The 144,179-nt window shown below is 40.8% G+C and overlaps 2 protein-coding genes across 3 annotated transcripts; one reads left to right on the top strand and one right to left on the bottom strand.

Annotated features, from left to right (window-relative positions):
- Positions 1 to 28,666: 28,666 nt before the first annotated feature.
- Positions 28,667 to 131,074, bottom strand: SYN1 (synapsin I). Its single transcript, XM_026711633.2, has 13 exons — positions 130,030 to 131,074; positions 100,685 to 100,742; positions 97,013 to 97,104; positions 93,155 to 93,311; positions 92,111 to 92,200; positions 40,367 to 40,429; positions 36,741 to 36,883; positions 36,047 to 36,121; positions 35,729 to 35,831; positions 34,486 to 34,635; positions 33,180 to 33,243; positions 32,409 to 33,066; positions 28,667 to 30,928 (listed from the first exon to the last, which is right to left on the bottom strand). The coding sequence occupies exons 1-13, from the start codon at positions 130,386 to 130,388 to the stop codon at positions 30,793 to 30,795; spliced, it is 2,148 nt and encodes a 715-aa protein (XP_026567418.1). The 5' UTR covers positions 130,389 to 131,074; the 3' UTR covers positions 28,667 to 30,792.
- TIMP1 (TIMP metallopeptidase inhibitor 1) lies at positions 80,561 to 90,206 on the top strand. 2 transcript variants are annotated; one of them, XM_026711485.2, is made up of 6 exons: positions 80,561 to 80,697; positions 81,318 to 81,486; positions 85,364 to 85,461; positions 86,141 to 86,258; positions 88,584 to 88,705; positions 89,899 to 90,206. In XM_026711485.2, the coding sequence occupies exons 2-6, from the start codon at positions 81,360 to 81,362 to the stop codon at positions 90,106 to 90,108; spliced, it is 675 nt and encodes a 224-aa protein (XP_026567270.1). In that variant the 5' UTR covers positions 80,561 to 80,697; positions 81,318 to 81,359; the 3' UTR covers positions 90,109 to 90,206. The 2 variants fall into 2 exon arrangements, with proteins under 2 accessions (XP_026567270.1, XP_087781728.1); XM_087925602.1 differs by having other exon boundaries at positions 80,599 to 80,697; positions 81,332 to 81,486.
- Positions 131,075 to 144,179: the final 13,105 nt, after the last annotated feature.

The following is a 144,179-nucleotide window of genomic DNA, read 5'->3' as shown; positions in this document are numbered from 1 at the left end:
TTTGTAGCTGCTTCCTTGACAGTCTGGGCTGGATCTTCTTCAGGGTTTCCCAGGAGATGATTGAGAGTGCAGATCCCGTGTCTACCTCCATCCTGCAGGGTTTACCTTCTAGGAAAACAGAAATTTTGATTTTATCAGGGGTTTGGGAAGTATGGTTAGCGTGGTAGCAGGTATAGCAGTCCTCCACTTGCCTTTGGGAATTAGAAGGTGGTGGAGGTCTTTGAGGCAAAGTGCGCCCTGCTTGGCAGACTCTAGCGAGGTGACCCTTCTTTTGGCAATTCAGGCAGATGGCGTTTCTAAACCTGCAGGATGCCCTAGAGTGGGAGCCTCCGCAGGTTAGGCAAATGGGAGGTTGCTTGGGGGCGAAGTTGTTTCTCTGTCCCGCTCCTACCTGTGAAGGCTTCTGATGCTTAAGGCGGTTAATGTCTGATGAGTCTGTGGGGTCTTCTTCACTGAGCACTTCTTCTGAATGAATGGTGGGACTGCTGGGCTTTAATGGAGTGCCTTGAATCTCAGCTGCTGATTGGGCAGAGAGCTCAGCAGCTAGGGCTTCCTCCATGGCTAAGGATAGATTCAAGTCCTTTTTTGCCAGCAAACATCTTTGGAGTCTCAGGTCTCTAACCCCACAGACGATCTGGTCCAACAGCATGTCTTCTAAGTAGTCTTTGAAACCGCACTGCAAGGCAGCTGTCCTCAGGGCTGCCATGTACTCGTTGATTGACTCCCCCTCTGCCTGTTTTCTAATTCTGAAGGCGTACCTTCTGGCTATCTGGGATGGTTTAGGCGAGTAGTGGTTGGAGAGTATTTCTTGTAGTTCATCCCAGGGGACGCTTCTGATAGCGCGTGGGGCGACTAACGCTGTAGCAGTGTCAAAAACTGCAGCCCCGCAATAGCTGAGGAAATAGGACTTCTTTCTATGTTCAGCAGCGTCAGCTAACCTGATGGCATCGAGGAAATGGCTGAAACAATTTTTGTAGGAGTCCCACGTTTCCTCGTTTGGCTTGAATGGCGGGAATGCTGGATTAGCATTCATTGTGAAAATGCAGGGTTCGTCTTCTTCAGTCGTCTTTTGAACTCGCGCTCTTAAAAGAGCGCAGGCTGTGACTGTCTCTCTGGGCTACGTAGCTCTTTTTGAATTTCGCGCTCTTTGTGAGCGTCGGCGGCTGCGGCTACAGCGCCTGTGGCTCGCTTCAGTGAATACAGCTCAAGCAATGGCGGTTTTGAATTTCGTGCTCTTTGTGAGTGTTGGCGGCTGCGGCTTCAGCGCCCGTGGCTTCATTCTCAGTGATTACAGCTCTTTGAAGCAAACGCGTCTGGCTAGCCTTCGACTGTATCCTATCCTCGTTGCCAGTGTTGTAGAGCGATGGTAAGGAAGAGGCAGAAGCCAGGGCGTACAACTAACAAGGCTTTATTGCAGAGAATAAAGGGTTGTCGCGTCTGCTTGCTAACTAGCAGACTAGCGGGCGACAACAGGGCTGGCTCTGCTCGACAGCTGGCTTTTATAGCCGACTGTCAAACGGAGCCAGCCAATGGGAGCGGCTGGTGCTCCCGCTCAAACAGCGGACCTGGTTGGGAACTCCAACCAGTTCCACAGACATAACAAGGACGGTATTATATACCATCAATCATATGCCGCCCAATCCAAGCAAGACCGAAGTATGTGCTTTTCATCCTTGAAATCGAGGTGCAGGGGTTGAGTTGCATGGCAAGAGAATCGAATACAGTATTGCATTGCACCAAAGTATCTCAGTGTGAGACTTGATAGGACACTTTCATTTAAACAACATTGCCTGAATACTAAGGCTAAAGTTAGAGTGTGGAATAGCATTATCAGGAAACTGACAAATTATATACAGTATGCAGTGCTCAGCCACTCACTCTGCAGGTGTGATGGTGGTCAAGGCACTTTTAACCCAATGCCTTACCCAAATTGGCTTTCCTATGGAGTGCCTACATACACACAGAGCCAGTAGACATTGCTGTCAATGGAGCAGTGTGCATCATGACAAGCTGCCTTAAACCCTCACCAATTGAGAAAGAGTGTCCTCTTGTTGGTATTGCTCCACTGTGGATTAGGAGAGTAGTAGCAACAGATGGTGAGGGGCCCAAATAACAGAATCATCTCCACCATCCTCTGAATGTCCAAACCCATCAACTTAGATCTAGGAAAATTTTGATGGCACAAAGAAATACGCAGGAGAAAAAGTGAATTAGAAGATAGTGGGGAGAATTCACAGAACATGGCCAAGGGATTTGATCTGCCCTATCTTACTTTGATCCCATTGAATAGGCGGAGAGTGGGAGTGCCTAAATATGAGATCAATATCCTCAAGTGGGGGTTGCTGCAGGATAACAACATGCAGTGCAAATGTTGGGAGATGAGAATCTGGGCCAATTGTTGGTTTGTCGATTACTATCATTAGAGTACAGCCAAAGTGATTTGTTTCTGGCCAATGATAAAACAGAGAGAAAAGGTGGCCTCATTGTGGAAGTTATAAATAATAAATAGAGAAAGAAAGAAAGAAAGAAAGAAAGAAAGAAAGAAAGAAAGAAAGAAAGAAAGAAAGAAAGAAAGAAAGATAGGAAGGAAGGAAAGGAAGGAAGGAAGGAAAGGAAGGAATGCTCTAGGACCATTTCAAACACCATTTTGCCTTTAATCTCAACGCTCTTCCAGAAGGACTGCTGGAAAAATCTCCTTTGTCCTAAGTGACCGGCTTCATAAACAGCAAGAAATGGATACTACAAAACCACATGGATTTTTCCTAGCCAGCTTCCTTGTCCTCATGTTCTTGGGAGATCTCACAGACATCTGCAGATGTAAGCGAACATCTCTCCAGGAAGCATGTGTCTTTGAACCTAACTTGTCACATGTTTCTTTTCTACAACTGAGTTTTAGTATTCTGGCTGTGCTAAGATTTTGGTCCTGTGGAGAGCAATTCCCACAGGGACAAAGCTTTAAATCTCAATATGTCCCACAGGATGAGGCACCTATGATCCTTCCTTATATTTCAGGACTTGAATCGTCCTAAGACCAATTCTAGGACCATATAAAACACCACTTTGCCTTCAATCTGCAGCTGCTGTTTCTCACTCAACGCTCTTCCAGAAAGACTGCTGCAGAAGGAAAACATCTCCTCTGTCCTAAGCGACTGGCTTCATAAGCGGCAAGAAATGGATACTACAAAACCACATGGGTTTTTCCTAGCCAGCTTCCTTGTCCTTGTGTTCTTGGGAGAGCTCACAGAGGCCTGCCTCAGATGTAAAGAGATATCTCTCCGGGATGCATGTTGCAATCATAACTTCGGTGAGTTTTGAAAATGAATGTTTTTCTCCCTTCCATCTTTTAGTACTCCCCACTTCCTTACTTTGCAGGTTTTGCTGCCAGCGTTAATCCTTCCAGTTGCAGTAAAATCATTCCTATGGCTTGAAAGCCAAACATATTACTTATTTCAGAAGCCTTTGTGCAGAAGACTAACCAGCACCATCTAGTTTGCTTTGTATTGAGAAATCTGCAGTTTAAACCTCTTACTGGAAAACCTCCCTCCCTCCCTCTCTTTCTCTCTCTCTGCAGTGATGAGGGTCATATTTAAAAGTGTCGAGGAGGATCCTAGGTCTGTGTTTCTCCCCATAAGTGTGTATACTATTCAGCCCATCCAGGTAAGTCTCTCATCTTCCTGAAACATGATGGAGAGACCAAATTGACATATTCAGTCTTTTGTGAAAGGATATTGTTCTTCTCATGATAAATTCTCTTGACCTGCTCTTGTTGTTATCGTATACCAATTTTTTTTTTAAGGTATTCAAAGGCCCAGGACACATAAGAAATGCACGGGTTATCTACAGCCCAACATCACAGTTTAATTGTGGATATCAACACAAAGGCTCTCTCAGAGAAGATGACTACTTAATTTCAGGTAGAAAATGCCAATTATCTAGTAACAGAACAATTAATACATATATACATTAAAGAGGATGGCACATCGCACAGTAATATTTTCAACATTATCCTTATTCCTAATCTAGTCTATATTATTTCTTGGTCACTTTTCATCCCATTTTTGGAGGGATAAACCAGTGTCAGTGACGTATTGTCAGTTCCCTCAGAGATACAAAGCTTGCTTTAAAAGATTATAGATGTGTTGAGGAAAGGGAATGCAGTGGTGCAGGGCTTAATGACTCTGGAACTCCTGGCCAGAAATGGTCTTTACTCCAGTGCTTTCAGCCCAGCTCCATGAGTCAGAGTGAGATCCCATCACTAGATTCCTAGCTCTTATCCTCCCAGCAGTTTGAAAATGTACCATATTGCAAGTAGATAAATGAGTACCACTTCAGTGGGAAAGCTGCTTTCATATGTGCGGAAAGCAGAAGCCAGTCCAGGGCCTGGCCAGATGCGAGGCATCTAAGCACATGTCTAGGCAGGAACAGTGGATGAGCTGGAAGAGCAAGAAAGCCAAGCACTGCTTCTTTGCTGGTGCAAAGCTAGTTTGCCCCAATGGTGTACCAAGGACAGGCATTCAAGCATTGAACAGAATGAACTACCGATAGCAATCTCAGCTGTCAGGACTACATTGGGTCTACCATGTGTAGATTTCCCTGACATTGTATGCCATAAGCGAAATAAATAATAAATGTTGAGAAAAGGGCAAAGTTCATCTGTTTGGAACTGACCTCATTCCCTACTTAAAAGGTGGAGCAAATCCCATAAAATTGTGAAGGGGTTTTGACAAGTTACTGTAAACAAATCTTATCAGTTCCATGTTGATACCATTTTTATGTGTCTTTTCTATTTTAAAAGGGTGGATTGATGATAAAAATACACTTCTCATCAGAAAGTGCAACCTTGCAATACCATGGGAAGAAGTAACTCTTGCAGATAAAATGAACCTGAATGGTGTCGCTGGTAGGGATTGCAGTGCCCTCTGTGTAGATGGATAAAAGTCCTTGGCTATCAATATACTACTGCTTAGAGAATGACAAATAAGCTAGGTGTACCTGAATGCTTATTAGAAGAAAGCAAATGTTCAAGATAAGATGAGCGGCAAATAAATCTAATAAATGAAATAAAATAAAATGTGATTTAAGAGTGTCATTTGTTTTTCAGATGTGTATGTTCTCCATGTCGTTCCACCTTGCTATGTACAAAAGGGGGAAAAAAACATCCACTGTAAATGTCATTAATGTCATGGTAAACAAAGAAACACTGTATGATTTACTATCTTAAAAACAATTTTCTGAAAAACTGCAATTCTATGATAATTCCCCAACAACTCACAAGTTAATTTAATAGCAAGGTGCCATTCAAGAATGGGAAAGTTCAGTTTTACCACTTTCTGAAAGGGTGAGCTAGGTAGGGGAAGCCATCTTCTCAACAAAAAGATTGGGATTTTCCTAGGATCGAGGCTGTGATGGAAAGACATAATCTCCTAGTCTCCTTTCAGTCCCATTTATTTCATAGAAATCTGGGATTGCTCTGATTATGATCTATGTATTGGAGATGTCAATCCAGGTTGGAGAAGGTGGTCCAGAAAATACTGTAGTGCCAACCATGTGGGGCTCTATTAGACAAAACCAGCCCTTGGATTTCCACTCAGAAAATTACAGGAAACGTGTGCAAGGCATTGATCACATTCCCCTCTGACTGCAACTGCCTAAGACAGGACTTAAATTACTGTAAAATGGTTCCCAAATTTTGCAGATGACCCTGTTAAGTGTAACAGAATTATTATTATAGAAACTACTGAATAGTATAACAGTACTAGAAGATGGGAACTACCCCAGACAAAGTCCTGGCAAATCATATCAACTATATAGCCAGTGTTTTCTCCCCCAGGGCTGGGTTTAAATCCTGATTGAAAGGGACCCTGCCCAAAATGTTGTTTCTCCAGTACTTTGTAATTGCCTTGCCACTATCTTCTCCCAGAAAGGAAGGCTTCAGATAGGATGGTCTTCAAATGGGCTAGGTGTAGGTAGTGTTGGGCTATAATTTAAGAGACTCTGTGATTGCAACCCATTTCCAAATTCCCCCAATCTCTCCTCATCATGTCCCACCCTATTAAAATCATTTACACTACCAGCACAAAGAAAGGAAATTTCCCTCTTCTATATCTAGTAAGAATGTTCACAAGATGATCCAAGTTACTGTGGAAATTCAAGAAAGATAATTGCAAACATTCAGTCAGTAGACTGGGAAGTCTGGTGCTTTCAGAAGTGTATATGGAACCTGTGTGTCAGCTAAAAAGATACTCCTTTAGTCTTTTTAGCTGCCAAAAAAAGAGAGTGTGGGAAAACAAGGCATTCTTGAATGATAATGATAATCAACTCAGCAGCCCAAAGTTGTCAGAGCATAAGAAGGCTATTGGAGAGCATGATGGATGACTCTTGGAGATTGATGTGTCCTATTGGAGAAGTCACATCCAGGGGATGGAGGAAAGACCAGGGTCAAGGGGGAAATGTATGGTGTGATTTAATACCAGCTGATCCAGCCACGCACCAACATGGCAATTTCTAATAAACCAATTTACCTTTCCTGAGATGCGGCTGGAGACTTTTGCTTTGAATGAGGAGGATTTGTTGGATCCCTGACACTGTTTGCCTAGGCTTCTATGGGTAGCAATAGGCTTCTTCTGCTAATCAATACAGTTTGTATAGTCATGATCAGAAAGAATCTTACTTAATATCACAAATTCAGTTTGCTTACAACTTTCCCAGTTACAGCTCCATATCTTGATCTCCCAAGTCTAAATACAGAGAATGGAACCTCTGATATCAGCAGAACATGCCCCGGGATGCATCAATCTGTATTCATCATCATCTTTTAATGACCCCATAATCCTTTGCCGGGTGGAGTCTGGGCAACTGAATAGAGCTAGCAAAGTTTTTAATGGCCAGATGCCCTTCCTGTCACCAATACAGGGTTTTTGTTCAGCAGATGTATTCTCATTGTACCCAAAGGCAGAAATAGTTACCTCTACCAAGGATCAAACTCACAGCCTCCTGATCGTAAGGCGAAAGCTTCACCTCTAGCCCACCACACCACTCCATGCATCAATCTGTATTCCCTTTTTGAAACATCTGTGTCCTGGCGTATGTTACCTAAGGTCTCAACTGAAACTATGTACCAAATATGGTTTGAGCAATGCAACCTTGCCTTACATTTACTCTTAAAGTAACTTTTAAGCATCCTAAAGAATAATAATTAATAATTTTGTCTTTCCTTCTCCTTAAATGATGCTACTGAAACTATTTTAGTAGCACCCTTAAAAATGGAATGGAGTTTTATTATATAATGTGATGACTTGCTATCTCAATAACAGGGGGAGGTGCCATGTTTACACTAAGAATGCAGAATGTTTCTTACAAGCCTTGCCAAAGCCCTTAACCAAGTCCCGCAGAGAACAACACGAATCAAAGCCTTAAACATGCAAAATCACCATTCACTTCTATTTACTCTTCAAATAGAAACAACCATCCAACTTCCAGACCTAATTTTGCAAATTCCACTCTCAAAAGCAACCTACCGTGACTGGAGCTAATATTGAAACATGTTTATATTCTACCAGATAGGTAGGTTTAACAGGTTTAACAGTGAACAATACTCCAAACAAGGAACTATCAACTAAGACAAACTAACTGGAAACAACAACCTAAAAAAGGAACACCCCCCCCCAAGGCCTCCCCCCGCAACACTGACAGGGCAACCCACAAGTTTATAAAAATAAGAACAAGCCCGATGACCTTCTAGGACTGAAGATGCTAGTTTGGTAATGAAACATCTGTAAGAAAACAACAAGCTCTGAGAGTACTTTGGACCACAACGCTGAGCTACAAATAATCTATAATTTGTACATGCAGGTTTAACAGCCCAGTTTTCTCCATTACCATCCAAGGAGACAAGATTGTGAGCGATTTCAGATTAGATATAAATGTTTACTAAAGTAATCAGGATGTAAAATGTGCTCTGCATGAGTGAACGATGCCCAGCAAAGACCACAGTCAATTGGATGAAGTAGAGAGAAAAAAGGAGGCCAAACAAAAACCCGGGACCAAATATATCAGGAAGATCTGAAAAACATCAACTTTAAATGGAAGGATGCAGAGACTGTAGCTTTGGACCGAGAACTGTGGAGTACTCTTGTAACACAATGGGCTTGATATGGGACATGAGAGAGGAAATGTGAAGAGACACTGCACGCTCCCTTGATCCTAATAACTGTATCTTGACATCCTCACGTGAAATTGATCAATCGCAGATTCAGGGCAGATAAAATAAAGGTACTTGTACATAGAAATAAAAAGAAGTTACACAGTTTGCTACTGGATGACACAACAGCTTTTTGCAAAAACAGCTATAAGAGAACAGAAACAGTGCTGTACATGAAGGAAAGTCTACAGCTAACCAAGTAATGGATGGTATATAGACAATCCAGGATTAGAAGTGCTGAAAAAAATGTGCCCTCTTATTCTCATGCTGGACTTCCTGAATCTCATGTTCTGATGCACCTGCATTCCTTTTATATTGCTATGTTCTTAAATGGATGGATGGATGGATGGATGGATGGATGGATGGATGTAACTGCATAAGGAGGTGGAACATGTAGAGCTAGTCTAGCCTTGCATCCTCAAAACCTTACAGCAAGTGAAATGTAAGAATGCAACTCATAAGTTAATGGCACTGTTGGTTCCACAATGGCCAGGAAAACGAGATCAGCTTGTCTCACTATTGGTAAGGCAATGGAGTGTATAATAAGTTAGGGTTTATTAGGATATTGAATTTAGGAGCTGGAACAGTAAAATACACAATGTGCCAGAACACACACTTGTAGCTGATTGGTTGGAAACTGTTGGCTCATGCATGAGGCAATCTATGCTATGTTTGGTTGTTGTGGGGGGTTAAAGGGTGAGTTTCCCTTCCATCCCCACCTTTCTTCTATGTGTTCTGTGTGGTGTCCGATTTACCTCATGATGTTTCTGTGTTCCTGACTATCTTGTTTCTTGTAAATATAAATGACAAAATATATTTATCTATATAAACCCACAGGTTTGCGTCAGTGTCTTTGACTTCATTTGGACTGCTGCTGTGCAATTCCTTGACAGGGTTGGGTGTGTGGGAAACAAGAGTGCAGACCACATTCACCAATTCAGAATCCCCATTCTCAGGTTTAATGTTCATGAGAGATGACATGCTCTCTCGGTTTCGCCAGTCCTCATCTGTAAAATAAGGACTTTAAAGGGCATTCCAGGAGGCCTTAAATACCTTGCACTGGGTGTTGAGCTAGAGCAGGAGTATCAAATTTGCATCCCAAAGGCCAGATGCATCACACGCTGGCCACGCCTACACCTTGGTTTAGCGAATGGGAAAAAGTCACAATATGTCACGTGACAACAATGTGACACCATGAGTTTGACAGCCCTGAGCTAGAGTGATTTGAGTCCTTGATGGATATATGATAGATTTGTTTCCCTGACTAGTTCTTCCATCTGGTTATTGCTATTGTTATTTGTTTTTGTATCTTTGTTGCTTCTTTTCATGCTGTGTGTCACCCAGAGTCAGTTGAAGTAGGGCAGCATCCAAGTTGAAGAAGATAAACAAATCAGTAAATAATAAGATGGGAATACAATATTGAAAAAGAAGTGAAGGGCCATGTTTGTTCTCAGTTATGCTCAACACTTTCACACACCCCAATGTTTTTTCGTTACCTTCTGTCCTCCCCCACTGCTGAACTTTCCATCCATTCCATAAAATGTTTCTCAGTCCCTTTTTTTCTGGTCTCAGCTTTCCGGTCATTTGGTCATCTCAAATACTGCATTTCTTCCCCTGCCCAACTCTGTTCCCCTACTTGCCTTCTTGGCTTTTTGTGCCTTTATCCATATCTCTTCCTCCTCTCTGTTTTTTTTCTTGGCTTTCCTTTTCTTTTTTTCATTACTCAAGTGCTGGTTTTCCCAGTCCATGCATGATGTTTGGAAGTTTTTTATTCCTGCTAAAACATCAGAGTCACAGGATTGCTGGATTGGTTATGTGCCATGAAATTGTTTTCGATTCCTGGCAACCACATACTTTTTTTTTCTATGAGTGGAAAACTCATTTTGAAAAATGCAAAAACTTAGGTTGTTTGGTCAACAATTCTTTCTTCAGTTGCAGCTACATCAGCATTCCCATAGTCCATTCATATGATATCACTTTGTCTTTTCTCCCCAAAATTTACAAAGTTTGATGCCAATTCTTCCTGAGCCTAAAAGCTAGTTAGTTTATTAATTTGACAGAGTTCTGCTATTGCAAAAAGTTATGACGGGGGGATTCTTTCCTTCTTTTTGTTAAGTAGTGGCCCCCTCGCACCTGCAGACAGTTACAAAGCTTCTTGGGGTTTGCAAACTTCTACCGGCAATACATCCCCTCCTTAATGAGGATTGCCAAACCCATGATGGACCTCCTAATGACAGGAAGTCCAGGATTGAAACCCTGCCTGGGACAACCCCTACAGTGGGACCTAACCTGCTAAAAGGCATTTGAAACACTAAAAGAACTTTTTGGAAAAGAACCAGTGCTGAAGCATCCTGAGCCCAAACAACCCTTCGTCATTCAAGCCGATACCAGTGATGTAGCAGTGGGAACAGCTGTCAACTCATAAAATATTTCTATGGTCTTTTTAGAGTTGCCAACAGAAAGGGAGGGGGGAGGAGTTTGAAAGAGCAGTGCAGCAACTTGAAAATCAAAAGTGCATTCCATACATGGTTTTTCAGAGATAGTAACTAGGTGGCTGAAGTTTCTACCGTGCAAAAATCTACCTGGAGAACCTGATTGATGACTCTTGGCTATGGATGTATCTCATTGGAGAATATGAATTATAATACACCCAGGGGGTGGGGGAACACCAGGGTCAAGGGTGACAGTGAATTATGTGTCTCAGAATCGGCTACATCCATGTTAACTCCCAATAAATCCTTTGAAGTTTTGGAAGTTTGGCTCGAGACTCATGATTTGATTGGGGTAACTGCTGAATCCTGACTCCAAAGAAAGAACCAAGTAAGCCTACAGCCCTGCGCCTACACCTCCCGCAAGCTCACGGACACAAAGAGGTGATGAGCTGCATGGGAAAAATAGGCTTTCACAGTGAGATGGGCACTGAAAACCTGGAGCCACCTGCTGGAAGGGAGCAGAGATCATTCGAAGTCTGGACCGACCATAAAAATCTGGAGGCCCTTAGGACCCCATGAAAACTATCACTCAAACAAGTCCGCTGGGCTTAATATGTCAACAGATTCGACTTTGTGCTAAAACACATCCCAGGGGAGTGGAACTTTCTGGCTGATGCCCTCTCCCACATACCCCAGTACAAATGCGAATGGGAGGAGGTCGTAAACACCATCATCCCCCCATCCAAATAGCTGGCCAAGTAATCACCAGACAATAATGCCGCGATCAGCAAGACCAACCCGCAAATGACTTAACCATGAAACTCAAAACTGAGCTGCTAGCAGACCCCAAGTTCCAGGACAATCAACACATCTTGACAAAAAGAGATGACCTAGCATGGAAGGGGACAAAACTCTATATCTTAGAATTCCTATTCACCCTAGCCCTCCAGAGGAGCTACAACGCCAAACCAGCAGGCCACTTCAGATTCATAAAGACTTTACACTTAGCACAGAGGCAATTCTGGTGGCCTGGCATAAAGAAAGACATGGACAGTTATGTGAAGAGTTGCACCATCTGTGCCGCAATGAAAAAAACAACCAGGAAATCCCCCCAGACTGCTACAAATGGTAGTGAAGCTGATGAGGCCATGGGAGGAGATTGCTGTGGACTTCATAGTGGGGTTGCCAAAAAGTGGGGGGAACATAGTGATCTGGACTGTAATAGACTTATTCTCCAAACAGGGGCATTTCATACCCTGCAGCAGACTACCCTCAACCCACCAGTTAGCCAAGCTGTTCCTGAAGCACATCTACCACCTGCATGTAGTACCATGGAGAATTATCTCAGACAGAGTGGTCCAGTTCACAGCTAAATTCTGGAGGGATTTCTTGCAGTCTATTGGGTAATCCCAGGGCTTTAGCTCAGCCTTTCATCTGAACACCAATTGGGGGACAGACAGACTGAAGGCCATGATAGAGCAGTACTTGAGGTGCTACATGAATTATCAGCAGTCCAATTAGGTGGACCTCCTGCCTTTCTTGGAGGTGGTGTACAATAATGCTGTCACAATAGCACAGCTTTTTTTTCATCACTATCCATTGAAGCTTTGATTCACGGAGACAGAATCACAGCAATAGGAAAGGCCTCTATTCCCACAAAAATAGTGTGCACGGGGGATGCACTTTCCAGACAAGAATAAATAACAAAGATACCAAATTAGCACTTTAAATTGTCCCTCTCAGATTTCTTGATGACAAAGGAATAGATCTCTAAGGAGAAAAGGCTGAAGAATAGAAAGGGGATATAATAAACAGGGATTGAACCTCTGCTGCATCCCACTACCCAAACTGACAGTTAAGTCACAAACACAGCTCAAAGCGTCATGTCACAAAACAGCAATAACATGCAACTTTGTAGCTATCAGACCATTATGCTTTAAGTGGCCCTGTCCCCATGATCTTTCAAAGAATGGGACAAGCGTAATTGACACAGCTTTAGGGATAAAGGAGAATCACAAAAACAGAGTGGGGAGTTTCTCTCTTAATCTATGTACTTGGGGGAGAGGGAGGTTGTTAGAAGTTCTGGGCCATAGTGTTCAATGCATATGTTTCAACTGCATATGTAGCCAAGCAAAGACTTTCGATAATATTCAACACAGAATCTCACAAAGCGTTCAAACATTTGAAATCAACTGATTTTGATCTCTTACCAGGGCTTTAGTCTTCAGAGCTTTCAGACTTAAGGAACTTCTCTCCAGCAGAGTTATTTTTTCATCACCCTCCATTAAACAGTTGAAGAGTCTAGAAACACAAATGGCTGGTTTTTTATAGTCAGTGTTAACATTACATTAATGTAAGATACGCTGTGTCCAAACCTGTCTTCCAGAAACCTAATCTATTCAGCAAACCAAATGGGGACGTTGGAGAAATCAATTGTGGCTAGTTTGAATGACAAGTGTAAACATAAACGCAAGAGAAATTTTGGGGAAGGAGTGAGGGGAAGCTTTAAATACCAGCAGAATAGGTTAGGGACAAAATTTCCCTCTGGAGAAGAACCAGGAGTAACAGAGAATAAGGTGAGGAAAAAAAGAGCTGATTTCTTTTGAAGGAGAGACAGTTTGGTATAGTGGGCAAGGCAGTGGGTTAAAAACTTCTAGTTAGGCATAGGAAAGGAAATGTGTTGTCTCTGATGTTGTGTCACATACAGTATATAGGAATGATCAACAGGTCTCTGACAATCAGGGGTGAGCTGCTGGGGGTTTGCAGGGGTTCAGGAGATCCTCTAGCTAAGAGTTTGCACTATTCAGAGAACCCCCAAATCCCACTCCAGGCTGACCTCGCTCATCCAGACCTGCCCCTCCCAGGAATCCTCACATGGGCCGTTTTGGATACCAGTAAGTGTAGGGGATGCGTGGAGGCTTGGGAAGGCTGTTTTTGCCCTCCCAGAGGCTCAAGGAAAGCCTCCTGAGCCTGGGGAGGGCAAAAACTCCCCCCATGAGGGGTGCAGGAGGCCAACTACATCACGCCCACCATGGCCACGCCCACCCAGCAACTGGACAGAGAACCTGTTGCTAAAATTTTTGAAACCCATCCCTGCTGACAATACATGATTCTTTCTCTGTGCAGATGATATAGCAGTGGCCACAGAAGGATCAAGGTTTGATGAGTTAGTTGCAAGGCTCACTGTAGCCCTTGAAAATTAGGACCGTATTATATACCATCAATCATATGCCGCCCAATCCATGCAAGACCGAAGTATGTGCTTTTCATCCTTGAAATCGAGGTGCAGGGGTTGAGTTGCATGGCAAGAGAATCGAATACAGTATTGCATTGCACCAAAGTATCTCAGTGTGAGACTTGATAGGACACTTTCATTTAAACAACATTGCCTGAATACTAAGGCTAAAGTTAGAGTGTGGAATAACATTATCAGGAAACTGACAAATTATATACAGTATGCAGTGCTCAGCCACTCACTCTGCAGACATCGTTTTTGGCCTGTGTATTTCAGCAGTGCAGTTGTAGTGGTGGTCAAGGCACTTTTAACCCAGTGCCTTAACCACGGCACCAAATTGGCTTTCCTATGGAGTGCCTCCACACACAGAGAGCCAGTTGACATTGCTGACAATGAAGCAGTGTGCATCATGACAAGATGCCTTAAACCCACACCAATTGAGAAAGAGTGTCCTCTTTTTGGTATTGCTCCACTGTGGATTAGGAGAGTAGTAGCAACAGATGGTTAGGGACCCAAACAACAGAAAGATTCCCACCATTCTCTGAATGGACAGGTGCTTCAAATTCATCAACTTAGATCTAGGAAGACTTTTATGGCACAAAGAAATATGCTTGAAGGCCCACAGGAGCAAAAACATATTAGAAGATGGACGAAAGAATTCACAGAACAAGAAATAATGCCAGAAGAGAATGTGGCTGATGGATTTGATTGCCCCTATCTTACTTGGAGGACATTGAATAGGCAAAGGGTGGGAGTGCTTAAATATTAGACCAATATCCTCAAGTGGGGGTTGCTGCAAGATAACAACATGCAGTGCAAATGTTAGGAGATGGGAATCTGGGCCAATTGTTGGTTTGTCGATAACTACCATTAGAATACAGCCAAAGTGATTTGTTTCTGGCCAATGATAAAGCATAAAAGGTGGCCTCATTTTGGAAGTTATAAATAAGGAAGGAAGGAAGGAAGGAAGGAAGGAAGGAAGGAAGGAAGGAAGGAAGGAAGGAAGGAAGGAAGGAAGCTCTAAGAAGTAATCAATAGCAAAAAAATTATAGAAGAAGTTATCAAGAGAATGAATGGAGTTGAACCAGAAGGAATGACTTATTTGAAACTAATAAGAATAAAATACTTGTATTAAGACAATAATTCTTATCCTAAAGGTGTTCTTCCATGCCTCAGACCCTTCTCCCCTTTGAAGGGGACTCTCTTTCCTGGACTCCCATAGAAATCTCTGATTTTGTTGAGGGGTGGAATAACATTATCAGGAAACTGACAAATTATATACAGTATGTGGTGTATGATGTGCCTTTGAGGCTAACTTGTCATATGTTTCTTTTCTACAACTAAGCTATGGTATTCTGGCTGTGCTAAGGTTTTGGTCCTGTGGAGAGTGACTCCCAGAGGGACAAAGCTTTAAATCTCAATTTGTCCCACAGGATGAAGCACCCATGTTCCTTCCTTATATTTCAGGACTCGAATCGTCCTAAGACCAATTCTAGGACCATATCAAACACCACTTTGCCTTCAATCTGCAGCTGGTGTTTCTCACTCAACGCTCTTCCAGAAAGACTGCTGCAGAAGGAAAACATCTCCTCTGTTCTAAGTGACCGGCTTCATAAGTGGCAAGAAATGGATACTACAAAACCACATGGATTTTTCCTAGCCAGCTTCCTTGTTCTCATGTTCTTGGGAGATCTCACAGAGGCCTGCAAATGTGAGCGAACATCTCTCCAGGAAGCATGTTGCAAAGATGAGTTCGGTGAGTTTTGAGAATGAATGTTTTTCTCCCTTCCATCTTTTAGTACTCCCCACTTCCTTACTTTGCAGGTTTTGCTGCCAGCGTTAATCCTTCCAATTGCAGTAAAATCATTTCTATGGCTTGAAAGCCAAACATATTACTTATTTCAGAAGCCTTTGTGCAGAAGACTACACAGCACCATCTAGTTTGCTTTTTTATTCAGAAATCTACAGACCTAAGAGGCCTGTAGGGGGCGGGCATTAGCGCACCTGCGTGCCTACCGTCCCTGTCCTATTGTCTCTTTTATTTTTATTTTTTTATTTTTCTTATATATATCCATGTATTCACAACTATGTTTTTACTTTATACCTATTATTTTGTAAGCAATTGACAAAAATAAATAAATAAATAAAATAAACCTCTTACTGGAAAACCTCTCTCCCTCTCTTTCTGTCTCTCTGCAGTGATGAGGGTCGAATTTAAAAGTGTCATGCAGGATCCTGAGTCTCCTTCGTATATGATCATAAATAAGTTTACTATTCAGCCCATCGAGGTAAGCCTGCCAACGTTCTGAAACATATGATGAAGAGCAAGTTGACAGATATTCAGTCTTTTGTGAAGGGATATTGTTCCTCTCATGACAAATTCTTCTGACCTTCTCTTGTCCTTATCATATACTGAATTTTTCTTTCTTTCTGAAGATATACAAGGGTCCAGAGAAACTAAGAAGTGCAAAGTTTCTCTACAGCCCAGAATCACAGTCTTTCTGCGGATATCTACACAGAGGCTCTTTCAATGAAGAATACCTTGTTTCAGGTAGAGAATACCAATTAACAAGTAACAGCACAATTAATGCATATATAAATTAAAGAGGATGGCACATTGCATATTAATATTTTCAATATAATCATTATTCCTTTTTTTAAAAAAGTTTTGTTTTATTAGTATAATATATAAAAATTCCATTTCAATTAAATAAGGTGTTGTCTGGGTACAATTATTTTTAGGCAATCATAATCAAGGCATTTACAATAACATGCATCAGAATAATATTACTGTGGTAACAATATTTTTGTCCATTTTAGAAATTTCCATTTTAACACTTATCCTTTTTATGTTCCTTTCTTTCTAATTTCTGTTTTTATTGTCTAACCATCAGTAAAATAAGTCCCATGTTAAAAAGCATTTAGTTTCTTCTTTGTCTTTAATAGTATGTGTTAGTCTATCCATTTCTGTACATTCTAATACTTTCTTAATTACCTTTTCATCTCTTGGGATCTCATCACACTTCCACTGTTGAGCATACACAATTCTAGTTGTTGTTAGTACATGTAAAATCACGTATATAGTCTCTTTATCGTATTTTTCTGGTAGAATGCCCAATAAAAATATTTCTGGTTTCATATCTATATGCTGTATTATCATTTTTTTCAACCAAGTATGTATTGTATTTATATCCAATAATTTTTAGCCTGTGGACATGTCCACCACGCATGTTAATATGAACCAGATGTTTGATCACATTTCCAACATTTAGTAGATCTATCCTTATAAATTTTCGCTAATCTTGTTGGTACAAAATGCCATTTGTAAAACTTTTTATAAAAATTTTCTTTATATGCAGCTGACATAGTTCAGTTTAACATTTCGATCCCACACTTTCTTCCATTTGTATAATTCCCAAATGTTTAGCCCAAACAATCATTGTCTTCTTTACCTGCTCACTTTCAGTTTAATACCCAATAATAACAATATATTTTCTTTAGCAATTTGTCATCAGTTCCAGTTAGTATCTGGTCCAATTCTGTTAATTCTTTATTAAAAGCATATATTTTAGCAAATTTCTCGTATTGATATTGTATCTGCATTTGTGGCCACCATGCAATGTCCATCCCTTGACTACTGCTTGTTTTTTAATTCCCCCAAATATATCATTATTCCTAATCTAGTCTATATTATTTCTTGGTCACTTTTCATCCCATTTTTGGATCTAATGTAATTTAGACTGTCAGGACTGCATAGGGTCTACCGTGTGTAGATTTCTGTGACATTGTATGCCACACACTAAATAAATAACAAATGTTTAGAAAGGGACAAAGTTGGCTTGTTTGGAACTGACATCAATCCCTACTTAAAAGGTGGAGCAAATGCCAGAAAATTGTCATGGAGTTTTGACAAGTTACTGTGAAGAAATCTTATCAGTTACATATTTACACCACTGTTATGTATCTTTTGTATTTCAAAAGGGTCAGTTAATGAAAATAGACCTCAAATCAAACTGTGCAACTTTGCAAAACCATGGAATAAAATAAAGGATACACAGAAAAAGAAACTGAACAGTGTCGCCGGTAAGGATTGCAGTACCATCTGTACACAGTTATAAAATTCATGGCCTTGGCTATCAGTATACTACTGCTTAGAGAATAACAAATAAACTATATGTACCTGAATGTTTATTACAAGAAAGCAAATGTTCAAGATAAGATGAGCATCAAATAAATCTAATAAATGAAATGAAATAAAATAAGTGATTGAAGAGTGTCATTTATTTTTCAGATGTGTATGTTCCCCATGACATTCCATCTTGCTATGTACAAAAGGGGGAAAAAACCATCCATCATAAATATCATTAATAAGCCATGGTAAACAAACAAACACAGTACAATTTACTATCCTAAAAACAGGTTTCTGAAAAACAGCAATTCTATGATAATTCCCCAACAATTCACAAGTTAATAGCAAGGTGCCATTCAAGAATGGAAAAGCTCAGTTTTACCACTTTCTGAAAGGATGAGCTAGGTAGGGGAAACCATCTTCTCAACAAAGAGATTGGGATTTTCCTAGGATTGATGCTGTGATTGAAAGACATGATCTCCTAATCTCCTTTCAGTCCCATTTATTTCATAGAAATCTAGGATGGCTCTGATTTATTTATTTATTTATTTTATTTGGTTTGTCAGTTGCTTACAAGATAATAGGCATAAGTAAAAACATAGTTATGAATACATGGATACATATAAGAAATATAAAAGAAACAATGGGACAGGGACGGGAGGCACGTTGGTGCGCTTATGCATGCGCCCTGCAGACCTCTTAGGAAAGGGGTGAGGTCAATAGTATAGGTTAAAGTTTTGGGGGTTTGGGGAAAAAACCACAGAGTCAGGTAGAGTATTTTAGACATTGACCACTCTGTTGCTGAAGTCGTATTCCCTGCAATCTAGTTTGGCGTAGTTAACCTTGAGTTTGTATCTCTTGTTTGCTCTTGTATTGATTTGGTTGATGCTGAAGTATTCATTGGCAGGTAGAACATTGCAATGTATGATTTTATATACTCTACTTAGATCGGACCAAAGGCGACGTAGTTCTAGGTTTTCTAGGTCTAGAATTTCAAGTCTGGTGGCATAAGATATTCTGCAATGAGTAGTGGAGTAGAGAACTCTTCTTGTGAAATATTTCTGGACTTTCTCTAATGTGTTAATATCAGATACATAATGTGGGTTCCAGACTGATGAGCTGTATTCGAATATTGGTCTAGCAAACGTTTTGTATGCTCTAGTTAGTAGCGTAATATTATCAGAGAAGAAGCTACATAAGATTAGGTTAACAACTCTTAACACCTTTTTGGCTATGTAGTTACAGTGGGCTCTAGCACTTACATAGATCATTAGAGATTACTCCAAGATCCTTGACAGAGTTTGGATCATCAACAAGGTCTTGACTATTCAGCCTGTATTTTATTTTCTGATTTTTTTTTGCCAATATGTAGGACAGAGCATTTCTTTGTTGAGATTTGAACTTGCCATTTATTTGACCATTCTGATACATAGTCAAGGTCTTTTTGAAGGGTAGCAGTATTGTCTGTGGTATTGAATAGCTTTACATCATTAGCGAAGAGAATGCAGTCGCTCTTAATATGATCACAGAGGTCATTTATGTAGAGTATGAAAAGAGTTGGTCCTAGAACACAGTCTTGGGGGACACCACTGTTGACAGGTACAGAATTTAATAGGATGCTCCCAATTTTGACCATTTGTTTGACAGGAATGCTTCTATCCAGTTTTGCAGGTGTCCAGAGATACCATAAGATTTTAGTTTTAGTAGTAGTTTGTCATGTTTCACTGAATCAAAGGCTTTACAGAAGTCTATGTAGATTGCGTCTATTGCTTTGCCCTGATTGAGTTGTGTGGTCCATATGTTTTTGCAGTGTAAGAGTTGCAGATTACTTGATAGTTTTTTCCTAAAACCAAATTGTTTATTAGAGAGTAGGTTGTTTGTCTCTAAGTGGAGGATAATGGATTGGTTAATAATTGATTCCATGACTTTACAGGTGATGCAGCATAAAGAAATTGGTCTGTAATTTTCAACTAGGCTGGGGTCTCCCTTTTTGAAGATGAGGATGACCGTGGCTTGTGACCATAGTTTTGGCAAGGAGCTGGTCCTGAAAGATTTTTCAAAGATTATGCTTAGAGCTTCGGCTATGGCAGTGGGTAGCTTTTTTAAGAAGTAGCTCCATATTCTGTCTGATCCAATAGATAGAGATGGTTTTTGATTGTGCAGTGCTTTTTCAACAATGTCTTCTGTAAAATCAATATGCATTAGATCATTGTAGTTGTCTGTGGTTTGGCTAGGAAATATTGGGCATGATCCATTGCTCTTTATAAATACTGAGCCAAAGAATGTGCTAAAGAGGTTGGCTTTAATGGTGTCATCATTGCAGTCTTTACCATTAGGCCCTTTCAGGGGTGGGATGGACCTTGAGTCTTTTAGTTTGTTGTTTACAAAATTGTAGAAAGCACGGGTGGAATTGGTGCGTAGAAGGTTTTCTTGTTCAATGTGATAATGGTGCATTCAGCCTTTATCTGGTGGCATAAATTTTTGTATCAGCTTTTGAAGTTGGCAACATGACCAGATTTGTTTTTCCGCCAAAGTGATTTCTTTTTGGATTGAAGTTTCCTTATTGTTATAGGTAATTTGTTTTTTCTGGTTTTGGGAGTTGTTATTGGTACATATAGTTTGATGACTCTTTTGACTTCAAGTAAAAATATGTTGTAATGGTCTTCAACAGTATTGCATCCAGTGAATAGAAATTGTCAATCATAGTTGCCTTTTTTGAAGTTATAATTGGGGATTCCGTCATTGTGATGATTTTTGTATGGACATATGTTGAGACAAAAGTCAATCATGTTGTGGTCACTATTGGAATAGGGTTCTTTAATTTGTATTCCGTAAATTGAATTCAAACTATTGCAGAAGATGAGATCGAGGCAATTGTTAAGCCTAGTATTGTTGGTTACTAGTTGTTCCAGTCCCAGATTTGTTACAGCATTGTAGAAGGTTGCATGTATGGGTTCAGTTGTACATTCATTAAGGGTCCAGTTAATATGAGGTAGATTGAAGTCACCAAGAAAGATAAAAGCATGTGGGCAGGATGCTGCCCATGTTAGTAGTGTATTTAGCTTGTTTGCATGTTTGATGTCATAATCAGGGGCTCTGTAACATAGTAAGAATGTATGGTGGTCCTGTAAAAAGGCTCAGGAGTCCTGGTACAGAATTTGGTCATGGCTAGAGGAAATGATGGGGGTAAAAATTTGTTATAAACCTGAGATGTTCTTACTGGGAATAATGGAAGAGAAGTTTAGCAAAGCTGATACTTATCTAATAATACACGTAATCACAGCAGCAAGAATGATCAAAATTGGAAGGCAAGAGAAATTCCTAGGGAGGATGATACGTTTGATAAGATATTACAATGCACCAAAATGTACTACAATGCACCAAAATGGATAGGTTGACATTAGAACTGAAGGATAAAGACAAGTCAGAATACCACAAAATATGGAATAAATTCTACTATTGGAGGAATATGAAAGGGAGTTCATAAAACTGGAATAAGAATTAAAGGTGAAATAGGGAGGATGTGAGGGACCACTTATTCGAGGAGTAATGAGAAAGAATTAAAAATTATAAAGTTCAAATGTATATATGTATATACATATAAATAAATGTACATAATTTCCAGCAGAAAAACCAAATAAAGTGTTGGGGAAAATGTACATAATTTCTTTCTGGATGTAATATGCACTGACAAAAAAGTATGTCAAAGACCACTACGTTCAATGTTTTTAATGTGTACACTGAATAAAATTTATTTTTTAAAAAAAGATACATGGGTTTAACAGGTTTAACAGTGAACAATACTCCAAACAAGGAACTATCAACTAAGACAAACAAACTGGAAACAACAACCATGTACATGCAGGTTTAACAGCCCAGTTTTCTCCATTACCATCCAAGGAGACAAGATTGTGAGCAATTTCAAATTAGATATAAATGTTTACTAAAATAATCAGGATGTAAAATGTGCTCTGCATGAGTGAACAATGCCCAGCAAAGACCACAATCAATTGGATGAAGTAGAGAAAAAGAGGAAGGCCAAACAAAAACCCGGGACCATATAACAGGAAGATCTGAAAAACATCAACTCTAAATGGAAGGATGCAGAGACTGTAGCTTTGGACCGAGAACTGTGGAGTACTCTTGTAACACAATGGGCTTGATATGGGACATGAGAGAGGAAATGTGAAGAGACACTGCACGCTCCCTTGATCCTAATAAGTGTATCTTGACATCCTCACATGAAATTGATCAATCGCAGATTCAGGGCAGGTAAAATAAAGGTACTTGTACATAGAAATAAAAAGAAGTTACACAGTTTGCTACTGGATGACACAACAGCTTTTTGCAAAAACAGCTATAAGAGAACAGAAACAGTGCTGTACATGAAGGAAAGTCTACAACTAACCAAGTAATGGATGGTACATAGACAATCCAGGATTAGAAGCGCTGAAAAAAATGTGCCCTCTTATTCTCATGCTGGACTTCCTGAAAGATCTCGTGTTCTGATGCACCTGCATTCCTTTTATATTGCTATGTTCTTAAATGGATGGATGGGTGGATGGATGGATGGATGGATGGGTGGATGGATGGATGGATGGATGTAACTGCATAAGGAGGTGGAACATGTAGAGCTAGTCTAGCCTTGCATCCTCAAAACCTTACAGCAAGTGAAATGTAAGAATGCAACTCATAAATTAATGGCTCTGTTGGTTCCGCAATGGCCAGGAAAACGAGATCAGCTTGTCTCACTATTGGTAAGGCAATGGAGTGTATAATAAGTTAGGGTTTATTAGGATATTGAATTTAGGAGCTGGAACAGTAAAATACACAATGGGCCAGAACACACAGTTGTAGTTGATTGGAAACTGTTGGCTCATGCATGAGGCAATCTATGCTATGTTTGGTTGCTGTGGGGGGGTTAAAGGGTGAGTTTCCCTTCCATCCCCACCTTTCTTCTATGTGTTCTGTGTGGTGTCTGATTTACCTCATGATGTTTCTGTGTTCCTGACTATCTTGTTTCTTGTAAATATAAATGACAAAATATATTTATTTATATAAACCCACAGGTTTGCATCAGTGTCTTTGACTTCATTTGGACTGCTGCTGTGCAATTCCTTGACAGGGTTGGGTGTGTGGGAAACAAGAGTGCAGACCACATTCACCGATTCAGAATCCCCATTCTCAGTTTTAATGTTCATGAGAGATGACATGCTCTCTTGGTTTCGCCAGTCCTCATCTGTAAAATAAGGATTTTAAAGGCCATTCCAAAGAGAGATCACAGGAATACAATACGTGAGTGATCATTTTATCGGTCAATAAGCAAGTTAAATACAGTCAGAAGAGAAGAAAAGGGGGGGGGGAGAAGAAGTGAGGGGCCATGTTTGTTTTCAGTGATGCTCAACACTTTCACACCCCTTCTGTCCCTCCCCACTACTTCTGTTCCCCTTCCGTCCCTCTCCATCCATTCCATAAAATGTTTCTTGGTCACTTTTTTTCTGCTCTCAGCTTTTCTATCATTTGGTCATCTCAAACACTGCATTTCTTCCCCTGCCTGACTCTACTCTAGTTGCCTTCTTGGCTTTTTGTGTCTTCATCCATATCTCTTCCTCCTCTCTGTTTTTTTTTTCTTTTCTGTTTGGTTTTCCTTTTCTTTTTTTCATTACTCAAGTGCTGGTTTCCCAGTCCATGCATGATGTTTGGAAGTTGTTTATCCCTGCTAAAACATCAGAGTTACAGGATTGCTGGGTTGGTTATGTGCCATAAAATGGTTTTCGATTCCTGGCAACCACATATTGTTTTTTTCTATGAATGGAAAACTTATTTTGAAAAATGCAAAAACTTAGGTTGTTTGGTCAACAGTTCTTTCTTTAGTTGCAGCTACATCAGCACTTGACAACTCCCATAGTCCATTCAGTCATATGATATCACTTTGTCTTGTCTCCAACCCAAAATTTACAAAGTTTGATGCCAATTCTTCCTGAGCCTAAAAGCTAATTAATTAATTAACCTGACAGGGTTCTGCTATTGCAACAAGTTATGATGGGGGGGGGGTGAAATTCTTTCCTTCTTTTTGTTAAGTGTTAGGTAACCGCAAAAATCCCTTTTCTTAACAACTGGTCAGCAGGATATACCAGCCACATCACGATAAGGCATTCTTCTGCTTTATTTTTATTTACTGGATCAAATTGTTCAATTATGTTTTCCTTCCTACTGTATCCTTCATTGACATTCCATATTTAAAATACAAGCAGCACAAGTTGCTTGCATGTTCTGTCATTAGCTTGAACTTGACCATAAAACCTGTCAACTTCCTGTTCTCCATTGGTAGTTGAACATAAATGTGAATAATTATCATATTAAAGGGCCACCTGTGAATTTTAATTGATGTTACTCTGTCACTGATTGCATTGTATCCAAGAACTGTCCTTACTGTAAAAGCAACACCATTCCTTTGGTTTTTATATCCTGAGTAGTAAAAAATCAAGTAAAAAAAAAATCTTCCAAACGGAGGGGCCCGATTCTAGGCCATTTCAATTCATTAATGCTCAATTGTAAAATCAGTTCATCTCATCTTTCAATGTGTTGAATTTTCCTACTCATGCTGCTTACGGTCCATGTTGCTACTGTAATTCTGCCTTCAGATTCCTTTTTCCTTCATTAGCATCTGAATGTCCAGAAGGCTTTAATCTAGATTACTCTAGATTTACTCTAGACATAGATAGACCAATCACTGGCCCAAAACAAGAACAGGAAAGAGTTTGGTTGCTGGGCCATGCCAGGTTTTGAATAGCATGTCAAGGACTATGCTCCAAATGTTGGGTTCATTTTTTAAATTTTATATTGATTTTAATTGTAAATTTGGTAGTGAATATATTATACTTTAATTGAAAACAATTTATTATTTAAATTTATAATTTTTATGTTTACGTTTTATTTTATTTTATCATGTGGGAGAACAACAAAAAAATTAACCTAGCTATTTCCTTTACCAGCTGGAGGTGCTACAGACTCAGTTTCATAGCCTTCTTTCCTGAAGGGAAGTAGTAGAACAGAGCATTTTCTTTTCATGAGATTATAACAGTGATACTATGTCCCAGTATTCTAGCACCCTCTATTGATTAAGGAAACATCTGTTCTTCTTTTCTTCTTTTTTGATGGGTTGGAGAAATAAATAGACGAATGAAAGAGTGATCAGATCTTGGAGAAAGCGGGTAATAAAAATTGAAAAAATGCAGGAAGAAGGGGTGTGTCATGCCTCCGTCAGAATCTGAATCTAAGATGGAAGATGAACAGCTGACAGAGAGCGGGAGAGTGGCTTTGTTGGCTTTGGAGGAAACTTTGGGGAAGAGCAAAGTCAGGCTGGGCAGAGCAAGGAAGAGGTAGAACAAGGCAGATGCTGTTCAGATAAAGACCAATGCCCACCTCATCCTAGGTCATGCAGGGAAGAACACAGAAGACAGCAACATAGGTTGTGTGGATTACAAGGAAGACCCCCAATCCCCTTCCCAAGGTGCACCTGGGGATGGAGCTTAAAGGTAGGGCAGTTGGGAGGGGCGTTTTTCAGGAACGCATGCTGAATTCATCTAGTGTTGAGAGTTGTTGGCCTGCATTCCTGGCATTCCTCCTGACTGTTTGAATTATTGCTGTGCTTCTGTGTTCTTGTCTTGCTGGAAGAATGCTTCTTGGACTCATTATCTTGCCCTGCTGGAGTGATTGATTGCAGTCATTCTGCTTACAGTGTTTGGACTGGAGTATCTGCAGCCAGAGGCTGCTGCAGGTTTGTGGGAGAGCTTTTCTCCAGGCCGGAGAGTAAATGGGATGTTGGAGGCAAAGCTAGTGCCAATAAAGGAACTCATACTGGTTCTCTGGCTGTGTTGCTTTCATGCCACGCCCCAGGTCATCACAGGGTGGAAGCAGAAGAAAAACATATTAGACTTGGTGACAACAGCTACAATTGGGGCCAGGGTGGTTATGGTGGTGGTAAGCATGATAAACAGTCTGAGAAAACAGCAGGAAGTCCTGAAACAGTAACTGATGTGACACAAGGACCGAAGAGAGGAAAGATATCATATTCTTTATGCTGTTCCAAAAGAAGAAGCACTGGCAATCCAGAAAGCTTGCTGGCTGAATCAAGCCAAAGGTCTAGTTAGTTCACCCTATTGTTTTTTACATTGGCCAAACCTGTCACCAGAAACCCTATAAACAGGGAACAATAAATAAGAGTCATTAGGAGTTGGGTGGCATACAAATTGGTTCAAAACAGTCCTTGACTTATGACCATAATTGAGATCAGGATTTCCATTGCTAAGCAAGGCAGTGGTTAACTAGAAACTATGATCTATAGCAGGGGTAGTCAACCTTTTTATACCTACCGCCCACTTTTGTATCTCTGTTAGTAGTAAAATTATCTCTAACCGCCCACCGGTTCCACAGTAATGGTGATTGATAAAGTAGGGGATAAAACCCTAACCGCCCACCATGAAAGCTGGAACACCCACTAGAGGGCAGTAGGGACCAGGTTGACTACCACTGATCTATAGTCTATAGTTTTAACTTAAGAGTCATGTTTGTGTTCTATGGTAAGAGCCATGGTGGTGCAGTGGTAGGAATGCAGTATTGCAGGCTAATTCTGCTGACTGCCGGCAGTTCGATTCTGACTGGCTCAGGATTGACTCAGCCTTCCATCCTTCTGAGGTGGATAAAATGAGGACCCAGATTATTGGGGGACAATATGCTGACTTTGTAAACCACTTAGAGAGGGTTGTAATACACTGTGAAGCGATATATAAGTCTAAGGACTATTGCTATTGCTGAGTGATGCCCAATTTTAGGATCTTTATTACCATGGTTGTTAAGTGAATCACTATAGTTGTTAAGTGAATCACATGGTTGTTAAGCACATCTAGCTTCCCTGGTTGAATTTACTTGTCTGAAGGTGGCTAGAAAGGTCACACATGGCAATCAATGAACCAGAGATACTGCAGTCACCATGAATGCACGCTGGCTGACAAGTTCTTGAAGTTTGATCAGATGCTGCAACAGTTGTAAGTACAGGGACTGGCTGTACTTTTTTCAGTGCCATGATAACTTCAAACAGTTGCTAAAGAAATGGTTGTAAGTCAAGGAGTATCTGTAAAGAAATGCACCATAGAGGTTTGCCATGTGTACCTTCCAGAAATGAATTTGGATACATCTTCCCTCTGATGAGGCGAAACCCATTTTACAGCTTCTTCTCCCTATTTTGCTAACAAGGAGTCACAATCAGAGCTGCCATCAAATGGAAGTGGAGTGGCCTGGCCCCACAGCCTAGGCGTGATGTGAGGCTAGAGTCGACTTACCTGGATTTTGGACTTTCAGCATTCCTCATCCTTAGAAAGAACTCTAAAAGCAAGGTCTCTCCTTCACCTCAGGAAGAACTAGCATGATACTATAGGAGTTATTTTTTTGTATACCAGATGATACAGTGCAAGCACATGACTATTGCTGCTGTAATGCCAGTGGCAATAATTGCATATAGGTAACCTTTATTTAACAACTGCATTTAGAGATCATTTCCAATTATGAGTGATGAAAAAGTAACTTTACAGACAATGCTCATATTTAGGGCCTTACTTCAACAAAGGTAAGCTGAAGTAAGATCATAAGCAAAGTTATGGTCTCTTTTAGTGACCGCTTCACTTAACAACAAAATTGCCAGTCTTGATTGTGGTCACTATGGGAGGAGCAGTTGTATTTAAAACTCTTTAATTAAAAACAGTGTCTGTCCATTTGCTTCCAGGACAAGAAGCAATGGGTGGAAACTCATCGAGAAGCAACCCAGAAGTAAGGAGCAATTTCCCAACAACATTGGGAAATGTAGTAACCATGCAATCTAATTTTTAGGATTTGGTACAGTGTTGCTGCAACATTAACAGTGTATCTTTGTATTGTACTATAAAATAGCATCTAAACCTCTTACTCAAAATTATTGTGTTCAAAGCGCTATGCAGCCTAAGCATAAATTCCCCTCGATTTTAAATGACTTTAATTTTTTTCTACAAAAGGCAGACCACATGATCCATGGCAGAAAATGGGACTGCTGCCCTTTTCAAAATGGCTGCCCAGCCACATTTTACCATGATAATGAACAAGCTGCTGCTTTAAATGGTTTGTGTGTATTCAGTAGGCCCTTACTTATTTTACATTGGAATTTTGTTTATAAAATAAAAGTAATACGACAATAAATGCTGTTTTTAAAATAATGTTTCATACTGGTCTCACAGGTTTCAATGTGAAGAAGGGCCCTTAAAAATGTGGGATATTGAAAAAATTATTTTCACTGCTAGGATACATCAACAAAGTTAACAAAACAGAGTAAGAATCTTGCCAAATCAAGATAAGTATCCATGTAACCCAGCATTTTGTATCTTAACAGGACCCATGTGTGCATTGGGAAGCTCACCAGCAGGGACAGATTACATCTACGTGTTGTTGATTTGAGGCCACAAAAACAAAAGAAAATCCATATCCCTTTCTTCCCATACTACATATACCTGCTGTCATCGATTCGCTTCTCCATTCTGATGTCATCGTCATACCCTTTTTGCTTCATCTCTCTGCACATGTAGTGTCTTTATGTGTGCATTGATTTCATTTCAGTGACAGAACATGCATTTTCCAGCAAGCACTCAGATTTTTAATATAGATATATTTATTTATTTATGGTTTTTTTACATCACTGATCCATTGAAACTTTGATTCACAGAGACAGAATCACAGCAATAGGAAAGGCCTCTATTCCCACCAAAATAGTGTGCGAGGGGGATGCACTTTCCAGACAAGAATAAATAACAAAGATACCAAGTTAGCACTTTAAATTGTCCTTCCCAGATCTCTTGGTGGCAAAGGAATAGATCTCTGGGGAGAAGAGGCTGAAGAATGGAAAGGGGGTGTAATACACAGGGATTGAGCCTCCGCTGCATCCCCCTCCCCAACCTGACAGTTAAGTTGCAAACACAGCTCAAAGCGTCATGTCACAACACAGCTACAACACGTGACTTTGCAGCTATCAGACCATCACGCATTAAGTGGCCCTGTCCCCATGATCTTTCAAAGAAGGGGACAGAGTAATTGACACAGCTTTAGGGATAAAGGAGAATCACAAAAATAGAGTGGGGAGTTTCTCTCTTGAGTTATATACAAGGGGGAGAGGGAGGGGACCAAGTTCTGCTTTTGGGTGTGAACCCTTTGTATGTGTCCATCAGGGATGAAGTTTTATTTCTTCAGTCATCAAAATAGAAAAAGCATCCCTTGGCTATAGTGGCAGTACTATGGCTGTTTTGGGAGAAGAGCAGATAGATTTGATTGGCCAAGTGGGAGGAAGAACAGGAAACGGGCTTGACAAAAACAACTGCATTCTCCACCACAAACTCAAATATTGGCCAATTGTCTCTCCTCCATGACAACTGGGGTCTAAACCAGGTTAGCAAAAGGTTTGAGGATAAAGTACCTCATTGGCCCTGCCCAGCACCTTCCTGATGATCAGTAGGTGCTAAAGCTTACGGTGGAGTGACAGACTGGGAGTTTTCTGCAGTGCTATTAGGAAGGTGGAGGGGGAAAAAAACAGTGTGAGGTAGGATGGAAAGGAATTGTATGTCTAGATTAAGGCTTGCCGAGTATACGGTTACCAAAACGCATGGGAATAAAGTTGCACATTGCTGAAGTGGGGGCGGAACCTGCAGCCAAGGCAACAAGAGTTGGAAGCGGGCAGCTAAGGAATGGGGACAACAGGATTGTGCAAAGGGCAAGTGGCAATTGACTGGCTTATTCACAAACAACAACATAGACATCTTTGTGGCCACAAACACAGACATGGGTCCCAGGAAAAGTCCCCTCCCTCATGCTATGTATAGAGATCCCTGGAGACCCCTCTCCTCTCCCTTTTTCCCCAAGCTTGGGAACCCCTAGGCTGGGAGAAGAGAACCAGGCATAAAGTTTGCATATTTATATAGATGTGGACTTGAGAAATCTGCAGCCTCTGGATGAAAAGGGAGATCCTGATGGAAGGAAGGAAGCTCTCTGATAATCGGCAGGTTTGATTTGCATGGGGATAATATATTCTGCAGAAATGCTACAGAATTAGGCATAGAAAACAGAGCAAAAAAGAGGTTCTTAGAATGAAGGATGGTGGCAGAGGGAAGATTTAGGATTTTAAGGGAACATAAACAGAGCCTTCTACCCAGAAGACTGTGAAGTTCTTGTTGCATTTAGGGTAGAGAAGGTTCTGTTTTGGTGCATGTGTGTGTGTACATGTATCACTCTCTCTCCAGATAATTGCTCTGTACAGATAATGTTTTCATTATAAGCCACCCAGAGTCACCTACATGAGATGAGCAGCTGTATCAGTCTAAGAAATAAGTACACAAGCAAATTAATTTTAAACCAACCAAGCCTCTTTACATTCAGAATGACCGGCTTCAAAAGCCTGGGAATTTCATATCAACCCATTTTCTAGCTCTGACCATTTCCAGCAGGTGCCATTCCTTTTCCCAGGGATCTCCAGGGATACGTATTGCTTCCCCCTTTCTATGGGATTGCCATTCATGGAGGGGAGGGCAGAAGAAATTCTTCCAAAAAAAAAAAAAAGGGTGGGATTAAAAATAAACAAACAAATAAATAGATTCGTTTTAGAAGAGCATTCCCATGGGGAAATGGGTCAAAGCAGCGAAGGGACAAGGGGTTCGCAGTCTCAGAAGACAGGGAAAGGGATCTAGGCCCAGGGAAGTGAAGGGTCGCAGTAGAGAGGGGAAGTTTCTCAGTCGGAGAAGAGGCTGGCGAAGCTCTGTCGGAGGCTGCGGATGCTCTCAGCACGCACTTCATCCTGACTAAGGCTGCCCCGCGGCACCGGTGCCTCTGCAAGGGGGAAGGTATTGGTCAGAGACTGGGATTTGCTAAGGAACAGTGAGGGAGGAATGGGGGGCCAGGAAAGAAGGGAGGGGTAGACGGAGAGGAGAAATGAGAAACACACTATTAAAATCAGGTCAGGCAACAGAACTTGCTTTGTCTGAAATGCTGGGAGAGAAGAAAGGGGAGTTTGGGAAGCATTGCCCTCCTTCTCAAGAGTAGGGTAAGAAGCAAGCACAAAGCTGCAAAGGGGGCAAGGCCATTGAGAGGCCACATTGTCCCCCCCTCAGCCCTAATTTAATACTTCAAAGGAGGGTGCATCCAGTAGGGAAAGACTAGCGAAATGATTCCCGCAGCAGGAAAACATGACAGAAAAGCTGAAAGAATTTGGAGAGGGAAATTCTCAGTCATTTTCTTCTAATTGAAACTCCTTTCCCTCCCCTTCCAATTCTTTCCCCTTCTTTTCATTATGGATGGATCCTGCTGAATGGAGAGCAGAAGAGCATGAACTCTCTGTGTGATTTTGGCAAGCTTGGGCGAACGAAGAGCTGCAGCAAAATATCTGAAGAAGTTATTCAGCAAGAAGCGCTTTTCTGAAGCCCTATAAGTGCTGCTGCCCTTGTATGTAACTGCTTCTGTCAAAAAAAAAAAAAACCTTCTTGTTGATCTCTGGCTTCCTATAACTGGCATAATTTGCAAATCTAATTGAAAGTGAGGGTAACACTTTCTGCTCTCCCTTTCACTGGTCAAACAATTTCATCCCTGTTTCCTTGCCCCCCCTGAGAGACGGCTATGGGAAACACTTGTTACAGGCAGCACAAGTGATGATGAGATACATCTTTCCTAAATTTATGCCAACCCCTCAGCTTCAAAATTATCCTGCAAGGATTGATTTATATACTGTAGTTAGGGGTTTTAAAGTGTACTTTTTTTTTGGAAAAATCATTTTTTCAAATTTCAACTTGGGAACGTGACATCTTAAAACATGAGGGGGGGTTTTTTTCCCGCATCCTTTCGAATGATGACCTTGTATATGTGGAGAATCAAGTAACTCTTTTTTTGTTTCAGGAGGAGTTATCTTTTTGTATAAAAAGTAGTGTCTAGTTCTCACAGTGGCAAACAAAAGCAAACATAAAAAAAAAGCAAGACAGCTGTGTTATAATGTCAGTGAAGAATTTCTTATAAGCGTGTGATCTTTCGTTCTCTTCCCTGCCTTGTCATCCTACTACACCTAATCATCCTTCATTTAATATTCTCCCCTAACCCCTTAGTGAACTTTGAACAAAAGTGAAAAGGACACAAAATGACGACACACTGAATTTGCAAAAGTGATCCTTGAATTGGTGTTAGGGGAAAGTGCATGTAGCACGGCTTGTGCCCTTAAGTATCTGAGGTTACCAGATCACCGTGGCAACCTACCATGCCCCTGTTTAGCTAGGAAGAAAATCCCCACATTGCAAAAATTAAGTCTTGGAGCCTGCCTAACCCTGCTCCCTTCCACAGAGAACCCAAGAGTCCAACGCTTACTTCAGCTGGGGCTGGGGTGGAGGAGGCAGATCCTGACTGGGTTTCTGGGCAACTTGTGGCTTTCCTTGGCTTGGTGGAGGGCGGTTCCCTTGTTGCCCTGGGACACCGGGACCCTGCCCCTGAGTACTGGGCCTCGGCTGCTGGGTAGTGGGTGGTGCTGGGCGCTGCTGCTGTGCTCCTGCTCCCGGTGGGCGCTGCTGGGTCAGGCCCCCTTGACTGCCCTGCCGTGGATGCTGCCGTGGTTGACTGCCAGCTGCTGGAAGGCGCTGGGGCTGCTGCTGTTGCCCTGGGAGGCCCCCAGATGCTGTCTTGGGCAGGCCAGCCCCTGCGGGCCGCTGCTGCTGTGGGGGGGAGCCTTGCTGCCACTGTTGCTGTCCTCCGCCACTGGGGCTCGGCCCCCTCTGCGGCTGCGGGGACTGTGGAGCAGAGGGTGGTCCCTGCTGGCGAGACTGTTGGACTCCAGGTCCAGGCTGGCGCTGCCCTGCAGGACGTTGCTGAGCCTGTGGTGGGGGCTGCTGGGTGGTGGGGCTGGGCAGACGCTGACCCATTGCGGGACCACCGGGCTGTGGGGTAAGGCCTGAGAGTTGCTGGCCTTGGGGAGGGGGGCGTTGCTGAGATGGAGGGCGCTGGGAGCCTGGAGGTGGCTGCTGAGGTCCTCCTGAAAGATAGAGGGAAGACTGTTTTTAGCCTCCCCAATGTGCTAAAATTCCCTTTAAAAAATGTTCTGATGCCTCCCGCCTGAGCCACAATTTCCCCCAAAGCAGGATTCACCTTGGGGTGGAGGTCTCTGTTGGGCTGGAGGGCCTTGTCTCTGTCCAGCTTGAGCTGACTGAGCCTATGAACGAAAACAAACAAAAGCAGGAGCATGCATCAAAATGTATCCTTCTTTCCTTTTATCCCATTCTGCCCATCTATAATTTTCCTATTTCTGCAGTATCCTATCTTCTTTGTAGCATCGTCCATGTAATACAAGAATGTCTCTAAATCTTTCCCTAGTAGGCTTCCCATTCAGACATTCAGTCAAAAACAACAACAACAACAACAACAAACAGATGACACATGGAGGAATCTTTCTCCACTGGAGACATCAAATACTGGGAACCATATACACTCATCACAAAACATGAGGAATGGATTGACAAACAAAGCGTTTTCTTTGCCCTTCCTTTTCCCCAGATGCTTGGCAATACATTGGGGGGGGGGGTGTTGTGTCTAAACAGCGAAATTTGTTTTGACAGATGTGATGATAGCAATTTAGCTAAGGAAAAGCATCAAAACGGAAGAGAAGCATTCTTCTTCATAATACAAACTGTTATGGCAGCCACCAACTTCCATGGCTTTTAAGAAACATTAGACAAATAATAGCCATTTTGCTTAAGACGGTTATATACAGTATTTCTAGAATTAGAGGCACTATGCCTCTGAATGCCTATTGCTAAGAACCATGAATAGGAGGACCTGGTGGCCCTTGTGAATTTCACAGTGGCCTCTAGCTGGCAATTACTGTGGGAAACAGAACGCTGGATAACATCCAGCAGAGTTGCTCTTTAAGATCTTGAAAGTGAGATTGGACAAATTCAAAGTAGACCAATCTACCAACGTCTATTATCCATGGCAGTTAAATGAAATCTGTACAGTATTATAGAAGAACACCGGGTGCTTGAGATCAAATAGATAGAAAGAAATATTGACTTTAACTTCACCGTGTAGGTTTTCCTAAGTCATCTAATTGTCCATTATCAAAAACAAAGGAGTTTTTTGTTATCAAAACTATCCAAATCAAAGAGTCCCTCATGCTGAAATCTTCTGCATCTTTCTGACTCAACAACTTTAATGAGAAATTTCAGATACTAACCCTGGTCCTAATGCAGGCAACCTGTGCCTGGTCCCTCACTACTGTTGCCACAATCTACTGTAAACTTCAGTATGACAGTTTGCTGCTCTGACCCAGCATTTCCTCCTCCTTCTGACTCCTTTCCTTCCATTTCTAGTAAGCAGTGACTAAACATAAACTACAAGGGAAAAACAAAAAACGAGTAATGACTAGTGTTTATGATGAAAAACAAAGTCGTAATACCTGGGCATGCTGTCCTGAGGCAGAGCGCACAGGGGAGGGCACTGGGGTGCGAGGAATGACCTGGGCCATGCGTGACAGTACCAGCTCCACAATCAGCTGCTTATCTTCCTCCTGATGGTCTCCAATCAGAGGCATGGATGATCCCACCACCTGAGGAAAGAACAAGAACAAACAGGAAGTGAGCTGTTTCCCTGTTTCCCAAGTAGAACATGTGTGAATTACTCCAAGACCTTCTGCAGGAAATGACATGTGTGTGTGTGTGTGTGTGTTTTAAAATGCCTACTTTAAACATTAATGGCACTAGCAAATTAATAGCAGAAGTTTCAACTTGGGATGAAAACAAATAGGTAATAAGAAATATGGGTAGCATCCAGAGAACATATTTCTTCTGACAGCCCCTCTCCCTACAGAAGATAATCATCTGCAGAATGGTAGTAATAAAAGATGACCACCATTACTGGGTATTTGTTGGAAGGATTATGTGTGCTGTGTGTATAAACACTAAGCAATAGTGTTAACAAAACCACATGGTGCAATCGGTGGTGACTCAAAGAATACAGTCTGATCCACGTAGCCAGGAAGTAACTGGAACTAAGCCAGTTTGTCCCACTGCCTGTAACATGGAAAAACCAATTGCACATCATCATCAATTGACAAAATATACATGCACCAAAAACTGCCGTAGAAGCAGAGTGGTACATATATATATATATCACTCAAAGGACCCTAACATTAACTGCCAGTTGCTTTGAACTACAGTATATATTCTGAATATTAGTAAAAACATTATTTTTTTATGTGGGTCAAGGTTTTTCCAAACTATTCCCCAAATCTTTTGAGTAAATCTCTATAAGGTTTTCTGCAACAATAGCAATGACAGAGGTTCCCTGACAGAATAAATCAATGCTGTATTTTTTGAGTAAAAGGGGAGAGAGAAAGTCATTGGCCTAATGCCATCTAGTGAGTATTGCAGCTGAAAATGGATTTCAACTCAAATCTCTTTGGCCAGGGAGAATACAATACTGTCCCGGTATCCTAAAAACACATTTATGTTGAGGTTTCATTATTTCGAGAACCAACTTGTTAAAAAGAGCTGATTTGCTTTAAAATCCTCAATTTAAAAAGAACCTTTTAACCTGGCTCTTTACCTTATAAATTCTAATCTTCCCTTCTTTTAGCAATTTTTTAAAAGGTTTGTGTTCCCTGGTATATTCATTAAAATATAAGCATTCCCACACCTCACCTCAATAATGTGGTCACGCCCATCCTTGCCATGTAGAGCTTCTACTGCACAGATGTCCAAACCACCAAAGATTTCGGAACAAGTGTCTACCCATAGCTTGTACCTACCGCAGAATGGAAAATTCAGAGACAAAATTATAAATGTAGCACAAGTAGAGAGCCCTCCTAATTTTATCACTTTCACTCAGATATGTTTAGTCAGAGCTTGGGAAGCCACAGAGCTTGGGAAGCCATAGAGAGGAAGAGTCCTCCTATTCTAAGCATTTATTTATAATCCCTTCTATCTACCCAATCATATTTCCCCATCTATGCCACTCACCTATCTGACATAGCTATTTGCTCCAACATGGCAGAGCCAGTATTGGTTTTCCAGTTGCCTGAAACAGAGGTCCTCCTGCCAGAGGAAAGAGGACATTGTATTAAAGATCCAGTGAGGAAACAAAAAACAAATGTTTCCTTGAAAAAGGAGGTCAATAACATCAGGAAAGAGACTGATACAGATTGAGAAGGGGGAATTAATTCAAATGGGGCTTGTCAAATGAAGGGTATATTAAATATGGTGTTTTGAGAAACTGAGTCCTCAAAAGAGGTACAATCTAAACTTTCCTTCAGAGATAGCACAAATATAGTTCCCGCCCAAAAAGGGTGGGTATCTCTCATTGTTTATAAAAAAAAAGAGAGAATTTCAGCAAATGTAGATATTTCAATCTTATGTGACAATGTGTGTTTGCCAAAATTCATACTTAGATCACTTATTAAAGATGCGAGACCCAAACTTTTGCATTTGGTCACCTCTTATAGGATTGTTTCTAGAAAGTGACTTGAAAATGCTGACCAGGATCAATAAAGCTTCATGGAAGACATCATTCTGCTGATGGGAGGAGGCAAGTAGAAAAAAAGTTGATTTAAGTAATAGTGGGATCAAGTGCAGGTCAAGAAGCTTCAAGGGGGGAAGTTGCAACATTTGCTAAGAGTAAGGAGATATAAACAAGGGGAATTTTCACCAGACTCACATGTAGGCTTTGTAGTTATTGCCAATCTTCTGTATACGGATATCATACTTGGCATCAATAAAAGGTTCTGAGGTGGCATAGGTCTTGGTGAGAGCTACTACACTGGCAATGTCCTGGAAATCATACTGGTTCTCCACCTTGACCTGTAACAAACAGAAGCCTTTGCATTTACTGTATCAAATATAAGCAAATAAGCCTACATCACCCACATTTCAGCAACTGAATTTTGAAATCAGATCTACCCTCCCAAATTGCATGTTTTACATATTTCCTGATGAGGTTTTATTGTGTGAATTTCTCTTCCTCATTTGATCATGTCATACAGGAATACAATAGTGCCTTCTACCTGTAGCCCATTATTTTTATTTATTTTCCCCAAAATGTTAAGCATGAAAATACAAAAACAAAAACAATAATTTAAATAGATAGTGCTAGAAGCCTACTGACATCATTTTCTCATGGATTCAGCCCGCCATCAAAAATTAGCAGAAATTCTCATCTAATCGTTGGGTCCATTCTGTAGTGTCAGCCTCTTTGACAAAGGAGATGATGCCTCTTGCCTTGAAAGAGCCAATGATGCCAGCCATCTTCAGACCCAATTGATTTTTGACATCTATCATCCAGTCTCCAACCTTTCCTTTTGGGGAAAAGTTGTTGACATGGTCTGCAGTTGGTAAAAACCTGGATGAAATGGGTTATCTGAGCCCATTTCTCTCAGGCTTCAGCCTGAGATTTAATAGAGACAACTTTGGTCATTGATGTAGACAACTTATGGTAGAGTCAGATGAAGATGGTGCATCCATCCTTTCTGCTCTTGATTTTTTAGCAGCTATCAATATTGTCAACCACAGTATCCTTCTAAGTCAGTTCCACGGGCTGGGTAATGGAAACACACATATACAGTAGTTCTCTTCCTTTCTCTAGACCAATTCCTGTTGGTATTCTTGGGGGCAGAGGAGAGAGAAATCATTCTCTTGGCCCCTCTTTTGTGGAAATGCACATGGCTCCATTCTTCTCATCTCCTTTTCAGTTACTGTGTAAGGTCATCCACTGGTCTGGGGTTTGATACATTTATGATTCTGGATTGGTCAAGTAAGACTGTTGATGTTCTATCCCTGTGTCTGGAAGCTATGCAGATTTGGACAGGGAGAGACCATCTCTGACTCAATCCCACCAAAATTAAGTGGCCGGAGGTATTTGGTCTATATTCCATCTCTGACTGGGTGGGATTGCATCCCTCCATTTAAGAGTGTGCAAACTGGCAATCTTCCTAGGTTCACAGCTCCTGCTTGAGGACCAGGTTGTAGCCTTGGCCAGGAAGACCTTTGCACAGCTTCATCTGGTGCACCAAGTTCGGTCCTTTCTTAGCCTGGGAGGCTCTTCAGATAGTCACTGATGCCCTGGTCACCCCATGGCCTAACTACTGTAGCATGTTCTACACACTGCTACCCTTGAAGACCACTCTGAATTTTCAATTGGTCTAGATTGCAGCAATGATGGCAGCAATAGTATGGTGGTGGTATGGTGATATAAGCATTTGCGCTTCATGGTTCAAGGTACTAGACAATGCCTTTAAAGCCCTACATGGCACAGGGCCTAAGGAACCACATATCTCCAACAGCAGTGGTGAGATTCAAAAAATTTTTTACTACCAGTTCTGCGGGCATGGCTTGGTGGGCGTAGCAGGGGAAGGATACTGTAAAATCTCCAGTCAGAAGTGGTTTTTGCCGGTTCTCCGAACTACTCAAAATTTCCACTACCGGTTCTCCAGAACTGGTTAGAACCTGCTGAATACCACCTCTGTCCCATAGTATCAAGCTGCCTGATTTAATCTGGCAGGCACTCTCTTGAGTTCCTTTGATTGAATAATGCCATCTGTCAGGATGTCAGAAATGCCCCTTCTCTATAGTAGAATTTGCTCTCTGGAATGAAGCTCTCCCTGAGATCCAGATGGCTCCCACCCTGCTGGTATTTTGAAGGGCTTTAAAAACTTGGCTTCCCCCAGGCCTTTAACAACAATGAGTGAAATTGCCTGGAGTGTGTGGGTTTGTTTCTCTTCTGTTCTTGTCAATTTTTGTTCCTTTGTTTTTGTTTTTTGTTGTTTTCACAAACATCAGGCAACAGCTCTCCAGCCAAATGTACTCATCCAGTCTGGTTTTCCAGAGAGAATCTGCCACCCCACACCTGTTTTGTGAGGTAAAGCAGGTATGGATCAGACAGCAGGCCTTCTTGGTGGAAATACCCTCCCTGCAGAAGTTTCTAAGCCTCCACTTTGCAGATGTTTTGGAAATAGCTCAAAAGCTCGATTCTAACAAGTCTTTGGTCCCAGCTGAATGGTTGTGGGTAGCTATCTTGAGTTTGTTTTTGCTTTCTCATGGTGTTTTCATTATACTGTGGGTTCTTTATGTTTTGGCCTTTGTTTGTGGTTTTATGCTGCCCAAGGCCTCCAGGACCGGGCTAGGTCATAAGTACAGTTAAATAAAGAAACAAACAAAATCAATTTCTATACTTGTTCCTAAACAAAAGTGGAATCCATTATAAATTGCAGCTGGAATTGCTGGGAAATATTTTAACACTGGAGATCTATTTGTGGCTAATTGGGACAGATGTTATTGAGAGGAAAGATTATTCTTCCCACAATTGCCCCTGAAAAGGAGAGGAATTGGAGACCTCAGAGCCAAAATGGGAATGCACTACAAATCTAATGGGTTTCTGTCTCAACAATGAAAATAACTTAGGAAAGAGGAAAAGAACATACTGTTACTTGCAACTTGGGAAGAGACACAAAGCAGGAGCTTAGCAGCTCTGGGGCCTAGGTAATAAACTTTGCATTCCAGGCAGAGCAGGGATCTAAGTGATCAGCATGTAACAGATACCGAGATAAACAAAGATGAAGGCCAACTAATTAATCTAGAGCATTTAAAAAACAAAAACTTTTTGAGTTGCCTTGCAGGCCCTCTCCCTTCTCCTGAGTCAAAGTGCCTTGAGTGAGCAGAACATTTTTAGAAGGTGAAAATGATTGACCCCACTGAGTGTCCCTGTGCCTGGCACTATGCCTCAGTTTCAGATCACTGCCAATCCCATGACTCCCCTCCAAGGGAGGGTTACCAGATGTCTGAACAGGGAAAGGGCAGCAGGGACCATTGGAAAAAGAGGATGATACACTACCAAGATGGTATTTGGATTTTTATTCATTGGAGATGAAGGGATTACAAGTGAGTAAAGGGGCACACACTGGGGAATAAACACTGAGAAGGTACTAACCCTTAGGAGGCAAAAGACTTCCACTTGTAATTAAGGTCTTGTCAATTTCAGGCAGCTGTCACACTGGTGGGGGGGTACTAATTAAGGTCACAGAGCTGAGTTGTAAAGTTGAGGTTAACACTTATTGGGGAAATGCTACGCTACAGTGAAAAACTGCTTGAGAATACCCAAAAAAACCTGACCAATTTTTGATGTTAAGGCTATGCCTGCTAGTCAAAGGACATGGGGACAAAAGAGACTCCTTTCGCTGAACCACTGATTCTGCGGTAATATTTGGTTGAATTTTATTGCAGGATGGTGGTTTGTGAGCACCCTTGAGAATACTCGGGCTCAGGTTTTTTTGAGAAATTTTATACCCTCACCTTTCCCATTCCAGAATGAGCATGTCCCATCTTCACCACCACTGGGTATTTGGAGGTTGTCAGCTGGAAAAAGAAGAAGAAGGAAGAATCACCAAAGGTTCACAGTCCCATTAGAGACCATGGTCTGCCACAAAAGTCGCTGCAATGGCAAGTATTGCTCAATGCCATTAAAAGAAATTACAACACAGATTTGTGCAAAACAAGGAGCCATGTATAGTGGTGCTTAAAAGTTTGTGAATCCTTTTGAATTTTCAATATTTCTGAATAAATATGACCTAAAGCATCATCTATTCTCCACCCAAGTCCTAAAAATAGATAGAGAGATCCCAATTAAAATGAGCCAAAATATTGTATCTGTTCATTTATTTACAGAGAAAAATGATCCAAATGGCCAGGCACAAATAAATAAACTCAATAAACACTGTAAATGAACAAGTATAAGTATGAATTGTTTTCAATCTTAATATGAAACATTGGTCTTTTAAGCAACTTAGAGTCAATGGAAGGAAGGCAGGGCAGGTAGGCAAGCTGATTGTTTTGTTACAATCCAATGATTTTGTTATGTCCCTGGAACTTGCCAAAGTCCCCACCCAGGTCCGTTCATGCTGCGGGGGGGTTTGCTGCCCCTCATTGGCTGGCCTCCCTAGACAGCCGGCTATAAAAGCCAGCTGCAGGGTCCGGCCAGCCACTGATCGCTGGAAGCCTGCTCCAGGCAGGGCTAACACGTTCAGTCCTTTATTGTTCCAATAAAGTCTTGTTGCACCCAAGCCCTGGTCTAGCCTCTCATTGCTCAACTACAACACTGGCGACGAGGATGGGATGGCTACCAGAGGCAATTCGCAACAGCTGAAATCACTAAAATAACCGCTGAGCCGCAGCCGCGCCGCCGGAGAGCTCGGTCAGCAAGAGCGAAAGTAATAGCGTCTGTAGCCGCTTGTTAGCAAGCTACAGAGGAAAGTGAAGCGCTGCGAGCCGCAGCCGCTCAGCACAAAAAGAGCGCAAAATTCAAACGGCTGTCGTTTGGATTTCTAGCCGGAATACAGCGCGGTGCTGTTATTCCGAACTACTGACACTCACGCAGGCGCGATTTTCAAAGCGCTATCAGAGGCGGCAAGCCAGCACCGCCTACGCTCTCCAGGAGCGCGAATTTCAAAACGCTGCCAACAGTCGTTGCAGCTCAGCCCAATTGTAGCCCAGAGAGAGAGCAGAGAGGTCTATGAAGCCTCTCCAGAGCTGAAGTCACTAGACTAACGAGAGCACAAGTGCCATTTGTGTCCCAGAGAGATTTCTCAACAGCATATCACGCAGGAGTCCTCATCATGAACTCCAACCCAGCCTTCCCACCGTTCAAACCGGAAGAAGAAAAATGGGAGTCATACAAGAATCGTTTTAACCACTACATCGATGCTATCGGTCTGGCTGATGCTGGGGAGCACAGAAAAAAGTCATTCTTCCTCAGCTATTGCGGAGCCATCGTTTTTGATACTGCCACAGCACTCGTCGCTCCACGTGAGTTAAAAAATGTCCCCTGGCCAGAGTTGCTAGAAATTCTCACCAACCATTACTCCCCCAGGCCCTCACAAATCGCGAGGCGTTTCACCTTCCGGATGAGGAAGCAAGCAGAAAAGGAAACCGTCAATCAGTATATGGCCGCCTTGAGGACTGCAGCCCTCCACTGCGGGTTCGGGAACTATCTTGATGACATGCTCCTCGACCAGCTTGTCTGCGGGGTCAAAGACCTTCACCTCCAGAGGCGACTACTCGCCAGGAAGGACCTCAACCTATCCCAGGCCGTCGAGGAAGCCTTGGCAGCAGAGCTGGCAACCCAGTCCGCCACTGAAATTCAAGGCCCCGTTCCCAAACAAAGCTGCGCCACCGTTCATTCAGAAGAGGTAGTCAACGAAGACGACCCTAACGAGCAAACAGACATCCACCGCCTCACCCATGCCAAACAACCACAGGCAGGAGCCAGGCTAGAAACCAACAGCGCACCCAAACACATCATCCTATGCCTATCCTGTGGAGGACCTCACTCAAGAGCTACGTGCAAATTCAAGGGTGCCATCTGTAACCAGTGCCACAAAAAAGGCCACATCGCTAGAGTCTGCCAGGCCGCGCACAACTCAGCACAAAAGGTTCCTTCCTTTTCCCATTCTGGGCCTCAAAGGCAAGTACTAAATTGTCACACTTGCTACCATGCTAACCACACCTGTCACTCTATTAGTAAAATAACACTTTCCGTTCTATTAGAAGGTAAACCTTGTCGTATGGAGGTTGACACGGGGTCAGCGCTCTCAATCATCTCTTGGAGCACCCTCAAGAAAATCCAGCCCAGACTATCCAGAAACCAGCTCCAGAAGTGCCAGATCTCCTTGAGGGATTACCAGGGAAAAGACATTCCAGTGCTCGGCAAAGGCAAGTTCCTTGTTAATTTTAAAGCTTTTAAAGGCCACCTGCCTCTAGTGGTAGTTAACGGCAACCTCCCCAGTCTTCTGGGGCTTGATTGGTTCCCCTACCTCGGCCTAGGGTTAACAGGAGTCCATGCTGTCTCAGCTTCTGACACTGACTCCTTATTCACTGACTACTCAGACGTATTCAGCAATGAGTTGGGGTGCTATAAGGGGACCCCATCTCATTGCAGTTGACCCCAAGCGGTTCCAGTCCGGCTGAAACCGCGTAGAGTCCCATTCGCCATTCGGCCTAAACAGGACGCAGAGCTCGATAAATTATTAAAGCAAGGGGTCATCGAGCTGACAGACTTCGCCAAATGGGAGACGCCAATTGTCACACCCCTCAAAAAGGATGGCAGTCTGAGAATTTGTTCTGATTACAAAACAACAATCAACCGCTTTCTACAAGTTAGCGCGTACCCAGTCCCGGTCATTCAAGATTTACTGCATACCTTTGACCCTGGCAACATTTTTGCCAAATTGGACATGTTGCAAGCGTATCAGCAGTTCCCCGTTGACAACCAAACGGCGGAACTGCAGACCATTGTGACTCACAGGGGTGCCTTCCGGTGCAAGCGTCTCCAGTTTGGCGTAAGTGTTGCCCCGGGGATTTTCCAATCCCTCATGGAGCGTATACTACAGGGCCTCCCTGGCATAGTACCCTACTTCGACGACATATTGGTCTCGGCCAGGGACAGACCCCAACTCTTCCAGAGAGTCAGAGCAGTGTTAGACAGGTTCAGACAGCATGGCCTCAAATTAAAAAAGGAAAAATGTGCCATTGCCACTAGACAGGTGGACTTTCTGGGCTATAAGATTGACGCCTCAGGCATCCACCCCCTAGAGTCCAAGGTCAAGGCAATTCATGAGGCACCCACGCCAACCACTAAAGCCGAGCTACAAGCCTTTTTGGGATTATTGAACTTTTATGCATCATTTCTACCTCACAAAGCATCAGTAGCAGAGCCTCTACACAGGCTCTTAGATAAAAAAGCACCTTGGCACTGGGGACACAAGGAAGACACCGCTTTTCGCGCAGTCAAATCACTGCTCACATCTGACGCGGTCCTCATTCAATTCGACCCACACCTTCCACTGGTACTAGCCGCGGATGCTTCCCCTTTTGGGATTGGCGCCGTATTAAGCCATAGACTACCCAACGGCTCTGAGGCACCGATTGCCTTCTTTTCCAGAACGCTCTCAGCAACAGAGCGTAACTATAGTCAGATCGACAAGGAGGCTTTAGCCGCAGTGGCCGCGGTTAAGAAATTTCATGAATTCCTGTTTGGCCACAACTTTGAGCTAATCACGGACCACAAGCCTCTCCTGGGTCTTTTTTCCGGGGACAAGCAGACTCCCCAAGTGTTGTCTCCCAGAATGACGAGGTGGACTTTGTTCCTGGCGGCCTATTCGTACAAGCTCATCCACCGCCCAGGAAAAACGTTAAGTCACGCAGACGCCCTCAGCCGCTGCCCCCTGCCAGCTCCAGCAGAAGACCCGGCCCCGGTCCAAGCCATCTTCGATGTCACCGAGCTCGACCTCCCTGTCACCGCTCTCGACATCGCCACCAAATCCAAGACGGACAAAACCATCGCCCAGGTACTGGACTGGGTGAGGAGGGGGTGGCCGGGCTCAAACCTCTCAGCCGAATTCACACCTTTTAAGACCCGTCAACAGGAGCTGTCTAGCATACAGGGCTGCCTGCTGTGGGGCACCCGGGTGGTTATTCCGGCCTCACTCCGCACACCAGTCTTAGAGGCACTACACGAGGGCCACCCGGGCATCATCCGGATGAAGGCGTTGGCACGAAGCTACGTCTGGTGGTCGGGCCTGGACGACAACATCGTCAAGTGGGTAAGCTCATGCCAACCCTGCCAGGAATCCAGACCATCCCCTCCAGTCACCACCCCACAAAGTGGGAGAGCGCCAACGCACCTTGGTCAAGGCTACACATTGACTTAGCGGGTCCGATTCACGGCAAGACCTTCTTGGTGGTCGTAGATTCATACTCAAAATGGATCGATGTGGCCCAACTATCCACAACCACCACGCTAGCAGTTACCAAGGCTCTAACTCGCCTATTCGTAACACACGGGTTACCAGACACCATTGTTTCAGATAACGGCCCCCAGTTTGCCTCAACAGAATTTAGCCGTTTTGCCACAAATCTTGGCATCCGACATATCTTCACGGCCCCCTTCCATCCTGCCAGCAACGGATTGGCAGAACGAGCCGTTAGATCCACAAAAGAAGCATTAGCCAGATTCAGCAAAGAAGATTGGCATCACAGGCTCTCCCGTTTCTTGCTGAGCCAACACTCGACCCCTTGCATGGTCACAAACAAGTCCCCTGCAGAACTTCTAATGGGTAGGCGCCTAAGAACTGTGTTGGATAGGCTCCACCCTCACTATTGTCCTGACACCCCTCTCGCTTCAATGACAGGGGTCAGAGATTTTGTCTTGCAGGAACTCGTATTTGCGAGGAACTATGCCGGAGACCCGCTGTGGATCCCAGGAGTGATAGTAGCCATCACCGGCCCCCAGTCGTACCGAGTCCAGCTGGAAGACGGCCGCATCTGGAGAAGGCACCTGGATCAGCTAAGGAAACGACAGGGTACCCTCGCCAGTGTCGGATCGTGGGCTCAGGTTGACCCCCAGGTGCCACACCAAGCTCCCATCGAAGACCATGCCAGAGCCACTGCACCACCTACACCCGGACCAGGAGAGTTGGCAGTAGACCGGGACTGCCAGATGGGTCCGCCACCGGCACCAGTAGACGGGACCACAACATCGCCAACCAGAAGCACCACACCGGTGCCAGTGCAAACCCCAGAGCGAGGCTGCACCCCATCACCAACGCTACCAGGTTCCTCGGACTCTGAGACACTTGGTAACTCACTGGAGTTACGACGCTCGGGGCGCCAGCACAGACCGCCCGCTTATTTAAGTGACTATGCGTGTTCGCATCTGGGGGGAAGGGGTGTTATGTCCCTGGAACTTGCCAAAGTCCCCACCCAGGTCCGTTCATGCTGCGGGGGCGTTTGCTGCCCCTCATTGGCTGGCCTCCCTAGACAGCCGGCTATAAAAGCCAGCTGCAGGGTCCGGCCAGCCGCTGATCGCTGGAAGCCTGCTCCAGGCAGGGCTAACACGCTCAGTCCTTTATTGTTCCAATAAAGTCTTGTTGCACCCAAGCCCTGGTCTAGCCTCTCATTGCTCAACTACAACAGATTTATTAATACTTGGTGGTTTGTAAGTTGAAATACACTGAATGATATAAAACTCCACCAGAGACATTTGATCTGTCATATTGCAAGTCTCCAGTAAACCTGCATGTATCAGCTTGAAATCCAGCCTAAATTTATAAGTTAAATGTTCACCCAAAAAGAATATACTTGCTCCATCTATTAATTTATGAATTAGTTTTCCAAACAATTGCAACATATTACGTATGACACCAAATGCTATTCTTACTGGTAATTGTGCATGTAATTACTGCAGACAATGTTTACGCAGGAATCATAGATTCGGAAAGGCTTAAATATATTGCCAGTAAACAGAACATCAAGATGTTGCCAGGATTTGCAAAAGATACCAGTACCATGCATATAAATTGTATTCTGTTAGTTTGAACCAAATTATATTGGATATGAAGAAACTGTTGTATTTTTATTTCTGTTTTATAATATTTTCCTGCTACCCTAAGTGGGGTTTTAATGTAACTGAATGACTACAAGCCTAGTTTTGCTATCAATCTTCCTAATTTTTCCTTTAGCTGAGCTGAAAGCAGAAGTCCTTGGTAAAACAGCCAAGAGCTTCCTAATTGTGGTCAATAAACTATCTTGATATGTCATGAAATCCAGCTTTACTAGAAGCAGCCTGTAGTACATACACTTTACCGGGAAAGGAAATCTCCCAGTGAAGGTTTAAATTATAGCCCCACCTGATGTTTAATATGTGACACCAGAAGGTATTCCTGGGGCACACATAAACATATTATTGAAACAACGGCCAATGAAAATTGAAGCAACATTAAGTGATGTAAATGATACTGGTTTTAATTTTGATTGCAACTGAATTTACTCTGCTTTTTGTTTCTTGTTATTTGCTTTCATAATTTTATACTATACCTTTATATATATTATACATACATACATTACATACATGTTTCAAACTTCTGGAAGACACCAGGTTGTCTACAAATGAATTGATTTGAAAAAAAATATATTTATTTTTCATGCTGCCTTCCTAGCTGACAGGGTGGCAAGTAGCGAAGCAGTTTGCCACTGCCTTATTTAGGGGTGGTGGGTAAGTTGTTTTTTTTTTCTCCTTCTACTTCCCAGGCCAGCCGAAAGCCTGGAATAATTCCTTGATGGTTTCCCAAGGAAAGTTATTCCTTTGTCACTGCCCGATAGCATTACTGCAATGCACTTTACATGGGGCTGCCCTTGAGGTCTATCTGGAAGCTACACCTGCTGCAGAACAGATTTGTACACACAGTTCTGGATGCTTCTAGTTTTGCCTACATTATACTTCGGTTGTCCAAGCTGTGCTGGCTCCCAGTTTCCTTTCTTCCAGGTGCAATTCAAAGTATTGGTTACCATCTCCAAAGTCCTGCATGGCATAGGTTCTTTGTAGGTCTTCTGCCTGAGAGTATCTGCCTAGCTTACCAGGTCACCTTATAGAATATATTCATACACAGAGAAGGGGGAGAGGGTGGGGAGAGAACACAGGTACCCAAACATTTAGCCTTCTGGGAAGTCATCAAGACTGGCTTTTTACCCAGGCACTGGGATTGAGTGAGGATGTTTGATGTTGGGGCATCCCAAAGGGGTGACTAAGGTGCCAGTTTTATGTTTTTATTAGCTTGGGAATTATGGTTATGAGTCACCCAGAGCTGTATTTTAAAATGAGTTACCTGAGCAAACCTTTTAAGTGCCTACTGTAAATAAATGAAAAGGGTACTATCCATACCTGACTCTGCTTAACTGTGCCCCAGCAAGATGAGGCAGATGCTGCCAGTATACCAAGCCCAGAATGAATCTGCTCTCAAAATATGTTCTTCTGGGAAATGAGGAATACAAAATAGTAATGACATCCTTGCAAGTAGTCCTCAATTTACGACTGTAATTGAACCTGGAAATACAGTCCTAAATCATGACAATGGTTAAGTTAGTGTAATGTACTCCCCCAGAGGATGCTTTTCAGCTTGGATCTGAAAGTGTAGATGATGTAAAATATTATGGCTGGGTTGCCAAAGGGGGAAATTTTATTGCATCTATTTGGAAGTTAAGTTATTTTATTGCATCTATTTGGAAGTTAACTGTTTGGGTTGCCAATTTACTATTGAACTAAATTGAAATATGCATTATATAAAGCCCTGTTTATCTTAGGATAGGTTTGACAAACCTTTTCAGTTAGCTTCACCTTGTAATATGCAGGGTCTGTTCCCTGCAACCTTGTTATTCCTTAAATTGTCCAAAAACTCATAAGGCTGTTCTATCTCACAAGATTTTGAGCATCCCACTTCAGATATGGTGCAAAATGTCACGTGAGATTTTAACATCTTTATAGGCATTTTGAGGAAGGCTCAGGTAAGAAAGCAGAAATCTTGCAATGCTGCCTTCCCATGACTTTGGATCTTGATATATAATTTAAAAAGATTTTTAGTGTGCACTTATCTAGCCGCATACATGGAATTCTGCCAGAAACCAATTCAGATGATGTTGTTTTCTATTTGTAACTCTCTGTGTCTTACCAACATTTCATCCATAATTTCTCTTACCATAAAAACAATACATTACAGAAAGGGAGACAGAATACTTGCACAATGACTTTCTCTAGTGATGATGTAAAATAATTGAGGGCTCAATGATTTATATAATTTTGTCCTGTGATTTACTAATATCACTTTGGAATAATATTTAAAGATACAGTAGATAAACCAATTTAAGGGGGGAAAGTTTAGTGTTAAAGATGTTAAATCCTAAAACTCTGGAATTTGACTATTTTTGAGGAGTTATGGTTGTTTCTGGACTAGGGTGAAGCTAAGAAAATTATTTTGAGGAATTAGAAAAGTAGTAATATTTTTGGTAGTAAGGATTAGATTCAAGAGATATGTGACATACATTTTAAAAAGGCAATTTTATCTCTTAATTAAAAGAGACTCAATGCATTTCCTGGGCATAGATTTTGTGACGTTTTGTAATATTAGACAACATGTTTCCTAAGGTAACTTTAGAAATGTTATTAATACACACACGCACGCGCGCACACATACACACACAAATAGTTTTCACTATTTTTTTTGTTTGCTTGTTTTATTTTCATAGGGTTTTTAAATGTATTTTCCCCTTTTCCCCTAAATTCTGTAATTTTTCTATTACTTTCTTACCCTTTTAAAGAAGGTTAGATGGGAACTCAGGGGAATTTACTTAAAAGTCACACTGGCTGGGAATTACACAAGTTGAAGGCCAACTTATTGGAGGATACCAAGTTGAGGAAAGCAGGTCCAGTGGTTTGATTCATCGCAAAATCCCTCAACTCTCAACATCAGTATGGAATCAGCATGCAAATGATCTTGCCTGTTACACAACCATTGTACAGTCACCAGATATGACTGTCTAAAGTTCATCTTCTTACGTAGGAATTTTGTAATATATGAAGCACCACCAAAATCACATGTGGATATGCGATGCTCTCAGAGACCAACTTCAGAAGTTACACTTGTGCCAACGTACATTCAGGACATAGGTGGAGGTACAAAAGAACATGTAAAAAGTCCCAATGTGTTTCTAAACCCAAATGGTTTACTGTGAGATACCTATGTATCCAAATATGCTTTATTACCAATATTCACTAAAATCTAAATGGAATACCTAAAATGCCTCATTATGGGAAAACCAAAATCAGTTTCAGTGGATATTTGCGATGCTTCAAGACATTTTTTTAAACATCACTGTGCCTCATTCATAGAGCTTACAGTATTTGGAGGATGTTTAGACAACGCTTTTCACTTGTAAGATTCCTGAGCTTCCCTATCCTTTGTTTTTTTTTTCTTACGCAACACTAAGAATGGAAAATAATAACTTCCCGGCAGAAAGATTCAGTTTGTTATTAAAATGATTCCATTGGAAGATTTCTACTAATACGCATGTCCTGGTATTATGTGAATAAACAATTCGAACATTACTTAGCACAATTCGGATTTGTTTTTAAAAAAGGAAGAAATAGATTGAGAGTAACTAATGGGGATTTCAACCTTTACAAATTAATTGAGCAACATTCTGGGAGCTGGCACCACATTCAAAGATATTATTATATTATATTCCTTCGTAATCAATTTTTATGGAACGAAAACAAACATGGAAGAAGTAATGGGAAAATACAAGAATGCAGGTTTAGGAAGATGGTATCTACATTGGCTATACAACTGGTAAATGAAATGAGGTGACTACAAAATAAGAAAAAAATTATATCCTCTAAACACGCTTGATAGATTTTGCTGAAATGGGTAAACTTCTTTCATTAGAGAAAAAATATCTGCATTTATTGGTGATAGGAAGCTTCTTATGGACATTTTGCAAACAAATTTAAAAAATGAATTTGTGAGACATGATTAGACATGATAGATTATAGAAAGAAGAAAAATTATGACATAAAACTTTAGAGAGAGAAGTTAAAAATATATTTGTACTTAGAACTGCTGTGAAGAATATCAGAAGCCATTTTTTATCTTATTTCCTTCTTTTCTATTTCTCTTCAACTTTTTTTTTTCTTGCACTTTTTACATTTCTGTTATTTTTTCCTTTCTTCTTTATATTAGTTAATGTTTATACCTTCTTGTTTGAAAGTTTTAATAAAAATTATAAAGACTATCAGGCACCTCTAACCCATATAATGTAGGAAGAATCAATATCATGCAAGGCCGGGTGATTGTGGTCTTTAACATAAAAGATCATTTCAAATTACTGTAGTATTGAAACACCTTTTGGAAATACAGGCAGGATTTTCAAATTTTGCAAATTCTAAACTTCGATTCTAAAATCTGACTTTTAATATTTATAATGACATAAAGCATGCACGTTCGTTTTTTTCTAAAAGAGCGTATTTCTTATTTAGATCTCTACTGGGATAAAACGATAAGATAACAGAAATCATATAGAATTTATTCACAGTGACTGCAAAAGAACTCTTCTCATTGAACATTATTGCAGAGCATTGCTTATACAATTAAAATGGGTTTTTGATGTCCTCAAATATTAGTATTGAATATAAAATACAGGTAGTCCTTAGTGAACAATACCAACTGGGAATGGAATCACTTCCTGGTTACCATCATTAAGGGAGTCCTACCGTGTCATTAGCAAGGACCTCAGGCAGTCACCATTTGCAACTTACTGCTGGCTTCCCCATTGACTTTGCTTGTAGGAAGCCAACAAAGATTGCAAATGGTGTCTACATAAATGCAGGGATGCTCCAATGGACAGAAGTTTGAGGACAGGTCATAACTACCACTCGTTCAGCACTGTCACAAGTTCAAATGATTGCTGAACAGGTGGTTGTTAAGCAAGTAGTATCTGTATTAAGCCAGCTAATTAATATCAAATATAGTTTTGTGAGAAAAATGTTACTGTCACTCTTTTCAGAACTTCTGTAACAGGAATATTTTATCTACTCCCCCCATTTAATGGCTCCCTTTCCTTATACTTAACAGAAGAGTTGATCTTCAGGGTTAAAGCAGGACACAAATTCCAACTGATCTCCAGCTGTTAGCAAGTAGAGGGATTAAGCAACAGAGAAACAAGGCTACTCAGGAAAACAATGAATTTCTCATCAAGACCAGACATTCTTTCAAAGGTTGCAATTTTGAAAACCACATGTCAAACTTAATATTAATGTTCAAGGCAAATCCTTGTCATCAACTCATCCAGAATATGGAGTAAAAAGCAAGGAATTAAGTGAGCAATCCAGGGAAGCTAGAAGGTCTGTCAAGGTATCAGGTAGTAGCAGGGGTTTGATAACCTTGTCAAAAATGTTGACAAACTGCTTACACTTTGAACAGCAAGAGCAAAGATTTTACGTACTCTGGCAAAAACCCCACAACTAGCTGTAGTCAGATTAGCAACATGACAGGTGGCCGCATTTAGATGGTCTTCACTGATTTACAAAATAGTTTAGAGACCCTGGAAAAGGACCTTGGTTCCTTGAAAATGTCAACATCACCTTTAAATAGCCAGAGAAGGGTAATTTAATTATAGTTTTATTTCCAAGAGGGGAAAAATATTAAGGAACCACATGCCACTTTATACCACATTATTTGTATACTGGTGTAGTAAGGTCACGGAAAATCACTATTACTTTATTTTTTTAAGCCAGCGGGTATGCTGTTGGTTCCCCGTGTTCTGAAAATCTGTCCTTCGAGTTTAAAGCAATATTTGTCCTCAAATCATTTTGGATTGCAAACAATGCTGGTACTTTCTAACTATGTATGCAATTTCCATCACATATACTCAGAGGTGGTATTCAGCAGGTTCTGACCAGTTCTGGAGAACCGGTAGTGGAAATTTTGAGTAGCTCGGAGAACCAGCAAATACCACCTCTGACTGGCCCTGCCCCCATCTATTCTCTGCCTCCCGAGTCCCAGCTGATCAGCGGGGTCTTCTTTTGTTGCCCTGCACAGGAGAATGGAGCTGGAAAGCAGGTTAGTGGGATGGGGAGGGAATGGGGATTTTGTAGTAACCTTCCCCTGCCATGCCCACCAAGCCATGCCCGCAGAACCAGTAATAAAATATTTTAAATCCCACCACTGCATACACTGCCTCGTTTAGCATTGTATTTCCAACTGCAATCATCAGACATATAATCCACTTACGACTACAATTGAGCCCAGAAGTTATGTTGCTAAGTGAGGAATTTGTTAAGTGAGTTTTGCCCCATTTTATCATTTTTCTTGTCACATTTGTGAAGTGAATCACTGCAGTTGTTGAATAAATAACACGGTTGTTAAGTGAATCCAACTTCCCCATTGACTCTGCTTGTCTCAGAAGGTCACAAAATGTGATCACATGACCCCGGCACAAGCATCCAAATGTAAATCACGTGACCATAGGGATACTGCAATGGTCGTAAGCGTGAAAAATAGTCATAAGTCACTGTTGTAAGCCAAGGACAACCTGGGCAATGTAATTGTTAATGATGGTCCTTCCTGGGCAGATGAATAGATTTGAGATTTACTGTTAAATTAACATGAATGGTAGAGGTAGTGCTCAACTTATGACCAGGCAGTTAATGGACTCTGAGAAAACTATTTATAAGACAGATGTGAAAATCTGAAGACCTCCCTCCCACCACCACTAGCTGTGTTCATGTGATCAAATTTTGGACAGTTGGCTTGTATTTATGACCAGAGTCCCGTGGTCACATGACTGTGACTTAGACATTTATTTTTTCTGGAAACTGATGTTTACTTCCGGTTTCTAGCAAAAAACACCCCATAGAGAACAATGGGTTCACTTAATAACATGGCATTTCCTTAACAATCATGTGTTCACTTTATGATGGTCACATTCACTTAATGACCGCTGCAAAAAAGCTTGTGAAATTGGGTGTGCTCATGTGGTGATCCATTTAAAGACCAACACCTCTCACAACTCTAATTGCGGATTCAATGATGGTTGCAAGTTGAGGGTGGCCTGTTGTGATGACCCAGGGCAGGATACAAAATAAACATAGTCACAAAAAACAGTTTAAATCCCCTGTTATTCCTTCACTTTGCTTCCAAGCTCCAAATATTCTTGACTGAAGACAAAACACTCCCACACAAGCAGTTACAAGGAGGAAATGCTGTTTAAATTATAAAGAGTAAAAGACAACACAAACCAGGCAAGTTAAGGGCTGGAAGACGTCCACAGATATCAGGGCACACACTGGGAAGGACACCAAACTCAGAGAGGAACCATAAACTAGAGATATTTCCATGCTTTGTTTCCAGCACTCGCCCATACGCATGTCCATCCTCTTATTCAGTTGTCACAGCTGCAGCCCATGAAGAGGATCAACCCCGCCCCCAGTAGACCATGTCTCTCCCTTATCCTCTCCTCCCTGCATGCCCTAGGATGGAGAGGGGATGGGCCTGGGTCCTCCGCTGACTGCCCAGCCGGCCTCTGCCCTTTCCCAGCCTCCTCCACAACCTCTGGAGCCATACTTCCACTCCCTGTCAGCTGTTCCTCCTCTCCCTCAGAATCAGTCTCCACTAGAAGCATGACACCTGTGTTGTGTGGTTAATTGCTTGATTTTTCACGTCTGCCTTATTATGAATGGCATCTACTTTATTTGATGTGGAAATGGAACATACGAAGAAAAAAGGCAGGTTTTTAAACCTTTCAAACCATGCTGTACTTTGGACAAGAATCCCCAACAACAACAGCGCAATCTCTTGAGATATTATTAGCATTTCTGAAAGATGGAATTATTCTTAGGAGGCCCACACAGAATAGGTTTAAAATATTTTCTCCTTTGATCAGTTCGAAGCTTAATCAGTGATTCCTCCTTGCCAGCTCCAGTGAAGAAGACAGTGGATAATAATAAACACGCATAATGCCAAACATAGCCTGGAGTTTCATTTCACAAGATCTTGTATTCTCCGAATACTTAAAACTCCTACTCTGATTCCCACTAAAAATGCAGTCCTAACAGGAAACTTATGAAATGATGCTCTGCTCCCATTACATACAACTTTTTCATGTGGTAGTTACTGGCACAATTCCAGTCAGCAGAATCATTGTGGGAACGGAAAGGAGGGAAGACATGATCTCAGCGGTACCCCCAAACACATCCACTCGGTCAGAGCATCATTTTGCAGAAGGCTGTGGGCTTCCCCACTCCTGCCCCCCCGCCTCACAATTACGCCACCTATTTTTTTACGGAATACCGTGATGTTAAATTCTTCTGTCACTTCCCTATCACATTGCTGTGGATTCATCAGTCCTGCCAGTGTTCCAAGATGCCCAGATCTCCGACATATCGTTTTCTCACCTTTGATTTTAAGAGAACAGTCCAGTCCCTGCCAAATTAAACGCACTGCACACGTGCTGCAATTGATGCGAGCTATATAGTCTCAAGACCTAGTTTGCAAAATGAGTCCAGGAAACAGGGATCAGCCTCAAAAAATGTCAAGCTTTTGTATCCCACAACTGGGATTATTTTTCTATCCAGTTCGCTTCATTCTATGCATAAACATCACTTTGCTGTATTGGGTTGCACATCATTTTGCCCCTTTCCCCTGATACTCTATTTCCCTTTCAGGCCTTAAATATCACTGCACCATTTTAAGCAATGGCTGGGCGACCCTGTTTTACAGAGAGAGAGAGAAAGAGAGGGAGTGAGAGAGAGAGAGAGAGAGAGAGCACAAAAACCTCAGCAGAACCATGCAAGAGCACAACGTCTTACAAGATTTATGTGCTAACATTATTTTATTAACCAAAGTACCATTTGGTCCTTGTACTCTCCCAAACCCTTTTATTTGAATCCATAACACTGCATAGAGCCTGTGAGGATAGAGCTAGTTCTGCCATATATGCTCAGCTGAAGATGAGGTGATGGTCTCCATCCTTCTTTCTCAGAACGGAATATGCAGAATGATGGCAGTCTTCTAGCTAGCAGATAGAAGTTCACTGCCAGGGCAGTCGGCGTTCTAAAGTGAAGGATACATATGCATGAGAAAGCTTTGGTTGCTGTGTGTGTCACAAGAGCCCAGTACTCTGATAGAATGCCAAGTCAGAGAAGAGTGCATGAAGACATAGAAAAAAAAGTTCTGCAGATTATCCCTCCAAAATTTCCAGTTCCAAAGCTGCCTCCCAGCCTTGCCACTTGCAACCTGACAAGGTGCATCCCCTCAACTCAAAATCCCTGCCCACGGTTTCCTCTTTGGGGCCCATTCTGTTGCAATCCCTATTGCGATCACTACCAGCACTTTGCCCCCACACATAAATATCCGCCAGGCTTCCCACCCGTTTTGCTCAGAGGGGCGAGAGCATCTGTTTCCAACTGAGGCCTGGCTCTCAGCCCAGCTTGAGTTTCCTTTTCAGACAAATGCCTGGCTATTCACCAGTTCCAGGAACAATGGATTATTCAAGGAAAGTGAACCACCCCCATCTAACTAAACACACAAACTGTTAACGCTCCATCCATAGAAGCAACTACAGTGCAATGGGTTTGTCTGAGAGGACGCAGCCGTGCTCCAAATAACCATATCTGCTTTCTTCTCACTAACCTCACTGCCCACTCAGGGCCAAGATTAGGATTTATGGTTCCTGGTTTCAAACTCAACCAGGTCTAACCGCAGAGAAAATAAGAATAGAACTTTTAAGTCTTGGATCTTGGTTACATGCTAAATGACCAAAAGTTCATTTGATGTAGATGACATAAATATCCTGCTTTTTAAGCTCTAACCCAAAAAGCTTTTAAAGTAATTACTTTTAAAGTAATTTACGCCCAAAGTTGTGTTTACCACGCATACTTTGTATATGGAAAGTTTCTTACTGAATCTGCTTGGCTTCAGTTTAACAGATTGAGGGGAAAGATCTGTCTCGTCATTTTTTAAATATAATGTGGGGGGGACTTTAAACATAGTTTTCTGCAACATGCTGATAGATTTCCCATCACTATACCATATTCATTCTATGAATGAAAATTAATTGAATTTATTCCCAAGCCACTTTGGTATTATTTCTCCTCCAGCCCAGAATTATTTCTTTTTCACCAACTTTCAACTCAAAGAACGTAATTAGTTTATTCATTCTAAATTCAAATTTCTAATTCAGATTACCAAAGAGAAATATAGTATGTGCAGTCAGTAGAAATGCATGGTAAATTAGACAGATTTTTCCTCTTCAGGCTAAAGAAAATTGTAACTTTGAAGGTTTCTCACTAAGGACACAATTAACTTAAGGAGAAAGGATCAGCCTAGCTCTCTTGCCAATATGTTGTTTTTCTACAAGAAGTTTGCTCAAAAATGCTACATCTATGCCTAGCCCAAAAGAGATTGTTCTCTGTGCATTCCCACTTACATTCCCACTTACAGTATTCACCTTACTGTATTGCTCTCACAACGATGTTCCAATTTGCCTTCATAATAGCTTGATTAGATTGTATGATAGTATGATGGACACGGTCATGAAAACTGCGGCTGAAATAATTTTTCATTCAGAAATTTCAGATGGCCCCAATCTTCTAACCCTGTACATTTTTAAAAAGGTAAAGGTTCCCCTCGCACATATGTGCTAGTCATTTCCAGCTCTAGGGGGCAGTGCTCATCTCTGTTACAAAGCCAAAGAGCCAGCGGTGTCCGAAGACGTCTCCGTGGTCATGTGTTCAGCATAACTAAATGCCAAAGGCGCATGGAATGCTGTTACCTTCCCACCAAAGTGGTCCCTATTTTTCTACTTGCATTTTTACATGCTTTCGAACTGCTAGGTTGGCAGAAGCTGGGACAAGTAATGGGAGCTCACTCCATTACAGGGCACTAGGGATTCAAACTGCTGAACTGCTGACCTTTCTGATCAACAAGCTCAGCATCTTAGCCATGTTTAGCTGAATCCTAAATTCTCATGGATTCTGTCCATTCACCATCTTCAAAGCAGGGTCCTCCATGCATTTACCTCCTGCCAAACAAGTTCTGTAACCCAAATAGTGAATGTTAAAGTTTCCAAAGGCCAGAACAATGGGAGATAACCTAAGTAAAATCTCTCAAGCACTTGAAAAATTCTATTTTCATCAGATGTTTGATTTGCACAGATTTCCAATGTGTTTCTTTTTTTAGTATTGTTTGATTGACAATGCAAATCTAAGGACTTTGGGGTTTCTTGAACAAAGGAAAGGTTATGAGGCTACTTACTTGGATTTTTTTGACATTTTACTCAGGATCCTCTAATGCCCTTTGAATAGTATTTTAAGATAATTCTGTAAGTCAAAAGCATACTTTTGACATTCTACATCACACCGATGGATGGTATGCTATGCAACCAAGAGTTCAAGTTGTTTGAAAATGAAAGTAAATTAACCAATTTGGATTGATTACTAGAAAACCAGAAGCAGCTGTCTGCTCCAGAAATTAGTCTGGCTTCTAAATTTAAAAAGTTTAACAATTGGAAAATGAGTTGGAATAACAGACTGCTGAGGCTGAACAAAGATCTGGGAACAAGATAATCTTTTAGTTTGAAGGAATCCTGCTAACAAACTACCAAGTGGCCAAAATTTGTGATACAGTAGAAATGGAGGAAGGGTCTGCTGAGGAGCCATTTATGAAGGCAACGGAGTACACATCTGAAAAGTTTAATGAAGAGATCTGGCTGGAGGGAACTTTTGGCAAATAGACCTGGAAAATGAGTTACCTCAGAAGCCAAAACCGCACGGAATAACTGAAGAAAGGCGGCAGCGGGGGGAACCCTTGTATCAGATTTAAGAGAATTGGAGATTATAGAAATCGGATTAGAGGAACAAAACCACTTAGACTTTATTGAGTAGGAAATTCTCTTTTGGACTTTAGCAACAGTAATTGAGTACATACTACCTAATTAAGGCTACACTATTTGATGAGTAAAACTTCACCCATTCTGGATTATCATTTAGAAAGGCCCCAGGTAGTGGTATCAATCAATTTCTACATCATAGAATTAAATTAACTACATTATATGAGATTTCGATAGAAGTGATTGGATTACTATTTTATAGTTGAGGTCTGTTAGGGACTTTTTAAAAAACCAACTAAACGGCCAGACTGAAGCCAGACTTTAGTTCCCCAAACTGTTGAAAATGAGGAACACAAAAGAATGCTAGGCACAGGAAAAATAAAATAAAATTTCGCCACAGGAAATATTGGGGGAACATATTGACAGCACAGAAGAATTAGCCATGATTCACTGCAGGGTTTGAAGCATACTTTAACTTTCAAAAATAACACGGTTTATAATACAATTGCAAAATAATACAATTTATTTTAGTTATCTATCATATGTATACCCTCCACAAATGCAAAATTCTTAGGAGTTTACAATAAGTAAAGCAAGACAGGAATATACATTACAAGCATTTTAGTTCCAGAGTAGGAACTAAATATGTAACATTCTGAAATCTTAAACCCCAAAGCATTTTAGAAAAATAATCAAACTTGGCATTCCATAACTTCCAAATCAACTTCCATAACTCTTTGGAGCCACTCAATTTTTCTTCTTCTTCTATTTTATTTTTAAGAGTTTCCAAAGGCCAGAACAATGAGAGACAACTAATTTCTCAGGGAAGAGTTTTCATACCAGAGATACTGCTACTGAGAAGCAGTGTCTATGGGCCTCTACTTCATAGAAACAAGGAATTGCCAATTTGTCCTGAAACACATGGGTTGGAAGGTGGCAAGTAACTAGGAGCTATGTAGGAATCTGTAGGTGAGAACCAGCAATTCCACATGGAAGCTAACAGGAAGCCACCATAGGGATTTGAGCATATGTGTAATAGGTTGATGATGAGGTTGCTATGTTTGGCCCCAGTCAGGAAAGCTAGTTGCGTAATTTTTCCAGCCATTTTTCCCCCCAGTCCATCTGACTTCACAGGGTGGTTATTGTGGGAAAGAAATAAGAGGTGGGAGCATGGTGTATGCTGTGTTGAACTCCTGAAGGAAAGACAGGATATAAATCTAATAAACTGACCCTCAAGTTCTCCTATAATTTTAGTTGAAACTTAAAAAGTTATGTTTGGAAGACATTGCAAAAAAGTTACTCCTTTCCTCCCTCCATCCTTCTTGAATATTTAATGACAAGTTGAAAGCAAAATAAACACTACTTTATAGTATGTTTCAGTGAGTCACTGAAAAGAAAGAAAAACAACATTTAAGCTGATGAAACTTCTGTCTATCCTTGTTCAGACTTTGGAGTAAGCAAAAATCTAACAGATTTCTTTAATGCTGTGGAGAGCAGCTTTATGCAAAGCTTTCTGCATTTTCAGTGAGATACTTGATTCAGATTGATATATATGAACCAGTGGTGGGATTCAAAATTTTTTACTACTGGTTCGGTGGGCGTGGCTTGGTGGGCATGGCGTGGCTTGGTGGAGGTGGCAGGGGAAGGTTACTGCAAAATCTCCATTCCCACCCCAATCCAGCGGAAGGTTACTGCAAAATCCCTATTCCCTCCCCACCCCACTAACCTGCTTTCCAGCTCTGTTCACCTGTGCAGGGCAACAAAAGAAGACCCAGCCGATCAGCTGGGACTCAGGGGGCAGAGAATAGATGGGAGCGGGGCCAGTCAGAGGGGGTATTTGCCAGTTCTTCGAACTACTCAAACTTTCCACTACCAGTTCTTCAGAACTGATCAGAACCTGCTGAATACCACCTCTGATATTAATTCTCAGTCCCCGTGTCATGTTATAATCTATTTTACAAATTGTGTCATATTTAAAAAGCAACTTAACTCTGCAGTGAGGCTGGTGTTCACGTCTGTAATTATAAACTATGTTTCAGTGTTTCTCAACCTTAACAATTTTAAGATGGGTGGACTTCAACTCCCAGTTATGCTGATTGGGGAATTCTGGGAGTTGAAGTCCACCTATCTTAAAGTTGCTGAGGTTGAAAAACATTGCTAAATACCATTTCAAATTTCACCCTCATCTTAGGTAATATACTTTTCTCTCAAGTGTCATTGCAATTCTGATATATCCCACAGGATTTTAGTTTTGTCTACAAATATCAAGGATTTATTGGGGCTTTTAAAAGAGTTGACAGAGATATAAGGTAGCTCTGAAAATTGTTAAAACATACAGTTTTATTGAGTAACACTCTTAGCTCTATCTCCTCATCATGCCCTTTCATCATGTATGTATTTTTCCCTGATTTTTATTTTTGATTCCTGTTCCAATGCCAGCATTGTTGCCTGCTTTTTCCTGATCTTCAGATAATTGTAAAATAGAGTGGGAAATCCTTGTGACCAGAAGAATCTAAACAGGCAGAAACATGAGGGAACACATAATGCTGAGTACTCTCCATTCCTGGGGCCTCTGTATTATTTTCATAATGACTTTACTCATCTTGGACACCACCAAAAAAAAAAGACAATAAAAACTCCAAATTTCCTCCCAATGATGAATGGAAAAATCTATTTTCCCTTTTCAACAACAACTTCCTCAGCCTGATTTTTCTCAGCCACACATCCAGTAACCACAGGTGATCTTTTTCCTAACCCCAGCTCATTCGTCATACTGCTGGATAATTTGTGCCAAGAAATCTGCTATCAATGAAATGGCTCATCACTCTGCATCTCAGCCAATCAGATTTCCATTCCATCATAGATGCCTGATTGCATTCTGTTTGTGTGGTTCAAAAAAATTCAAAGAGCAATTGATAGTTCATACAAATGCAAACACACAAAAAATAGGCTTCTTTCATCTTCTAGTAAGAGATTGTTCTAGAACAGGGGTCCCCAACCCACAGTCTGTGGACTGGCACCGGGCTACACCATGCCAGAAACTGGGCTGCGCAAACAAGTGAAACCCCATCCGTAGGATACAGGCAGCACACAAAACCACACCCACTCCGGTCCTCAGAAAAACCTCTCTCCATAGAACCAGGCCCCGATGCCCAAAACATTGGGGGCTACCGTGCTAGAAAGTACAAGAATCTGTTTGCAAGACAGAGGAAAATGCTTCACACATTTCTCTGGATATTGGCACATCAACAAAGTAACTTAATTCTCCCTGTGGATTCTCCTTTAAGAGGCTTTGAAATCTATCTATCTATCATCTACCTATCTATCCATCTATCTATTAATCTAATCTAATTTAATCTAATCTAGGATGGAAATTGGGCTATTCCATAAATAGCAAACACCTGCATAAAGGAACACTGCAATGATTTCCTCAATTATATGAAAAGGGAGATTTTGGCCATATTCAATGATAAGAAGGAAGGAGATGGTAGATGGGAAAGGAATACTCAATCACCAGGAAGAGGATACAGCCCATCGCACCAATTACCAGCCAGAATAATGCAGTTGACACAGAGCTGGTATTCAGCAGGTTCCGACCAGTTCTGGAGAACCGGTAGCGGAAATTTTGAGTAGTTTGCAGAACCGGCAAACACCCCCTCTGACTGGCCCCGCCCCATCTATTCTCCGCCTTCTGAGTCCCAGCTGATCATTGGCTGGTCTTCTTTTGTTGCCCTGCATAGGAGAATGGAGCTGGAAAGCAGGTTAGTGGAGTGGGGAAGGAATAGGGATTTTGTAGTAACCTTCCCCCAGGAGTGGGGAGGGAATGGAGATTTTAGAGTATCTTTCTCCTGCCACCTCCACCAAGCCACGCCCACCAAGGCACACCCAGAGGACTGGTAGTAAAAAAAAATTTGAATCCCACCACTGAATTGACAGCAATCCACTACAGATCTTCTGTTTCTGAGAGATTGCTCAAATTGCAGTTGGAATGTATGTAGATTGGAATGTATGTATATCTCCCCTTGTGTAAATTCCACTCAGCACAGCAAGTACAATCCCCCCTTCATATTTCTTATTCTCAAAATTTATAATAAATATAATAAACATGACATTGAAGCCAGTGGGGGAGGATTTTCAGTGCAAACAAATAGTGGGCCAATCAAAATATGTACTGATTAAGTAATACTCTGAAATTGCTTTTTTTAATTCAAAAGTAAATCACCTACATGAATGTGCTTTTTAAAACTAAGACTTGCATACGGTTTCCTGCCTGATCAGGGGGTTGGACTAGAATACTTCCAAGAACTCTGTTATTCTGCTATTCTTGGTATTTAGCTGTTTTGAAAACCTGAACTCCTGCATCCAGTATAACAATCAGATGTTTAGCCTGGTTCTACAGAGCACTCGGTCTTTGTCAAAGAGCAATTGGTATTTATTATAGGGGGGTGGGGGGGAGAGACTGTAAATGGAAAGGCAGCTCTAAGAGGGTTATTACCAAAAGTTAAAATAGTTTAAGCCACCTTCTGGCTAATAATGCCTCATAATCACCATCAACATCAGGGAGAATTATAGGTGTCTTAAAATGAGTACTAATAGACTGAGAAAGTTTCTTTTCCAAGGCAATAATTGTCTTGAATGAAACAGTACATTTGTGATTTAGTTCTATGTATAAAATGGCATTGTTAAACTATCTAACTTAATATATGTTTTAAATAGGTTTTAGACTAGGTTTTTAATTATTATTATCATTACTTTAATTATTTTACTTTTCCAATACTGCGTAGTGTGATTGTGATGTGGTGTTTGGGACACTGTGCTGGAGTAGCTTTCAAATTTCATTGTATTTTGAATGCAATGACAATAAAGGTATTCTATTCTATTCTATTCTATTCTATTCTATTCTATTCTATTCTAATCTAATCTATTCTAATGATCAGAATTGGCTTTCAAACGGATAGCTGTTTGCCAGTAGTACTGAATTAAAGAGCATTACAGAGTGAGGCAATCCTTTCCTCTTTAACATAGGTCAAGGAGTCATGGAAGGCCATGAAAAAAAATATCACAGAATGAAAAATAATAATTTTGAACACCCGGCAAAATTACATAAATTGTGTGATATAAGCTTCATTTGGAAATTCCCAAGGTTATTTTGAAAGAATAGATCGTTGTGCCACATTTCTCCAGGACTCCAGAATAGTTTCTCTGACTAATGTTGCTGATAGTCTCTTTACACTATAAACAGATAATATTGGCAGATTATTCAAGTACAAAATATGTGGAAATAGGCCTGTCTGGACATGTATACGCAGAATGCATACTTTCCTGTGACTGTCTCCAATAGCCATCTAATTAATCATCTGTGAACAAATGTAATCCTGCCCAATCTCCTAAACTATAATTAGGGTATTCAAAGAGATGATTATGTTCTTTCTCCCTTCCGTTTGCATATGAATTTCACTTTTCCTGTAAAGCTGTATCTGTCCTACAATACAAGAAGAAAGCTATCTCACTTAATATGTCAGGTAGCAAAATTATGAATTATAATTTGGAACTATGATCACTGACAGCATCAGAGTAGGCATAACCTTGTCCTTATGAGGTCTGAAAATTAAATGAAAAGCAGGGAATTGTTTACAAAGAGACAAGCTTTACAAGCCACTAGGTTGACCCCACATTCCTTAACACGGTTAGAAAATAGTCTTACAGTTGCCCTGTTTCTTAAGTTTTACACTTGCAACACCTATTCTTTCAAAACCAGTGTCAGTTAAGCCTTTTTGCCCAGCCCTGACTATGTCCTCTTCTTTGAACTGGATGTTCCAGTCTCATCTTAGAAAGAAGATGAGGCTGGGAGGTTTGCACAGTTGATACAGTCCTGTGTAGAGCTTTCATGATGTTCTCTGCACAAAACCACAGCTTCAGTTTGTGCCAGATCGTTCCTCACCTCTGCTAAGCTAGAGTTCGTGAGCAGTTCTGAAGAAAAAACCAGAAGTCTTCTGAGTCATATACTAATGTGCAATTTTAAAAGCTACTATTACAACTCTTTATATGAGCCATGAACCCAGTATCAGGAAGAAACTAGACGAGCAATAGCAGCGGCATATTTTTTTGTGATACGTGATCTTGCACCATCTCTGAGATCAGATGGAGAGAAGGGACAGCAATGGAATCACCATCTTTTCCAGATCCCTTCACAAGTGGATTACTGCCTTCCTGTTAAACAAGCAACAAATAGTAAAAGTAGGAAACACCTTATCAAACCCTGCATCAGTTAACTGCGGTGTCCCCCCCAGGGCCCGTTCTAGGACCTACACTCTTTACACTCTATATAAATGACCTTTGTGATCACCTTATAAGCAACTGTGTTCCTCTTCGTTGATGATGTAAAACTATTCAACACCACCGACAATGCTACTATCCTTCAAAGTGACCTTGATTATGTACCTCAATGGTCAAACAGTTGGCAACTCCAAATCTCGACCAACAAATGCTCTGTCCTACACATTGGTAAAAAAAAAATCAATACACCAAATATAAGCTAGGCAGATATGACCTCGTTGACGACCCCCACTCTGTCAAGGACCTCAGAGTTCTCATATCGAATGGCCTAACCACCAGCGTTCACTGCAACAGCATTGCCAAAAAGGCATTAAGGGTTATAAATCTAATCTTTTTTTTTTTTTTGTAGATCTTTACAAGGCAGGTAACATATTGCTTTATATCACGTACTTATAATTTATCCCATTTCCATATAAACACGTAAATTCCCTTTACCAAATTCCACATTGTTTCTCTTTAATCATTATTCAATCATATTTCCTTTCTGATTTATCTGCTATTCAGTCATCACATTTATATTTTCCTCTGGCTTGTTTATAATTATTCTCATCTAGTCTTCCTCCGAGATTTTATTATTTAATTCTTAATTAAACACACACACATAAGACATAAACATAAAAACATAAAACTTTCTTCTAGAAAGTAACTTGGCCCCAGATTACTTCTTTTTGTATGGACTTCAATTGAATTCATGCTCTTCTTATATACCATTACCCATCTTATTTACCATTCTATATCTATTATATAACTCCTCTCCACTTTTGCCTCATCTTAATTCTGTTTTATATATTTAATCTTGCTTTAAAGAAAAATATTTTTATATCTTTTGTCCATTTCTCCATTTACATCTGTCTCATTTCCAATTTAAGAAAGAATAGTTTCCCCTGGAATCACTAATCGGAGTATGATGCCTTTCTATCATTCCCCTAAATTAAAATTTAAAATAACACCTAAATCCCAATCAGATTCTGCTTAGTACATTCTACTATTTCAGAAACCAATCCTACAATAATAAATCCATAACAATCAACACATTATCCATTAAACTCTATATTTAAACTAATATTTTAAACATTCCCTTTAGTATTTTATTCAAACTTATTATCATTCATTATTAAAAACTTTAAAGTTATACCTTGATATTTTAGTCTTTTATTAGATCTTTAAAAGTTCTGATTATCTACTTATAATACAAATACCACTATTACAATACTCATGTGTACTTTGCAGAATCCCCCTTTTTTTAAAAAAAAATCCCATATATTACCCATTATCCCTAAAATAAATTTCCTTTTCTCCATCTTGTCTTATACCTTTGTAACTTTTTCCCCCTTTTCCCTTTCCTTCTTAGCCCGCCTAAACTTTTTACCCCCTCCTCTCCAAACCTCTGCCTTCTTGGTTTCCCCTTTCTGTTGCATTCCTCTTTCCTTTTGCTTTCTAGCATTCTGTTGTTTTTGCATCTTCTTTTTCTCTTTCATAAACATTTTTTTATTTCTTAAGTCCTTCCTTTTCGCTCCTCTCTTTCTCCTTTCTTTCTTAGTCACACTGTTTAGTTCATTAAAAATGGCTTCTTCTTCCTCGGCTTCTTCCAGCTGTTGTTTAATTTACTGACACATGACAAGCGCCATATCTAGAAAACAAAGGGCTTCTCCCATAACATCTTTGCCTTCTTTCTTTATTTTTAAATATTTTTTTTTAGTTCATCAAGAGATAGAGCCATTTTGAGCTGTTTCTTCTTCTCTTTCTGTATCCTTTTCTTATTATTAAGCCAATCAATTATTTCCAAATTTAAAACAGTTCCCAAAAGTCCCAAAATCCCACAGTCATCAAACAGTCCAGGCAGAGTACAAGCTTCTTCTTTTTACAGTTTCTCTTCTAGGGGTGAAGTCAAATTAGGGAAAGAAGAAACGTCCAATCTCTGCTTTAAATCTTTCTTAGAATTAATTTCTATTCTCTTTATCTTCAAGGCATCTCCTCCAGCAAAGTCTTAGAGTAAAGATTTGTTTTCCCAAGCCTCTCCCTTCCCACTTATAACAAAGGAGTTTAGGTTTTACCTTCTATCAAAAGGCTGGTTTCCCTTGTCCATTTGTTAATTCCATAAGGGAGGGAGAGTAACTTCCCTTTTGTCACTTTTCTTGCAGCTGAAAACATCAATCGGGAACATTATAGCTTCCAAGCCAATACTTTCCCAGGTGTTAAATATGTCCTTAAGGTCCCAGTTCGACCAAGAAAAACTTTCGCTTTTAAAACTCCTTCTTCCTCCTGCGCATTCTTTATCCAGTTGCCGGCTTTTTTATGGCGGCCATAAAAGACCGCCGCTCCACCGTCTTGAGAGAAGGGGGTTATTGCCGGCTGGGGGGTGTTGCGATGCCCCTCACCCCCGTCTGGATCCCCCCTTTCTTCAGCTGCCCCAACAGGGCAGCCTTAGCCTCCAAATCCGTCAGGATCGGAGACACCAAGGCAGCTAGCACAGCAGGGATTGCAGAGAAGGCGAATCCCTGCTGTCACCGAAGCCGACAAACCGGAAGTCAGGGTTATAAATCTAATCTTACGAAGCTTCTCCTCTGGTAATACTGATTTGCAAACTAGGGCATACATAACCTTTTCTCGACCTACTTGAATACAGCTCCGCTGTCTGGAATCCACACTGTACATCAGACATTAATACAATTGAGCGAGTCCAGAAGTATTTTGCAAGAAGAGTACTACACTCCTCTGTTCGAAACAGAATACCCTACACCTCCAGACTTGAGATTCTAGGCTTAGACAACCTTGTACTACACCGGCTAAGATTGAACTTAAGCATAGTGCATAAAATCATATGTTACAATGTCTTATTAGCTAATGAATATTTCAGCTTTAACCACAACAGAAGAGCACACAACAGATACAAACTTAATGTAAACCACTCGAAACTTGATTGCAGGAAGTACAATTTCAGCAACAGAGTGGTCAATGTCTGGAACTCACTACCTGATTCTGTTGTCACATGCTCAAACCCCCACTCCTTTACCCTTAAGCTAATCTCTATTGACCTCACCCCATCCCTAAGACGTTTGTAAGGGGCGTGCATAAGCACACAACCGTGCCTACCATCCCTGTCCTATTGTCCCCAATTATGAGTTCCTATTTCATGTATTTAAACTTATGTTTATTCTTATTTCTATTATATTCTAAGTGTTTGTCTAAATAAATAAATAATAGATAGATAGATAGATAGATAGATAGATAGATAGATAGATAGATAGATAGATAAATCTTTTTAATGATCTGTCACAATATTCTGCCCAGAGTTGCTTTGGATGATGAGATGGATAGCATACAAATTTAATGGATAAAGAAAATTAAAATATCCTGTTCCAAAAATTGAAAATAATTAAAATATTCACTAACAATGCTATAATTGACAATGTACGAATTTGCTTGTGGCAGCATGACCTGCTTGTGACCCACCAAAGTGGGTGCAGAACCTAAGTATCCCTTTATTATGGGCTATTTGTTTTTTGATCATTCAAAGGTGGTTAGTTTAAAACTAGAGGTGTGTCTAGCATATCTTGGCACGGTGGAAAAAGCATGGGGAAACACTGTAAGAATAATGCAACTAAGTCAAGTGAAGTAGAAACTGACAGAAGAAGCCCAATGTATTAATTATCCTGTAGATGCTTCTGTCATCCAGTTCTCATGTACAATTCTGCTGTCTTTTCTCTTGACAGCTCCAGAATCCAGGCTGAAAATTGTCCTCTCTCCTCTATAAGGCAGCTCCTTCTCCTGAAGTAGCATTTTCTCTTTGCCTACCAAGCCACCATGCCTGAGTCATTCTATTCCATGTCTTCTCTGTCAAAGAATGAACTCACTTAAACTCTGCAGCTTCCGGCTTTCTTCTCCTCACCTTACAAAGCAGCTTGGTTGTATATCATGGGATACCCTGAGTCTATATACCACAATGTTAATATTGGCACATTGGTGAATTACCAACATTGGTAATGTTGGTGAATGGAAAGTTGCTCTCATCACTTACCTCACCACCTCTCATACACTCTGCGGACCCACAACTATTTTGGCATACATTTCCTGTACTAGAATCCGCCAGATTGTATTTATGGAGCTTGATATGTACCTAATATTGCACAATTAAAAATGACAGGAAACTGCCACTAGAAAGTTCAGAATCGGTAACTGAAATCACTTAAGCAAACAGGCACACTTAATACTAGGCTTTATTCTGATCTAAATAAATTTCCTCCTTCCCTCCCTTGAACTTTATTCTTTAATATTTACAGTCTGGTTCTTCTTTCATTGGTTGAAAGAATGAAATGGGAGGAGGAGACATCTTTGTAGAGCTAAGTAGTGGAAATCCCAAAAGTGCTTTATCAAAAGACAGCTGGACTCTGTTTTGTGGCGGAAGCTTCATTTCCATTTTGCCTAGTTCTTTGCAGAAAAGGCACAGGGCTTTAGGGCATTCATTATGAAAAATCAAACAGCAATATTGTCTCTAATCAAACAGCAAGAGCCTTACATCAAGTTCAGCTGTTTACATCACGCACTGCAATAGTCTGTCAGGACTGGCACTGATTCTCCAACATCTCAGAGAGAAAGAGATCTCATCACTTGATGCCCAATCCTACCTAGCTAGAAATGCTAAGACTTGGACACGGATATTCTGCAATGCATACAAGTAAATGAACTTATGCTGAGCTGCAGTCTCAAAAGCCTAGTTAAATGGGCATATTAAAATTAAACATCATCAATACAATACTAATGATGACTTTTCTTTCATTGTGGACTCGTGGCACAGTTTTAGCACAACAGACATAAACTTGGTGATTTAAAACACAGCTGAAATAAAGGGTCTGTAATACCAAAACGAACACATGAAAATATATGCTTGATGTCAAAATGATTTTCAAAGATTGGGGAATGGAAACAGTAACATGTGAAAGTGCCTTCAGAGGCAGCTACTCAATTATTAACTAACTGTGAAAGGCATTGTCCGTAGAGATGAAATTGTGAAATTGTATTGTCAGATTCTAAATATCAACACAGCATAGTTGTTATTATCTGATGCTAGTTCTTGAAATGCACATTCGGTATAAATCCCTCAACCAACTGGATTGGGGGAAAAAATCATGGTGGAATCTGCATTTGCAATTTAACTGATCATCCAAAAGCTTATGCGAAAAGAGTTTCAAAGTCTTAGTAACAATTATATTTGTGCATTTAATCAAAGCAAAGGCCCTACCCAATGCATCCCAAAATAAGTTAATGTATTGTATAGAAGTTCTTCTGCAGAAATATGTAGAAAAAAAGGACACCTGGCCAGATCCAGTAGCCTTAGTTTCAAATTTTTGGCGTGCTCTGAGAAGTTCATTCATAGCTTCATAAATCATTTTGACCCCGATTCAATAGCAATAGCACTTAGACTTATATATCGCTTCGTAGTGCTTTACAACATTCCCCAAGCGGTTTACAAATATCATCATATTGCTCCCAACATTCTGAGTCTTCATTTTACTGACCTCGGAAGGATGAAAGTGCTGAGTCAACCTTGAGCTGGTCAGGGTCATACTCCTATCTGTGGGCAGAGTTAGCCTGCAATATGGCATTCTAACCACTGCATCACCCTAGCTCATGCTACTACTGTTCCATATTCTTCTCTCCTAAGCTTGCCTTGATGCACAGAATCTGGCTTGAGTAAAATCATGCTCAACCTGATATAAGATGTGTTTTAAGATAATAAACCAAAACAAGCCACAATAATCCTAATTTATTTTCCTGATTAAGCAACATAATAGACCCCGATATGAATGTAGCTGGCAAGCTTATGCATGCCAATCAATAGCAGCCAAAACCTTTGCACTGCTGCCAGCACAATGTTAGAAAGCAGGTATCAGAACATAAAGTGCACAATAACAACATTTGCTAATGGATTTATAATCTATGGTTTGTTTATGTAACAGTGGCCAGAGTACAGATCTGACCTGTTATTTGGCTAAACAATGCAGTATTTTTTGCTTTCAATTTAATTCAAATTTGAATTTCAGGAAGTAATCACACAAAAGTTTCTAACCCTTAATAACTGACCCATGTATCTCATTTGATCTATCTACAAACAAAAGTTATACATATTCAAAAACAAATATGAGGTACTTTCATTTCTGGGATTATACACTTCAGAAGAAGGACTGGCAGAATTTATTCTATGTTCAGAATTTACAAACGAAGAATGAATCATATCTGTGTGAACCCTGGTTTCCATTTCCCAATGGCATAGTCTACTCTAAGCAATATTTTTTCTATATTTATTATGTAACTTTATGCTTCAACAGCTCAAAAAACAAACCCAGAAGAGGTTTCTTCCAAGATATTTTTCAAAAAATTACATCAAACCACGAAGTACACAAAGTATGCCTCAAAAATATCCAGAAATCGGCATTCTTCCTGAGAATTTTAAATAAATAGAAATTTATTTAATTTCTATTCCGCTACATACACACATTAACAAAAACGCTATTGTCAGGAGCTGGGAACTACACATAACCTAATGATACAAGAGAGGGCTTTCTTGGGTTTGTTCTTCCAGGTTATGAATGCTCTTCCCAACTGGAACCATCAAGGCCCAACTGAGTCAATTTTATTCTATAAATAATTTATTTTAGGGCCAAAATTAAGACCTGCCTATAGTCTGATTATTTTGGCTTATATTTATTGTAGTCTAACGTTGTTCTGTGGCTGATCTCAAACCAAACTTCAGAATGTACATCAGGTATATAAAAGTGTGTCATAGGGATATAGGTCAAGAACTATTTTCCATGGCCACAAAAATTAAGACTAGTAATAACAAGTGTAAGCTGCAGATGACCCAAATTTTATTTAAGTGTAAGGAAAAATTGTCTATCTAATGAGATTGTGGGTTTGCCATCTTTAGAAGCTTTCAACCAATCATTGCAAGGTTTTGCTGTTTATTGCAGAGGGTTGGACTAAATGATATAATTCAGGAATTATTGGATTCTATGAAAATTGGATCTGATTAATACTTGGATAGGAAACTATTAGAAAATCCTAGATCTGTTAAATTGGGAAATTGAAAAAACATCCTAGAAAAATCAGTGGTAAATCACTTCTATATAACAGCCGAAGAAAACTACATGTAAGTGTCTATGTTGTTAACAAAGTTGATTAAAGAAATTAAAAAGTGATGTTTTATTATTGCTTCATATTAATTACAAAAAATTGCACCATGATTTATTCTTTTAGACTGTTTTATTGAAGGCATACATAGCTACAGCAACATGTAATGAGTAGAAAATGGTTTGTTTGTTTGCTTGCTTGCTTGTTTATCAATCCTTCATCCATCCATCCATCCATCCATCCATCCATCCATCCATCCCATCTTTATTTTTACAAACAACCCAAAGTGATGAACATTTCCAACACATCTTTCTCCTCCTAGTTACTTCACAACAACCCTGTGAGGTGGGTTGGGCTGAGAGATAGGTCCAAAGTCACTCAGCCAGCTTTCATGTCTAAGACAGGACTTAAATTCACAGTCTCCTGGTTTCTACCTTAGTGCCTTAACCACTATGATAGAATAAGATTTGAATTCTCCTGTTTCAGTTTCAGAGATAGTTAATGCCATGTGGCCTCTTCAGAGATTGTCCACCAAGGACCATTATATAAATGTCCATGATACATTCCTGAGAATATAAAGCCTGAAGAATTTCTACTTTCTTTATATCTCTATCTTAGGAAGTTTCTATGTCTATGAACGCAAATAGAAAAAAACCACTGCAAGTATCGTGTGTCACTTGCTGCCAGGGAGGTTCAGGCAATTAACATTCATGTTTAATTCTTCTGTCATGAAGAACAACAGACCTTCCATTGATAATTAGGTGTCAAACAAGTTTCACACAAAAGTGACATTCATCATTAAAGATTTTGAGTTTTGAAGTATGCAAGAGTGAAGAACAAACAATTTATATTCAGGCAAGAAAATGAAGCTCTGAGTTCTTTGGCTGCAGAAGTTGCCAAGGCTCCTTTGCCTTTCAACTGAGAGGGAATTATCTTTATCTAAGAATCTAGAGAACTGCTTGCTTGCTTATTTATACATAAGCATTTATTTATTTATACTACAGTATTTGTTTATTTATACACAGACTGCCTGACTCCCAGTGGCTCTGGGACGTGTTTAATCTATAAAGTTACAAAAGAAAGACAAAAGACAGGAAAGAAAGTGTGAGCAGCCCAAAGACAATGCCAAATTAAGAAGGATTCTGTTTGGAAGCTCAAACTTATCTTCTGTGCTGAAGTAGAAGGACCAAAGATTTCATATGATTAAACTGCATTTAGATAGATAGATAGATAGATAGATAGATAGATAGATAGATAGATAGATAGATAGATAGATAGATAGATAGATGATAGATAGAAAGAAAATAGAATAGATAGAATACTTTATTGGCCAAGTGTGATTGGACACACAAGGAATTTGTCTTGGTGTAAATATTCTCAGTATACATAAAGAAAAGATACGTTAGTTAAGAATCAAGAATCATAACTTACAACACTTAATGATAGTCATAGGGTACAATCAACAATCAAACCATACTAGGAAACAGTTGATATAAATCGTAAGGATACAAGCGACAAAGTTACAGTCCTACAATCACAAGTGGGAGGATAAGGAGTGATGAGAAGATTAACAGTAATAGTGGCAATAGGCAGTTGGTTTGGCTAGTATGTCTCACTTTCCTTGTGCAATTTCATACTATCACAAGCTCAAGTAGCTGCTATGTAAAACAAGATCTGAATTGAGGTGATGGCATACAACGCATCTGGCCACTAGGAGATGCTGTGTTACTGAGATCTGTCAACAGTAATCAAATACCTGGCAAAAGATCAACAAAGAAATAATATACTGAATATTAATCTTCCACACACAAAAAAATCTGCTTAGCTTAAAAAACCATTATCATTTTATACAATGGGAAGTGATCCAGTAAAAAATACATCTACTTATAGATTTCTTTGTCCCATCCATCAACCTTGTACAGCCAATAGCCTAATTGACCTGGGCAACCTAAGAATTCCATAGAGGTGAGTGTATGGGCGAACAGGCAGGTAGCTGGATGAGGAACAAATCTCTCCATTCTTTTTCCAGTCTTTGGCTTCATCTCCAACGTGGTTGAGGAAGATGGGAAAAGTCTTTTAGATCCACCCTTTTCTTCAAGACCTCATGATGGGAACTATTTTTAGTATCTTATTCATGTTAATATCCTCTATTTCCATAATAGCTGTAGCTGAAGGGAATTCCATTCTCTTGCAGTCAGTTCAAAAACATAGAACACTACTTTCTTAGCAACATTATTTTTAAAATATGCAGAATACCCACTTTTGTGGGCTCTTATATCAACCAACAATTATTACAGTCTATAGTAAACACAAGAGGGGAAATGCATAATGGTGTAACGACACAGTTAGACATTATAAACTGAGGGTGGCATATTCTATGCTAACATTCTGATGATGGCAGAGTTAACTAAAGTACTATTCAAAGATGTCTTATAAAAGAACCCAGCGCTACAAAGATCCTGACTGAATCATAATTTCTCAAGTAAAAACAAAAGGTTCAGAAATGTTGCCCTTCCCTTTTGTGCATTTGTCATAACCCAAGATATGGGTAAAAAACCCGTTTAACTCCTGTTTAATTCTACCAGGAAATGTCTGGTACTCACCTCTACTTATAGTCTAGCACAGCTGCTCATTCCCATTTTCCTATTTGGCAGATGCAAGGACTGACAAAAGAAGACATAATTATCTGTTCTTGTATGGCTGCTACACCCCTTTATCCTGAAATGTTCCCCCTCCCATGTACTCAAGTCTTGGATCAGGCACACAGCTGAGGTAGCTAAGTGACAAAATTCTGGCAACACCGTTTTTGATATTCATGTTCCAGTGGAATAGTATTCTCTCCCACTCCCTTTTTCCCTCTCCCTCTCTCTTCCTCTCTGTCTCTCTCTCCCTCTCTCTCCCCCTCACTCTCCCTCTCGCTGTCTCTCTCCCTGTCTTCCTCGTGCTCTCTCTCACAAACTCACACACACACACACACACACACACACACACGCATGAAAATGACTATGGGTGAAACTTAGGAAGCTCTTGAATGGCCAGATTCTGGCTATTTATCCCCAGGTAAGCATGACAAAGCTGGACAGAGATTGGGAGTCATGTGGGCATGGCATGGATGAGCATGTTTCCTTGCTCTCATTTCCTTCAGACTTTCTTCGGCTAGGCTCCACCATTGTATTGTATCCCCTTTTTTGTCATCCCTGACAAGAAATGCCCATGAAAGGATTAAACAATGTCTCAGCATGTGGAGATATAAAGCAAAATCACATGGCTTCCTTACATTTTTTTTGGGACACTACAGCGTCTAGCAATCACTCAAGCATCAGAGGAATTTTCTCTTTTTGACCCAGGATATTGACATCATGGAATCTTGACAGGACTACATTCCTGAAAACAAATAAAGCCCAGCTTCAAATTATTTTGTGATTTAAAAAATTCAGTGACGTTTCAAAAGGATTCAGAAATAGCCACTCTTCTTCCTGGATGTTTCATTTTCAATAAACATCACTTCTAAACCTTTCATTTGCTCTTCCACATGAAAACATTTCAGCCAGTTACTGAGAATTAAGCAGCAAAAGTCTCTGGAACAGAGCACAACTATACCTCTTCAGAGTCCAGAAATCTGAGCTGTTTGTTAAAGCAACGGTTTTGTGAGAAAACCCCAAACACCATTATCATTTTCTACAAAGAAGGAGAGCTAGGAGGAAGAACACAAGAGGCTTGAAGAAGCCCAAAAAGGTTTCTTCACTTCAAAAAAAAAAAAGGCTTTTCTCTTTACTATGACCTTTATGTCAATAATCTCATAGCTAGCATTCTTGATTAGAAATATTCAAACAATGCTTCAGAAGATGTGCAGTGTCTTTACTAGAAAACAGAGTGTACACAGCAACAAGGATGTGTGTCAGACAACTCTTATTGCATTCTTTGACAAAGTGACGCAATTAGTGGACCAGAGGAATGCTGTGGATATAATTGGATTTCAGTAAGGCATTTGATAAAGTAGACTACAACCTACTTGATAATATAGAAAAATGTGGGCTAGACAACATCACCACCAGATGGATTCGTAACTGGCTGACCAACAACATTCAACGTGTAATCTTCAGTGTAACTGCACTTACATGGAGAGAAGTTTGCAGTGGGGTACCCCAAGGCTCTGCCTTATGGCCCAGGACTCTTCATCATCTTCATCAATTATTTGGATGAGGGGATAGATGGGGAACTCATCAAATTTGGAGACAACACCAAGCTGGCAGAAATAGCCAACACTCCAGAAGATAGGCTTAAGATACAGAAGGATTTTGACAAGACTTGAACATAAGGTGCTATTTAACAAAATGAAATTCAATGTTGAAAAAAGTAATATTTTACATTTAGGAAAGAAAAATGAAATGCACAGGTATGGTATAGGTGGTACCTGGCTCAATAGTAGTAACTGTGAGAGGGAACTTGGAGTCCTACTGGACAATCACTTAACTGAGCCAACAGTGCACTACAGCTGCAAAAAAAGTCCACACAGTTCTAAGCTGCATTAATAGAGAGATAGAATCAAGATCACATGAAGTGTTAATACCACTTTATAATGCCTTGGTAAAGCCACACTTGGAATAATGCATCCAGTTTTGGCCCCAACGATATAAAAAAGATGTTGAGACTCTAGAAAGAGTGCAGAGAAGAGCAACACAGATAATTAGGGAACTGGAGGCTAAAACATATAAAGAACTGTTGCTGAAATTGGATATGTCTAGTTTAATGAAAAGAAGGACTAGAGGTGACACGATAGCAGTCCTCCGATATCTCAGGGGTTGTCACAAAGAAGAGGGAGTCAAGCAATTCTCCAAAACACCTGAGGGCAGGATAAGAAGCAATGAATGGAAACTAATCAATGAGAGAACCAACCTAGAACTAAGGATAAATTTCCTGATAGTTACAACAGTTAATCAGTGAAACAACTTGCCTCCAGAAGTTGTAAATGCTCCATCACTGGAAGTTTTTAAGAAGAGATTGGACAACCATTTTCTGAAATGGTATAAAGTTTCCTGAGCAGTGGGACAGGTTTCCTGAGCAAGGGATTTCCTGAGCAAGGGGCTAGACTAAAAGACTTCAAGGTCCTTCCCAACTCTGTTATACTGACATGGTAACATAGCATCCCATATACTCAACTGCATACATAACCACTTACATAGAATAAGATTGAGAAAGGGCACAGTGTGGGCTTTTATGAAATGGTAAGAAAAAGTAGCACTAACCTTTATATCAGAGTTACCACAACTTAAGCCCTAGGGCCATATTTGTACACATTTTTATAACTCCTGTAGCGCCTTTTATATTAGTTGCTTAAAAAGTGGTGGCAATTTCAGTCAGGAAATAATAAAAAAAAGAGTATAAATTCTAAAATAGGTTTTACATAGTGTTAAAAATGAAGTAAACACTAAGATAACAACCAGAAAATCCTGGCTTGCCACTCAAAGACAATCCTGGCCTTACATTGTATCCTGTGCTTCAGATCAGGTGATTTTGCAAAAGCACACCCCAATTGTTTTAAATAAATAAACAAGCACTAGATATATTATTTAGATTTTTTTTCTTTTTGGGAAATTTTATGCTGGGTGAGATGCCCGGCCTTCAGTATGATTCCTTATACATTCAAATTTGGAACTTTGTCTAGCCAACAGAACAAGGAGCACATTAATGTTTGGGGTAATCATCCTTATCAATATAAACAAAGCATCAGCCATTTTTGCTTTTGCAGAATTGACTGTGTGCTGACTATTAGTCTGGATGAGTGACATCCAGGATTACTGTTTACGCAGAAGTAGCCATGTGTTGACTATCATCTGTCTGGATGACATTCAGGATTTTTGCTTTTGCAGCAAGACATGTGCTGACTTTTACTAATCAATTGTGAAGAAATGATCTAGAACCTCTTTTTCTGAGTCATTCAGTAGAAGACAATTGTAATAGTTATGTTTTGACACTTAGTTGTACTCAGCATGGCCCACAAACTGTACATAGGAGCAACTAAAAAAGGAAGTAGCCACATAGCTTCAACGGTACAAGCTCTTGTGCCATCTTCTAAGGGCAAAGAGGATTCCCAAAGACTTATAAATAGCTAAAATTGTTCAAATCATTTCCCCCTCTTACTTCTTTTAAGATATTTGTTTAGCTTTCTAATCCACCAATCTGAACCAGAAACCCACCAGGCAAGCGGTTTATCAAATTCTCTAGGAGATCGCAATATGATAGGATGGGAAATCTTTTTCTTCACCTGTGACCTCCATCCAACTTTATATGATATGCTATTGAAAGTGCTTTAAAAAACAGCATGGCCAGGAAATCAAGTGGTCAACATCCCCTCTCCCCAAAGGGAAGTAAATTAGGCCACAAGGAACAATCTAGATTAACAGACAGTAAATTAATTTATTGACAGTATAGATTAATGTGTACAGTATTTTTCTATATTAATAAATAAAATACTATTCAATTTTATGGGAGTAGCCAGTCAAATCTCCTGAAATGTTCAAAACGTTCTATTAATTTTATTAGTGTTGCTCATGTTTTCCATTACAGAGTTAAACTAGATTTGTATATAAGATACTCAAGTACAATACCACCAAGAGAGATACTTCAAACAGACAACCAAAAAAGTGACAGTAAACACAGATTAAATCCAAAGTATTTCTGAAAATTAACTCTGCAGTAAAAATTATATAAAGTCAGCAAAGATGTAACACAGATGTTGTTCATTTTTCAAATTCTTTTTTCCTAATCTAAAATGCTTTCAATTATAAGTGCTTAACATTTTAGAAAAACTGTTCACAAATGTTTTGTTATTGCAATTCAGGAGCGAAGCACATTGACACCAAGGCAGCAAAAAAGGATATTAAAATGACAGGGATGGAAGGGACCTTGGAGGTCTTCTAGTCTAACCCCCTGCTCAAGCAGGAAACCACACACCATTTCAGAAAAATGGTTGCCCAATCTCTTCTTCCAAACCTCCTGTGTTGGAGCACCCACAACTTCTGAAGGCAAGTTGTTCCACTGATTAATTGTTCTGTCAGGAAATTTCCCCTTAGTTCTAGGTTGCTTCTCTCCTTGAATAGCTGAGATATCTGAGGAGCTGTCTTGCCCCAGTGGGACTAGTCTGCCCCATTCACTCCAGCATCCTGGACTCCATAAGGAACTCTGGCTGGTGGGCTCAAGGAGAAGAGCCTTTTCCATGGAATATTTGACCAATAGAACTGAGAACTGTTCCCATCCTTTGGTCTTTTAGAAGGGTATCAAAATCTGATTTTACCACTTGGTTTGGGGGTCTGTATTAATTGCTTTTATGTTTATCTTTTGACTGTAATTGCCCAGAGCCACCTTATCAGTGAGAAAGGAAGCATATAAATTTAAAAATAAATAAACAAGCAAACCTGAGGCTCATATAGGTAGCCCTTAACTTGTGACTGATTGCTTCGCAACCATTCAGAGGTATGTCAGACTTCCCCAGGAGTACTGGAAACCTAGTCCTGAACTAGCCCTCCTCCCGAGGTAGTGTGGTTGCATTTTGGGCGCTTGGCAACCGGCCTGCATTTACAGCCTTTTGCAGCATCCCAGTGTCATGTGACCTTTTTTTTTTTCAACATTTTCCCTTCCCATTTCCAACGTTTTTCGTTGGAAATGGGAAGTAAAAGCCAACTTTTATTTCCCATTTCCAACGAAACAAACTATTAGTTAACAATTGGTTCATTTAGGTCTTCTGGTCATATAAGTGAACTGTTTTATGATGTCATGACTTATGACCATAATGGGCAGGCTCTGTTATGTTTGATAAGTGGAGAGCTACCTGTAATGTGAAACATAGAGATATGATACTGAGGAGGAAAGAACTTGTCATGAAGGAAAAGGTTTAGCTGGTGATCCCAAAGGTGCTTTTATCAGGAGGCAACTGGACTTGTTTTTCTTTGAAGACGTTTTGCTTCTCATCCAATAAGCTTCTTCAGCTCTGACTGGATGGTGGGGGATGGAGCTTCAGTCAGAGCTGAAGAAGCTTCTTGGTGGAGAAGTGAAACATCTTTAAAGAAAAACAAGAAAGTCCAGTTGCCTCTTGAAAAAGCATCTCTGGGACAACCATGACCTGGATGACTGTGAATCTCCACAGGCTGTAGTTTACCTTGTGAGATGATATTTTCATTAAAACAATCCACCATTGATAGAAAGTGCAAACTTTATATGATTTAACAAATGGAAAATTCAGAGCCCTCACAAGGTTGTATAATCTTTCTGTTCTGTTCAGTTCCATTCAATTCCATTCTATTAAGTTAGTATGTCTTCAGTCCCGTACCGTTCACGTTGTATACCATAACTTCAGCATATTCATTTTGTCTGAAAAGTTTGTCCTTCCTTCAAATCACAGACTGGCTTATTAATCTCCCACTGACTATGCCCAGTTTGACTACATGGATGCAGCTATCAACAGAGAGAAAACGGGCAAGGGCAGTCAGATAACAAGTGAGAAATAATAGGCCGGAATGCTAAACCATACCATCTACAGTACTTTAATAAGGCCGACATTCTGAGAGGGAACTAGTTCTATAGTGCCACCCACTGGACACCCTTTGAATTTTCACCTGCTTGCCTCCCCCTTCAAAGACAGCCTTCTAAGCCATCATCACCCACTCTCTTTTTCAGTTGAGTAATCCAAAACTTCCTGACAAATTCTTCCCTCTGAAGTTGCTAATGCTGCTCTTTCCTCCCCATCTGTAAAGGCACTGATCACCCCACCCTGGCATGGTTGACTCTCTGCTAAAAACCACAGGCTGGATCAGTCACGCCTCCTTGGCAGATAGGACAGGAAAAGCAGGGGGAGTCATGGGGGAAGCGGGGTGAGCTTTAAATACCATCCCTGCCGGGCTGGGAGCTGCAGCCTTGAAGTGGCAGGAGACGCCTAGACTGCAACAGAGAGAAAGGTGAGGGGAAGGGCCATTCTTTTACAGCGCACCAAGTCCTCTTTAGATCCTCTTTCCCACCTCAAGGGGATCCCTTTGTAACCTCCCCACTTTGGAAATTTCAGCTGATTTCTCTGGTAAAACTGAGCATTTCCAGGAAAACCTTCCCCTTCTTTTAGCCTCAGCACCCTCTCTTTTACCCGTTTTTTTTTTTTTTTCCTGTGACACCCAGGAACCTCTGAAGTTAGAAATGGTTGTTCAGCCAGGTTGTCACTCCGAGCTCTGCTAAGGCTTTCTTCTTTCAAGTAAATATCTAAGGCTGTGCCGGGTGGTGGAGGAGGGTATGAAGAGGCCACCTTAAATGAATTGAGCAAAATGAAACCAGAGTCTTTCCTCACACTGGGCTTATTCCTTCAGTCATCTAACCCTCAATTTAGATCCTGCCCTGCCTGCCCAGCCCATACCACAAAACACAAAGAGTTGTGTTCATCCAGGCAGTAAGGAATTCCCCTCCTTGTCTCTAGCTGTATTGCCCAAGTCCAGGAGTTTCCACTGGTACTTCATATTTGATGTTCCTTTTCACACCCCTTCATTTCCTGCCACTTCTTCTCCTGGAATAACACTTTGCCTCTGTCTTGCAGGCTGCGTCTGAGTGACTTCTCTCCTCGCCTCCTCCCTGCAAAATGGATTCTAAAATGTGCAGATTCCTTGTGGTCGGCGTTTTTCTCCTCAGTCTGAAGGCAGATCCAACAGCAGCCTGTTCCTGTGCCCCTAGACATCCTCAGGCTGCCTACTGCAACGCTGATATGGGTGAGTGCCTGGATCATAGATACAGTAATAAAAATTCAATCGTTCTCTCCCCTGTGTCTTATCTCATTCTCTCAAGTTATTGTTTCTGCTATAGTCCATCAGTCTGCTGTCTATCCCTCTCTCATAAATTTCATTAACTGTGATCTACTATATACTTACATGTTTGTCAAGTCATTTTTTTGTGCATATGCTTCCAAATTCGGAAATTATTTTCTCAACAATTAGGTTCTTTAATCTTCAGCCACCCTTAAGGGCACAGTAAATTAAAGCAGTGGTTTCACAATACAAGATAAGCTATGCTAACCAGTGGTGGTATTCAACCGGTTCTGCCCGGTTCTGGAGAACCAGTAGCGACGATGAGCAGTGGAGACCAAACTGGTTCTCTTCGCTGCTCTGTGGTTGGCCCGCCCGGGCTCCCATACTCACTTTTATGGCCAGAATTCAAAGCGTAGCTGCTTTGCGCGGCGCAGAATAGCACCGTACGGCACCTGCTGCAGCGACCACCATTGTGCAGGCTTGCAGGAAGCAAGTTAGAACCCCTCTGAGCCTGCACAAAGTGCATGTTTGGCAGGCGCGTGCACCCAAAGTGTGTGCATGCGCACAAAGCGCAGCCACCAAGCCACGCCCACCGAACTGGTGGCAACTTTATTTGAATACCACCACTGATGCTAACTAATCAGTACTAAGAACTTTCTACGGAGCTGGCAGCATAAACTGCTTGATAGTGGAACAGTTTCCCTTGGAAAAGTAGCAAACTCTTCCACTCTCATTTTTTTTCCAGTTGTCTAAATGACTACAGATCAGAGAAATAGCTATTTTCCGCATCAGCAAAGGGTTGGACTTGGTGACCCTCATAGCTCCTGGGGTGAATAAAGTTGTAAAAATAAAAGCTATAAACACCGTAAGGTTAAAAAAGAAAGAGAAAGATGGGATTGCAATCGGCAACACTGATGTCTTATCTCCTTCCTCTTACCCGAAACACGTGTGATTTCTAGCAAACAAAAAATAGAAGAGGAGCTCTGCTGGATAAACTACCTGTCTGCCACCATCTATTAAAGCCAGCATTTTGAGTCCTATAGTATTTAACTAGATGCCTCCAAGCATCTCTGTTTGTTTCCCAGCAACTGGCACTGAAAAACATGCTATCACTGGTCCTGGAAATAATACATAATGATCATGATTTGAAGCCGTAATGTTCACATTTGTAAGAAGGGGAGGTTGAAGGACTTTTAGAACCACTATAAATTTATTATTCTGGAACACTTCCAAAGAATAAAGGCTGAGAAGATTTCTACCCATCAACTCCTCAGCCTATTACAACTGAAATAAGATTGCCGGCTTTTGTTTATTTGTTTATTTATTTTTCCTTCTGGCAGAATTTCTGTAATTTTCCATAGCAGTCTAGTATAGAAATTATGCTATTCCCCCCTCCCCCACCTTCCAAATTTAATGTATACCAGAAAATTTTCCTTTGCTGAGATCAGGCAACTGTTAAAGGCAGATGAGATGGCTCCCAACCTTGCTAAATAAATTGGCAGTCTAAACGGAAACTTGTTTTGTATCAGGGAATGCTGAGGTTTTATCCATCTTGCCTGTTTGTGGAAATATTTAAATATAGGAATTTATTCCCTTTGAAATCTTATTAAGTATTATGATATTATGCACATACAAGTCGCAGATGTTTAGCACTGTTCCTATAAGGTGCTCTTAAATGCAATCTATGTTGCTGTTCCTTTATTCAATAGAATCAATCCCCATATTTCTGGAAGTTCATTGTTTACCAGCTTGGAATACCTCTTAGTAGAAAATTCAGTACCTTCAATTTAAACAAGTTAAGCGATGGACAAGTTTAATCTGCATGTCCAATTCTAACGGACAACATATTTTCTATTCAATTCTTTTGGCTTCAATTTTTTAAATCTTTGGAGATTTTTCAATTTTGTTTTCATTGTTTGAAAAATGCCTGGATTTTATATAACATTCAGGCAAGAATAAGAGAAACAGCTGGAAAAAGAACAAGTATTCACCTCTGGGTAATGAAATACCTGCTCAGTCTATTTTAATGCCTTTAGCACAAGGTTAGGTGATCTCTGCTTCTTTGTATATCTGTCTCTTAATTCATATCCTGCCTTTCCCCCATAAACTCAAATCAGCATCTATAGTGTTCCCTTCATCCAATTTATTCAGACAATGACTCTGACGGGGGAGCTGAGATGATATTCAGAATCATGCAGTGAACTTCCAGATGGTCACACGGATATTAAATTAGAACATGATATTAAATTATAACACAATTTTATAGTTTTATTGCAGATCAGAGTCAGATTAGATCCCCATACTAGCTATTCTGACCAGTTCTGGCTACATTCACACAAGTTTTGTCATTAAAAAATATTGTGTGTAAGCCCTCAAGTAGTGTCCCGTTGCAGCTAAGAATTCGTGATTTAGGAAAGGGATATCAAAGTATGGTTTCATATGGATAAAGCTACTCTAAAACAAAACACAGGTTGACAGATGTCCTGAAACAGCAGCCTTTTGACATTTCTACAACTAAACAAATAAGAGTGGAATATGTTATCGTGTGGTAGAGATGGGAAGAAAACAATATATGGGAATGAATGCATTAGTTTGCAATAATAACAAACATTTGCTACAGCGTAGCATGATGTTCAAACATAACTTTACATTCTTCAGGTCAGTCCCATTACCTGCCATCTGATTCTTTTAGTTAGAGGTAACTGAATTTTAAACCTGGGATCTTCCGCATATCAAGCAGGTAGTTTATACCTGAACTCTGCTTCCTCCCAAACATAACTTAACAATATAGCACTATACCAGTCCATGGTTTTCTGATTCTGAATTCATAAAACAGTGCAGTTAGCATAGCACACATAAACATAGTGAGCCACAGTTTAGAGGAGCTGAGAGAAGAGAAAGAAAGAAAACCCACCATTTTGTTCCTCCACGTTCTTCTAGATAGAAAAATTCACAGAAAGCAATTTCAGGAAAGGCATGGGGCTAAGGGATAGACAGATTGCTTTTTCGCATTTTTCTCTCCTGCAGTTTTCTTTAAATCGGTGCAGATTCGCCCATGACTTTGTTACTATACACTCAGCAACAGATAATTGAAAGTTCAAGTCAAGTTAAATGAAAGATACTATTGAGATGTTTGTGGCTGTGTTGTCAGATCTGAGATACATGTAAACATATTTTCATCTATTTAATGTCCTTTGTTATTCTTGTTACCAATTACTGAAGTGGTATTTATGCACTAGCTGCTTGAGTGGTTTGGTCTTCAGGGAAAAGTTCAGATTGGCTTTTCATTCTGAAGTCAAGTCCTTCACCGTCATACACCATCTCCACACAAACATAGGATGTAATACTCAAAACCTATTCTGGGGAAGTGGTGAGGAAGAGAGACAGAGATGTGCTTCCCATACTTTCTGAGAACAACTGTATAGTCACAGAATAATTCTCAATGGTCCAAAAAATAGCTGATAATGTAACTCCACATTCACTGTGTGAGAATCTGTGTAGTAGATATCTCTAAATCCTGAAAAGAACCCAGAGATTTCTTGATAAGAGCCCCTTGCCTGCTCTCTACAACCAGTTCAAAATCACCCAAAATAAAAAGCTGAAGGACAACCACTGACCCTACCCAGGCATTGTGTATCATTTTACAGCAGGATTCAAGGATACCAGGCAGAAATTGAACTTTAAGGCTTTGAAGCTGACTAAATCAAGCCAGGAGTTATATCAGAGGTTCCAGGAATTTAAAAGGTCACAAACAATCCTTCAGCTAAAACCAAAGAAATATCTAGTAGTTAATGATAGAACTGAGGAAAATAAGATGTTACTTGCCACCTCTTTTTTGTAGTGATAAGAGGCAAATTTGTGGGTGTCAGCAAGCAGCATGTGAACATTTCTGTGGGAGAACCTGTGTGGTGGATACGCCATGAAATCAAAACAACCAAGGTAAGCACTTCCTTTTAATTATTTGATAAGTATTTCCATTTCTTTCTGCAACCTCACTACAAGACTGGGAAGTAACCTACTCTGAGAAATTGTGACTGGTCCAAAATTATCCAGTGAGTTTCCATGGTTGAAAGAAACCAAGAGACCAACTAATAGCTTCCACCAAATCTGCCTTTAAGGAGACTGTTAACAGAAGATGCTTTTTATAATGCCTTATCCAACAGTTCAAAGACACAAGTCTATGAAAAAAATATTTCTGGAAAATAATATGAAACAAAATTCACTGGATATCTTTATCTGCAAGTCCTCAATTCTGCATTTTTCATTATAAATGTCATGGATTCTGATTATTATATTGCTATCTCATTCCTCCATAATTGCTTAAGTCTGAAAAAAATGGGGGGAATCCAATTAAAGTTATTCAAGCATGCCAATAGTCTTCACATACTTTAAGAAAATGAGAAATTTGTTGGTATCTATTGGTTCAAGCAGCTTATACTGAAACTGGTATTTGAACTCTAACCTAGAATAGCAGATACGATGTAAGTTCTTCTGGTAGGGTTATGAAAACCTCATATCAAGTAGCAGCCTTGACTTTCCTTTTTTCCACATGGTAGTCCCTTCTTGGTCTGAATAATTCTCCATCCCTGTACACATTCCTGTTCTTCTTTTTCTCCAGGTATATAAGGGGCCAGAAGAGATGCAAGATGTCCGCTTTCTCTACACTCCAGCTATGGAAAGCCTCTGTGGTTATGAACACAAGGGCCCACTCAAAGGGGAAGAATATGTCATTGCAGGTACAGAGTGATCCCTAAGACCAGGAACAACTGAAAACAAATTCAGACATTTTTATTTTTTTATCTTTGCGTAGGCCACTATAACATTATCATACATTTTTTTAGGGTTAACACATACAGTCAAGGTCAGTAACCTAGCATATGCAGGAACAAAATACACACAGGAATTGCATTGGTAACAGCCACAAGGTTCCAAAATTTCTTTAATAATACTAATAGGTGAAATATCATTAAGTTTGCCAAATCTCATAAGAATTTGGTATTTCCAGCTTAAATCTTATGAAATATGAGGCAAGAACAGCAAGCAGCTAACAAAATTGTGACAACAACAAACTTTTGTGAGATTTGATACTCTTCCAAGATTTTTAAACTAGCTAAAAGCTGGTTTTTAAATATATATGTTTATATTTATGTTTGTATCAGGGACTATAGTATGGCATGGTATATACCTTCATGGGCCCTAGTTTGAAAATCAGTAAAATATTCCATAGCTAAAGAATTTGGAGTTTTGTTTTGGATGCTTAATAAAAAACAGATTTGAGCATGATGAAAAATGTCTCAAAACAAGACTTGTGATATTCTTGTGAAGAACATAAATAATGGGAGGAAAAACTGGAGAAATCTATCATATTTAGCATAAAAGGAAGAGGACAGAATTGTGAATTTTCCCTCCACAAATAATTTAAAACTACTGTATCTGAAAGACCCAACTATTCACAGTTGGTTTCAGTTTTAGTAGTACCTAATGTTTGCCAATCTTTTAAAGTTGTAATTCAATGGCAAAACAAAGCCTTAACATTTCACAGAGAACTGGAAAAGACTTTTGTCTAAAAAAAAATGCCATTTCACAGTGCATATCACATTTCATTTAATTGAAAAAGGATGTCATAGTGTCTCAAATTTATTATATTAGCAATAATAAACTGATAAGATGAAGCACAACATGTCTCCAAGACAGAGAACATAATAGGAAGTCCACAGCTCCTTGTAAAATTTAGCTCTTTTGTTAGTCCTGCCCAACATATTGATTTTGTAGGCATTCTTTATATTATGAACTGTTTTCATTCATACCATTTATTTAAAATATTCGTCATATAATCTCACTCTAATCTAGGTAATCACCTCAAGAAAATGTATCTTGGTTGCAACTATAAGTATGAAGCTACGTACTGGAGAGTTATTCCCAAAAGAAAAACAATCACCTCTTACATTTAGAAAACCAGCACGTCATGGAAAAACTAGGCCAGGCCAAAGCTTTTCTCTCTAACATCTACTTTTTGTGTGCAGTGAATTTTTTTCAACTAAGCATTCAAAACTAAGCCCCCACCTGCAGTCTGAAATGACACAATCCAGGAACAGTTTTACCCCATAGTGAGTGGTTCTGCCAAGGCCAACCTCAAAGCTGCTTATAACAAACAACTCAAACAATATGTTTCTGCTCTCAGCGGAAAAAAAGAAAAGAAAAGCAGAAGTCTGTTTTGTGGGAAAGATAAATTTAAATCCAGAATTAATTGCCCAAAATACAGAACACAAAACTTTATTACCTATCACAGATACTTTAACCCTATACTAAATGCACAGAAAGCTATGTGCACATATGAATAGTATGGGATTTGATTTCGCAGTGTGTATCCAACTTTGTTAATTGAAAAAAGATGTCGCATTGTCTCAAATTTTGGAAGAAACCTTGATTTAATCTATATTCTGTCTTAACAAAGAATCTGCAATACAGATTAGAACTATCTCATGTTTAGGTCATAGCTGTCTGGTCTTTGGTTAAGCCATTCTAGAGATTCCCCTCCTACTTCCACTATCAAATATAACCCATACTGTTAAAGCATCTTTTTTCCCAATGTTTCGCTATAATCTAAACTAATCTTTAGCTTCAGTTTTGCCTTTGGCATATTAAAGAATAAAGTCTTAATAAAATATCTGGAGTGAGCAGGAGAGATATTTTATAGAATTCTCCTTTTACTAAGTCAATGCAATACCAACAAAGGAAGAAGCCCAAATTTAAAAAACAAATGTACCCACCAACTCCAAAACTCTATATGCATTATTCATTCAGGGGACCGAATTTAAAAAAATTTTGGCAAAGAATTTGCCTTACAACAGAAGCCACATTAAATTTCATTATTCATCCCTGGAAGGGAAAAATAGCATGTATAGTGCTTCACTTATGGTGGTGAAGAGGTACAATATTAACATATTTACAGGAAATTCAGCAAGCCAAAGCTTGATTATAAAAGTAAAATCTGCAACTAATGTATCGGATAGAATGCTTATATTCCCTGTTTTAATTTCTCTCTCTTTCTTGGCCAACAGGGATGATGGATGGCAATCGTGTCATGATCACGGCCTGTTCCTTCATCCAGCCGTGGTCTCAGCTTTCTCTTGCACAGAAACGAGGCTTGAGTCTTGACTACAGCAAGGGCTGCAACTGCACAGTGAGTGTCTGGGTCTAGCAAATAATCTGTCTCAGGGACCTGATAGCAGAAGCAAATGCTTGCAGGCAGATTTCCAGGCTAGCCAAAAAAACATTACACACACACACGGGTGTGTGTGTGTGTGTGTGTGTGTTTCCTTCTTATCCTGAAAGCTGAAATTAGAGCTCATAACTTTCCTCTGCTTATTGCCCTCCATTTGGTTAAGGTTACAATTCTGAAAATCTCGAGGTTTAATGGTCATTGGCTATACTAGCTGGGAAATTATGCAGATTGAGGTCAAACATATCTGGAGGGCATCAGCCTGGTAAAGGCTATCCATATGATATTTATAGCTTTATCTAGCAATTCATCTAGTAAATGCAATCCATGTAGATGATAGTGCAGAGGTCCATAGATTTCTATGCACATGACTGAGCTGGAAGATAAGAAGCCAATCTCCTCCAAAATTTTTGGTTTTGGAGGAGGAGATTTGGAACAAAATTTTGTTTTCCATGCTTGCCCACCACAACTCTCATTCAGATCTTGATAGAAATTTAAAAAAAAAAACTACAAAAAGATTAATATCCTGAATTTCCATTCTGAATCGAAAGGATTTTTCCTTCTTGACAACCAATAAGAAGCAAAAGCTTCTAGCCTCTTGGAAAGCTAGAAGGATAAAGCAGGATAATAGTGGGTGTATTTGCAATCTTAAAAAAAGGGAGAAGGGAAGATTACAAAGATGCAGCTTGTCACATGTAGAATCAATTGTTCATCCACACATAGGCACAGATTAAACAGGGAATGAGCAACTCTGGTAAATAATGAATTATGGGGTGGATAATGGTAAAGTGACTTGGAAGGATGGGGTTAAAGTTAATTTTGCCTGAGTGTTGGTTGTAAAGGGATATACCAATGACTCAGCCAATGTCATCTGTCCTTGCTCAATTCGAAGCATATAGTATATTCTATTAAAATCAGAACAAATTCTCCAAGACTGGAGATATAATACATGATGTATGCCTGATAAGATATAAATCTCCAATTCTCAACAACTTTGGGTTGTTTTTGGCCCCATCTTATTTGATTGCTTGTCCTAGATTACAACAACGTAGAACTAAGAAATTAAGAGACGCGATAATGGAGTATTTATGTGATATTCAAGAGGAACATCTCCCTCACACGGTCCTCATGTTCTTCTGCCATTCTTTCAACAGGTCATGTCCTGCCTTTCCATGCCATGTTTCATCTCTTCTGACAACCAGTGCCTATGGACAGATGGGATCATGTCCCGGATATGGGATGGCCTTCAGGCCAAGCGCCTGGCTTGCCTGCCTCGGTCTGAGAGCGCTAACTTCTGCACCTGGCAATCCCTGAGTTCCCAAGGACCTGGGTCCCTTCGCAAGTCTCGCCTCCTGAGGCAGTAACATCTTATGGACTCTGGAGTGGTACTCCTCTCCCTGACAATCCCTCCGTTTGTATCTGAGTTGTCTCTTTTTAAATAAATGCCAATTCCAACAATTAAGCTTGCTCAAGTTCTGTACTGGTTCTGGCAATAGCCTCTATAGTAGGACACAGTGGTTCCTCTAAAGAAAACCCAAGGGAATACTTTTAGGTGTTTTTTTCTGAGAAAAAACCCTAGAATGTATGCAGATAATTTTCACAAAAGGAACAGAAGAAGCTTTCAGTAGTCTGTAGAACAGCCTCCAAAGGGTCTTCCAGTTTTCCCTTATAACTCTAGTCTTTCTTCTTGTCTGGGTATCCTAAGTTTACCATTCCACTGCCCACATCCTCGGTTAGGAGTAAAGAAACCATCTTCCAAAGCTGCACCGCTCAGCCAAATATCCAGTGTGGAAACATGAAACCGTCATTAACAACTGCATATCTCTAAGCACAGGAGAAGTATTTTTAAGCCATCACTGAATAACTGCAAGATCAAAGGATTGCAATTCGCACACATACAGGATTTAGAAGAAAGAGCAGAAAAGTATGCATTTTAAGGAATGACTGAGTTCCTGCCAAGAGTGCTATCTATAGAAACGAAAAGGATAAGAAAGGGAAATGACATTTAGCCAAACCATCCTTGTATCCCAAGACCACATAAAATTATTCTGCACTTTGAAAATAACTACGAGGAGTTCTCTTTAAATAACTTCTCCTTTGTTTGGATATTATATTACTTTCTGAGAACATTGATGCTTATTTTGAACCTGAGTCCCCTTCCAAACCTGTTTAAGATATAACTGTAGTAATATGTGGCTTCTTGGCAGTTTGAAAGTGAGCAGGCACTATAGAGGCCCAACTAGTACATTCTAAAACCCTTAATCACACAGAGAGGCAAGCCATGGGGGTAAGGGCTCATCTGCAGAGCTTCAAGTAAATTGTACAATCCCTGAAATTGTAAGCTAACCTTCTACAAGCTTGGTTTTCATCACTGTGTTTTAGAATTATACTAGGATTATATCGGTTTTAAAGTCTCTGCCCACACCTCCCAATAGAAAGAACTGGATGGAAGGGAGGAATGAAGCTATGAGAAGGGGTTGCTATGTCACAAGTGTAAATTAACCTCCAGGAGATGCTAAGATGGAAAAAGAGAACACAAATATTGTAAATGAGAATTAGAATACATTTTCCAAGTTTTCCAAAGGAAGAAAAAAGGGGTGTGCTACTTGCAAACACAAACAAGTAGTATGATGGTAGAGTAAGTATTGAATACTGAAGCAAATTAAGAGGGTCCATATTTAAGAACAGTTTACCAGCAAAGTGCAACCTAAACAATCTGAGCCTTTGTATACCCAGAATTACTGTATATTGATTGTTCAATATATTACATTACATTATATTAGTTATGTTAGATTCATTAAACTAATATTTTATCTGTTACATTAATCAAAGTAATTATCAAGATTTGTTTTCACTTATAAGAGAAAAATAATTTCATCACTTTTAAGATAAAAATGATTTCTTGCAAGCATTATTGGCAACATAGGAGCATTTCACCTCTGCCTCCACTAGACAAAGTCTTTCCTTAGAAGATTTATGAGAAAACATTTGCCCAAATGCAGTCTATGTCCCTTTTTGTAGTCACGTTAACCCTGAACAGATGATTAAAAACTCAAATTAGTGCAGATTGAAGTATGGCCACTTCATTCAGAAGTCAAGCCTTGTCATACATGACTCATCTTTGAACAGGAAAATGAAGACATGCTGGCTAAGAAGGAATGACTCTGATATGTTTTATATCTGAAAACCACTTTAATGATAGCTATATGCATAGATATATGCATAAACATGTTCATTCTCAATGGTCCAGCTCAGAAATGGCTACTTGCCCTTTTCATTATTAAAGGGGCCAGAGCACTCAGAATGTGCTAGTCTCTGCACATAATCAGAAAGATCCTCAGCCTTCCACATGCCAGTCCAACTTACCATCTCCTTATGATTGGGATAGAATGTCTGGTCAATGAGGGGGAATTCTTCTGGACCGAGCTTGCGATGCAGGCGGACCATCTGGGCAAACTATTGGAGAGACAGTGCAGTAAGAAACAAGGAAGATATTCCTAAATCAATTTCCACAAGCTTCTAAGGTTAACTTTACTATCAACCCCCTCTTTGCAATTCCTTCCCTCTACTTGAGCCTGAACATAATTTCATAATATAATTTCATAATATTAGCAGAACAAACTGCAAATGTCAGAAATCCTACACAATGTCTACCATCATCAGTAACACTTAGCTGACTCCTAGGGAGGTGCTGACATATTACACAGCCAGCCTAGACATGCATGACTTGGCCATTTTTGTAATATGCTGTCCATGGGCTATCCTCAAAGACAAGCTAAAAGGTTCTGCTAATGTGGAATGCAGCATGACTGATAACTCACCCAACCAAGAAAAATAGTATTACCTATCTCCTTCCAAGTCCAACTTACAGTGCACTCATGCCTATCTTTTAAATACACAAAGAATTTGGGAACCAGATAATTCTAGGATCATCTCTTCTAAGCTAGCTTACCTATGTGTTAAGAGAGTTGGCATCTTGGATAGATTAGGTGATGACAAAGAGCCTCTTTGTGAAAAGTGTAACTAATACAATACTGCAATTATTTCAGCACTTTTGTTTACTCAGACGTTTTAATTAGTTGACATTACTTGCTTTTTTAAAAAAATTGCTACCTTCTCTTGTTGGAAAGATGTTGTTTAATTGTTTCTTTAACTGTAGGAATGATGAATGATAATTGTATTTGAACATTTTACAACATCCAAAAGCAGCTTAAAACTAAGTTAGTAAAATGTAGTAAGCCCTCCCGAATACCTCTTTTTCACAAAATAAAGAAACAAGGGCAAGTCCTCCACCTTAATACGTTCCTTAATTTACAATATTAAATTTTCTATGTTTAGTTCTAATACAGAATCTACAGTACAGTGGCATCGATCTGGTTCTTTGCTCAATTATTATCTTCTGCCACTCACCACCCAAGGTTTGTCACAGAAGTTGTATACAGAATGCAAAGTGTTGACGCTGGGCACGCCTGCATACTGCAAGCCAATAACAATGCCGCGATGGTCTCCACCACGAGCCATGCTGTAGGCATGCTGGCGGATCAAGACAAAGTCCGGTTTCAGGGTCCTGGAAGAAAAGGTGTGAATATAAAAAGGAAGGAGAGGCAGGATAAACAATCTAACGCATTTGTCCACAAAAGCTGCTTCTTAATCTATTTCAGGGTCTTCAAACTTGACACCTTTAAGATTTGTGGACTTCCACTCCCAGAATTCCTCCTCCAGTCATGTTAGCTCAGGAATTCTGGGAGTGGAAGTCCACAAGTCTTAAACTTGACAAGTTTGAACACCCTTGGTCTATAGTTTCCATGTTAGATGCCTAAATCAAACCCTCTTACTCAATGTGTTCACTTTCCTTTGGTCTTCTGCCACTGAGAGAGCTATAGAACCTTTGCAGAGTTAGATAAAATAATATATTACGATACAAAACACAGGAAATTCACAGCTTTTTAAAGTATCCATGCAATTTTCAAAATTTGTTTTAAGCAGTCTTGATTCAAGCTGGTCTCATTTTCTCGGTTGCTGGAGGAAAATTTAATGGTTACTCATTAAAACCCAAGGCTGCCACATTCCCAAGCTCAGGGATAAACAATAACTATGTGTTCAGAGACTATACTAATTTCTAGACAGCGCATTGTTTATTCTGCCATCACAATTCAATCTTCATGGGTGGTCAAGCTCTAGTAGAAATTTCCCAGCAATTATCCGAGCATATATGCTCAAGGCTTCTTGCAACACTTTCACTGCAGTCTCCGGGCCATGTCCTATTTAAGGCAACGTATATCAACTTTGACATAACAAAGATTGATGTGCTGCCCCAATGGTATTCAGAGAGGTTGATCGGCCCCAACACTTGGAAACCAGTAGTTAAAACTGTTTTATTCATCCAGGCGTTTGAATAGATTTATAGAATAATTGTTTGAATTAAATGTATCGTGTCTGAAGAATTATGTACTGATTTCGTCTTTGGCACATTTGCTGATATCCCACTCATCCTTAAGTCTGAATAAAGGTGTATAAAAATACTGCATTATCTGAGTGCGTGCATTTGTATGTGCACTTCAAAATACAACCCTCTTGTTAAAGAAACCAACTTTACTTGGAATCTTTCTGTGGTAAGTCAATCACAAGACTGAAAACAGCAGGTGTAGGGAACCAATCCAGTTCAAGATGGGAAGATTTGTCCCTGCTCTAGTCTTGCACCAGATTAAAAGCTAAACAAAATCCTTTTATATTAAAGTTGCTTCCCTATGACTTTATAGACCCATCCATGTCTACTTAGTGTTAGGGCCTGCCAGTAGCTAGCAGAGCTGGCAGCAGAGTCGGACAGTGAGGAGGTTGCGGAGGAACATGGGCCGATCCTGGAGACTGAGGAAGACTCGGATGAGGGCTCTGCATCAGAGGCAGAGATGGAGCCAGGGCAGTCTGGCGGTTATCAGCTGCCTTTGGAGTCAGACAGCAGTGAGGTGGGGGAACAGCTGGAGCCACTTCCCAGCCTACACATGCACAGAGCTGCCAAAAGAAAAGAACAATTACAAACTAAGGGTTGATGTGGGATGTAAGCCCTAGGTGGACGGTGAATGGCCCCTCCCATGGGGATTAAAAGAGGAGCAAAAGGGGAGGGGCTTTTGCAGGAAACAATTCATTTGTTCATTGCAGCAGAGTGAAGATCTGTCTGTGCATCTCAGAGACTTTGTGCCGAGTCCTTCCTTGTCAGCACTGCGTTTGAAAATATTTACTTGGCAGTTCTCCAAGCTAGATAAGGTCTGTGTCCTAATTACACCCTTAAAAGACTGTTTGCCAGGCCTTTGGCTGAAAGTGAATGCAAGAAATTCACCTCATCTCAATAAAGGGGGTTTTGCTGGGACAAAGAGTCTGCTCAGTGCTTTTTGGGGAAGCCTAGGTCAGAACACTTAGGGGAAAGAACTGTCAGTATAAACATGTTTATTCCCCAATGCAAATAATCCCAGATGTGTTGGGGGATGAGGAAGGGGAGACAGTCCAGATAGAAAATTCAGATCAAGAATGTGATGAGAGAGAAAACATGAAAAGCTTCATACTTCCCATCCCATAGCCCTGAATCAGATAAGGCAGGGTGTCAAATTCAAGTCATCATGGCGGCATCATGTGACGTATCGGAACTTTTTCCCCCTTCGCTAAACCGGGTGGGGCAGGGCCAGTATGTGACGCAGGTCACAAGTTTGACACCATGAGATAAGGGGTCCATATCTGAAGTTTATTTCGCAGAATTAAACCTGCAACTTCAATTATTCTTCATTTAGTGGCTTATTAAATTATTCACCAAGACCCAAAGCATAGAAAAGAACCAAGGGTCACACAGTAAATTGGCACAGAAATTGTTTAAAGACAGAAGAAAGTCATCTTTTTAGCATCTCTGACATTCCATTTTTTAAAGACCTTGGGCAGTTAATGCTGAGAAAGACTTGCACTTGGAAACACAGCAAGCCTTCATCATAAGTCAGAATTACTATTAATGAACAATCTACCTCAACATCTGATAATTTCCAGGAGTGTTGGACATAACGGGGATTTAAGTGTAATACATCTGGAGAAATATATCCATCTCATACTGCAGCAGCCTGGGGGAGGGCATGTCATCACAGGAGGTCCATGAGGGCTTGAAGAAATGTTATGATTTAAATCCTGAGTTAAGTCTTGGGGGGTCCCTGGCCACAAAAGGTATTTAAAGGGGGTCTGTGGTGAAGAAACAGTTGAGAACCACTGACATACTGTATATGATAGCTTGGGGGCAGAAGGGCACTCAGAAAAAGCAGAGCACAAGAGAACACAGATTTGTGAGGAAGAGTTGATTTTTCAAATGTCGCTTAAATGGCTGCAAAGATAGAAGAATAGCTGCAGGGATATATAAGATTATTTAGGAAATCAAATAAACCCACAGAAACGTCGGACTTTTCAATAACCTTTCAATGGTAGCACTGCAGTGAGTATATATTTTATAGTTCTAGTGATGATAATTGTATACTGTAGTGTACTGGATACTAACACTGCACTCTACTGCACAATCTCAGTAATCAGAAAAGTATTGGGCAGACTGGCAATATTCTCTCCTCTTAGGTCAATGGGGGCAAGTTACACATAAAAAGGGAAGATTTGCGTAACTGGCAATTTCATGAAAATCCCCAACTTCTAATTCTATAATAGGCTTGAATAAACTTGGTATACAATTTTTAACACACTACTTAACATCCAGATGAAAGACTGTTTCATCAGTAGCCAAAATCAAACTTGGTGTTTCCCTTGAAATACATTAAAGCCTAATGAACAATCAATACATAAACACAGGCAGTCCTCGACTTAAGAACACAACTGAGCCCCAACTTTCTGTTTGTTAAGTGAAACATTTGTTAAAAGTGAGTTTTGCCCGACTTTATGACCTTTCTTGCAAACAGTTGTTAAGTGGATCATTGCACCTGATAAGTTAGTAACCCGGTTGTTAAGTGAATCTGGCTTCCCCATTGATTTTGCTTGTCAGGAGGTCGCAACACAGGATTCTGGGACACTGCAGTTGTCATCAATATAAGTCAGTTGCCAAGCATCTGAATTTTGATCACATGAGTGTGGAGCTACTGCAAAGGTTGTAACTGTGAAAAATGGCCGTAAATTACTTTTTTCAGTGCCGTTGTAACTTTGAACGGCCACTAAATGAACTGCTGTAAGTTGAGGACCATCTGTACATAAACACCCTGAACAATTGTAATAAATTATGGATGGTGCCATGTTTCTACTCACCGTACTACTTTGATCCCGTTGCGCATAACCTCCATGTCAACAGAAAAATTGCCATTAGCGTGAGCCACCAAGTTCAAATCACAGAATTCTGCCTAGTAGAAACAAGACAAAGCCACATGGGTAGCACATTCATACATTCTCAGAGCTGTCACCACATCAACTTTTCAAGGTATGGGGATACCCTTGATGATTGCTCCAGCCCACAGAACAAGTTGTCTATCAACAAATGCAAACAGAAGGTAGACAGACGGTCTTTGAATTCCAGGTAATAGTGTGGTCCTTTAGATATTTCAGTCAGAAAATCAGCAAGACCAGGTAAGTTTCCTTTGAAGAAGAATTGCCCATCACAGTGAACAACTTCCTCAACTAGTTCAAAGTAGGAGTGCGGTGGCTCATGTGGTTGACAATCAGCAAAGCCACCTTCGAGATCCAAATGCTGTTGTGTGACGGTGTTGTGGTTCACCGGAATCGGAGAGTGGGGAAGAACGGGGACCAGTCTGGGAGTCTGGAGGGGACTCAGATGAGGGTCCTACGTCTGATGCAGAGATGGGCCCAGGACCATCTGGGAGTGCGGTGCTGCCTCCGGAACCTCCAGAGTCTGGGAGCAGCGAGGCAGAGTAACAAGGGGAGCCTGTTCCTGGTGTGAGTGTGCACGAAGCTGCTAGAAGGCAAGAGCAGCTAAGACAAAAGGGGCGACTTGGAAGTAAGGCTTGGAAGTGATTGCCCCTCCCATAAGATATAAAGGAAATGCAAAGGTAGAGAAACCTTTGCAGGAAGCAAAGTCGTTCACTCTGTTTGGATTAAACCTTGAAGCTCTGTGTACACTTTGTATTTCGTTTGGCTTTTTATAGTTAATTTGGCACTTTAGTTCTTGGCAGCAATTCAAAGGAGAGAAAGGTGGGTGTTTATCTCGAGAGACTGTTTGGGACTCATTACAGGTTGGGAATGAACGTAATTCCCAGTGTTGAAATAAAAAAAGGGTTGTTTTAACTAAGCATGTGCTTAATTACGGCCTCAGGAAGCCTTGGTCAGAATAGAAGGGACGAGTTCCCATCATTCATTCCAGCTCCTGCCAACCTAGCAATTTGAAAATGAGTAATCACAAGTAGATAAGATAGGTACCACTTTGGTGGGCACATTAATGGGGACATGAAAGGAGCACCCAACTAGGTGTCCCCTGAGCACCAGTTATATCATTGGCTAATCCTTTCGACCCAGAAGCGCCTCAGCGCTTCCAACACGAATGCAAGCAAGTTCAAAGTTCAGTAAGTTATTAAGACCATAGTGTGTAACAACATAACATGGAATTTAAAAAAGAATATTGATAAGCAAAAGACAACAACAAAGAAAAAGCATCTGAAATAATTAAATTAACATGGAACCAGTGCTATAATTGAAAACTATTTTTTCTAAGTTTAAAGACAGCATGACAAAGATAGTGACCTGACGGCTAACAAGTGGAATCACATCCATAGGAAGGTAGTCATCATTCAATATTCAACCCCTTAAGATTACCATTTCCCCCTGCTTTCATGATCTGGATTTCCTCAGCTATCTACAGAAGATGAAGAATTTTAAAATGTTTCTCAATAGCCATTCTCAGCTCCCAGAGAATGTCCATAAATTCATCCAAATGCTTTCTGATAAAAATTACATATTTTAATTATCACTTGAACCCTTTGCCTTAATCATGAATTTTACTAAATGGTCAAAAATGGTCTGCCTGCACATGTAAGACTAAACTACTTATTTGTTAGGCGTGTACTCCATTCCAAAGCCAAGGGCTCAACTTAATATACTGTACATTGCATCCTTTCTTCTTGTTTCTCCTCAATCAACCTGTGCAATAGATTCGGCTGAGAGACAATGACTGGCCCATGGTTAAAGATGAACCTAGGCAGGGGTGCACTTCAAAAATTGTAGCAAAGGATTCTCTGCCCGGTTGCTGGGTGGGTGTAGCCATGGTGGGTATGGCCTAGTTGGCCTCCTACACCATGGGGGGGGGGCGTTTTTGACCTCCCCAGGCTCCGAAGGCTCTCTGGAAGCCAGAAATGGACCCATTTCTGGCCTTCCCAAACTTCAGGGAGGGCCATTTTTCGCCCTCCCCAAGCCTCCGCGCGCACCCTGCTCTTACCTGCATCCAAAATGGCCGCTTGGGGACTCTTGGGAGGAGCAGTATGGAGTGGATGGGGCCAGCCAGGAGTAGGGTTTGGGGGTTCTCCGAACTGCACAGAACCTTAGCTAGAGGCTCTCCTGAACCCCTGCAAACCCCCAGCAACCCACCTCTGAACCTAGGCCTCCCGAGTTCTAATTCAACATTTTAAGTACTACAATCCAGTTTTGAGTCATGATTACATGAAGATCATTTAAAAGTCTAGACTGAAAATAATCTCTAGAGGTAGACAGAAGTTCACCAACCCCATAAATCACTTAGGATAGGACATTACTGTAAGGGTTGAGGGGGAAAAACCTAATTTTGAAACTCCCCTAAAGTAGAAAAACAGGGATTCCCGTCAGGCGTACTTACTTTGAATTCATTCTCAGTTTCATTTTAAGGGCAGAAATATAGAAACTACATGCAGATGGAATTTAACAACACTCCTCCCTGGTCTTTATCCAATGAATTTGCAGCAGAAAAACATAATATAAATGATGAAGTAGCTTCCTTGAAATATATCTTGCTCATCAGGTCTAACCTTCCCCTGTGGTATGTATTTTATGCTGTATTCTCAGTGCAAACTGAAAGGTCTGTAGACCACATTTTAAGTTCAATAAGCTTCCATTCAAATGAGACAACATTGAAACCTAAGCAAACATACCATGTAGACTTACCCTTAACCAAAGACGTACCTAAAATACTCCCTAAATTCCCCACAAGGCAATATGACTTTCAGCATCATTCAATGTTTGTTCCTCTCCACAAAAAACTTTTGCAACACAACCATGCTCTTATGCAGTCCCACAACATTAGCTCTGTGGGTAAGCAGTCTTGCTGAATAGATCTGAAGCCAGAGTAAGTCTAATATTTGCAACTTACTTGCAGGCAGAGGGAGTTTCTTTTCCCATTGAAAGCAACTCCACTTTCCCCCTCTTGACAGTTCTAGGGCTTCGATTGCATGCTATTATTTCACTGCTCTTTTAAAGTGAAGGGTACCTTGGAGGCTTTGCGGCTCCCTGTCATAATACTGTTCTAATTTGTTTGCAGAATTCCAGACAGATGAACATAACATAAACTAAAAATGTGGACACAGGTACTAGTTATTTATTTGTTTCTTCTTTTGTGCAGAACAGGAGTAAAAGGGTTTTGGTTCCTCCAAGGTCAGCAATGACTAAAGGTTGGTAGGTCATTTGGTATTTGATTGAATGGCATTTCTTTGTACCTTCCATTACTGTTTCAAGGTCAATATAACATGAGGACAAATACGAGTTGGCTTTAAGCTACTTTTGAAGCTCAGGTGAAACAAATTACACATCCCACCAACAGGGGCCAATGCACAACAAGCAAGTACAGCACTGCATATTTTTAGAACAGTATGGTACTGGTGTTATTTCACTCCAATTACTGCCAGCCCTAGTTGGAAATTGCAGTCCAACAATACCTGGAAAGCTATATGGTTGAAACTCTGATAAGGATTTCAGAAGTCAGTCCCTAATACTTGTTTCCAGGCTTACCTGTTCAACCTTGATGTCCAATTCTCCATGAAGTTTCTTCCCCTTGAAATATTTTGCCCTGCAAAAAAGGAAAAGACATCATAATGTTTAAATTACCCCCAAGTCAGATTGTTCTTCAAGCAGAGGTGGTATTCAGCAGGTTCTGACCAGTTCTGGAGAACCGGTAGCGGAAATTTTGAGTAGTTCGGAGAACCGGCAAATACCACCTCTGACTGGAGATTTTACAGTATCCTTCCCCTGCCACACCCACCAAGCCACGCCCACAGAACCGGTAGTGAAAAAATTTGAATCCCACCACTGTCTTCAAGGTATGAGTCCAGATGGAGTCAATATACATACTTACTCCTAATAGTACCGGAAGACAAGATCTATATACTACAAAGAGGATGAATCTAAGCTGACCCTGATAATCCAAGAAGTATGAACTGATGCCACACCTTAACCTCTTTTAACCACCACCATTTTCTATTTCCTTGGTAAATCTGGAGGAACCCAGAATGTCTAAGAAGAGGGCAGATTTGAACCATGTTTCATCAGATTTTCTTCTGGTATCTTTTGCTCAGGAATGTTCCACCATTAGCCAGCATCATCTCTAAATACAAGTAAAAATCCCCAGTAATATTTAAAATGTCTGCCAATCCACTCATTTGGTTCCCATCCAAGGACTCATAAGTGATATGGCCTCATCGGAGTTTTTCCAAACCATTTTTTTAAAAAAATGGAAAATCTTTTATAATATAAATATGGTTGGATGTAGTAAATGTGCCATGACAACTTGTTTATTTCTAAGGGAAAAGTCATTATTTTTTTCTCCAGACAACACTTCTATCTGGAGAGGCCAAAGCCATGAGTAACATGTAAGGCATCCAGATGTATCCATGATATCAATCACTCTGAGACATTTTCTCTCCAATTGATTTATTTAGAAACAGATCTGGCATGTCAAAGGCAATTTCCCAAGTGAAATTATTTTCTCCATTACACAGAATCCACCTTCTCTCCTCTCTTCTTTCCTCCCACTTCTACACTTCATAAATCTCGAGAACCAATTAGCTACCACTGGAATTTCTTAATACGACATACAGAATAACCTTGAACTTTTCAACTCCTCCAACTCTCTTTAAAAAAAATGTGGCAGCTGAATTTTTAAAGCTGACGTAACACAGGATTGTAGAATTACACACACACACACAAATCAGGACAGAAACCTCTCAGAAGCTTCTTGCTGACAATGGGAAAGATCACTAAGGAGACAGACCACTCACTCACTTCTATCTCCCCTTTTATGATATTTTTTTCCATCCTTTCCTTCCTGTCCATCAAGTTGCTAAGAAAAAAAATAATTCATTCCTGCCAAGGACAAAAATAGAGAGAGTCTCACTGAGCTTTAGAAACTATGTCAAGGCTGCCAACATTTGCATTAATATCAGCTGGACAATTGAATTGAGGGTTTCTTCCCAAACAAACCTCACCGGACTTCACAAGAGCCCGCTATTCAATAAAAACTCAATGGGACAATTGTTGCAATTAATTGTGATTAATGCACAATTTATTAATTAAGTTTTACTTCATGCAGCTGTCAAAGGCAAATACTGTACCCCACTTTCATGGAACAGCTCACCCAGCCATGCAGTGTTGTGACCAATAATAAACATCATCATCCCCTCTGCTCCAAATTACATTGAGTTTAACTGCAAAAGCCAAATTAGACAAGTAAGACCTCCCTCCAATCCAAAAAGCAATTCCAGGAAGAAAATACATATTCACAAGGGACCTTTCTTCTCCTTGTAACAACTGCCCTCCCCCGCCACAACTGGTAGGTTGGCCCCGTGCTGAAATACATCAAAACTCTTCCAACAGACTTTTCTAACATAAGCTTACAGGGCTGGCCAATACTTTTATGGTTCAACTGTAAAATCATTAAGAAGGTTAAGTTTAGCCACAACATTCCTAACTAAACTCATGATCTGAGTCTGAGCATTTTGCTTGACTGGGCAAAGCAACAGTATCCCCTAAGTGGCCGGCTCTCATTTAATTTTCTATAAATCTGAGAAAAACAGATGGAAGGGGGAAAAAAAGCTAATTAACATCTAAGCAGGAGGCCAACCTGCTCTTCCTCCCTCAGATAATTCTCTCTACAAAGAACTCTCCCTAACATCTGAAACTCACTGTCTGAAGCTGCAAGGATATGAATTTTAAAAATCACTGCCCTCAGTTCCCCTTTAAAAGATATTTAGGACTGAATGCCATCAGTCAGACTGATGTTCCTCAGATACTCTTATGCTGCCAGCTGGAGAATTCTTAACGCTTCATTATCCCCCATGTTAATTAATGGAAAATGCTTTAATGCCAATGTATTATTGCTACTAAATAAAGCCAATAATTATACAATGACACAAATTAATGGCATGTAGTTTTATGCCATGATTTGTGTGAATCAACATGTAGGGAATGATGTAACACATGAGGCTAAGGAGGCAGAAAGGCTGCTCAGATAAAGATTTCAGTTTATGTGGCATGTGGAATACACCAGAATTTAGACTTTGAAGAAAACAAAGTTTGCATTTCTTACAAGATAGTTTCTAAATCAACCAATAGTTCCCATGTAGAAAAGAACCAGGAGTTATGAGAAACACACAAAAATGAGACTGGCCAAGTTTTCATGGACTGAACAAATCTTATTAAGTGGCATAAAATGCATGGGGATTGCAGTCTTTTGAAGCTTTCACACAGAAATGGGTGCAATCTATGGTGATCCTCCCATCTGAATTATTGGTCAATCCACCAGCTACTTTAGGGACATTGATGTGCCAAACCAAAAATTAAGAGTTTGTCCCAACCAGGTAATACATAACTATCAGCTAGACCAGTGGTTGCCAACCGGTGGGCCACAGCCCACAGGTGGTCTGCGAGAAAATTTTGGTGGTCCAGAGAGAAATGTCACCCCCAGAGCATCCCCCAAAGCAATTAATCCATGCTGCACAGGAACACAAGGCTGTGCTGCCCACATGGCCCACGGGAACCCTCCCCGCCCATTCACTCCTTAGCTGGTAAACTTGCCTGCTAAATTGCTATTTTTCCTTCCCCCCCACCAACCATCAGCTGTTCTCCTGTGCCGGGACATTTAGATTCACTAGAAAGCAGGAAATCGTTGGATGTCTTGCTGTCTAGTTAACCTTTAGATCTTAGATTTTAAGCAGAGCCGAACCTCCCTTAAGACTGAAGGTTCTATTCAGTGCAGACTCAGATAGCCGATGGCAGAAACACAGATCTCTAAGTGAATCTGTGATTCTGTGAGCAACTCAATCTGCCTGCCTGCTTTTCCTGATTTTGGGTAAAAGTTGCTCTTTTTTTAAATAAAAAATTCAATATTTACATAAATATTTATAATATTTACATACAAGCCATGCCCAGCCAGTCACGTGACCACAGGCCACACCCTCAAATTAGGTCCTGCCCAAGAACCGGTTAAGAAATCTGAATCCCACACCTGCCTCTGTGTGTGCGTGTGCGTGTGTGTGTGTGCATGTGTGTGTGTGAGAGAAGCGGGGGGGAGAGGGAGAGAGAGAGGTTAGATCAGATCTTTCTCTCTCTCTCTCTCCCACCAATGTCAGCAGCCACTGTCAGTCAAAATTCATACTAGTGGTCCCCGGGATTTAAAATTATGAGTTTGGTGGTCCCTGAGATCCAAAAGGTTGGCGACCCCTGAGCTAGACCATCATGATGGCATTTTGGGAAGGGGAAGGGGGGAGAAGGACTGTTGCCTTCCCTTATTTTTTCCTGCTTTCCTCTTTTCTCAAGCAAATTTGTTTTGCATTTAAATGTCATTTGGAAACGGATTTTCTAATTAAACTAAAAAAAATTGCAACTATTGTCTTTAGATTCCCCCATCCTGTTTACTGCCCCTTCTTAGGGTAGCATTAAAACCACCTTAACACATGGGGGAAACTTTCTCTTCCCTAAGGACAGCTTTGCTATTTAATCCAGTCTTCTGGCTTCGTTCAAAACAGTCCGTTGCAAGTTTCACAAGCAAGGAAAAACACCAAGGGGCATTCCATTCCCTGCTGTTTGTTCCGATGCCAGACCAAACTAGATGCCAGCATTCATGAAAATCATTACTCCTTGTGAAAGAAGCTTTTTTCCTACCTTAATCTTAGGAGAAACCAAATTCCGTAAGGAATTTAGAGAGGGGGGGTAAAACGTGAAGGTCAGGGGCTGGTTCTCCTCACTTCAAAAGAAAAAGGTCCCTGAGCTTGTTTCCAGCCACACAAACATTCCTTCTTTTCCATTCTACAAACTGGCAAACAGAAAAAAAACATGTTCCAATTTTTTTTTGCCCAATATCCTCCGAAACCAGCATTTTACAATCAGTGATGCATGTAAAACTAGCAGTATCCTGTAACCTAGGTGAGATGCAGTCATACCCTGCCAATTGTAGCAGAATGAAAGGTAAGAGCTTTTGATGGAGGCATTTCATACTGTAAGAGGAAAAAAAGATTTTTAAGATGTCCCTCCTGCAAAGGAAAAAAATAAATTACAGAATCAGAACCACTGTGAACACCAGGGGGTACATGGGCCAAAGAACAGCTGCTGCTCTGCAGTAGAAATGGCTGTAATAGCCAATGTGGGGAGTGACCCATTTCAGAGACTACATTTCCCCAGATCTGCCTTGGTGGGCATCTAACTGTGACTTTTCATGCTGCTTCCTAGGGTATTCTTAATTGTCCTGGTTCCAAATCTGTGTTTCTGCCCAGCCACCAGACCAACATAATGAACCAATGCTCACTTCTTGGCAGCCTGTTCAAGTATGAGCAGGCCCTTGCTTGGAAACTCTTCTGCCTGTTAAGAGCACGCCCTTCTCTGCCCAGACAGTGAGCACCAAGGGCACCTGTATCTCTTTCACAGCCGCAACTGATGGGGAAAATATGACTTGGTTCCTCATAGGAGCGGTCTTCGTGCTGTTTTAGGCAGCGTTGAGTTCTGGAGCATCCAGGCAGGGTGTCCTGTTGTGGTCTTTCTGTGCCAACATTGGATAGCAGAGAGATCTCATCATTAAAACATGCTATTAAGTTTATATTTATCATAAAAGATAAACATAATAGCAAAGTGGCTATAAATATATAAATGTCCTTTTGGGAGGGAATGACTTTTTCCTTCTATTTTTATTGTACCATAGAAAGTATAAGATATAAATGTAAAGACATAAAAACCACAGTCCAGTCTAACAGCTATGCCAGTCTTTGTAAGATGGTGCCCTCTAGTGTCAACAAACTGGAATTGACTTACTGAGGGAAACAGGCAGGTTAGGACTTTGCTTCCTGCTCTATCAAGTCATAGCACCAGTGTTCCTCAATCTTGGCATCTTTGGACCTCGATTTCCAGAATTCCCAGGCCAGCAATACTGGCAACAATGCCAAGGTTGAAAAACATTGCATGGTACAGTAGCACAACTTCACAAGCTGTTCCTCCATTTACCAAATGTCAGCAGAGACTGCAGGAGACAGAATGAGACCCAATATGCTGAAGTTTCAGACCACTGAACGCAAGACTGGTAGCTGTGAGAAAAACCCTAGACCAGGGCAAGCGGCAAGTCACAGGTTCAGACCATACTGAATAGCACAGCCTGGGATTGTCTAAATTTTCCCAAGGAAGAGTATGTCTGGCTCTTTTCTAGTATATAAAATCGATACATTCAGTCCAATCTATGGCATAAATGAGTATTTCATTATTTCCTACCTAAAATGGTAGGACTCTGATGGTTTTCAACAGGAACCTGCAGAACTATGCCAGCATATCAGACCTGGATGAAAATGAGGGTCAAATCTATTACATATGGCCCATGGTCCATAAGCTGCCCCTTTTGCCATATAAATACTACCCTATGTATTTATTTAATAAATTTTACTGAATAAACTTTAAAAACAATTGAACACAGTGCGACTTTCTTGGCCATCATTTTGGCCATAGAAGCTATAGCATAGGGGTTACACGTAACAGTTACTTTCCTTTTTCCCTTATGTTCTTAGTATAGTGCTCGCTGAATATTATTTCTATTTATTTAATATCCCATCTTGGTTTTTATAAACTCGTGATACTGAACACATACATTACTCCTCCCTCCTCCTATTTTCCTTACAAAAACAACCCCTGTAAGACAGTGGTGGGGGACTATGTCGCCTTTATGACTTGTGGACTTCAGCTCCCAGGATTCCCATGCTGGCTCAGGAATTCTGGGAGTTGAAGTCCATAAGTCATAAAAGGGCCATAGTTCCCCACCCCTGCTGGTGAGCTGGGCTGAGGGAGTGACCCGTGCAACGTCACTCAGCTAGCTTTTCATGCTTGGGATGGGACTAGAATTTACAGTCTCCTGGCTTCTAGCCTGGAGACCAAAGTGGCTGTCCACATTCCCAACAAATATCTTTGAAATCTGCACATGTATTTCAGATATATGTAGTTATAATATATAACAAATACTGGACTATCTCCAGACCAGATTATCCACTACAAATCATCTCCTCCTTTTCCTGCCAGTTCTTCTAAATTTTGATACAGGGATTCTATGTATTCTATGTATGTATTCTATGGATTCTATGTGGGTATATATTCTATATACATGGAGTCTATGGAAATTCTCAGCCATCCAGGTCATGGCTGTCCCAAAGGTGCTTTTTCAAGAGGCAACTGGACTTTATTTGTTTTTCCTTGAAGATGTTTTGCTGAAGAAGCTTCTTGGATGACAACCAAACTGTCTTCAAAGAAAAACCCAAAGTCCAGTTGCCTCTTGAAAAAGCACCTTTGGTACTACAGACCAAAACAAGAGACGGCTTTCACAGCCAAAAGTGAGCCCTTTAATGTACCACAAATAAAGGAAAGACTTCCAGTTGGCCTGCCACGTTCCCGCGAGAGGCCGCTGCGCCATTTCCCCCCACATAAGAAACACGAGCGCTCTTGTTCAACCACAACTCCCATCAGCACCAGCGAAGCAGCACTCACAGCGTTTTGAGGCATTTTGGGAGTTGTAGTTCCGCAGTTCAACTCGAGGGGCAGGATAGAATTTACCGGGAATCGTGCCGGGAGGCTCGAATCCTATTATTCTTATTTTAAAAGAAAGGGGTCACTCCAGATTTTTTTTTAAAAAAGCGTCCTTTTCCATCGAACCCAGCCGCTGATGTTTTCTTGGCAAGCTGTTTACATTTGCGCTCCTGGGATGTTTCGTGATATTTGCCGCGGTGGTCTCCCATACTAATAACCTCACCCCATATTTAGCTTTGCAGCCCACTCACGGGCGGTCAGCTGCTGGGTATCCTGTCTCCGCGCTATCGAGATTAAAGCTTTTCTCTCTCTCTCTCTCCCTCTCTCTCCCAAGGCCAAACGTGGACTTCCTGAAAATATAGCGGAAAATGCTGCGCCCCGTTCTTGCAAACAATGAAATTCCAGCCATGTAACCACGGCCGCCTTCACCATTTGAGACAGGGATTAGTGTGCTGTACCGCTAGTTACCACCAAACCTACCATTGCGGAGTTGTGTCGCCCTTTAGGACGGAGCATTTACACCCCCCTCCCCTTTCACAACCCCTCCCAACCCTGAATAGCCTTTTTTTTTTTCTTCGCTCTCTCTCGCTCTCTTCTCTCTCCCCCTCCCCCATTTCCGAAACGGATTGGGAGCATCGCGAAGACGCCCCCACAGCTTTCTGACTCACTAGGATTAGTGGGAGGAGGGGGGAATAACTGCTTTAGCCATGCGACAAATTTGGAGGAGGGGATCTGCTGGTCGCAAGACGCTTGTATTGTGTGTGGATTCTTTCCCACTCGTCGGTAGACACACGCGGAGCAAGCCCACAATCCTCTCCAGCTCCGCCTAAAAATCTATCAAGCTAAAAGCCCGAGAGCAACCGATGGGGATTCCCAAATCTACGCTCTTGTTTTCTCCTCTGCGGTGCCCGGTGGGAGGGAGGGGGGGGTCCCGGCCGGCGTGCAGATCCCGCTTTGGCGCAAAGCTCTGCACTCTTCTTCCCTTTGCGTTCACGCTCCGTTTGCTGTTGCTAAGCCCAGATTCTGGGCCACCCGCGCGCGAAAGGGCCACTTTTTCCCAAGCGGACTCGGCCCCTCTTTTGCTTCACTGACACCTTACGTGTCAAGATCCGCGTGCACCCTTTGCAGGATCACAACTCCCATAACCCTCAGTCAGATGGGCCAAAGGGAATTAGATTCCCAAGCTGCCGGAAGGCGCTGAACTGGAGAAAACTGCCTCCGATGCAAGTTCAGAGCAGCTGTCATAGCTAAATATATCGATATTCCCTCTTCGCGGTTATCTCTGCAGCAGCAACTCCGTTTCTAAAGCCGCTCTCTTGTTTTTCCTTAGATAATAATCCTGCTCAACTACCAGCTTTACAATCTACGGTACAGCGATCCTTCTAGAATTTTCAGCCTGTCTCTAAAATACTGCTCCAGAAACTGCTAACCACCATTTCATTGTCCAACAGAGATGTCAATTTGCATTTTCCTTTTTAACTGTAAGAACAGCTAAATCAAGCAGTCACGTATTCCCATTCTCTGCACAACCCTTTCACATGCACTTCAGTAGGGGGACTTCCCTGTGTTTGTGCAAATCCAACTACATTTCTGGATTTAACCTGCAAAGAAAGCCCTGGTGCTATATTGGCCATCCGTGTCATTCACTTGCGACCTTTATAAAACAAGACACTGCAATCTTTCTAGTTTCTGCAGGATTGCTGCAACACTTTTGCGTAGTCTTCCGTTCTGTGTTCTGCAAAATACATTGCACAGTTCTGAGCTATTGTGAATGGAAGCCATCCTGTTTTCCACTGAAAGATAAAAGCCCAAGTGGACCCACAGCTGTATGCTGTAGTTTACTTGTTCAGTCCTGGTGCACCGTTTAACCTTTAAAATTCCTCCTGCCTGGCATTCAGAGTTCAGAGCCTGTTTTTAATGCTTCTTGCCAATTACATTTCAATCCTTGCAATGTGTTATGCTGCAGCTCTTCTTTCTGAATCTTTTTTTTTTAATGCAGGCTTTTGTGACTGGTCACTTGAAGGATCCTAAGCCTTCCCCACCCTGCTGAAGAGTTGTTGTTTTTTAAAGCCAGTTTCCCAGAGATACGCGCAAAGTAGTGCCCTGACGGAAATGGATTGTGTATCTTTTAAACTAAAGCACAATAAAAGATAGAGGAAGCAGGTGCTGGATCTTTTTCTTATTTTTCCTTTTATCTACTTCCCAAGATGGTGGTGGTGGTGGTGGTGGTAGGGGAAAACGGGAGGGGGAAATGCTATGTATGCTCCCTTGATAGACCTCTTGAAGGAACGGCAGGATGTAAATTAAATAAGTACAGGGTGTCATGTTCTGGCAACGGGCCAGAAGAAAGACATTATAACTGAGCCAAGAGGAAAAAAAAAATTACTGGCAGGAATCTGTAGGTGAGACCTAATTTATGCTGCAGAGCACCGCCCTGACCATTAACAGGCATGCTTTTCAATGAGAAACATACTCCATGCAAGATTGCTTTGCTGCACAATTTGCTTTCTTGCAGCAGAACTGGAAGCCATTCACAAGCAGCCTGGGGAAAGAGACTGAAAAGCAGGACATGCAGTTTTATAACATTATCCCTCAACTTCCGTGGCACTTAAAAAAAAATTAAGACTTGAGCTAAGGTTAAAAAAAACAACCCATGGTTTCCGCATTGCAGCTCACTATCTCTGCAGTCCTTTATCGCTACCAAACTAAAACCCACGGTGTAACAGGGAACTGGACTGCTTCTGCACTGCTACAAAGCTGCGTCTTCAATCTCTTCAGGACGTGCGCTACTCTGTCTGCCACCCACACAATCAAGAGTACATTTTGGTGCTCTGCTGATTCCACACCCCGGCCAGTCACTCATCCCCATAGCAAACGAGGATCTCATCCGTTTTTCCTGCAATGATCGTCTTGTCACTGAACGCTCAGCTTAGTAGCGGGAAGCTATCCTTTGATGGAGAAGCATAGCTTCTTGCGTATTTGCAGTGCTTCCATCAGCCTCTTTGTGGTGCAGTGACATCTGTTCCCCCATCAACACCCTAAGCTTGGGTTCCCTGCTTTAAGTTTTGCCCTGAAAGTGGGGCGGGGGTGGGGATATAGCTTTCATGAGACCCTCAGCAGAAAGAGAGAAATCTAGAATTAAGGAGGGCACTTTGATTCCGGTAGGCACAACTACACTTCTCCCTAAGATCTGTTTCAGCAGCTCATCTTTCGCAGTGCTGCTGGGGTGGAATGAAGTTTTTTGAGGCTCACACAGGTACATGTTCCTGGTAGCCCATTATATAGCTCCACATCTATTCCTTCACCATCCTGCAAAGAAAAGCGGAGGAGGAGGAGGAGGAGGAGGAGGAGGAGGAAAAAAGGAGAAGGAGGACACCCTAGAATCAGAAATCTGGACCTGAAATGTCTGTCAACACCACTGCTGCCTTTCTCTTGGGATTCTATCAGGTAAAGGGTTTTCAGCAATTGGGAGACCCTCCTTGTATATGTGTGTGAGTGATAAGAGGGGAGAAACGACAACAAACCACAGAACGTTCATGACAACATTTTCCTTTGGACTCCAATTCTGTACATGATATGGGATTTCGGGGGGGGGGGGTGGGGTTGGCAAAAGCCAGGAAGTGTTTCAAGAAGATCTGGCTCTAAACAAAATGTTCTCCCTGCACACTTGCAGTATATATATAGGTTGGGCTAAACTGGGGAGGAATAAAGAGCAGAGGAGAGGCTACATGTGGCTTTGATGTGGCCCCTCTTGTATGGTTCTCAAACTGGATAGGACAGAAGGGCAGGTCATAGGTTTTGATTGCTATCTATTCTGTAATTAACTGAATCTCTTTTTCTTTATTCAGAACACAATGCGGATAAATCATTCCTGAACAGGGGAGAAATTTTAAGAGCCGGAGAACCGACCTCAAGTATCTTAACTCAAGAATTTGGGTTGTTTTAATCAGATGTCATTGAACAAGCTACAGATAATAGGGATCACACTGCACACTACAGCATAAACAATGGTCGTAATTGTTGTATTAAGATTACATTAAAACTTGAACAGGAGTGGAAAATATTATAACATTTTCTGAATTGAAGGGAGCTTTCTGAATATAAAGAAATTGCTTATTGTAAAACAAACAACTCGAATGGGATAGAATAAACAACATTTTGAAAACGTTTTTTTTTTAGCTAGGAACTATTTCTGGGTTGTTAAGAAAATTGTATGTTGTCACCACAAGTTAAGGGCATCTCCACTAGAACTGCACAGTCTTCTAAAATGTTTTGAGTGTTCTTGAATGCACATGAGCGCCTCCTTCAAGCGGCCACATCTATTTCAAGCTTCTGGGTGAGCTTCAGAAAGACATGGCTTATTCATGAGTTGCATTAAAGCAGTAGGAATTTTTTTCCCCAAGGCTAATTGTAAGACAAAAAAAAAGAGAGAGAGAGAGAGAGAGACGGCTGTTTTAAAGAGATTCCTGTTCCTGTGTGTTCCAACCTCTTCCAGATCTTCAAAGAATCTGCATCTCTAGTCTTAACATCTCCTACCTATGTGCTTAAACTGTAAAAATTATAAAAATCAGGGCTTCCATGCAAGTTTACAGCGTGGCCCTCAACATGGTATAGATAGGGTTTCATACCAACAATGGTATAAGGCAGGGGTGTCAAACTCAAGGCCTGGCCCACGGGGTGCTTAGATCTGGCCCATGAGACCGCCCTGGAAACAGAGAAGGACTGGCTTGCGGTGTCTCTGCCAGTGAAAACGGAGCTCGGGAGGGTCGCGTGTGTGCCCTCCTCCCAAGCTCCATTTTCGCTGGTGGAGCACTGCAGGAGGCTGTCGCAGCCAAAAACAGAGCCTGGGAGGGGTGCCCTGACACGAGTGACATTGAGGTGGCCATGCCAATCCTGGCCAGGCACATCCAAGATCAAACACAACCCTGATGTGGCCCTCAATGAAATCGAGTTTGACACCCCTCATATAGGGTTTCCTGCTTAAGCAGGGGGTTGGACTAGAAGACCTCCAAGGTCCCTTCCAACTCTGTTATTCTACTCTTATGTCTTTCATAGCCCCACATGGACCTTGATCTAACAGAAGCAGAAACACCCTGTCATTAAAGGACCTTTTTTTTACATTGTGCAGAATTTGTTGTAAAGCTTTTCTGTTTTCCTATTCAGGAACTTCGGTGTAAATAAGCAACTGTAACCAAAGTAATAGAGAGAAAAAAAGGTTGGTGTTGATCCTGGAGTCTCACAACACGCATCAAGGGATCAAGAGACTTGATTAGGGTTTAATGTGACCTGCAAGCCTGAAGCAGCCTGCAGTATTTTGTAAACCATGGCTTATGAATCAGCATAATCTATGAACCTTGCCCATTGTACACTAGTCAGCAAGCCCCAGATACTGTAAGTATGTCGTGAGATGAGACAAGGGCTTTCTACATGCAGAGGCTTGCTTTTGTTTTAATTCCGGGTGACTTCAAACGTGTGAGCCTCCTACAGCCTGAACGGCAGCATCTAGAAGCAGCTTTACTGGTTCTGCCAAACATGCGGGCTTTGCCAAAGGACTTGGTGGTTCTGCGTTATTTGTCTGCCCGACAAGCAAGCAACAGCCTCCGCAGTGCATCAAGTCTGCACCTGTCTTGCCTGCCTTCACTGCAGAGAAGACTTCATGTCTGGCAAATATAGAACTGAGGTAAACATCTGTCAGGTCCTTTTCTATCCATGATTAGGTCCTCTCAAGCGAGTTGCCTTTAGTGCTCCATAACGCTGCCACTAAATCGTTCAAATCTCTCACTAAATCTCTTTTGAAATGCAAAGATCGGAGAGAAGCAGTAGCACTTCTTCTCCTGCTACAAAGCAACAGCAACCTGAGGATTTTTGAAAGGTTTTCTTTATTTTTTTAAAGACAGAAGTGCAGGCTAAAGTTTTAGCAACCTGTATTGTCTTCTTTCTCCTGAGGTTAAAAAAATAAAATAATCTGCTTTTCAGGTGCCTCCCCAGGAAAAGCTGTGCCAGCATTCACAGCAGTATTTTAATAACCTCCTGGTTATAACCTTATAACCCTATAACCACACTGTGAAACCGCCATATTTCATCTCCAGGGAGAAAGTAACAATGAACACATCCTGAATTGCCACACAGTGCCTTGTCTTATGCTGCATCAAGTACCCTCACAGCACCATTTCTCAGCATTGGACCTCTGAAAAAAAAAAGAATAACATCTCTGTATTCTTACAGGCTCCACCCCAGACTCCTCTCTGGAATTAATCTCATCCAAAGCTCAAATCCGACGTCTTTTTAAACATAATTCAACCTTCACCGAAGAGCCTCTGAGCATGTGAAGAGCCCATTACTCTTTGCACTCAGTGCTTAGAATGGGAAGGAAGGAATATGTTACGAATCAGAAGATATGGGTTGCCTTCCAGGTGCTCTTTAAGGCTCAGCGTCTCACTTGGTACTAAGGAAATATGAGATTGAGGTTAGGAGCACAGGCATATATCCTGCAGTTTCAGGGCTACATATGGCCCTGCTCAAAGGCCCAGCATGGTCCTCACAGCCTCTCCAAATGTTGCCAGGAAAATGTTTATTTTCAGTCTAATAACTAATACAGTATAATCATTAAATACACCGGGGAGTAATCAGTAATCGTGTTAGCTGTGTTTAGTTCATTTACTTTTAATTAAATGGGGAAGTAATTAACTTGAGTGTAGGCTTTTCTTGATCTCATCCGCTACTCGGGCTGAGTTTCCTTTTGAGGTGCGCTTCGGGCACCCCAATCAAAAGCCAAATGTGACTCTAGAGCAGGGCTGTCAAACTCCCAGTCCACGGGCCGGATGCATCACGTGCTGGCCACACCCATGCCCGATTTAGCAAGGGGGGGAAGTCCCGATACGTCACATGACGCTGCTGTGATGACGCGAGTTTGACACCCCTGTTCTAGAATCCCTTTAGTGCCACGTGTCATTCAGTAACCCTCATCTTACAAAGTACACATGAGACTGATTGTGTGCCATCAAGTTGTTGTTGACTCACAGCAACTGTATACAGGTAGTGCCGGACTTACAACAGTTCACTTAGTGGCCTTTCGAAGGTACAGCAGCACTGGAAAAAGTGACTTATGACCATTTTTCACACGACCATTGTAACATCCCCGGGATGGGAACTGACTCACATTTTACGATGGTTGTAGTGTCCCAGGGTCATGTGATCTTTTGGGGGGAACCTTCTGTTAAGCAAAGTCAATGGGGAAACCAGATTCACTTAACAACCAGTGACCCACTTAACAACGGTGGCAAGAAAAGTCATAAAATGGGACAAAAATCACTTAACAAACATTTCACTTAGCAACAAAAATTCGGGGCTCAGTTGTGGTTGTAAGTCGAGAACTACCTGTAGATACATTTTTCTCCATGGTGATCGATCCCAAACCTGATCTTTCAGGTGTTCAGGTGTTCCAGTGGGTGGACTCAGTTCTAGTGGCTCATTGCTACTGGAACTGAGTCCACCCACCTTGATCGTGGTCGCTCTCTTTCCTTCCAAATTTCTCAACATTAGAGCTTTCTCCAGATGTTACCTCCAACATTAACCCACCGTTCTTTGGTTTCTTTCCAGTTGTGAGGGAGAGAAGTAAGGTGACTTTGGAAGCCCGAAAACCAGCAACCGTGCAACAGATCTTGCCAGAGAAACTAGCATCTCCCTTGGGACAAATAGAGGTAGTCCTTCATTCATTTAGTGACTGCTCGAAGTTACAGTGAAAAAAGTGACTCATGACCCTTTTTCACATTTATGACAGTTGCAGCATCCCCGCTGTCACAGGATTAAAATTTGGATGCTTGGCAACTGGTTACTGTTTATGATGCTTGCAGTGTCCACTTTCTGATAAGCAAAGTCAGCGGGGATTGTATTTTATTCCATTTTCCTCTTAGATGATATTTTATTCCAATTTCATTTTAAATTGTATTTTGTCCAATTCCATTTTAAATTGCTTTTATTCAAATTTCAGTAATAATTTGTTTCTGGAACTTTGCACTTTGATATGGCTCAAGGCCTAATCAATCAATAAATATATATACACATTGAGTATCCCTTCCTAATATAATTCTTAAGGGGTTGCTCCAGGTGGAATCTCTACTCAGGAGAATACTGCTAAAAATAATCATCTGATTTCAAAGTATTCTTCTTTCATACAGTAGAGATCGCAATATTTCCTGAAAGTTTCAGAAATCAGCACTACAATGTAACCTAATTGTCTTAAACATTTTCAGACTCAGAATATGCCGAACGCTCATAAGGATACATATTTTAATCACAACTTGCAAAAAACTGAGTATTTCCGTGTAACCTGCAGCGATGGTAAAAGGAATCTGAAGATAGCATCAAATGGGACATATCATTTAATGTTACAAAAGACGATGGATTGCATTTTAAGATTGCTTTAAATAAGTAATGACCAGTGAGTAGAAAATTAAGTCAGGTGGGTACAGATTAAACTAGACCTTAACATGCCATTTGTTTTATTTGGAAATAGCTGTTCGTATGATGTTGTGTTCCAAGACGGCAAACCATCTTCCCCAGCAGCTTGAAGCAGTAAACCCATGGCTCTGTCTACTCATCATAAATAAGCTATAATTGGACGACCAATTAAATATGAATCAACAGTGTGCGTCAGCAGCCAAAAAAGCCAATGCAATCCTACATTGCATTAACAGAGGGTTACAATCAAGTTCAAGGGAGGTACTAATACCACTCTATAAAGCCTTAGTAAGAGCACACCTAGAGTACTGCATCCAGTTTTGGTCACCACACTATAAAAAGATGTTGAGACTCTAGAAAAATTGCAGAGAAGAGCAACCAAGATGTTTCGCGGCTGGAGGCTAAAACTTACAATGAACAGTTGCAAGAACTGGGCATGGCTAATTTAGGGAAGAGAAGGACCAGGGGAGACATGATAATAGTGTTCCAATATCTGAGGGGCTGCCACAGAGAGGAAGTGGTCAAGCTATTCTCCAAAGCACCTGAAAGCCAAACAAGGAATAAAGGATGGAAACTGAACAAGGAGAGATTCAACCTGGAAATAAGGAGAAATTTTCTGACAGTGAGAACAATCAACCAATGCCTTCAGCTTGCCTTCAGAAGTCATGAGAGCTGCATCAATGGAAGCTTTCAAGAAGAGACTGGACTGCCATTTGTCAGAAATGGTGTAGGGTCTTCTGCTTGGATAGGGGGTTGGACTAGATGACCTACAAGGTCCCTTCCAACTCTGTTAATCTGTTAATAAAGTACGGTAGGAACAGATCATAGTATAAACTCACATTGTGTTTAGTAAACCATTCTTGATTGTACAAATGTGCATATTGTTGAATGAACTCCAGTTAAATAAACTTGAGTATAGAACTATGCTATCAGAACTGGAGGTACAAAAATGGAGGCTCCTACTATATAACTGTAAAAAAGCAAATGAAAGTTGACATTGCTACTGGCATCTAGTAACCCTCCAAACTTTTGCAGCCCAGGTCCAGTAGCATTAATATTTGTTCTTCCCTGGTATTTTATTTTTACAAACGTTGTAGGCCCTGGTGAACTTCTCCCCAGTCTGGTAGACTTCTATTGCAATCATTCCTAACCAGAAAAAGGCTCAGCTCACAGGGGTTAGGATTTGGGAGAACCAAAATCTGTACATTTGGACAGGTTGGGCTCAAGAAAAATGAGCATAAATGTCTCAGTCCTTTCTAAATAGAGTGTTCTCTTTAGCGCCTGGTTTTCACAGGAGCTTCTCAAACCTCAATGTCTTTTTAATTACTTCACATTTGTAAATCTCTACTATATGGGGCACCGTTTCTAGTCATACTACATGGAGAAGATGGTAGAGGGAGTTTTGACCTACTTCATTTGCCATTTGATTTCCTGTCTAGATCTAAGATCTCATTTGCAATAGGCCTTTCACATTAATTCATCCCCATTTATGAAATTGCAATTGATTTGATTCCAGTAATTGTGGGTGTATCAGGAAGAATAGCATTGCTCCACAGTGATCCTCCCCTTGCTTTTAATCTCTCTATGGTAGAGTCCACTGTATTGAACATGCCATTTAATGCACAGCTGCATCAGACATTAGGCTACATCACATACAAAGGCAGCTATTCCCTGCATCTGGCAATCCTCCCCCAAAGGCCTTATAAATCCAGGCAGGCTGGATTAATAGCAAACCAACAGAATGGAGAAGTATTACTAGCGTTTCCTTCTACTGTTCTGCGCATCTCCTTCACTCTGCCACAAAGTTCAGACAGAGGTAATGCCTAGCATAGCCAAATAACCTTCAATTCTTTGTTCTGTTTTTGCAAATGTTCTCCTAGGTTCCACCTCCTGAAACCAGACAAACATTAGAAGTTTTTAAATACAAATGTGGTTGCCTATCTGGATGGGACTTAATCATAGATTTGGAACAAAGTTAATACATATGCAACCTGACTCCTCTAAAACATTTGGAACTACAATCCCCCAGTATTGTGAGCTGTAATCTCAGTACATCTAGACAAAGCAATTGAGGAAGGCTGTTTTAGAAGATTTTTCCCCCTCCCTCACTAACTATAATACAACAAATGATAGATAGATAAATAGAGAGATACATGGATGTGTATAATGACAACTCTACCAACCACACTTTTCCTGTCTTTCCTGTGCCACTGCTACCTGCTTTCAAAAATACCCTGGTAAGCTTAAAATGGATCCTGACCAAAAAGCAGTGTTAATTCTCCCCTGCCTGCTGCAGACCAATCATAAATCCATCCACCACTGTGACTACACCTGTAGGATTGAAGCATTTCTAAAGCACTTCCTGAATGCAATGCTGGATATGAAATAATGTATGTGCCAAAACTAAAAGACTGCAACCATTTTCTCAGATCAAAAGGATTTCTTCAATATTTCGAATCCCACCAGGCTCAAGGTTGACTCAACCTTCCATCCTTCCGAAGTGGGTAAAATGAGGACCCAAATTGTTGGGGGCACAAGGCTGACTCTGTAAGCCGCTCAGAGAGAGGGCTGTAAAGCACCGTGAAGTGGTCTATAAGTCTAAATGCTATTGCTATGTTGCTTTGGAAGAACAAGAAGTCAATATAGAGAAGTATAGCAATGATTTTACATGTGAGATCACTTTTGAATATAGCCTAGTTAGTCTAAAATAGGAGAACAGTCACATATCTGATGCAGAGAGATCCAGTGTACTGTATATCACCATATATGCTGAAAGGAATGCCAGCAAGTTGCCAAAATATCTGACAACATGCAAATGGAAATAGAAATATGCCCGCTATACTTATTTGCATGATCAGGTATTATTTTCTCTGGCCACCCAATCCCACTACCAGTCTTCTGACATGCCTATTATCAAAGACTGCCTGCAGGATTCGTTTTGCCTGGAATAGCTTCTCTTGAAATGATTTCAAAGCCATGGGGGAGGGAATAGAGTTTGGCAATGCTCTAGGAGGGAATAAGCACACGTGTTCTATACAATATGTTGTCAGAGGTTCAAAATAGACTTAATACAGGTGTTGTGAGAAAAACAACCTCTATTTTTTTCTTCATGCACTATTTGCAGGCCGGTGCACTAAAAACAGAAGGCATTTCCCCCATTTCAATAGAACTTTCCAGAATGAATCCTTCCTAAATCATCTCCATTCTTTTCCAAGGATATATATATTCTCAGGTAAGTGTCTGTAGGCCTATTCTGTATTATCTCTGCCATACTAGATCTGAAAGGGAGTATCAGCTGAGTAGATAAGCATAGGATGCCTTTGTTAATGTCAGGCGAGAGACACTTTGGACAGGGAATGAAATGCTATAAAGCAGCTTTCCTGAGCCTGAGCAACTCAGATTTAACAGATTTTAACAGACAGATAATCAGAGTTGGAAGGGACCTTGTAGGTCATCTAGTCCAACTCCCTGCCCAAGCGGGAGACCCTACACCATTTCTGACAAATGGCAGTCCAGTCTCTTCTTGAAAGTCTCAAGCGATGAAGCTCCCACAACTTCTGAGGGCAAGCTGTTCCATGGGTTGATTGTTTTCACTGCCAGAAAGTTTCTCCTTGTTTCCAGGTTAAATCTCTCCTTGTTCAGTTTCCATCCATTATTCCTTGTCTGGCCTTTGGGTGCTTTAGAAAATAGCTTGATCTCCTCCTCTCTGTGGCAGCCCCTCAAATATTGGAACACTGCTATCATGTCTACCCTGGTCCTTCTCTTCACTAGACTAGCCAAGCCCAGTTCCTGTAACTGTTCTTCATATGTTTCAGTCTCCAGTCCCCTAATCCTCCTGGTTGCTCTTCTCTGTACTTTTTCTAGAGCCTCAACATCTTTTTTATAGTGGGGTGACCAAAACTGGATGCAGTACTCTAGGTGTGGTCTTACTAAGGCTCCAGAGGTTCTAGGCTGCTGCCTCTACAGTTTGAACCTCATCAACACAGCCCATTATGGGGCTTTGTGTCCAAAAAGATCCAGGGGTGACAAGGCCAGGAAAAGCAGCTGAAGAATGACCAAATCTTACCAATGTTCCAAGCCAAGTTGAGAAATTAGAGAAATTTAACCAGGATTGACATTGACATTGACAATAAGGACAGAAAACAAGAAGTATGGGTCAGGTCGCCTCTGGACTTCCCTGTGATACTGTGGACTTGCGGCTTGTCATATGCATGAATACAAGTAGTCCTCAACTTACAACCACAATGGAGCCCCAATTTTTTTGTTGCTAAGTGAAATATTTGTTAAGTGAATTTTGCCCCATTTGATAGCCTTTTGTGCCACAGTTGTTATGTGCAGTGGTTAAGTTAGTAAACCAGTTGTTAAGTGAATCTGGCTTCTCCATGGACTATGCTTTGTAAGAAAGTCACAAGAGGTGATCTCGTGGTCAGGCATACTGGGGAAATTCCCAGAAAAGTGGGCAACTCTGCCCAGAAGCCCAAGGCCATCTAGCCATTCAAAGCAATGAGATTGGAAGTCTTTAGCAGAGCCAGGGATAAAGGATTACAAGAAGTTGTATCTCTGTACTTTAGACAAGAATTAGAAGAGGGGGCAAGCAAAGCCTGAAAGCTGTGCTCAGGACAACATGCTAGGGAACGTTGTGGGAGATGGCAAGGCCTACAAGGCAGCCTTTTGATCATCCCTTAGTCAGGATCACCTACCAAGGAGACACAGCAGGCGAGGAAAGCAAAGCCACAATATACCTTCCTTAGGACTGTGCAACCTCCCAGGCATTGACACCCTCCATCTTGGCCTGCTGAGAAACAACCACCTCTGCATCCTAACATATCTTCCCCGGCAGGAATCCGTGAGAAATGCCAGCGGTTCTGCTCCCTGTGGTTCAATCCTCCTAAAGCACTGGCTTCTTTGAGGAAGAGCCTCCCCTTTCCCAGCAAGCAGTCAAGGGCCGGGGGGGAGGGGGGGAGAGCAGCACGTCAAGGAGAAGTATTGAGTCAGAGCTGGGAGGGCATGATGGTGCCATGGCTCAGCTGCTCCCTTTTCTCATTTCAACTGTCCTCTGCTTCAAGCAGGTCATGTCCCTTCAAAAGGTCATGTCCCTTTGTATCAATAGCATTTATACTTATATACCGCTTTACAGTGCTTTACAGCCCTCTCCAAGCAGTTTACAGACCCAACAATCTGGGTCCTCATTTTACCCACTTCAGAAGGAGGGAAGGCTGAGTCAACCTTGAGCCTGGTGAGATTTGAACTGCCAGATTGCAGGCAGCCAGCAGGCAGCAGAAGTAGCTTGCAGAACTGCACTCTAACCACTGTGCCACTGTGGCTCATTTGTAGCTCCATTCTGCAGCCCCGTTATCATCAGTCTGTCTTCTGGAATCTAACCAAGAGCCGACTGCAAGCTTTTGGTGGTTTCCTCTTGCCAGAAACCTGAGGATGCATCTGGGAACATCTGGATCTGTCTGGCACATGCCAGTCTCAGCGGCTTAAGAACCTCATGTAAGAAAAGACCACATCATGAAAGTGCATTCTATTACTTTACCAAGGACTTTTTAATAAAGTATTTGTGTAGTCACCCTTTCCCAGTTTAATACACTGTTTTAATTAATATAGTATCTTATTAGAATTGATTGAGAACGTTAGAATATTAGATATACTCAGTCTAAAGCTCCATCTGGACCAATATCTTTGTCTCTCAATAGCAACCAAGACTATTATTTGGGAAGCCTCCAAAGCAGGATTTAAAGGCAATAAGTTACCTTCGGGAGAGGGGTTGTGTGTCTGTAAATATATTGTGAACCTAGCAGCAGAAAATTCTGACACAGAGGTTCCATTTCATTATCATATCTCGTTGCTGTTGATGGAACTGTCTTTGGTCTCATCCTTAAATGAAAATCTATCCCAGTACAATCCCATCATTCTACTTTTGAGAGGGTGAATTCTGTGGGTTAAGAAAAATTGGGGTTATGTCATTTGATTCCAGAAGGGTGCTGTGAAGCAGATGAAGGCACAAACATAGCATATGTCTGCAACTCTTCAAAGCAGCTGTGTCTTTTCCTAGGATTTCATGGCTGTGCTCCAAATAACCTTTTTCAAATTATTTCCAAAGCATTTGCCAAGCCATAAAAAATATGACAAAATCAATTAACTATCAGACTTTGGAGTCACTATGGAGAGAGAAGAAAAGAGAAAACTCACTAAAACTGAATTCAGTTTCTGGTTATTACATAGACATGTCCATTTAGTTTTTCTGGCAATAGTACAGAAGTGGTTTACCATTGCTTTTTCCAAGACTTTTTAAAAAAATACTTTTCAATCTAATTTACAGACCTGGGTCTCCCTTTCAAGTATAAACCAGGTCCAGCACGACTTAACTTTTTTTTTTTATCATTCATACATATCTAGGTGTTGCAACTTGCTATTTATTTACAAATTCATATAGCCTACTGTAACTATCTGAACTGTAGTAGCACTTTCTGGGATTCACACATACACACATGCTAGAAAAATAATATATTGTAAATCATAGGATAATCTGCCCTACGTATATGTTTGTGTTTTTCCATGTCCCATCTCCCGAATCTCATAGGACTGTGATGGGAAACCTAATGGCATGCATGCCACAGGTGGCACGCAGAGCTATTTGTGCTGGCATGCGAGCTGTGGGCAAACTTACCTCACTGCGCATGCACACACTTCACAGCTAAATTTCGGCCAGTTTGAGGCCTTTTCAGCATCTCAGGGGCTTGAGGCAGGCTTCTGCAGGCTTTTCAGGTCGAAAACTAGGCCCATTTCATCACTTCCTATCTTTTCAGAAATATTGGAAGTGACGAAACGGGCCTAGTTTTTGGCCTGAAAAGCCTGCAGAAGCCTCAAAGGCTGCAGAAGCCTCAAGCCGGCCGAAAATCAGCTGTGAGGCACAGTGCAGGTAAGGGGGTGGGTGGGTGGGGATTGTGCATGCATGCATAAGGGACATGGGGGGGCACACATTGCCTTCTGGGTGCTGACACATGAGCGCAAGCATGCAAGCGCACGCACAATTTTTGGCACAGGAGCCCAAAAAGGTTAGCCACCGCTGTCATAGGAAGATGTCTCCACTGGTGTCTGGAGGGGGTGGGGGTATAATATCTTAAAGAACTTTCCTTCAGTCACCCAGGACTTGGTATCTCTCTGCTCAGATTGTCTGGATGGCAATTGCCATGCCAAGCACATGGTGCGCTTGGATGACAAAGCTTTGGATCTTGATCTAACTATAAAAACAGAAGGTGCAGGGGTGGAAGTAAAGAAAAAATAGGGGGAGGGGTCTATATCATAGTGAGATTAAAGAGGAGGAGGAGGACTATGTACAGCAGCATACATTGCCCCTCAGATGCATACATATCTCAAAGCATAATCATTGAAATCAAATGTATTGCAGTTTTATAGATGGGTATATGTTAACATGGAAGGAGTACTGTAAAGAATTGGATCTAGATAGAAAACCAAATATTAAGGGCAGTTGGTTAAATCTCCTGCCTTGTCCTCTCCATCTGTTATGGCCAGGAATGATGTTTCACCTTTAAGAGACTTGTTAAAAAGATGTTGAGGTTTGAGTAGCTCCAGTTAAATCAATATTTTATTGCTCAACTTTATATTCAATTGATATACAACTATAACAATTGTGCAAATTCTTCTTGAACCCAGCATAGTGCCATCCAAATGTAGCTCAAATCTCAGTTTTCAAGATCTTTCTGACTAAAAATGATTGCAGTGGAAGTCCACCATATCTTGAGGAGAACCAGATTGGGAAAAAGTCCACCATGATTTACAATATTATTGAATGCAAAGTACCAAGGTAGGACCTACGCATCCATCAAAAAGGAAAACAAATGTTAAGCCTGTTGCATCTGAATTGGAAAAATCTAAATCACCATTCCATGGTGCCAGCAGCAATTTCAATGTTTTTTTTTTAAATTGTATTTCTATTAGCATTTTTAAAATACAATAAAAAATATAAAGAATCAAAGGAAAGATAAGAAAGAAGAAAAGAAAATATAGAGTTAAGATTTGCACCCTTCTTACTATTGTGTGGTTATCAAGATACCTTTCCCTCTCCTCTTTTGTTTTAAACTGTTATTTATCTTTTATCTGGTGGGAAGTCTTAGCTCCAATAGTCCTGGGCTATGCCTAGGTTTGTTTGGTTTACTGAATAGGCTATAACTGAATAGCATCACATAATGAGGAATACCATAAACTAAGGTTTATAAAACACATTGTGGGTTCAGGCAATGATCTGTTCATATAATACATTATAGCCTATACTTTATATTGTGATATGTGGACCCATACATTAGTAAAATGAGTATATTGCTATGGGTTGCATATACATTTTTAAAAAATCAGGGAAACAAGTATCCAGATAACCACTACATAGAACCAAACATAGAGGTTGTATATCTCCTTGATACTCACTATTGATCAATTCGCCTTAACAATAATATACTAACCATAAGACTGAGCTCTCAGAACTGCAACCTAGAAATGTTTCATTTCTCAATATTATATCAAAGCACTGAAAAACAGGTGGGTAAAGGTTCTCAGGAGTGAGAAATTGTTGAGACAGGTGGGGGGGCTCATGCAGTATTCCTAATAGGCAATATTTAAAAAAAAACAATGAATACTTCCTCACAAAAAAGTATGAGGCCTAGAAGAAGACCAGGCTATATTTATCTTCTCTGATATTTAGCACAGAAATGTTCAATCATGCCAGACCTCTATATTCTGCAGTGCTGACGCTCAAGATTAGCCTTTTTTCTTCAGAGAACGCTGAGCTCTGATTTTTCTTTGTCTCCTGACTATTACACAGGCAAAGGAAGATGCACAAAAGCCCAACACTCAAACAGGACAAGTGAAATCAATATGATACATTGCCTAGTGCCGGTCTGGATCACTGCAGATTTAAATTCCCATTAAGCAATGACGTCCAGTTGGCGACCAGTCATTCTCTCGAGCTAATTTACGTCACAAGGTTGTTGTGAGGATCAAAGAGAAGAAGCAGCTTGAGTTCCATGGAGGATACATCGAAATAAGCGAATGCACTGTCCTAAAAAAAGCATAAACTGAAACAAAAAATTGATGCAATCATGGTCACATCACTTCTTCCAGAGTTTCCAGTTTTTTTCCAAAATTATTATTTCTTATTTCTCTGGAGGTCATCTATATACAGATGACGGATGCTTTGGTGGTGTGCTTGGGGCGCTATGCCCTTTCTATGGAAACCAACATTAAAGTGGATGCACTGCAGCCATATTGCATCCAATGGAACCAGAATCCTAGAGACCAGGGTTCCAATCAGCCCTCGGCCATGAAGCTCACTGGCTGATCAAGCAGGATGTTCAGAAGGATAAAATGTCGTATTATGTCCCTCAGATAAAGGAAAATATAGTAAGTAAAAGAATTTAACAAATAAAAAGAAGATAATTCCCCCAAACAGTCCTTAGAGGACTGATCATGCTTAGTGACATTCCGGAACTAATAGTCTAGAGAATAAAGATAAATAGCTGTCCAATACCCTAATAGCTGGTTTAAATCTCCAAAAATCAATGCTATAATAGTAATTAGCAACATTTGGGGGCTTACAGACCTCTCCCGCCTCCTGGAGTTTATCTATTACTCTTTAATGGGGTGGGGGGAGGAGATTCTTCACTTCCTTTTGGTGAAACATAGTAAGATGGTGTAAAATTGATGCTGGTGGCATGGCAGCTAGATGGGAGCATTCCAGATGGGATGGAAAATACAGACTAACTTTTTATTACAAATCCCCATTAGAACAACAACAACAATAATAAAAACAATAATAATAATAATTGCCAGCAGTGTGATTGGCCAACAGACTTGCTGGTAGTCTTTTTTTTTTCTCCAAAGAGCAGTGCCCTCTTGCTATTAGGAGACCAGGCTCCAGTAATGACTATGCAAAAACCCATGTGGAAAACAAGCTGGAAAGCTTTCGTGGGAGGCAGGATTTCAGCAGATGACCCTTCCTTCCGTATGAGGGCATTTCTAGGTCAAGGAGGTGGCTGAAATTCTCCTTCTTGAGAGTTGAGGGGCTTTGCAAGCCTTGGTTCCCCTGAAAGTTCATCAAACCTGGAAGATGGTTTCTCCCTTGCAATCCCTATGACTATATTTGGAGGCTATTAATTATTCCTTATCAACACCACCCAAACAGCCTTTAGATTTGTGGTAGTCATTTGTCCAGTTTAAAGGCATTGGACAAATATTGCTTGACTATCATATTGTCCTCATGTTTAGCCTTGAATTTCCCTATGAAGTAGATATGCAAGTACTAAATTCACCCGAAAGGATATCTCAGTTCCCAAACCCTCAAATAATTTATCTTTAGAATAGAGGGATACATATTTTACCTTTAAAATACTATGATCCTCTTAGGTTTGCTAAGAATATAAAAATAGAGGCAGACAGATTTTTCCAATTTATGCTTCTATTGAAAAAGCCATCTTCAATTCAAGTAAGCACAAGTAAGCAAGAACCCCACTGTTTTGACTTCAAATTTCTCTCCTCCTTGATAACCCACTTCTTATACATATATGAAAACCAGTCCATGATTCTATTTCTCAGTCTTGCTAAACACTAAGTCTTCTAGTTAGAGAGAGAAATTATGGATTCCTAACAGTCAATGTTTAATCCTGCCTCTTAATATACTTCACAGCAACTTTACTTTGAGATTTGCTCATAATATTCTCATCAAGCAGCCTCTGATTCTGCATATTCTTGTTTTGGGCAACATTCCTCTTTTTCTTTAAGACCTTGAAGGACTGCTGAAATTTGTCTGGCAATCTAGTCAGCTTCTGCACACATGAAATATGGACCAGCTCCATCCATAACAAATTACTTACTTCAGAGCTCTTGAAATCTGAACAATCCATAAACATTATGAACAGGCAACATGTCCACCAGCAGCAACAGAGCACCTGCTGCCATTGGAGGCTACCATGAAAATGGAAGGCAGGGCAATCTAGAGGGAATAGGCCAGAGTGAGCCCTTCAGGTTGAGGAAAGGTGTTTTTCCTCCATAAATTCTCCTTGTTCATGTCTCAAATCATCCAAAGGCATTAAAGGAAATCTTGGTTGGTCTTTCAGTGTGGATCATGAATTCTGCACCCATGTTCTCCAAATGGAGAGTAGATAGAATTGTCTATCTGCTTGCTAACCATGGTCAGTATCACAAATTTCTCAAAAAATGTAAAAGAGTTTTTTAAGAATTAGAATTAGAATTCTTTTATTGGTCAAGTGTGATTGGACACACAAGGAATTTGTCTTGGTGCAAAGGCTCTCAGTATACATAAAAGAAAAGATACATTCGTCAAGAGTCAAGAATCATAAGGTACAACACTTAATAATAGTCATAGGGTACAATAAGCAATCAAGTCATACCAGGAAACAGTCAATATAAATCGTAAGGATGCAAGCGATAAAGTTACAGTCATACAGTCACAAGTGGGAGGGGAGGGGTGATAAGGAGTGATGAGAAGATTAATAGTAACAGTAGTGCAGACTTTGTAAATAGTTGGACAAAAAACAAAACTCTTCCTTGGTGGGGTGGTTACCTGGCCTTGCCAGCCTATAGAAATTTATCATTCAGCAACAATGAAATAGGGTATTGATCCATTCCTTCTCAATGCTGATTCACCCACAATCCATACTTCAGTCACATAAACTGGCCACCATACATCATCAGGAAGCCATGAGATTTCAGTCTCCCTGCTGGGTCTTGGGAATTGTCTGATAGGGACTGAGTTTTCAATTGATCACTTAATCTACTCTTGTTGATTCTCAGTATATGAAAAAAGACCATAGGATTATATAAATTAGTATTGCTGTGTTATATTAACCCTTGATTTTTGCCTTTACTGTATATATTTAACTCTTTAAAGTGCCTTTGTGTGTACTTAATTAACAATCCATTCTTATATTGATATCCCTTTTGGAGAAGTCATGCTTCTTCATTTCCTGGACTAAAAAGGCTGCACCAAATACCAGAAATCAAGGAAGCAGAAACTCAAGAATAATTCCGTAGGATGACTCACTAAGGAGAGATTTAATTCATCTTCTAATTGATTAAACTATATGTCATAGATCACATCCATTCTAAATTTATATCCAGACTGGACGTACACTGTGTGAAAGATCTTGAATCAAAAACAGACTGATATCTCATTTCCTTATTAGTAGACCATAACTCTACTGCTAACAGGCCACAGATAGATGTAAATTTTTGGGATGTGAAGGTCTATGTGAAGGTCTATGAACTAGTGAATGTGCAAGCCAGAATGGGTCCATAGCTAAATAACTTGCAAGGCTGAAAAAAAGGATGGAAGGAAAGAGAAAATGTGGGCTCCAGAAGAATTACCAGGAGATCTGAAACCTGATGATGGAAAACCAATTTAAGGCATGATAGGATAAGAGAAAGAGACTAGAATGACTGTTCGATATATATCAGACAAGGATATGTGTTTGTTATTAGGGGATCTGAGAGTCTCTGAATATGTTTCAGTTAAAATTAGACCACACTGTGTAATCATTTGAATAATTCTGATCACAGGCTAGGCAAATTGCCATCCTCCTTAAACATCTTTGAAGGAAAAAAAAACGAAGTGGCTCCACCAATAAGCTGCAGGAAAATGTCAGATGCGCTTCCTTAATCTTTCATGAAGTGGTGGTGAGGAGATTGCCCAGATCAAATCCCTGAATCTTCTAGTTAATTATTAAAGCCACCCTAACTCTTAAAGTGGAACTGAAAGGAAAGAGGGACAGACAATTCAATGTGCAATCCAGCCCCAAACTGGGTAGATCTAAAATATGATATAAAAATTGGTATTTTGGGAAGCCCTCTGAATTCCCAAACTGCTATTTTGCACCCTTGAAAACGGCACTTCCTTTTTCACATCTTGTAAATACTGCATTGCAAAAATTTTCACAGGAAGTGTTTTGTCCTTTTCTTGTCACTCTGCATTTCCTGATTGGGACTAACTGAACAGCAGTGGTCCTTGGATAGGACTAGACTCTAGTGCAACACCCAAGTCTATCTCCAGTAAATCTCACCCTAACATCCTCTCGTCTTGTTCTTTGTATTTCTCTCGTGCCCAAAGGTTACAGATACTTGGTCTTTGCTCAGACACGGAACAGATAGAAAACCAGTTTTGCCAATATATAGCTTCAGCAGAAGAATACCTCGATGGAGGACATTACAGGCAGCGGTGAAAATTAAGGAGCAACTAAAGAACTGAGAGTAAGTCCACAAAGATAATGGGCTGAAGTAAAAGTGAAAAAAGAGGCAAAAATGTCAATGGATGTGAGCAGGATATAAGACTACATCATCCCATCCACTACAGCCTTTCTCACTAACAACTGATTGTTTCTTCCAGCACCACTGAGCCATTATTTGGCCGAGACAATAGTAATGGGGAAATGTTGCATATTGCTTCCACATCGCTGGGTTATCCTAGAAGCAAATTTAAGTAACTAGTGAGAAAACAGGCCCCAGTCAAAAAGAGCCTGTGAGATCCTATAACTGGATCAGGGGTGAAACAAAGGAGGCTCTTTCCCCATTCCCCCCTCCTTACACTATCTCCACCTTTCTTTATGTGAAGAAGTTCAATATGAAGTAATTTGGAAATCCCAATTTGCCCCTTCCCCTATCTAATAACTCACAGTTCATTTGAATCTGAATGGGTAAAACTACAAGGGAGGGAGGGAGGGAGGGAGGGAAGGAAGGAAGGAAGGAAGGAAGGAAGGAAGAAGGAAGGAAGGAAGGCTAAGCATGGATGGATGGATGTCCTTCTCCCTTTCTCGGGTCCTTACCAGTCCGTCCCTGGCTCGTCGACTACCAGTAGTACTTTGCTGCGTCCCGACGATGTTGCAGAACCAGACACCCCGCCGACTTGCTCGCTGAAGGTGGCTGCTGCGGCCGCGGTCGTCTGCTTCACGGCGTTGGACAGCGACGAGAAAAAACCCCCGGCTCCGCCGCCGCCGCCGCCGCCGCCGGCTCCTGGGCTGGGGGCCGCCGGTGGCCTTTCAGCTGGGGAAATGCTGCCCGGCGATGGAGAGGTGGCGCTGGGCGGCGGCGGCGGTGGCTGAGGGCGCTGAAGGTCGGTCATGTAGCCGTTGGGCAGGTTGGCCATGAAGTTGCTGTCAGAGAGTCGCCTGCGGAGGTAATTCATCTCGACGGGCGGTTTGAAGTCTCAAGGGTTAGGGTTGTCCCACAGATGGGGAGGGTCGCTATATTGGGGTACCTCTGGAGGGAAAGATGAGGGGGCTCTTCCTTGGGATGATCACTGGAGGCGATTCCAAGGACCTCCACCAGAAGCCCTCTTCGAGAAAAGGCTTGCCAAGTTGCCCTAGAAAGAGGAACCACCCAAAAGGCGATCCAGTCAGCCAGCCTTGGGAAGAGGGTCTCTCGGGGGTGGCGGGTGGGGAGAGAGGAGGAGGAGGCTTCGAAGTTTCTAGTACTGATTTCCCGAGAGCAGCTTGTTGGGCGGATAGAAAGGCTATCGCTTGCCTACCGGGGATCTGCTTCCAAAGGAGAAGGAAGACATTCGCTCGGAAGGAGATGGAATTCGCAGAAGGGACTCTTTCTAACTAGCTTCCTTTAAACGCGCTGTTTTTCTTCCCTCCTGCTTGTCTCCTGCGGGGAAAGGGATTCCTTCTGCCCCTGCGCTTTGGAGAGAAGGAGTGGGGGGTATTTATAGGAGGGTGGGGAAACCCAGCCTGAGACGGCTCCTCGCAAGTCCTGGAGTCTTCTGCAATCCTCAGCAACCAGCTCTATCTAGTTAATTGGGTCCGCCTCTGGACCCTCTTGGCAGCAATGGGAGCAACCTCTCTCCTGCAAAACTAACGTAGGGATACACCATTAACCAGTAAGATCAGGGGGAAAGTCAACATTTATCCCCCCCCCCATCCCCAGCAGGTGAGAATGGTATAGCCTGGTACCCGACAACACAGATGCAGAATACAAGGAGAGAAGGTGATGCTTATGATGCTACGTTCCCCCTCTGGAGATGGTGCTTGTCATGCCAATACCCATAATGCTGATGCTGTCGTCCTGGTTGCCAATGTCCATGGTATCATGAGACAAATTGGAAATCTGTTCCATTGCTGCTTTGCATTTCATGGGAAAGGTTGGTTCAAATGTGTGTACATTTCACAATCAGGTGCCTTGGGGAGGAAGCATCTTCAGGAAACTCAACAGTTTTGACTTCATCCTACCGCTTTCAGAGGCTCAAGGAACATACTCCCCAAGCACCAAGATCTTAACCAATGAAGTCTGATTACAATACTTTTACCCCCCAAAACTGAAAAAGAAGATAATGAATGTCAGTAGTAAATTTTTTAAAAAATGTTGGATTCCATGTCCATTATTTATGTATCCGTGTAGTGCATGAAGCATACAAAAAAGAAGCTTTTTGCAAAGGAACATGAGTAAAAAGGAAGAGTGTCTTCTCTTTATCTGTCAAATTTCAAAATGGTGCAGATATAGGCAGCTGCAGTATCCAGTAATTTTCCAGAAGGGACCCAAGCAGAAAAGATGGACAAAGTAGGAATAAGGATTCACCATTTGTGCTATAGACTAAGAGAAAATATGAGAGCTGAGCTATATACAGACCCACTATATAAGACAGAAGACAATTTCTGTGGTGCAGAAATCAAACCATATGCCATAGCTTTCTTTTGCTGTTGTTGTTGCTTATAGTTGCATAAATAAATTTACATATGCTTCCTCTTTCCTCATAAACTGGAGGTTTTATTTTAAAAAAAACCAAGATGTACTGTTTTTCTTTTTTACATAAAGAGATTATTTAAATTACATAGGCAGCAGCAACAGACAGTAATTCACTACTGCTTCCAACATTTTTTATTGGGCTTTAAGAGGTAGGCAGAAGAAAGCTCTTTGACTGATTTGCAGAGGGTCAGAAGGTGTCATTCTGTTCTATTTGTTTGGCTATGCAACTATCTAAATTTTAATTTAAAGGTAAGACAAATCTGACTGCTGAAGTTAAGATAATCTAAGAGAAAATTTGGGTGTGACTTTTTATTTGAAGAGATAGAACTCATTTTTGGGGTTGGAAACAAATCACTGGGCTAAATGTCATATTCTTTATTAAGTCTGCTGCTAAATCACTTGGCTCTAGTTATTAAATCTTCATATATCCTTTTAAAAAACCCAGATCCCTGAAGCCCAATGTCTGTTCATTGCAAATATTTTAAAATATTAAAAAGCTTTTTAAAGCTGGGTTCTTATCACAAATGTATTTATATTGGAACAATAAAAGTGTTGCACAGCAAAACTGCATTACAATAATATAGGATAAACTGATTTAAAGCTATATGTCCATAAATGTTAATATGTTAATAACACAATACGTAACATAAGTCAACCTGGGCATAATATTTATACTTTGTTAAAGCATGTCTAATTCTATAGTAATTTATTTGCATGCTTTAATATTTGCAAAACAAAATTTAGCTGCATTGTATGTGATGTTAGACATTGCTTCAGTAACTTCATATCTTCCAAAAGATTGGGCATTTTATTATCCTTACTTTTCCTATTTTTATATTTTACCTAAGTTTCAAAAAATGTATTGATCCATTGTGGTTGGCTTCATATTGCTGGTAAAGACATCTAAAACTGAAGCAGACAATATTTGTCAAAAATTATTATTGCAGATTGAACATGGCAGAGACATCATTAAAATGCAGAACATTTGAGGTAGTAAGCCAAGGCAGAAACTGCAAATAAAATAAACCTCCTCACTTATGACATTCCTTCCCTCTCCCTCCCTCCCTCCTTCTCTCTCTCTCCCTCTCTCTCTCTCTCTCACACAGACACACACACACTGACACACACACAGCTGTAGGTTTTCATTTGCTGCATAAAGTTTAAGCTGCATTATAACATTTTAATGGCACAGTAATTGAGGCAGCTGGTCAAGATACAGGATTGTTGGAGTGCTGTCCATGGTGCTGAAAATGTTAGTATCTTTCTCCGTGGATTAACTCTTAATCCTCTGTGCTTCAGGAGTAGGAAATCTGTGATCCTCACAATGTTGTGAATTTAGCTCCCAGAAGTCTTAACCAATACATCCAATGATGAGCAATCCAGGGAATAGTAATAGCAATAGCACTTAGACTTATATACCATTTCACAGTGCTTTACAGCCCTCTCCAAGCAGTTTACAGAGGAAGCAAATTGCCCCCAACAATCTGGGTCCTCATTTTACTGACCTCAGAAGGATGGAAGGCTGAGTCAACCCTGAGCTAGTGAGACTCAAACTGCCAGACTGCTGGCAGCCAACTGTCAGCAAAAGTAGCCTGCAGTACTGCATTCTAACCACTGCACCACCACAGCTTCACCATAGGAATGGTGAGTTGGCAGTGTCTGGTGGAGCTACCGGCTGACTACCTTGTTCTAAAATGCTCTTTCTAGTTTTCCAGACACCATCTGATAAGGTAGTTAGACAGATCCAGAAACAGGTTGCCATTTATGTAGCCATTCAAACTTAATAACTATGAATCTTTTAGTCTGCATTAATTCCCATATTGATGCTTACATAGTGAAAGGAATATATATGAACAAAAGGAATGCATTAGAGTGAAGTTTAAACTCTGAATATTCAGAGTGTTAATCTTTGCAAAAGGACAGGGTAACAAACTAATAGTTAGGCTTTTTCATGAACCTTATGCCTTAGTCACCTCTAATTGGACTGTTGCAATTCACTCTATATGGGGCTGCTCCTGAAGGGTAATCCAGAAACTTCAGCTGTTACAAAATGCAACATCACCAACAGGTATGTATATTTCTGATAGAATGCACATCTAGATAGAATGCACATCACATCTGGGTTACGCAAGCTGCATTAGTTATCAGCTTGTTTACCAGGTTGACTTCAAGCTGGTGTTGACCAGTTTGTTTGAGGGGCCACCTCTTTCATCTGCCTATTCCAGCATTTCCAGTGGAATGGGTATGTTATGAGTTCCGTTGTTTAGGAAACTATATTTGGCAGGCCTTGGCCAACGGCCCTTGCCTGATATTGTGTTCTACATTGTGGAATTTCTCTCCCCAGAGATGGGGTTAGCCTCATCACTCCTGAGCTTTCAAAGATTCCTCAAACCTGGCTATGCCAGCAGGCCTGGAGACCCCAGAGAACAAGTGACCTTGTGATATGGGTCTGTTATCGTTAATATCCTCCATCTATTATTCTCTTTCTATTCTATTGTATAGTTTTTAATAATTTTTAAAATAATTATTATATAATTGCTTTAGGTAATGATTGTTTTATTTCTTTTACTGTTTTATTGGATTGTTGTACATTGTGCACAGTCACTTTTGTGAGATATGAATTTGATTAAACAATATCCCATTTCTGCATCTTTCTGATTTCTACTTTTTCTAATACATGGAGTATGAGAGAAAATGGGAGCATTGATTGCTCTGACTCAATTTGAATTCATTTGGGTTATGTAGGTATAGATAATATCATAGTCTACAAAGCTACTCAGTCTATGTCATCTTCAAAAACATTTGCTATAAGAAAAATGAGGGCAATGATGCGGGCCAGATATCACAAGAAATACCTATACATTATTCTAGTCAAAACAAATTTAATCTCATTTCCACATTTGCCTTGAGGCTCCCATGTTAATTCAGAAGAATTATTCTTTGCAACTTGCTTGCTCCTTATTAAAAAGGCAGTAAGCTGCTTGGAGGTTATGAAGATGGAGGTCCGTATTCCCCAAACTAAAGATGCATTCACACCAATTTCTATCCCCAGGTTACAGACTGGGAACAACTCATGCTGCTTATACCAGATACTGAAAAAAGAATCTCGGATCATTATTCTTTTTTTTTAACATTTTTTTTTTTTTGGATGGCTTACAAAATGACTTTAGGGGTCATTGTTGGGAGGTAGAGCCCTTTAGTAAAAACAATAATTCGGTGTTACATTCACGGCAGGGAATCTGATAGGATATTTTCAAAAAGCTCGGGGTTTGGAAAGCTGAAACCCCAAAGAATCTGAACCCGCTGTGGTTTTGTGTTTTTTAAAAAATAGATGTTGACAGTAAATTCAATTGCCTCGCCCACAGGCCCTGTGGGAATAGTCTCCTGCTCTTGCTTTGTCTCCTCCCTCCATACTAAGTGGTAATTGCATGTCTCAATTCCAGACCTGCCAGGAGTTCTTTAGGTGTTAATAACACCCACAGCTGGTTGCATGTCTGCCAGCCCTGGTTGTAGTTTAAATTATACCTCATCATGCTGTTAAAGAACTGATTACTGAACTGTTATTGAACTGATTGGATTGCTTTAAGAGAGGGGGGGACATGAAGAGCAGGGAGTATTAGTATGTATGTATGTATGTATGTATATATATATATATATATATATATATATATATGTATGTATGTATGTATGTATATGTATATGTATATGTATATGTATATGTATATGTATATATACTGTATGTATGGCATTCAGCTTTGTTCGGGTATTTTCCCACGTCATTGTAGTTGTGCTTTTAAAGTTGTAGCAACGTTTCGGCAGAATCTCATCTGCCATCATCAGGCTTCTGTATAGTGTTCATCTGTGAGTGATGAACACTATACAGAAGCCTGATGATGGCAGATGAGATTCTGCCAAAACGTTGCTACAACTTTAAAAGCACAATTATAATGACGTGGGAAAATACTCGAAAAAAGCTGAATACCATACACACACACACACACACACACACACACACACACACACACACACACACATATATATATATATATATATATATATATATATATATATATATATATATATATATATATATATATATATTATTTCATATTTGTAGAGGGCATCAACTGTGATGTGTTGTGTGTGTCTGTCTGACTTCATGACAATTAAGGTAGCTCATGCAAAAACATCTGGTATGAAATATGTTTATTAAGCCACGCAGAGACATCAGTGCAACAATTAACAGAATTGTTCCAGGGAATGGGAGAAATGGGTCCTTGCAGAAATCTGCTTTAGTTTTGTATTATGTATTTGATTTCATTTTATTCCCAGCTGCTTTGGGAATTTCAAATGGAAAAGTGGTCTCAATTAAATAAATCTGAACAGCTGCACATCATTGGTCATCTTCTAGCCATCCCTTTGTATGCATGACAGTGCATCTCTATGTATACTCCTGAATAAAACAAAAAATCTGTGGAGATATGCTAATTGCTCACCACTGCAGAAATGGTGTTATTCACACAAGGTGCTCTGCTTCTTTTTGTGGGACCGCTCATATTCTCTAACCCAATGGCGTCAGAGGACAGGCGCCTTAGCAAACATACAGGCTGCTGAGACTGCAGTGGGCGGGTGGATGAGTGCACGAATGGAGATGGAGGGAGTATTGTCTGTGTAGGCATCACCATGGCAACCATTCTGAAAGAAACTGGAAATCCCATTCTCTGAGCCTCCTTTCCTTTTCAAGGCATAAGAGAGAGAAAGGAGCAGATGAAGGCAAACAAGAAAAAAAGCAGTGGCTGGAGAGAAGCTCCCAGTTACTTCTGTTACCCAAGGGACCGATGAAAAAAGCGGGCAGGCGCATTTTCCATCAACAGCCTAATAATAAATAGAAGCTGAATCTTGTTTATGGATGACACTAGATGTCGCTGATGTCCTAATTTCATCGGATTGAACAAAAGGACAGGGCAAAATCTTTTCTTTTCTTTCTATTTCTTTTCTTCTTCTTTTTTGCATCAGCCCTTCACCAAAAATAATTCTCTCCACATGTATCAGGACTTCAGTTTCCAGGAATTCTGGGAACTCCATATTTAACTGCTGGGAGAATCACCACATGAAATATCAAAAGGCAGCTTTTCCTGACTTGATTTTTCTCCCAACTTCACATCCGGAGGGCACCACATTGGGGAACCTGCCTTTGAGTGTGCCATCTATCAGGTACAACCCTCTGGTCTTCAAACGGTCAAAGAAAGGTATTCCAAAATAGGCACTTTTTTGACAGATATTCTGTCTTCTGGAACGGTTCCCAAGTTTTCCTGAAAACAAATCAAGCCGTTCTTCTCAGCTCAGATGTATAATGGGGGACTTTCTCTTATTAAACTCCTTTTTTTATCATTCTGTAATTAAAGACTCATGAGTAGACTCATGGAAGACATTGGGGGATGGGGGACAAGTGGAGAGGACGCATAGTATCAAAATGTGGGTGCTTGGTGGGATTAAGGCTGCAGGTTGGATCCAAAGACCCTCCATTCCTCGGGCCAAGTGTGCTCCATCCTGCCCTACATGTTCCCTCTAAGTTAGAGGTCTCCAAAATTGGCAACTTTAAGACTTGTAGACTTCCACTCCCAGAATTCTGGGAGTGGAAGTCCACAAGTCTTAAAGTTGCCAAGTTTGGGGATCCCTGCTCTAAGTAGTTCCAGCCCCTTTCCTGACATGATCTCATCCAAGATCCAGAAATAATCATTCAAGAAAGACAGGGTTTGTATGGGCATTGATGTGACTCATCACATTTTTCATCCAGGCAAACCAGATCAGCCGGCATGTTGGCTCATGCTTTTCATGGGTAGGCTTCTTGAAATGCTGTGCAAACTTGGCCCTTGCGGGGAGGTTTTATTTCACACACCCAGAAAAAATGAATTCATGAATGAATACAAATACACTCCACAAGTTTGCCAGGCATTACATGTTGCAGAAGAATGTTCGTATGCAATATAGCTGTTTGAGATTGCTTTAACTGCTAGGTGGACTCAATTTAAAGCAAAGAAGTATGTAGAAATGTATATCAATAATTATATACCTATCAGTATTGTTCAGTTGGCTCCTCGTTAGAGTATGTTAGCAAACTATTTGTTTTATTTTCCCAGTTGTTGTTTTTTAAAAAGGACATCACTTACACCCTAAATCCAGTCCCACAAAACTCCAGAGAGTTTCTTTCCCATTAATTGATTCTAGGATTGTATTTTAAGCAGGCTTAAAATGCACCTTTATGCATACTTAGAAGAAAAACTCATTGAATTATCTGACTGGGTTACTTTTAATATTACTTTTAAGCAGTGTTTTGAAAAATTTTTTAAAAAATGCTTACATCTGCAAAGAGAGCATTGATGGGGCTAGCAGGTCAGGAATGGAAAAATCTGGGTGGGAAAGGTGTTCAGTCCCAGAATTCCTTCAGAACCAGTGCCCACCCCCCATTTTCAATTATGGGGTGGGAGCATTTTTATAAAATATTGGACCGAGGGTCAAGAGCCGCATGGGGCCTTAAGACATGCATTTCCACCCTTCAACCCCCAAGCCCCACCATGTTTTGGAGTGAACTGCCATCACATTATGCAAAGCCTGACACAGCCCCCCCAAGCAAAGATCATTTGCTAGAGAGATATGATCTTGGGTGGCAGGGAAAAAGCCATTATCATATGCCCAAAGCAAACCAGAACTTGTGGGTTACTAAGTCCTCTTCTCGCTTCACACAGCCCTTCCGTAGTTTTTTCTTCGTAGCTTCCACCTGTAGCTCCACCTGGCTAAACCTAAGCAGGCCTAAACACAGACCCCTGGAAGACGCTTTCAACAGGTTCTGACAGGCCTGGCATGAACTCTTGGCCCAGACGGATGGAGGCCTCACCAGGTGTTTCAGAGGCACCAGCTGGTGAGCAAAAATGCAGCTGCCTTCAGGCAGCGCTTGTAGATGAAGGTAAGGGGGGAAATTTTCCACTTGATGTAGGAAGACTTCAGATGGAGGAGGAGACAATACAATTTTTTTTAAAGGGGGAACTGAGATTTTTTTTTGTGGTGGAGGAGAGATTAGAATGCTAGACCTGGCATTCTGTTGCCTCCTTAACCATGACACCCACTGAATAATGATGGACCAGACATTATCCACCAACCTATCTCACAAGGTTGTTGTGAGAATAAAATGGGAATGGGCATCTTTAAGATCTTCCAGGAAAGATGAAACCTAATGCAATCACTGAATATGGACTATATTTATAAAAGAGGAATTGCAAAACATAGTATATTGGAATCTAGTTTAATGAAAAGAAGAAGTGGGGGGAGTATGTGTGATGTGATATCAATTCTCCAATATTTGAGGGGCTGCCACAAAGAAGAAGGAGTCAAGCTATTCTCCAAATCAAAGCATCTGAAGGCAGGACAAGAAGCAGTGGATGGAAACTAATCAAGGAGAGAAGCAATTAGAATTAAGGAGAAATTTCCTGACAGTTAAACATTTATTCAGTGGAATGACTTGCCTCCTGAAGTTGAGTGCTCCAACACTGAAAGTTTTTAAGTAGAGATTGGACAAGATTTGTCTGAAATGATGTGGGATTTCCTGCTTGAACAAGTGGTTGGACTAGAAGTCCTCTCAAGGTCCCTTCTAATTCTATTATTCTGTTGTTTGATTATTCTGAAGCCTGTGCATCCAAACAACCACTAGTGTTGTGCCTAAATCAACTCTCTTTTCTCATTCATATCTGTGTCACTTATTCATGTACATTATATGCCGAAATGAGGAATCTTCTTGAAACCATTCTAGACTCAAGAATTTGAATCGACATTCTGCTTTCGGATGCTGAGATGGAATCATGCCACACCTGTTCTGAAATGCTGAAGTATGTGACCTTGAGTACAATGGGAAATCAAAGATTCTCCTTCTTTCCTTCTTAAACTGTGGCTGTGAGGATCCGTTTTGGTTGAAATGCTGAATGTGAAACTCTGCTTCTAATTTCACATACATAACCACTTCCATCTTAATCAGTGTGGTAATGCTGTTTGTCAGGCTATCTTCTCCATCTTCCTGCCAAACAGCACTACCCTTTATAGAAATACTCTCATTACAACATCTTCCTTTCCATCATAGTAAGACCTGAAAAAACATTCCTAGGCTAGCGCGTTCAAAAAGCTGTTGTGGAGTTGTGACACATGGAAGACTTTACTATGTGTTCCTCATTACAGAATACTTCAAACGGCACATGCTCTCACACATGCTTGTTATTATCTTACCTGCCTTTTGATCAAATATAGAGGAAGAACAGGAAAGCTATGCTGAGCTCTAGAAGAACTGCTACTATTTTGTTTTACAAGAAGTTTAATTTTTATGCTATTCAAAGAAAAGCAGAGAGCCCAGGAAAACTTTGAAGAACAATAAATGGGAGATGATAGACAAGAGAAGCCCCTTAAAAAGTGAATTAACCAAAGGTGATTGCTCCAGGAGAAATCTTCCAGTGCTGAAACTATTCTCATTGAAGAAAACTCTACTAGTACCATCACATCCCATCATTCTCAAACATTAGCTATGCTGGCTGGGTATCCTGGGAGCTAGAATCCCAACACATACGAAGTGTGTTAGATGGGAGTGGTGTGTGTGTGTGTGTGATCAGGCAGGGAAGAAAAGCCTGCTTACATTCATATAATACAGACAATTATTCATAGCACAGAGATTTAAAAATTGGAATGACTCAGTCAATTCCTCCAGTGCACAGACAGGAATGGAGAAGAAAGTGCCTTATATTCTTCTGCTACCCTATTTAGTGTTCCTGGACAACTATAGTGGGGGGAAAGGGGAGTTTTAGCTCTTTGAGATAAGCCAGGTAAGAATAGAATAGAATAGAATAGAATAGAATAGAATAGAATAGAATAGAATAGAATAGAATAGAATAGAATAGAATAGAATAGAATAGAATTCTTGATTGGCCAAGTGTTGTTGGACACAAATGGAATTTGCCTCAGTGAAAAGGCTCTCATTGTACATAAAAGAAAAGATACATTCATCAAGAGTCGAGAATCATAAGGTACGACACTTCATGATAGTCATAGGGTACAATAAGCAATCAAATCATACTAGGAAACAGTCCATATAAATCGTAAGGATACAAGTGACAAAGTTACGGTCATACAATCACAAGTGGGAGGGAAAAGACAATGCAAGGACTACTGCAACTCTATTGTTGTAGACTAGAATATTATAACAGAACCTCAAAAGCCGGTCAGTCTCCCTCTGCGTCCTCATTGTAGAGTACAAGTAGTCCTCGACTTACAATTCATTTAGTGACCGTTCAAAGTTGCCACACTGATGAAAAAAGTGACTGATGACCATTTTTCACAATCACGACCTTTGAAGCATCCCCATGATCATGTGATCAAAATTCAGGTGGTTGGCAACTGGTTCATACTTACAACCATTGCTATGTCCCATGGTCATGTGATCACCTTTTGCCACCTTCTGACAAGTAAAGTCAATGGAGATGCCAGATTCACTTAACAACCGGGTTGGTAACTTATCAACTGCTGTGATTCACTTAACAATTGTGGCAAGAAAAGTCATGAAACAGGGAAAAACAAATGTCTCACCTAACAACAGAAATTTTGGGCACAATTGTGGTCTAAGATGAGGACTGGCTGTATATCAAAGTGAGATTGAATGTCTTTCTCAACACTTTTCCTTCCCAGGGTTCAACTGATGTTTACTAATCAATTCTTGCATTCATTCCTCAAGGTTGTCTCTAAAATCCACTGCCAGTAAGTGGGCATCCCTAAATGCACTTTAATCTATTCAAAGAAGGCTCACTTCTTGTAATTAAGTGTTAGGTTTTATCCTGGAAATTTGGAATACAAAATGATGCTTTAATCTCTGAGATTTAGCTGCATAACCTCATTTATGTATTATCTCCCTGGTGATTGTAGGCAGGCACACATTTGGAGATAGAAACAACCTTACTCCCTTCCTTAAAAATAATTGGAGTGGTTCAGGACAGGGCTCCATTTGGGTAGGCCTTGGTTGGTCACCATTTAAACATTGTCAACTCTATATGATGGCAGAAGAGCTGTATCCAGTAAACAAAAGAAATTGGCAACTCTGGTCAGTCAAGCAAGTGAGTGTCCTTCATTGCCGGCCATTTCTGGGCTTTATTTTGCCCTCTTAACTTGGTTTTCCCTGATTTTGCACTCTCAGTTGGACTCCTAATATTATGGGATTGTGGAACTAGAAGTCAAGAGTGCCAAGATGGAGAAGACTGATTTGGAAGTAGCTGCAGGGGGAATGAAGAAAAACAGAGCAGCTTGAATGAGGGAGCCAATTTGGGCAAGTTTTTCTCCCTTTTCAGCCTTTCCTCTGATTGCTTCCCCAGCTGAGATTCAATCTGCAGCACAGCTGGCAGCCCTTTCCTGAGCCTCACGTAGACGCTCAGGCTAGCCTTCACTCACAACTTCCCCTCCTTGCCTACAAAATGCCAAGACAGGATGAGGCGTGCCAGGCACTAGGCGAGGCAGATCCCTGTGCACCAACCAAGACCTGCCCGCCTTGGTGGATATTCCTTCCCTCAGGGAGTTGGGTGGGTTGGGTGGGGAAGGCCATTGGAATGCAGCTCAACTGCTTTGGGGTGTGCAGGGAGCCGGCCCTGACACGCGCCCCCAGCTGCTTGGCTCGTGGCTCCCTCACGCCAGGACTCGTGGGCCCCACCTCTCCATTTTAATCCAAGAGACACCAGATCCCTTCTACCAATCCCTGAGTTTCATACCTAGTTATCATGGGACTTTGCATAAATATCATCCCCCATGCAGAGTAATCATTTCTTCCCATTTACATAGGGAGATTAAACGCTAAAGAAGGGCTAGCCCAATTAAAATTTGTCAGTGGATGGCCTTAGGCCAGCTGCAGGCTTTCAGCCCCTTACACTCAAAATAGAAATAACAAGGTATCTGCTTAATAGACTCCCCGCATCTCAAAGAATCTTATGCTAATGTATATAAAATAGAAATTTCATATGTGTAAAAACACATCTGGAAATAAGTATATTATATAATGGATCGAAACACAGAGTATCACATCCAAATGGGAAATACCAGCCAGCTTATAGCCAGAGCCTCATTGTTGGGAAAGGCCATCAATTTTCCCTCCCCCAGCCCCAAATTAAAGTCCCCTCCCCAGCACAAGGCTGTCTAGTCCTTGTTTGAACACATCCCAAGAAGGCGAGCCGACCACCCCCCTGGGTAATTAATTCCACAGTGAACCTATTCACAATATTAGGCGGTCTTCTAATTGAAATACCCTTATTCCATGTCCTGCCTTCTGGAGCAAGAGAGAACAGGTCTTAATTTTCTTCTCTGTGACATCCTTTGCTTTCAACTATGTAAAGAATGCTTTCTATTCCCCTCTCACTCCTCTCTGCTCAAGGCTTAGCATATCTAGCTGCTCCTTCAATCTTTCTTCACTTCATTTTTCATCCCCTGGTCACTTCTGTAAGGCACCGAACCAGACTGTACATGAATATATAAGACGAAAATATTTATTGCCTGTGATGCTACTTGATGCCATCCGAATTCTGCATTGGCTTCATCTGTAGCTAAATCACACTGCTAACTCATGCTAAGCGTGTAATTAATTGGGCTATTCAACAATCTGGATCTGAAGAGGAAATGGTGTTTCAGAGGACACAAGAAGGGGAATGTTCCGGAAGCATCCCTCAGACTTAAATTCATTCTTTCCGGGAACCACAGAAAAATGTGAATTATGTATAAGCAGTTATGAAGAGGACAGCATCCCTTGTTTGCTTTGAGATTTTTTTCCCCCACAAGTACTATTATAAAAACCAGATAGTGCCCCACAGACACAAACACAGATACACACATGCAGTATTGTACACACGATTTTGCTTTCTCACTGAAGAACCAGCATTTGTCACTGTTAAAATTCATGTTGCTATTTTGGTTCCATTTCTCTAACCAATCAAATTCTCATGAAATTGAGTTTTATCTTCTAGTGTATGACTTACTCCACCCCTCTGCAGACATGGCAAACATTTCCTCCATCTCTTTATCCAGGCTGTGTTCTTGTACAGTCAGCAAACCAGATGCTCATTTTGGACGAGCAAATTCCAGGCATCTTCTTTAGGATTAATTGCCTTCCAGCTAAACTAAGCAGCCTTTCAGACAAAGGGATAAAGTGCTGTGGAAAAGAGAACCCTTG

The sequence above is a fragment of the Pseudonaja textilis genome, chromosome 2 (genome assembly GCF_049901715.1).
Source record: "Pseudonaja textilis isolate UNSWEBS1 chromosome 2, rPseTex1.2, whole genome shotgun sequence".
NCBI classification, from domain to species: Eukaryota; Metazoa; Chordata; class Lepidosauria; order Squamata; family Elapidae; genus Pseudonaja; species Pseudonaja textilis.
This window is presented reverse-complemented; position numbering and strand designations above follow the sequence as displayed.

What these genes read in the sequence shown, in the direction of transcription:
- TIMP1 (XM_026711485.2), top strand. Translation starts at nt 81,360, where the DNA reads ATGGATTCTAAAATGTGCAGATTCCTTGTGGTCGGCGTTTTTCTCCTC. An exon ending in ATGAAATCAAAACAACCAAG is followed by an intron (nt 85,462 to 86,140) that starts GTAAGCACTTCC and finishes CTTTTTCTCCAG; the next exon opens with GTATATAAGGGGCCAGAAGA. An exon ending in GGAAGAATATGTCATTGCAG is followed by an intron (nt 86,259 to 88,583) that starts GTACAGAGTGAT and finishes CTTGGCCAACAG; the next exon opens with GGATGATGGATGGCAATCGT.
- SYN1 (XM_026711633.2), bottom strand. Translation starts at nt 130,388, where the DNA reads ATGAATTACCTCCGCAGGCGACTCTCTGACAGCAACTTCATGGCCAAC. An exon ending in AATAACTACAAAGCCTACAT is followed by an intron (nt 36,122 to 36,740) that starts GTGAGTCTGGTG and finishes TTCCTCTGGCAG; the next exon opens with GAGGACCTCTGTTTCAGGCA. An exon ending in ACAGAGACCTCCACCCCAAG is followed by an intron (nt 33,067 to 33,179) that starts GTGAATCCTGCT and finishes TCTATCTTTCAG; the next exon opens with GAGGACCTCAGCAGCCACCT.